This window comes from Hyalella azteca, unplaced genomic scaffold, assembly GCF_000764305.2.
Source record: "Hyalella azteca isolate HAZT.00-mixed unplaced genomic scaffold, Hazt_2.0.2 contig6160, whole genome shotgun sequence".
NCBI classification, from domain to species: Eukaryota; Metazoa; Arthropoda; class Malacostraca; order Amphipoda; family Hyalellidae; genus Hyalella; species Hyalella azteca.
Window position 1 is genome coordinate 212,179 of NW_025936328.1, and position 144,179 is coordinate 356,357.

The 144,179-nt window shown below is 38.8% G+C and overlaps 4 protein-coding genes across 11 annotated transcripts; 2 read left to right on the plus strand and 2 right to left on the minus strand.

Moving 5' to 3' along the window:
- Nucleotides 1–352: 352 nt before the first annotated feature.
- Nucleotides 353–59,024, plus strand: LOC108670183. 2 transcript variants are annotated; one of them, XM_018157644.2, is made up of 7 exons: nt 353–2,463; nt 52,085–52,377; nt 52,628–53,327; nt 53,752–53,968; nt 54,008–54,082; nt 54,333–55,123; nt 55,265–59,024. In XM_018157644.2, exons 1-7 carry the CDS (start codon nt 907–909, stop codon nt 55,886–55,888), a joined length of 4,257 nt encoding a protein of 1,418 aa, XP_018013133.1. In that variant the 5' UTR covers nt 353–906; the 3' UTR covers nt 55,889–59,024. The 2 variants fall into 2 exon arrangements, with proteins under 2 accessions (XP_018013133.1, XP_018013132.1); XM_018157643.2 differs by having other exon boundaries at nt 354–2,463; nt 53,752–54,082.
- On the minus strand, nt 59,019–99,762 carry LOC108670185 (atypical protein kinase C). 6 transcript variants are annotated; one of them, XM_018157647.2, is made up of 13 exons: nt 99,555–99,762; nt 93,928–94,139; nt 76,579–76,626; nt 69,539–69,624; nt 68,829–69,072; nt 68,474–68,557; nt 66,884–66,925; nt 66,269–66,444; nt 65,762–65,996; nt 65,020–65,319; nt 64,622–64,791; nt 63,561–63,676; nt 59,019–62,283 (listed from the first exon to the last, which is right to left on the minus strand). In XM_018157647.2, exons 1-13 carry the CDS (start codon nt 99,617–99,619, stop codon nt 62,196–62,198), a joined length of 1,866 nt encoding a protein of 621 aa, XP_018013136.1. In that variant the 5' UTR covers nt 99,620–99,762; the 3' UTR covers nt 59,019–62,195. The 6 variants fall into 6 exon arrangements, with proteins under 6 accessions (XP_018013136.1, XP_018013138.1, XP_018013140.1 ...); XM_018157649.2 differs by lacking the exons at nt 93,928–94,139; nt 99,555–99,762 and adding an exon at nt 78,946–79,365; XM_018157651.2 differs by lacking the exons at nt 93,928–94,139; nt 99,555–99,762 and adding an exon at nt 78,623–78,845.
- Nucleotides 99,763–101,695: 1,933 nt separating this feature from the next.
- On the minus strand, nt 101,696–106,279 carry LOC108670182. The gene is made up of 8 exons (XM_018157642.2): nt 106,037–106,279; nt 105,578–105,674; nt 104,495–104,579; nt 103,977–104,224; nt 103,482–103,562; nt 102,950–103,035; nt 102,536–102,655; nt 101,696–102,082 (listed from the first exon to the last, which is right to left on the minus strand). The coding sequence occupies exons 1-8, from the start codon at nt 106,097–106,099 to the stop codon at nt 101,813–101,815; spliced, it is 1,050 nt and encodes a 349-aa protein (XP_018013131.1). The 5' UTR covers nt 106,100–106,279; the 3' UTR covers nt 101,696–101,812.
- An 11,324-nt stretch (nt 106,280–117,603) lies between these two features.
- LOC108670189 (serine/threonine-protein phosphatase 6 regulatory ankyrin repeat subunit C) lies at nt 117,604–134,935 on the plus strand. Of its 2 annotated transcripts, XM_018157656.2 has the most exons (15): nt 119,555–119,707; nt 120,942–121,138; nt 122,382–122,542; nt 123,100–123,212; nt 124,274–124,356; nt 124,516–124,646; nt 125,699–125,834; nt 126,158–126,303; nt 126,894–127,070; nt 127,953–128,091; nt 130,451–130,662; nt 131,426–131,630; nt 132,049–132,239; nt 132,651–132,735; nt 132,810–134,935. In XM_018157656.2, exons 1-15 carry the CDS (start codon nt 119,641–119,643, stop codon nt 132,867–132,869), a joined length of 2,103 nt encoding a protein of 700 aa, XP_018013145.1. In that variant the 5' UTR covers nt 119,555–119,640; the 3' UTR covers nt 132,870–134,935. The 2 variants fall into 2 exon arrangements, with proteins under 2 accessions (XP_018013146.1, XP_018013145.1); XM_018157657.2 differs by lacking the exons at nt 119,555–119,707; nt 132,810–134,935 and adding an exon at nt 117,604–117,849 and having other exon boundaries at nt 132,651–132,803.
- The last annotated feature ends 9,244 nt before the right edge of the window (nt 134,936–144,179 follow it).

The window sequence follows — 144,179 nt, forward strand, 5'->3', positions numbered from 1 at the left end:
GAGACATCTCAACCGGAATGTCCAAACGTCTTGTCATGAGCATACTTCCGCTATGTGGCCTTTACTATTTATGGCCTCTAATTCCTCCAGTTTCTTGAATTAAAACACTATTTACGATTGTATCGTAATAACATACCTATAGTGAACCGCAGTGCGATGAATAAATAATGAGTTTATTTTCTGAGCACTCATAAGTTGCTACGAATGAGTCTAATGATAAACGGACAGCCACGAATACGTCCGTAGACAACCCTTTCGCAATGTGATGCTGTTGGTACTTGGTAGTATTTGCCGCCAGATGTTGGTGCGTACATGTGTGTGTGTTTTGTCAGTCTTCTTTTCTCCGTCCTCTGAATTTTTAGAATTACCCGAGAAACTAGCCTTATACAATAAAATAGAAATAAAAATATCAGTATTTATGAATAATGGAATGTTTATGCATAACAACTAGTTATTAGATATGGCTTGGAATTACGTGAATAGTGTTTTGGCATTGATAGGTGCGTGCTTCAGTGAACGCGCGGAAAAGCACCTCTATAGCAACCACAGCCGGCGACTTGCAGTAGACTATGTGCCAAATACTCAATAAGAAATTGAAAAATCAGCAGAATGATTTCACTAATATAGGTGAAAACGTAAGTAAAGTAATGATTAACTGATAACCTATTTATAGTTTGCGAATAGTTGATACTTTAAACACATTATGTTTTGTTCAATTTCGATGCTGATGGCGAAACTTGGCACATTTTAGAGGGTCGGCTAGCCGCAGCAGGCAGCAGCAAGAATGAAGCCATGGAGTCTTTTGGATGTTTAGTATGAGCTTGGCACTCGCGTGGTGACTGTGTGCAATAATGATCTGTTGATTAGAACTTCGTCTGGGATGGCTTGCATCCCAATGAGTTAACTATGGCAACACATGAAAATCGTTCTGACATCAAGCTAGTATTGAAAAGCTATCAAAATTCTGCTGTGAAAGGCTTGCACGGGCCAAGTCCATTTATGAATTCAGAGAGCGAGAAAAGAAATAAGAAAACAGACCTACGAGATTCTAACTCAATAAAAGTTCTTGGTTACAAGAAAGTTCTACAACGTGAAGCATTGCTGAGTTTCCAACAGCAAACTTCCAACACCTGTGAAAAATCTACTCCGAAACAAAGTTGTGAGGAAACATTTCCAAAATCATGTATGACAATCAGTGTAAACCGCTCTTTCCTGCATTCACAACAGACCGATTGTGGAGATGATGGCAATTTGAAATCCCAAAACCGGGTCTTGAATCGTCCGAATTTGCCGGGTGATACTCGCCAGTGCCATGGTTTCGAATCGTTCGATGCCGATAGCGTAACTGCGGTTACAGACGGCGGCAAGAAGATTGAGGATGACCTTGAAAAATGTCGTCCCGGGATCGTGTCCAACGGCAAAGGCAATTCCTATCCCTACAATTACTGTAACGAAGAGGAAAAGTCTTTAGATAAACGAGCAATTGCATCAGCTGCACTTTTGCAGTTCCATTACCAGAAGGAACCTTATGACGATCTCTCTCATGATGCCGTCATCACTCGCTCGTCTCGAGCATCTCCTAACTCTTACAGTGGAGGATGGGCCGAAGTTGGTGTGTTTACTCCACCTTCTCCATTCTCTCCAACTTCTTACTCCTCTCCTCCGCATGCTCCTTTCCCTTTTGTTATGGGCAATGCTGATGTTTGTGGGGGGAAGAGCGAAGCACTTCTTCTGGACCATAAAGTGGCATGCTTCATTGTCGGCGGCGAGCGCAGGCTTTGCTTCCCTCAAGTGCTATGCACTGCCCTGCGAGAATTTTCTATGGCGCAAATTAATGCTGAGTTGCAATCTTTACATATTTACTTGTCTCTTTGTTCAACGCGACAACTGCAAGTGTTGAAAGACGCATGCGCTCTGCCTCATCACGTCACGTCGTGCGGACTCATCACGTACTCAGATGCTCATCGTTTAACTCATGCTCTTGTACACGCCAATGCTCCGCAGCTAGACCCTCCCAAGACAGTAACCTTACCTTATAATTCTTCTTCTCACCAGTTCGTCACGAATCTTAAACCATCTCAACACACTCCAGTCAACAGCCACTCAACTAATCAGCTCACACCCAATATCATCGTCTCTCATCGATGTTTTGGCAAGTGTCGAGGTTGGGTTTACCTCTGTCTCTACGACAGCCCTGATGCCAAGTGCATTCAGTGCTGTGAATGCAGGTCTTTCTACTCTCCCGAGGAGTTTGTATGTCACGCCCATCGGTCACTAGAGACACGCACCTGTCATTGGGGATTTGATCCCTCCAACTGGCGGGTGTATTTGCAGCTGGCAAGTGACCAACCTCTGCAGCCCGCGCCTCCCAGCAACACAGCCCCCATTCTTCCCGAAACTTTCCTAGAGAAATTCAAAAGCCAATTTTCTCCCAACGGGATTGGCATCGCCCGCCCTAGACAGGTATGATTTAGATGTGTTACTTCTATTATCACAGCTATGCCATTATTTGGCAGTCGATATTATTTTTCCTATTTATCGCCTATGTTTGATTAACCGCAATTGGAAATGGTACAACTCATGCTGTAGCTTTATCAAATTATCAATTAATTGTAAGGCAAAAATAATTTTATTTCAATTTAATTTCATCATGGACAAAGAAGTTAGAGCCGTTGCTGATATTATGTTGTATGACCCTATGTGTTCTATTATCTTATAAGTATTTGTCAAAGTTTGTGTTTGTGCGAAACGCGGAACCAGGATACTTAGCATGTCATGGTATTACCCGGACGATAAATTTTATTCTCAGTTGGAGAGTAATAAGACGTAGCAAAACTGGGAGAAATTATTACACCAAAAATGACAACTTTATTTTTAAATTGTTATTTATACATTTGTCTTTTAAAGACGCAAAATAGTTTTTATGTTGAATGCGGGTTAGGACTACGCTCTCTTTATGAACAATGATACAATTTATCACTATTACGAGAACAGGCGCAAAATGTGTGATGAGATTCAAGATAATGCCTTAATGGTATCCTAAAATTGTAGGGATTGTCCAACATTATGTTTATCTAACTATCATGAACCCGCATGCCAATTTAGTCTCCAAAGAAAACCGAAAGATGCAATTAAATCTACATTAAATTTGATAGTGGTAGTCTGCAGTATCAATAGAAATTTACATAGCAGTCAGTTACACATCCTTCCGCTCAAGATCGTTAGCTCAGAGAGCCTTTATTCGTGACGTTGTTTTGATGACGTTCATCTAGTCAAGTGGCTCTCGTTGTCTCTCATTGAGCATACTCGCAAGATACTTCGGAGTGGAGTCCTTTGTTGACTTATCAGCGTATTCGTACATTTCAGTGAACCACTCATAGTCTGTTGGCTTTTATATGATTTTAGTGATCTGGGAATTTTAGTGATAAGCACGTTTTTTTATTAGAATTATTCATCAGCATTGGAAATGTATTGTCATACTACTTTGAAAAACTTATTTCTAAATTATTCCACTAGTATATTTCATCGAAAAAACTCATTGGAGAGCCGCAATTCTCATCGTAATATATAACAGCTCACTATTATGTTGTGCAATATTCGTGAGCAAGATGCAGGCAGTAGCACTGTTTTATTCATGCTCGAGTCCGAAGTGCAACAGCCTTGGGTTTACGAGGCTTTTCTTCGACTAATATTCGTAATAGAGAAACATTTATGATAGCTAAAGCGGAGTACAATGGAGATTCCTTGTATTTCTGTAACTAAATCTATATTTATATATACCTTGACAGACATACACACCACAGGTCTTCAATTAGGAGTTGTTTTTGATTGTGCGAATATTTTTAGTTTTTAGGTGCGCTGTCTTGATGCCTTTTAATTTCAATTTTTATTTCCCAAACAAGTCGGCGCAATAGTGAACACTGTTTACTTGATGACTTGCTGATCGTGTTTTGCAGATTCAACATTACTGATGGATTGTCTTGAGTGCACACATGTTGTCACTGATGCTGAAAATCGTCGTTTGCCTGAAGGCATTTCTCGACAGCTGCATTTGCATTCAATGCTCTGCAATGCATGCTAAGCTTATGCCATGTATCCTTGTCATATTTGTCCGAACGATTTTAGCCAACGAAATTGCTAAGTATGATAACATTTTTGAAGGCTAGTTTCGTCCATGGAGGGGGTCGTTGGCTCGTTGCATAATGCAACTGAACTGAATTTATTCCGAATTCACAAATTGTCATTCATGTACAAAAATTCAAACCGAATATTTACTTGGATCTGTGAGACAATTTTTCTTAATTAATTTATTTTTTTCCTATCTACCTTCTGTTATAGCGTTCCGAAACAGATAAACAGCGTTCCGATCTTCTCATTATAAAAGCTCTCCTGTGTTTGTGTCGAATGGTCTCTATTGTCATATTTAGGAGAGGTGGAAATAAACGGTTAAATTGGTATCATGAACTGGCAGTTGGCTGATTTTTTGGTCTTACGCTGTGTACTGATGTGCTGTGAAAATATTGTGCTGTGTAAAGTAATTGTATCAGTCTAATTTTCATTATCGATATTCCTGAAAAACATATAGTTGAGTTTTTACTTCAGGTTTCAATACGCGCTTATAAATTTTCTTCACATTTCCCGTCAAAATTTTCCTGGCAGTGTCGTCTCGTTTGTTATTAATAAGTATAAAATACTTTCGTTTATGTAGAAATCTCATTAATTTCTGGATTTCTGAACAACGTCATTGATAAATAAATACTTTAAACTAAGAGAGCTTGCAGAGGAGTCAACTCCTTAGACTCTCTTTACCTTGGAAATATGTCTGGAACCTAATCGATAGTTTTTTTATTCCATGCTTTGTGTCTGCGTTCATTTTGTTGCTGGGAGAGATTTTTTTATTCACAGCTTAATGATCGAGCAATCGTGGATTCAATGTTGAAGTAAAAACTGTGATGCTGTAGTTGGTAGAAATTAAATTTAAAATTACTTGAACGTGATGCGAAATTTTTCTATGTTTATCTGAGTCAACAAATTTCTTCGATTTGATGGATCGATTAAAAATCTTTATCACTTTGAAACAACTAATTTGTCTTCCTAGTGGAATCAAACATAAACTGTCAACTTCTATACTCATTCAGCTCATGTTTTCATGGAATTCTCTTGTGAATTAATTTGGGTATTGAAATCTTCATCTTAACTGTGTGTTTGTTAATAGTTTTCATATTCCTGCTGCTTTGGCTTCTCATGCTGCGATGTTGGTTCATGGACAGTTGCTCATGTACGTTTGTTCACTGTGCATGATCAAGATCACAACGTCTTCAGGCTACTTTTTGGTGTATATTCGCAAGCGGAAGCGGAATTGCTTTGATCTCACGCATGTCGCGTTGAAGGACAAAATGAAGGACGGTACTCGGTGGTGGTCAAGCAATTGTGCTGCCAAGCAATGTATGCTTCATTGCAGAGAAGAGAGAAAAATTCTCGTCACTGAGCAACTCGTGGCTGTCCGCTGATTGACCTTGAATGCGAGACAGCAGCTGCGAATGGTGCCGCAGTGCCTAGCAGCCGGGCTCCGATACAAGCAACCATTCATCACTAGTATCTGCATACTATCATGCTTAGCATTGCTCCTGTTCTGCTCATAGTTTTTACGGTTCAAAGTCTAGGGCAGTGTTGTTATCTTATAATCATTCAACAGTCATTTTTTTCATTTGATTATAATTGAAAGGCTCTATAGTACGATCTTTTCCTATGTATTGCCATAACATAAATACTTACCATCCTCATGCATTTAACTGTATTTTTCCTGCAAGCTTAGTCTTGATACTGTCATGAAACTAACTATTCGCTTGGTTGCCTTTGAATAATATCAATCTTCTTCCGTTGCCGAGATGCAATGCACACTGTGGGCTGCTTTTTCAAGAAGCTTTATTTTCAATAAGGAATATTCTGGGTGCATGCACGCCGACAGCCACTCAAGTGAAGTCGAGTGGAACGAACGATCGCTGGCTTGTGCATGCTGTTGACGTAGTCGACTCCCTGTGGACTCAGTAGCCTCTGCTGCGCGTAGTGACTTTGCATTGTTGTTTTCAGTGTGATCTTCCGTCATCATCCTCGTGAGCTTTAGTTTTATTTTAATCGTTTTACCATTCGTTTTTGTGATGTATGTATGTTTTATATCTTATTTAATAACATTTTTCAGGAATGCGGTTCATTTTTGCATTCACAATTCGTTCACAGAGACTTTCACTGGTCGTTTGGTCCATGCACTTACAGGTTACGAGTATTTGGTCGGCACTTGGGGTCATGCACAGCACCGTGCTGTCTCGTGGACCAGGAAAATAAGATTTTTATTCTCTTTGAAACGAAGAAGAGACGAAAGCGTGCCGGACAGTTGTTATATTTTGAAGCTTATGCTTTAAAGAATTTTTTCAATTAGGTATTTCTTTAAGCTCCATTTCCGTTTTTGCAGTTTTAAAATAACTTGCACTGTATTTTTTATGAAATTTTTAATGATGAATACGAAATTATATTTACTTTAGAGGAGTTATTTTAAAAGAGAAGATGAAACAAAAATTGCTTGGGTTTAGAAAAATAAGTTGTTTCTATGAACTTCCTTGCTCCTTACAATCTTGGAAAAACCAATGTACTGCTTCATTATTTACATCATCTGTATTATAATTTTTTTTATACATTTACGCAGATTTTAAAACATCCTCGTGAGTTAAATTTATTACTGATAACCAACGAACGTATAGCAATGCTTGGAGAGTTCGTGCTGCTTAACTGCACAAATACTGGCTTACCTTGATCGTACCGCTGAGTTTACTCTATATTGCTTGGAAAATATTTAGATTCGATCTTAATGTGGTTTGTCGTAAAATTTTTCGATTTAATTATTTAATTCAATACTAATATTCCATAAAACAAGTTAAATAGTCGATTAATGTACAATAAATGAATTATTCTGATCAATTCTTAGACATTATTTCGACACTCGGCAAACGATCCGTCTTTGCAATTCAACCTGGACTTAGCATACGTGAATTCCGGCCATGCAATTGGCGGTGATGATAGTTAAATTTGTTGCTACTATTTGTGACACTACCATTCTCAACTGTATCTGGACTATCTGGGAATGTGGCAGATTGATAAAGCGGCGACAGCGTCCCGGACAGACTGTCATTCACTCCGCATTTACCACAATCCTAATTTTAAATTTGATATGTTTGTGATTTTAGGTTGAAGAACGCTACGCTGCGAGTGTATATTTATTTTTTCATGTGGTTTGCAGCGGTGGTGTTGCGGCTATTCGTAACCACATTTTCTCCGCGCGGTACAATTGTTGCTTTGTTCTACCTTCTTAGACTCCCTCCAAGTTTTATTGTGACTTCTTTGCTAAAAATAATGTGAATTTCATTTTAGTTGAGCGTTACTGGAAAGTTACCAATATTTGTCTTTTCATTACACACGGAATTATCATCATGCGAACCTTGAACAATGAAACGACGTGAGAACAATTCTCGGAAACTACTGATATTATCAGAATTTTTGGTACTCAAAGAGTTGCCTGGTATGCTCTCGCCTATTTTGAACATTTTGCTCATAGCAATGAACCGGCATGAGAAGATTTGTTCATAGCAATCGTGACATGTTTTGTCTTGGAGGATACTATTAATAGATGATTATCTTAACTCTATTTCTTCCCAATGCCACGGTATGTGTCAAATATATTTTTGTACCTCCTGGAACTAGAGTATTGCATAAGCTATTTTGAGAAGCCTGGACGTATCCGAACTTATGAATATGTTCAATGCATGTGTTTTATTACTGAAAACCGTTGAACAATCTGTATATGTTGCTCCTACAAATTCATGGCCTTTAACTTGCATTTATCCCGATGCCTTGTTTCCTATTCCTTGATAGAATGCTTCGTCATTTTAATCCCTAACTTTGAGTTATGCTCCTACTGACCTAATTATCTTACAAGTTATTTGACGTCTATATACTACGTATAGATGACGTTACAACGACCGCACGTTAATTATTTTGCGAAGAGTAACATTTCGCTCGCATTCCCTGTCCAACCTGGTCTACCTGTCGGATCTTGCCTGCAGCCCTGTGGTCATGTATTACACGAAATGACAGAATGATTGTTATTGAAGACTGTAATAATGCGGTGAGTCTCTACCGCAAATGCTTACTGTGGAGCTGGTGGCTTGAGTCATTATTGACGCTTACATGCACCGCTAGTTGTCCATCACCGTTCAATACGAAGTCAATGTTGAGGTTAGGTTTTATAACTCGATACGATATTAGTGGAGTAGAGGTCTCTTCTAAAGGCTTGGTACGATGTTGGTGAAGTGGATCTATTCAGAATTAAGCATGACGTTGGAGTAGCCTTTGCATATCAGATCGTGAGAAATCGACAGCTGTTGATCGCTGTAAAAATTACGACGTAAATTCAGGGATTTTTTCCCTATTACGACAAGATGACGTCGTACGTGTTTGGTGTTGCTTGATGACGTGTGGACAAGATGGCGTGTTTAGGCTTATAGCTTTTTTGGGGACAACATCTGTTATAGGTCGCCCTTTAAACTAACTAAAAACAGATGACTAATATGTACTACTTTGTAGTGATTGATCAGCAAGTATTGGAAGCGCAACATAGTTATAAATCTGATTTTAGAAGGGATCATTATTTCATTAAAAAAATTAGTAGCGACAACATCTGTTATAGGTCGCCCTTTAAACTAACTAAAAACAGATGACTAATGTGTACTACCGGTACTTTGTAGTGATTGATCAGCGAGTATTGGAAGCGCAACTTAGTTATAAATCTGATTTTAGAAGGGATCATTATTTCATTAATAAAAATTAGTAGCATGTCGGGACTATATATTTCTAAGGAACTCTATCATGCATAGATTAAAAAATGAACTGAATGTACGAAAATCAGAATTTCATGAAGTTTTGAATACTTAATTTTCCATTTGCCTCTCCGTAAGGCATTCAAGGCAGATATCGCTTCTTTTTGGTAAGGTTCAGTCTAGTAACTTTATTTAATTATATTTGTTTACGGCACTTTGCTTTCTGAAGTAAATTTCATCTGGTTAATAGTTACTCCACTTCCTTCGTCCCATTCACTTCCATTTAACGTCATAGACGTTATAATTGTTGCTAAAACTTGAAAAAGTTGACGTGCTGTGTAAATTATTTTCAGCTTGTTGGAGATTTTGACATCGCGGAAACAAATGCGTTGGAATGTGTGGAACTTTTGTTGGCAACATCGAGTTGGGTTGCAGGGCCTCCTGAGACAAATGACCCATAATAACACCCAGAGTCCGGGGACCTTCCACCCTAAAAAAATGATGTCGAAAGTTGTACGACAGTCCCGTGGCCTCTGATATTTCGTCTAAGGTTTTCCTCGAGTGTCGGGGATCGTTCGCGTACGTACCTCTAATATATTGCCATTCTTCTCGACTAGAATTGCAGCTCATTTTCTATCTCAATGTCCGTATATGCACTGTTTCTTGATTTGTTGTTTATTTTTGGCTTTGTGTTATAAAAATCCATTTTAAATGCTTTAATTGGACGAAAATGGAATGTTTAACTTGACTGTTTTAGTAACAATTTTGTAAGTAAAAAAACTCATTTTATATGTACAAGTGGAGTTCATAAGCTAATTACCGGTACTCATTTTCGTGCGCTTTTGTCATAACAAAGTCGGTTGAAAAGTGGTTGAATTACTTTCATGCTTGCATGTAAAATTCACGAGGACTAACGGCACTGTTAAATCTAAATCATATTTGAAGCTCATGCTTGCTGAGGGACCTTGGTATCTAAGGTACCTAGAGCTGATAAGCACCTGTGACCGATTATGACTTGCACTGATAAACACAGGATAAGTATTCGGTAGTTCTGACTTTCGATTTTAAAGAGAAAGAGAACCAGGATATATACAATCTGGATTCGAATATATTGAATATGAGTGGAAACACTTTATAAGTTTTTTTGAATACTATGCCAAAATCTGTTGTTTTTCTTTAGAATATTAAAATTTGATGTTTTTTGTTCTCGTCAGTAATTTGCCTTGTTAAATTACGAAATTCTTTTGAAATTTGTATTTATTTCAATTTTTTCCATCGTGTTTATAAGCGAGTATACGTATATCTTAGGATGACACTAAGTTTACTCCTAGCACAATGTCATACGTAAGAGCTGATGTTGTGTTGATTGCACATGATGTTGATAAGCCAAAAGCTATGATCAGACCTGAGCTCCTCGTGTTGCCAGACAGTGCTGTTTTTCCTTGTCTGATGATCGATGTCACGGTTCCGAGACGTGAACGTATATTTTAAGCACACAAGTGGCCTTGAGGCAGCATTGCGGCTGTTGCACTTACAGATTTCACGCTATGTCTTGAATCGCAGTCAAAATTTTGTTACAAGCATTTGGTACTGTGCTACTTATTTCTATCGAAAATCAAACTCGCGAGACATACTTCGTTTCTGACTTTGAATCATTGTTGTATGCACGTTCATGACATCAATTCGACGACTGGTGTTCCGTTAGCCGCTATACTCTAATCATCGAATCATTTCTATCCCTAAATAAAAGTTATTACATAAAAAATTATATTTATATCTTAAGATAATTGTACTTTCAAGCCATGATCAATGCAAGTTTACGTTGTTGGACGTCATCAAACCTTGACGTATATATTCTTTTTTAGCAACAGTGACATTTTCATCGTCATTCATCGCTATGACTCGACGTGTTTCTGATCCTAGTGTCTCAATTCCCCTGTATCACCGACATTTGATCTTATTTTAATGGAAACCCAATTTTGGGCCTGCATCTCGGACTATAAATTCTTGACACTTTAGCCATTCGATGTAACATAAAATTCTTGTCTCTCGCTGCTGATCAAGATTCCGACCGTCACGGCGGTAGAGTTGCTGAACTTCTCGAGAAGGGTTTGGTCCAGTTCCATATTATTTTCTTTCTACTATTTCACTATCTGCTGCGTGAGAATTTTTTAAATTAAAATAATGAAATGCGTTCTCCAGAAAATATGCCTAAAAAATTGTAGGACCAATTTTTAATGTTTTTTCATTTTTAAGTAGCGAAATAATTGGTCGTAGATTTAACAAGATTTGTAGTTCCAGCTTTTGACTATAACCTTAAATTTATTACTACTTTTTCTCTGGCACTTTGAATTTGTGTGAGGATTTTAAACAAAAATCGCTAAGCGGGTAATTTTGTAATATATTTTCCCGTGTACCGAATTGTTTCCTTTGTTTTCGAATCAAAATCAAGCAACATTACAGTCGAATTTTTTTATAGTTAAATACTAAAGCAGGTTTAGCTTGCTTGTGAAAGTATACGTTGGTGGAGCACAGGTAGGTGGTGGAGGTGGTGGTGGCTGTGATGAGGCTTCGATAGGGGAAGGTGGAGGCGTTTCCTGCTGGACCCTTGCCATCTTTGTGTGCAACTACACAAAGTTACTTGTGTAGTTGCACACAAACTACACACGTTAACTTCTGTTCTGACCAAATACCTACACATTCTGCTTGTGACACGTTCCTCTCTCGCGTTGTGTAGCCCACAGAGCTCATCTGTTGGCTTCTTTGTTATTTTGATCTTGCGACAGCTATAATATGTATTGAGACGTGTATTGCGTTACCAGGTGAAGCTTTTTTGAGTTTATGAAGAAATACGACATTATGGCTGATACGCTGACTTTGTATCACCGAGCTTTACTTATATGCTGTTAGCGCTGAATTAATTTGTGATCACATGCTAACTCTTACCTTATCGCGAAAACTTTTCTCTATCTTATTTTCTAATAAACTTTGTTTCCGTGTAGCCATTGCATTCATTCATCGTCACCTGTAATTATTTTCGTGCATCTAATGGTATTTAAAGCTTCTCCTATTAACAGTTTATTTTAAATATTTAATTCAGTTACTGCCGAATTTGTTCTAAACTGCACTTGTTATATCTATTCCAAATTCAATTTTGAATTTACATTACACCCTATGTAGGTCAACATTGAAGCTTTATTCCCGTCTGTGCACGAGGGAACATTTCTTTGTTTTTCCCCTCCATGGACGCCGCGTTGGATTGTTTGAGTCGCGTCCTGAAAACTTGTTCAGCCCCGGAAAAATATTCCCTGATATATATGTATTTTTTAGAGGCGAGTCGCTGCTGCCTAGCTGATTGTGACAACGCAGGCCGACGCAAAAGTCGAGTTATGCTGATAACTCATCTACACAAAACTATACAAATTACAATATACAAAACAAATTCTCTGATCTTCAATGAAACCTGCATGAAAGAAGAAATTTTGCCAACCTATACTAATTTACAAAATTATACGTGTACATTTTCTCACCAATAAGTTGCTTCTACGGTAATTTTGTAAATTACTATACTCAACAATTTTAAACTCATTTCATTTGCTTGTATTATTTGTTCTAAAGCTCACCCAAATAACTTCAAATATGAACCTTCAACTTCTGCCAACATTTATTAGTGGATCCACTGATTCTCTAATGTTTTTCCCCTCACTGAGTTGGGAAGAACGCAACTCCCGTAAAAATAATCATCAATCATTATAGCATACATTTTTTAGTTTAATGTAATCAGTGAACGCTAAGAGATAAACTATTGAATTAATTCACGTTGAAGTTATAAAACATAAAAAAATAATATATAGAGTTGTTTTTTCGAGTGTTTATTACAATTAAATACATTTACCGAAAAAAATTTCCCCCCGTTGCAATGTTTTTATTACATTTTTTTGCAATGTTTCTTTTTCGGTTTGAATTGTTACTAAGATACAAAGATGCGTTGGAACTTTGATTGGTGATTGTTAGCATCAGAGATTGCAAAAGGTTGAAGGCACTCTAGTAACGAACGCTCCAGCCATGCGTGGATTCTTGACTTGAGTGGCTGTGACGTCATCGCCTGGAGAGGGGGTTGAGGTCGTCTTATGGGGGTGCGTCGGGGGCTAGCGACAGGTAGGGGTTCCAGCAGCTGGAGGGGATGGAGAGTGTAGTTGTCTAGGGAGGTGAAAAACTGCACCTGCAGTTGCCAGCAACTGCAAGACTGCCGTCATTTACAGGGAACTGATTACAGTTGCGGGAACAGTTTTATAGTCTTTTAAAATATTCTACAGGCGTTATTTCCTGTCGATCTTAATTGTTACTTTAGTCTTTCATCGACACTATTGTTTATAAATAGTGCATGAATCAAGTTCTAATTAAATTGGAGAGCTCGCAGTTGATTACCTCTGACTAAATGCACCGAAAAATGTTCCTCACTTGAAACAAAAAGAAGTCCATAAACAAATTAGTCAACTCGGATGAGATCGTTGTGGGCTGAACCCATGCGAAGTTCTAGGAACTGAACCAGACTACGCGGAAGTGTCGTACCAGTGGCAGCGAGTGTATATCTCGTCTAGATCCCGTCGCGCCAAAAGCCTGTGGAGGAGAGGGATGGTTGGCTCAAATCAGTAGGCGGGAGGGGAATGAGAGCCGTGTAGGGGAGGAGGGTCGGCCATGTGCATGAGCCAAAGGGTTGCTTCTAACGGAGCTATAGCTGGCCGTGCGGCGCGACGGTGGCAGCACAAAGGAACTTGCTGCTAAGCAATACGCTCTTTCGGGGCCTTTGTTGTCTTGGAACTCTGAGTCGTGGCTTAACAAAATTAACGTAGATCATATTATTTGTAAGCGTGTGTTTGTATTTTTCTTTATTCGTTTGTTCTCGGTTATAGTTCAAGATTTTTTCCCGCAAAAAACTTACTTTTTTCACTTTTTCAGTATACTTCTAAAAGTTTCGGCAAAGCATTCGATCAGCTTCTATGAGGAAAACGCTTGGATTCAGAACGTGTTTTTAAATGCCAATTTCTTGGGTACTTCATTTTGATCGGAGGTATAGAAGTTGATGTACGATCCGTCAGATCAAGCGATTTCTTACTTTTGAAACACTAGGAAACAACCACAAAAAAAATTATTGCATATACTTCTTATTAGATTTATAGTATATTTATTTGCACTTCAATACGCGAGGCTTCTGCGTAATAATAATATAATATACGTAAATAATAATAAATAAAGTAAATATGAGTAAATGTTCACGTAGTTTTGAGATAAAACTTATACTTGTGGTCGCTACTCAGCAACATTTCCGCGTGACTTACTTCCCGTGCTCGGTCGGTATCTCGCTTGTCGATCACCGACACCATCTATCTCTTTATTCTGGCGTAACGTTGGCTACAAGCGTGAAATTTTGTCGATTCTTCCGTGGTAAAAACAAAGCTTTGAGATATAGTCACGCTCTTCGACGTGCATGACTTGCGCGAATGTCAGCATTGGTACGAGTGCGAAATGCGCGTTCTTGCAGGAATAATGATGCAGGAACTTTGCGAAGAGTTCAGAAAGCAGATGTTTGATTAAATTGTATTATTGTACGTCATTTAGTCTATTAGACATCGTTCCCAATGAACCTGATAATGCTGTCCTTGAAACGCCTCTTTTTTAGATTCAATGTGAACCAGGTTAGATACTGATGCCATATGTACTTGCTTGTCTGAGCAGCCCATTGTCTCAACTTTAATTAAACTGCATTTAATTTTTCACCCATCATTTGAAAAGTCAGAGTATTGCATAATGTATCTATTTTCTATTTGTTCGCAAGAAAGTGTGAATTATAATACAATTAAAATCCTGTGATAGCTGCTGAATAGTCTTCTGTTCATATTGTTTGTACCTCCAAGTCTCATTTAACGGCAGAAATTAATTAGTCACGGGAGCCCTGAACTCGAGGGTTTTGTCTCTCCATGAAACTACTTATCTTGCGGTCTTCTCTCATTGTTTTTTCCTGTAATTATGCGCATTATTACCTGCCGTGTTCCTTCTTTTAGGTGCCTCCCTGCCCTGTAATGCGATTAGGCGGTGTTAGCCGCCCCATGTACCTAGCGCTCATTTCTTGTGATGTGGTCAGCCTTGAGCGCTGCATGCGAAGACAAGGCCTCCACCATCACATTCTCCACGAGGACGTACAGCGTCTAGGCCTCTCTGTTGCACTGCTCCCTGGCGCTCGGCCGCGACTTCATCATTGCGCCCGAGAATCCAGTTTTTTTTATCTTCACAATCAAGATTACTATGGTGAATTTATAGTAGCAATTTCCTGTTACTTTTCTATATGGGAATGGAATATTAGGCGGATTATGATTTTTGTCACAAATAATTAATTCTGCATAATCAATATTTCATGTTAACTCGATCAGAGTAATTAATTGACTGATTTAGTGAGCTCTTATTTAGTTGGTTCCGAAGTGTGAGAAATGTATGGGCTCGGTATTAAAACAATAGCTTCCCTGACTTTTCATTCACTGCCTCGAATTTTGAACTATTGTTGCGACTCCTTACCCATTTTCATTAGATTTTTTTCAAACAAAAGTTTATCGCAAGTGCCAAAATTTCACATGCGTAATTTTTTGTTTCATCATATTTCGCGGAACACATCGCTCTCAATGAATATCACTTTCGTAAACTTTCTCCAGATGATGATTGCTTTTGGCTTTGGTTCAAGCCCGTCGTCCTGCTTATGCGAACGATGTTTTTTCGTGTCGTCGGCATAAAGACACGTTCCAAAGCATCTCACTTTAACGAAAATCTGATGTGATTTGTAATATTTTTGATTTATGTCTCTTTAATCAGGAAGTTTTCGAGATTGCTTTGAGAAATTCTAGACGCAATTTTTGAGTGAGCTAATGCGAACGATGTTTCTTCGTGTGGACGGGATAAAGACACGTTCAAAAGCATCTCACTTATACGAAAATATGATGTTATTTGTAATATTTTTGATTTACATCCCTGGAATCAGAAAGTTTTCGAGATTGCTTTGAGAAATTCTAGACGCCGTTTTTGAGTGATTGAGATGCAATGGCCGTTGTCTTGTGGAAGGCAGGGCAGGTCTGCAGAGATCAGGTCCTGGAGAAAGTATAGGAGGAGCGGGGGTGCATGGAGATGAGGGGGAGGGTTGGAGTTAGTCAAGATGATCGAGCAATGATGAAGAGGTTGCTGGCTTACGCATATTGTATGCTTATGATTCTATTTATCCTTGATTTTTGCACGCTGAAGAAATTACTTCAGAAGCCAACACGGATGCCCGTGTACCTGAAACGCTTCTTTCAACAAATCTGAACTTCGGTTCTTAATTGAAGAAAAAAAGTACCTAAGATCATCATGCGGCTTATACAATAAATTTGAGCCAAATGATTTTTTTAACATTCGTTTATCTGATACCTGCCTTATCTATCGTCCCGAATTAACGATGATGTGAAATTATGTTACTCTGCTAAACCGTTTGCGCTTGTATTGCATTTAAGACTTTTAAACGTTTGGATCACAAACAATGATAATATTCATTTTTTTAAATCTAAGAAATGTTACTTTAGATGCTAGAATTTATTTGGACAAACCAAATTATGTTTTGAAATGCCGAATCAGCGGATGAGCCTTTCTCGTTACTTCATATTTTGCTTATTTGAATTTCTTCAAAAGATCAAAATTTAAAGGACGCTCTAAATGCAGATCATATAAATGTTATTATATTTTTGCTTGCTAATCATCTGGTATCAAAGAATCTTTTTTCCTGCCTCACTGATGATTCAAGCCTTTTCTCGCCTTTCTGTGTACGATAATAATGTATAGTAAATTGACTCAAACTCTTCTTCTCAGTAATATCCAAAGATTTTCAACAAAAGATTTTATGAATCGCCCGGAGTTATTTACATCGCTCTGACAAGCATTCATTTACGCTGACATGTCAGAGTGACAAAAGGTGCATACGAGGACGACAGCTTGCACAAGTGTTTTTTCATCTAGAGACTCCATATATACCTCGCGTCCTTGTTACTAGGGACACATCCCTTTCTTGGGATCTCTTTGATTATTCTTTTGTTTTGGAGATGATGAAAGACGTACATTTTTATTACTGGGATGAATCGTCACTCGCTCTGACTAGTCCCTTTATTTTTCATACTTCTAGCTCCCAAAATATGAATTAATTCTTAAAAAATTAGATAATGCTCTTTGTTATGCGTATGCTTTCTTTGGATCTCTAATTTTATACTAATTTATTTATTGACATACCAAAAAAATTGGTTCGTTCTCGATTTTATTGCTAGACCAAGATCGTGCGTCAGTTGGACAAGGCACTTCTATTATGTACCTTGGATCACATCCTTTCTTCAGTTCATCTCGATGTGTACTCTTTTTTTTCTCTACGGAGATAATTCTGGTCGGTTTTTTGTCCGACTTTGTCTGAGATCACGTTTGTATTGCATGCACGAGGCTTGGGGCCATAAATCTTCCTTAACTCGCGACCTGTCGATATTTCAGTGGCGCCCAACTGTCTCGGATATATTTAAACATTAGCTTTACTCTCCTTTCACCTAACTAGAATAGGCTTCTTTCTAGAATAATTAGAGTGTTGAATGAAAAATGGAGTTCTATATCTTTTTCAAACGCTAACGTGAGCGTACGAATAAAGAATGAGGTGAAAATGTGTGAAACTTTTTCTCCATTGGTATTTTTTAGACGTGCACAAATTTTTAAATTTAAATTTTCAATTTAACAAATAATTTGTGTTCCCATTGTTTCCGGCAAATCAAAATTTAGCACACAGAATTAATCACCGAGAGCAGGTGATAGGAAGGGAAAATTTTTAAAAGTATATATATAGATTATAGTATATATATAGAAAAGTATACATATAGATTTTAATTTTTTGTTTAAGTGGGCTTTCTAATGCTTACCCAATGTTGGCGAGCGTTCAATGTTAGGAGCAAGCTTGCTTGCTTACGTCGTAGATAATGACCAGTTGCTCTTCCTCGCTCAAAAGAGTGCGTTAACCTCGGCATGGTGCAGCTCGCTCAACAGGCGTTCTTTGATGCGCTTCCCAAGCACCTTGAACATGATCGCTAACTTTGCAAACCTCATGCGTCCTACGTTGAAACTTCTGCATTTGATTTAGTTCTTCGGTCGTTCGAAGCACGAGCGTTCTTCTGGTTGGAGCTGCCACACTTCAAGCATCCTTTTAGTACTAACAAGCTTATGCTCAACCATAAACTTTTTGCAAAGGGTTGTAGCGGTGAAAAGAATTCTTCTGGTTAACCAGGCATCAAGATTAGTTTTTTGTGTTGTCACTGGTATCCGGTGACCAAATTTTAACGTATAACTCATATCTTCTCATAACGTATAACTCATATCTTCTATCTTCACTCACTGCTTTGATGAGTGAGTTTTAATGAAGGGTAAAGAGCTTCTCAGCAATTGATTGTCAGCTAGGTCACTTTTTCATTTATTCATTGGGTAATCCATACTTAGCGTTGTGAGACCCATTTTTCATTCATACTAAAGTATCGCTCTATCTGCTACACCAAGTCACGTGCAGCATGGCGGAATTAAGAATGTTCAAAGCGTTCTTCTTATTCATGAAGGGACAAAGCGTTATACCTAAGAGACATTATACCACCAGCATCAAAAATTCTCGTCATGTATCCAATTATGAAAATGCAGCCATTTACCATAAGCGTTTTGGCATGCAGATTCGGTGGTGTCAGCTTTTCGGATCGAAATGTTGAAGTGCAAGACTCGCATTCAGGTTCTTGTAAAAAATGCCACGTGCGTCTTTTGGGGAGCACCGAATTTGTATTTAGCGTCTGTCCGATGTTAGTGCTACGTGCACTGACTAATTTAAGTTGTATTGAAGTTAGAAGCTTATAAAGTTCAGAAAACGCGGTTGTTATTTACTGCTTATTTTTAGATATTTCTTAAGGACCATTAAATGCTGTATTTAATGTATATACTTTCTTCCTGAAGACAAGGGCAAGTAAGATGTGTCTGTCATTTGTAATAATTTGAAGCAAATATTTTATGTATGGAATATATTTATCTAACAGTGAAGAATTCGTCTGCTAGCACGCTTCTCTATGTTTAGGTTTATGGTGTCTCTTCTTTTATTTGTCAGCACATCCATCTCTGACGTGGCTCTTTGTTCTCGATTGTCGCCAAGTTGGCTCAGTTGGTTGCGTGCACAGAAGTTCTTGGCAATTCCCTTTGATTTTGGATAAGTGCCTAACATATTCACGGAATTGACAAGAACCTCGACGATTAAATTTTCACACAACTGCAATTTAAATGCACATATGCTTTCCTTCGTCATGTTTATTGATTGGAAGGAAATTTATAATTGTATTGGCTTTTTATTTAACTGCTGTGACAGATTGAGCATAAATTTCTGTTTATATTTCAACGGAATTATTCACTCCGACTTTGAAAACAAAATGGACTGCATTTAACTTCGTCTCGTCGGTTGTAAAACCCTATTAAGTGCCAATACCTTTAAATTTTAAATTCTTCTTTACACAATTTTCATTTTTTGACGATCCCTCTGCATCGCCGTTGCATTGAGAGTTGGACCACTTAAAGGGACGCTTTCGTGCTTACCTTGACTGTTAGCAATTACCCTAACAAAAGCTTCTGGTACTACAAATCAGAAGCTGCCGCGTCTGTAAATTTTCACTGGGTATTGACCTTAGAATTTAGAGCCTTTAAAGACCCTTCGATGTTGAGAAATATACTCCCTCCACTCGTGGCTCCTGATTTTCCAGATTGAGCCGGCATTCTGCGATTATTTTGTGATGTGAAGTACAACTTCAAACTTTTTGTTCGAAGAATAAGCAAAGTACAGACGTAAATTTTATTACATGCTTATGACCAATAATATCCAGTTCATGTGTAATTTGGAACTTCAATTCGTGTCTGACAGATTTCTAACAAATATGGTGTGCATGTCAATTAGTGCAAAAGACCACAGGTATTATCTTTGAATTTGTTAACTATGATAAAAATAACAAACGCGCGATTTTCCGTGCCAAGTTTTTCAATTGATAATTCAGGAATTTCGAGCTGTCTTCGATTTAGAATTGTTTGTTGTTCGTTATCTTGCACACATCTGCTCCTATTGATGTGGCTCCAGAAAAAGTCGTTAAAAATTTATTTTAATTCTATGTTAAAGAGAAAGAATTTTACCTCACTCTTGTTGTAAGCATTGATTGATGACGATTTCAACGACGCATTTTAGTTTTAGAATAAGGTCACACCGTGTGTGCAGCGTGCTCCATCTGGCTGCAGTCATCCCTGTTCAAGTGCAGACAAGAGAATTGTTGCCAGCGTTCGCCACCTTCCCAATGGAGTCAGGTTCCGCGTACTCAATGCTCTTTCAGGACAGAAATGTCATGGTCGTGGAATGCAGCTCAATCTTTTTAAGTTATTTTCTTACTTTTCCTACAATATGTTTTATTTTATTCTCAATACTACATTTTTTTGCAATAATGTTTGTGTTATTAGTTATTACAGCATTTACCCGAATTGCTTGAATAGCTACGTGCCGATTCGCAAATATAATTTCTGGTGACATTTTGCAACTCTGTTGCCTGCTGTCAGCAGACCGGCTGGCATTAAATCGTAACACCCTTGTCCACCGCAACCAGCTCAGTCTCCAAAGGCCGATTCAATAAGGTTTCAACCTTCGAAATGAATATTTCACATGTAAAGCTCGCGTTGCGTTTCTTTTAGAGTGCAATATCTGAAAATATGCTCAAGTTGGTTCTATGTACGATCTATCGTTAGTACTGAAATGAAATTTTATGAAAAATGTTATTTCCGTTCGTTTGCCTTTTCGAGCCATGAATATTTTGATATCCATTCCATGTAATCTCCCTTAAAAGAACTGTCTAGAATATGAATAAACACTTGATAACCAATTTCTTCTTTGAGGTCGTACTCCTTCGTTGTCTGACTCCACCCAACTTGCAACTGAAATCTTATGCTAGCTAACTGGCCAGTTATGTTATTTATTATTATTTTTTTTGCTAGGAATGGTGAATATTTTTGAGTCGTGTGGAGAGGCGTTCGCGATGCCGCTAGCGCGTCATAAAAGAACAGGGCTGTATTTGAAGTCATTATGCTAATGCTGCCTTGGTGGTTCATCATTTTGGACCTGCAATTCTGCAGTTTCGCTAAAGGTGGTGGCACTTTTTTCATACTAGCTTGTTTCGTTTATGTTTGACATTACATTTTCTCATCTGCTCTATGTTGATATGAAAGTTCCAAGTAATAGTCAGCGCATTATTGTGAATCACTTTTAATGGCTTGTATGTTTTCGATATTTCAAACAACTATTTTCACGAAGTTGTGTTTTCGGCACAACTTCATGATTCCGTTTCACTAATGTCTATTTCGTGCCCCGCTAATACTTTTCTTTTAGAAATAGTGGACGCCAAAGAAGTATTTTTACGTGTACATTTTACACTTTCTGCATTTGTGTACACAATCGTACAAAAGTCAGTGACGTGCTGCATTCATGATGAGGTTATCGGCGGACACTGCGTCGTGGTTCAGGCTGAACAACGTGATATGAATGTACCCTAGCCCCGGCACTCAACCGATCATGAACTTCCTAGTGGTCACAAACGTATGTTTGATATAGCAGTACGATGCACGATATTGTGATATGTTAGCGGTTCTGGTCTGTTAGATCAATACTGTCTGGAAGTACGTGGAGCGGATCAAAGAGCTGTAGTTGTTGAACATGAATAAGTAGCCAAGTTGGACAAACTTATTTTCATGCTTGGCCCTGAGGGTTGCGGTATCGTAGCGCTTTGACGTGTATTTACGTACTTGTTGAACGTTTAGTAATGAACGTTTTTTTCAATACGTACATGTAAAAGTGGATTATATTTGGAAAACAGTAAAAGTACTCGTAATTTTCCAAATTCTCTGCAGCTCATCGGTAATAATTGTGGAAAGTATTCATTCAGATTTTCGTATAGTATTTTCGTTACAAAGTTTGTTTGCTGTTTCGGAAAGAATTGTGTCGTTTTCAATATCTCTTTTGTTCTAGAAACAATGTCTTGAATTCACCTACGCCATTTTTTTAATCATTCCTCTCGCTGATTCCCTTATTTTTTACCTTCACTATTCGCCAGAATCTTCAAAATGCTTTGCGATGTTACATACAAATGCAATTCATAATGTAGAAATGTTCCATTTCATCTTTCGAGTAAATCTTCACGCTTGCATTTTTGAAGCGAATTTTCCTGTCGTGAATAGCGTGTGTGGTGGCAGGCAGGCAAGGGTGCCTCTCACAGCCGGTTGAAGTCAGCCATTATAATGACACACCAGCCGGTTCTGCAGGCCGCGGCCATGGCCCCAGAACTACGCCGGTATTGCGATTTGACCATCGCCTTTAAAATGCCCTCATGATTTTGCGTGGGGACGGTTCTTGGAAATTCGTGCGCATCGATTTCAAGTACTGTAGAATTTGAAACAAAAACTTCTCGCCGAGACAAAAGCTCATCAACTGAGACTGGAAATGATTGTTTTGAAAAATTTAGCTATTATACTTTAAATTTTTTTTATTTAAAACCGTTTAGATTATATTCGCGGTCTAAGTATCCCGTTGGTCTGATTTTTATACACATTTGCATAATAATACCTCATACACTTGCATAATAATACCTCAGTCTTTGCTCTCATATTATGTTGTGATAGAATAATAGTTACATCCTATTTTAAATAAATTACGGCGATTAACGCAATAATTGACTCAAAATTCGACTTGGACCCCCAAATTTATTTTCTTGAGGGCATGCCGGTTTGTTGAGGTGTAACAAAGTTCTGCGCTTTCCTTCGTTCCCTACATGAAAGTTAACGGTTTGATGCGCATGCCGTTGCACCACTCCCTGAAGTGACAATTCGTCTTGCGGTTTCTGGGGGTTTGTGCTGCGCTTGCTGGCTGGGGTTCTTTTCATTTTCTTAGAATTTCAAGTTGATCGCGCGATGTGAAGCTCGCAACTGCTCCGTTCTCGGCCGCCGTTGGTAGATTCCGTCTTCTGCCGTGTAGGCTCATGTAGGTTTGCAATTGGGGCAATATTTTATCAGCCAAAATTTATACTGATAAAAAATGAGCGTATTTGGACTCCTTTGTTATTTGTCTTAAAAAATGAGCGTATTTGGACTCCTTTGTTATTTGTCTTTCGTGTACTCCACCCATACTTTCGATGAACTCTATCGTTAACAAAATCAAGGAGGTAGGCTTCGTGGTATATGGCATTAATAATTTTGGTTATCAGGTCTCGCTGCAAGTAAATTTGATATTAACAGATGCAAACAGCGGCAATTTTATTGGATCAAATTAGTTTTGTTGTGCGGGTATTCCATTTATGCTTCTTTTAAAATAATTTTCCCTCAGTAGGGATCATTGTTCTAAACTAAAGGATATATTGCGACATCTGCTCAATTTGATTGCAATATTCGTGTCTATAACTTTTTCACACGTTACAGGCTTCAGTAGGGTTGGTTAGGTTGGCCTACAGTGCCTAAGCTATAGTTACCCATGTGCGTGGCACAATTTTATTTGTGCGGCACTCAACAAGACCACAACCTAGAAAGAGAGAGGAGATGATCTGGTGCCTCGTTTTGGTGTTGGTGTGAGCTTTACTTCGTCTCAAGGTGCAATTAAGGCACATTTACCTTGCACAGTCACTACCATTTGGATTATGAGTTACAGAGAGGAGGCGTTGTCTTCCGTGTTCAAACAATTACTGTGAGAGCAATGGACATAGTTATTAACTGTGAAGCCCATTTCTGGATCCCGAGAAATCGTTTTAACGTCTCCGACTTCTCGGTACTCGTATGGCGTCTTGGCCAGTAACATTATCTCATTGATTCCTAGCTTTATTTAACGTTAAGCCATTAATGGGAGAACTGGGCGATACCAAGTCTCGCTGATATCGGTTTTGGATCGTCACAGCCACGTCGGAGCCATGGGCACAATCTATACCAGCGTCATAATATTCTACTAATATCAGTCGTTTACGAGTCAAGAGGACTTATGTGATCTCCGCAGCCGCTTTGAGAGCGATGCATGGTGATCATGCAGTTTCTCTCTATCCTCTCCTCCCTTCCCCTCTCTCTCTATTGCTTAGGGGGTATTCCATCCTCAAACCCCTCTTCCCCATGTCTCAATTTTCGTCTGGCCCTGCGCCTTTAGAGGCGCCACATTGGGCTGGTCGTACTAACGAAGTTCATGGGAAGGTTAGGGTTCTTGTATCGGGGTCACAGGAATTCATGATGGATATCTTGTTTTTTATTCACTTTGAATTTCATTGAGGACTTCAATGATTTGCTGCCAACCTGGCCCAATAATCCCCACTATTTAATCAGAAATGGGGTGAAACCTGGACCGATCTTGTCTGGTCCGAGTTGTTGGAATAGGCTAGACTGTTTCTTTAAAGTTTCTTGTTTGAATAATATAAGTTCAGACTTAGAGGAGCTTCTTATTCGTACTAGAAATGCAATTGATGTCAGCATGAAGGAAAACTAAGAATTTTGTCTCGATCCGGTGCTAATAGTTTCGGACTGTCATTATAATTGCATGCTCATTGCTCAGTTAAAAGCTAGCTATTATACTAATGCTTTATATATCTGTGATATAAAATTTACTGTTGTAAACGCGCAATTTTTTCCGCGTTCTTTCGTTTTGCATTTACGGTTATATTTTAATCTGAACAATAACAGTGAGTGTTACTTCTTATTGTGTTAAATTATTGTTATTATATTCGGGTTTAATAATTCTTTGAATGCACTGAACGACTGACGTCAGGAATCACTTCATTCATGAACGATCAAGCTGTTCACATTCTCGTCAGAGCAGATATTTGGGTTCTGAGGGTTCGATTCAATTATGAAGAGTTGAGTGATTATGGAAGCTTTGCGTCATGTCTGGACCACTAGCTATTGATACTTGTTTGTGTTCGGAGGCTAGCAATAGTTCGTTAGTATTCAATGTGGGACTAATTAATAATCCGAAGCTTAGGGCATCATGCAAATGAACCCGGCTAGCAATAGGACAACAAACATGGACTGAACTTTTCTTGTTTGATTATAATTCGAAGCTAATCAAGGATATTTATTTGATGGTGACCTGAAGTTGTGCTTATTTTTGTCCCGGAATTCCTTCTTGAAATCTATTCAGTACTGCAACTTCCCCATAAATTCAGGCTTGCTTGTCAAGTTATCCTTGGTATTGTAACTGTTACTCGTACCCTGTTAAATCATTCCTTCATTCTATTTCAAAATTCAAAACACGCCTAAGCTATAAGGTTAGCAAGGACACACTGAGGGGGAGAGCGGCTGCCAGTTAATGCTCGGTGGGGGGTCGTGGAGCCCTGCTCTAGCGTGACCCTCGCTCCCCCCACTCCTTGCGTGCTGTCACGCGCACCGCTGCTGTCGCTGCGCTCATTTCCGATGCGCCGTGAGATGGATGGTGTTGCGGTGTCCGGACCCAAGCTAACGACCAACACGCTGCTGGTTCAACTTCCAGCCGGTATCTTCTCAAGTTCATTCGACAAGAAGTTTCGATTATGTTGCTATCTGATTGACTTTTGAATCTGTTGAGTTTCTCGTTAGTGGTTTATGTACCGCGGTCTTTTCGACCCACGACTGAAGTTAATTGCAGCCGGTATCTTTTCAAGTTCATTCGACAAGAAGTTTCGATTATTTTGCTATCTGATTGATTTGTTGAGTTTCTCGTTACTGGTTTAGGTACAACGGTCTTTTCGATCCACGAGACTGAAGTTAATTTTATCAGTGTCTGGGAAAATTTCTCTTTGATCAATCGCTTTTCTATTTATAAAAAGTTTGGAAATTATGCTGATATTGTACACGCGCCTTCTCGGTAGTATTTACATGTAATGCAAACTAACATTTCATGTTGCCTAGTGTCCACTCATCCAGCTTTAATGAGCGAGCTGACCAGCTCGCACTTCTTAAAGCCTACGCTGTGTTTGTACCGTTTTATGGTTGATATTTATTACGTCTTGTCCGAGTCTGAGGCGATAGCTATGGACGTGATGTGCATGTATCCGACTTGATATCAAGGTTGGGCTGAGACGACAAGTAATTTATTTTTTTCAATTGTAACGACAGGTGCATAATTTTAATTAGATTTGACATTACGAATTAATTATTACTGTGACTAATTAGAATGTGAGACACCATTTGAATATTATGAGATACTAAAAAACTTTCGTTTATTCACTGTGACTGTGGTAGATAAAAATAACTTTTGAGTTTTGAGCAAAGATATCGTGTTTAAAATTTTACGAGGGTTCAATCTCTCGCGGCTTAGAACCGCACTCAACGATTAGCTTCTAGGTCCAAAAATTTCTCAGTTATGCATAATCTTAGTTGTCCAATCGTATCCAATTTTTTTTATCATTTATGATGTTTGATAGCCCATTGGAAAACGATGTAAAATTTCTTGGTTTACCTAAATTCTGATGTCCTCTGACCGGATGTTGACGACTGTGCTGAACTGCTGAACAGCTCGCCTGTTCAGGCTTACGCCGCCGAGTCACTGCATGGTGACTGGCCATTGACGTTTGATTGAGTACGGGTTGCCACCCTGTTAATGTTACCAGTCCCGTTACGTACTACTTAATATTCTATAGCTTATATTCATTTTATCTTCCGTGAACTAACTGAATGTTCCCTATGTTCGTTTTATATTTCTGTGGATTGCCTTTTTGCCAATAAAGAATCATTCATTAGAGCAATGTGTCTCGTTTTGAGTAATACATACTCTTGTTTTAGTTCGACCGAAAATGATTAGTATATAACAGCTAAATTTATTCCGAATATTCGGAGCGCGTTGTTGATTTACTCGATAGTTTAAGTCGGCTTACCGCATGGTGGCTTCTGTTGCTTGGTCTCACCGTAGATGATAATAGCGAGGAGTAGCATAATTATAATGTGCGTCACGAATTGACGTATGATTAACATTTGCATTTGCAACCAAAAAAATAGCAACTACCGCAGTTCATTAATACTAAATCGTAAGGAATATTGAGATCGCCGATTTTTACTTTTAGTAGATGTCTAGATGAAAATCTGATGATAGAGAAGATAATATGCTGTGTAGTAGATAATGTGTTGTGTTTTATTCGTAAACTGAATTTGCACCGTGCTACTTTCCGACAGTTACTTCTCATCAAAATTGTGTTAATATTACGATAATGGATCGGTGTTATAATTTCATCAAAGTTGAAGGTTCATATTACATATGCAGTTATAATAATTATGAATTCTATTCATACATATATAGATAATTACTAGTAAGTGTGTGTGAGAAATAATTTAGCTTATGTGCACTTTATTTTTCGAGCCTCGAGTGCAGAAATAATTTTCCTTTTTCTGTCAAGATAACTTCATCGACTTTAGCAGTGTCTGTTTACTTCATTTTCTTATTGTCACATGAATTTAAATTTGTTCATATTTAGTGCATATTAACATCAACATGACTGCTGGTTGAGCGTTCATATACGTGCAGCTCTCATGCCGCCGTGCTAGTCACTGCGTGTTGGCAGCGATCAACAACATGATTCATTAACTCCCATGACTTTGATTGAGAGCGCCAATCACCCTGTAACATAATGGGCGTCTCTAAACCCTCCATTAAGCCTCCTATTTATCATGTAACAATGAACAAACAGACTTCATATTTGGTAGGAAAATTAGACGTTGATTGTTACGATTCTCTTCTTCGAACATATGTATGTGAGGACTTGGCCCTTTCTAGTGCGCATCAGTATCGTCAAACCTATTGAAAATGTGTGATTCGACCGCCACCATGTTAGATCGCTCTCACAGAATAATTTCATTACTTCTCACTAATGATCAATTGAATTTTCTCAGCAGCCTGATGACTTTCTCCTATCCCGAAAGCTTTTATTTCTACAGAATTCAGTTGTAATCTTTCTGGGCGTAGCGTGAAGCTCACGATCAATGCTTCAATGTTCGTGCCGAAGCCTTGTTAACTCAGAACATGACTCGTACGCGTGTCTGCTCTTCAGTTCTGGGACTGAAGTTGGCCGCATAAGCTTATTGTTCTTCGTAACGAACGTCAAAACAAAACTAGCAAGACAGCCTGATTCCAATTAGGGGAGTCTGAGCAAACTCAACAGTTGTTTGGTGGCTGCTGTTGAAGAATAAGGAGATCTTTCTTCTTTTGTGTCTACCAAAATTGCTCTCATTTTATTTGACGTTTATGGTTAATGTTCTTTCAGGAATCCTGGTACCTTATTTTGGGTAACAACAAATTGCCAAAAACGAGGGATGAAATATTCTCGTCATTTTGAGGATGCTAAATTTGTAATCTTTTAATGAACGTTCGATCCAAATTAATTCGTGCGCGTTTTTATCGACGTTCCAACTGTATTTATTTTCTGCGGCACTAGGAGGTAAATTAGTTATATCTTGTACCTCTTGCACCGAGCTTTGAAATTCGACTACAACTAAGACCGAGCGCTTCAGGAGCGAGGGATCTTATTGTGCGAAGGAAGTAGACCATGTGATGCCAAAAACGTGTTTAACTTCGGTTCAAATGTTGGCTTTTTCTAGACTACGCGTGTGGTATCTTGTTGTAGTTATAATCATGGGCATCTTCTATGATTTATCGCTCGCAATCAGTCATGCGATAAAATTCTCTTGCGTCTTGCCGTATTAATTACGCTTACGATTGTTTTATCATTCAAAATTTTTAGTGAACGTTGCACTTTTTAGAAGGTTGGTGTGCCTAAAAACTTAGTGGAGATAGTTGAGATTTACTCCCTTCTAACTTTTTATCACTTGGCAGCACTCACACAGTCGTTGTGATCGTACCTCAAAATTACTGCATACGTTTCGTCAAGAATAATTATGATCCAGCCAAAATATTACTTCTAGTGTCATAAATCGTAGCTTACACGTCATGGCTGATCATAAGTTTCTATGAGCGCAGACCGTTCGTCTTGTGCTGTAATAACGCAGGCTGCACATGCACTGCATCTTATTCTGAGCTCTGTATTTATTTATTTGTTGTGGATGAGGAGTTACGTGTTTATGCCGCAGTCCCTCATATTTTTGCGTGCTCCTGCATCACATGCATGTTTTTACTGGCTACACTTAATGTTATTGCTCTTCATTTATTGCCTAGAGCTTCCGACGATTGTGGTCGCTCAGCCTTCATTTATCTGAGATGTGGAAATCGAAATTGGGTCTAATTTATCTATAAGAAATGAACTTGTCTCAACTGAAATTCAAGTAACAAAAGTCGTTATATGACTTTTTTATGAACATTTCATTCTAACGCAGAGCGTCAACATAATTTTCGGCGATTTATTTGCAAAATATAATTAAATGTAAAAAATAACTTCACTGCTGTGTTTGGTAGCATGAACTTCTGAATCCCTGAACTTTGACCACAGCACTGCGCACAAGTCGGTACAAAGTCGGATTAAAAAAAATATTGAAAGTCGATTGGTACATTATCTCTACGATTTTTTTTAAATATCCGAAGATATTTACATGATATCCAAGGATCTGTTGGACCTTATAAAATCAGAGGTTATTAAAATGCATTCCCAGTTATGTGTTTATGTGCTGTTCTAATTCAACCCACACACATGCTGAGATACATTAATGGTATTGTGGGTGGCAGGATTCCAGCCTTAAGCCCGTGCTAAACCTTGCAAAGGGTTAGAATGAATATGAAACTTGGTCGTGGTGTGGCTCAGGAAGGCTGCAACATCTTACCCCTGCACAAGAAGCTAGGGAGGCAATGGTTCGAGCACTCACAAGAGCTTTTGACATTTCATTATGGGCTCAAGAGGAGCCACTCGACATGGCTCTTGTAAATCTTCACGACTGCTGAGTTAGAAGTGAGTAGATTTATTGCCTCAGTGGCGGCTTGATGCCCTCCCTCCTCCTTATGCTTGGCTTGACGCTTGACAAACTCTGATGACTGGCCTCTTGAATTAACATTCGTTCCATGCATAGAAACGCTACTGATCTTCGCTGGGTTGTATTGTGTGCTCTCTAGTGTGTTCGCTATGTGCATTGTTGAGTCTTGTTCTGGACTAGAGAAATCGTATTCCCTTCTTCTGTGGGAATCAAAACCATTTGAGAATATACGGGGGTTCATGGTCAACTATCAATCACGAAGTGCAGAATCGGTGCACGAGATTCAGTATTATCTGTACCTCTGGAGGGGCGGCATCAGCTGTCCATCACGAGGTGCAGCATAAGCTGTCCATCACGAGGTGCAGCATGAGCTGTCCATCACAAGATGCAGGGTCACACGTCCATCTCAAGCGAGTGTGGTGCCAAGTGAAAGTTTGAGCTTCGAGGCACGCTTTTGCCGTGACACTCCTGCCATAACGCGGCGACCTCTCATTTCGTAGCTCTGCCTCCCTGTATGCAGCATCACTTTACCTAACTCGGTCTCCTTGCATGCAACATCTTTGTAGATACACTATAGCCTCCCTCTATGCAGCGTTTGTGTTCGTGCTTTAGTCTTCTTTCATGCTGCAACGTTGTACGCATAATTGAGCCTCCTTGTGTAAAGTACCGCTAAACCTACCCCTACTCCTCTCCGTACAGCATTGGTGTATACGAGTTTCTGCCTCTCTTCATGCATCATCGTTGTAGGTACCTCAGCCTCAACTTTCTCATATGTAGAATTTTTGTACGTAAGTCAGCCTCTTCGAATGCAGCATTGCTGTACGCACCTTGTCTTTCTTTTTTGGATCATTTCTGTACCACCTCAGCTTCATTCCATGCAATATTGCTTACCTAGTGCGTATACTTCTGCTTCCCTGCGCGTAGCATCGCAATACTTACGTGTGTTGATGTTTCTCACGAATTGATATTGATACGATTGTCTACTTTACCAATACTTTTACCCTTAGATTTAAAAATGCGCAACATTTTCCGACGGGCATATTACGATACCATGTGACGGCAATAACGTATGCATGGTTCAGTGTTTTTATGGCATGTTCAATTAATTGGTTCAGCATTCTCAAGCTGTGTGGGCATTTTTTTTGCAGTTAACCACATTCTTACTGGGATTAATGAGCCGTAAAGGATGACTTGTTTGGTCAATGCTATCACTTTTATTTTTTCCTTCTACCAGCAGATTATTTATTTAAATTTACTGAAGAACTTTAATGAAATCATTGAAATAATTTTAACATTTTAAGCACCGGCCTGCATACTAGGAAGAAATATGTGTGCATGTTGAAACTTGGATTTTACTTTTATTGATTGAATCACGAGACAGGATGGAAGTTAATTCAAATAATTAAGTGAATTATTTCACTTTGGCAGTCTTGAATTTTATAAAAAAAATTCTAGATTCCGTCGCTTTAAAAAATTGAACCGCGAATTATGTCAAAAAATTTTAATATTCCGTCACTCTAAAAAATTGAGCTTTAATAACATTCCGTGCTGCATGAGGGTTGAATGGGTATCCCTTTAAGTAACGTAAATTCGTTTCAATATTATTAACTGCATGGGATCGTGCTGGCGGTATGCGGAATAACGGGGCTTTCTGCATGTATGATCTATCCCGAGCAACGCCGAGCTAACACGCTACTTGTGCATATTATGAACTGTGTTTTGTAATGTGAGGTGTTCGATTGTCGTACGTTCTTGAATTTGTTGGCGACACTTCAATTCTGTAAACTCATGTACAATCTGCCATCAGTCATTCACGACAATTGCATTTCGTGTTCGAACATGTATCAAAATTATTAAATTCTTCGCGACTTCGCGTTTGCATATTTTCGCGAAGAAAACAATTTCGCGAATTATGAGAGAATGTATTGAGCTCTGAGCAGCTAAATTTGTGATGCTAACACTAAACACAATAAGCTCCTGTCGCGTTTGAAATTGCATTCACTTGGAGATATCGAGTTTAAATTAATTTTATGGGCTAAAAATTTTGAACATAGGTTTAGAAGAAAATTTAAATTATTTGTGCCATCAAGTACAGTTGTTGTCAAATAAATTACGCTGTTGTAGCATAATTGCTAGAACTTTCATTGATTTTTCAACTTGAGCGACTGTCAATCTGTGCAGTATTTTGCATACTCTTAATTAATTTTTCTAATGAGAAATTTGAATGATGAAAAAAATTTTGCATCCACAGTCGTTGACTCTTCTGCTCCCACAGCCTTTAATTATGATTCTAGCATTGAAGCATTCTCGTATTCCCTTTTGATAATTTGATAATAAACCATGAGAACAAGAGCTTGCTGCGATATTAGGTTTGGCTGCGGTCAAGCTGAAATAATTAGCTGCGTGTGCTGTAGGAAATTAGCTCGACTGGTATTTTCTCTGTCGCCTGGCCGTGTTATTATGTTGCTGCAGCGAGATCTGCTTCGCTGTACATTGCTAGTGGAAATTGGCGATTAGCTTGTGAATCCTCTTTATCCATGGTCGAATAATTGGCTAAATTGGCGAATGTAAATATTAAGGGATGAAGCAATTTTAAATTGATAGTATACTTATTGTCCTAACTGATAATGAATTGCTGAAGATCATCGTGGAATGGTTCATGTTCTTGAGAACTGTGTAATGTGTTCTCTAGTTTATACATTTTGTGAGCGAGTCGAGAAATTATTCGACGAAACTAAGCTTGCAGTTATATAAGATGCACTATATTTTATAACTTATATGTATTTTGATTCATGGTTAAGTACAAACGTTTTCAGTTAAGTTTTGTTCCGTTAAAATGTCAGAGAACTTTTGTACTATTTGAATATTTTTTATCTTAAAAAATTTTTTGTGTACACGGTCGCAATGTTTTTCCTAGTAATTTCAACCAAATTATTATTCTGGTGAATCACTTTGTACGATTGGGAATATCTTTGAATTGCATCACGGAAGTTTCCCGTACATTGATAGTGTCTTCGAATTTCGATGGCATTCACCTTCAAGGCTGTCACTAGTGTGTATCTTGATTCATGCACTTCATTATGCTTTATGTAATCAGCTGTATTATTGTACTCCTAATAATGCGGGTAGCAAAAGATTCGATCAATCTTTTGATATACCGCTTCAAGAAGTACATCTTCTTTTCTGTAAATATTGCCTTTCGTTGTAAAAATGTCTTTCTCCATACTTATTTACTTCGTGCATATTTGCTTACGCTTCTATGTTTGTTTGCTCGTCATCCATCAGCTGCAATTGACCTGCAACAACACATAAGTGATATTTACTACAGTAGCTGCAGGAGACCGTGTTTTCCTAGCCAATTGATTCGAGCCTGATATACTACCTACGATGTTTGTTGTTTCATTGCGATAAAGTGAGATTCAGAGTGTCGCTTTGGTGACGTGTCTTCCGTTTGCTTGCCCCCATTGAAGCGCTGGTGGTCTTCAGTGTAACATACGCAATTAAATAAGTGCTCTTCTCACCTTCTCTTATTGAGAACGCTCGAAAATTAGGACACTTCGTCCTCGCTAGTCCGTCTTTTTCGGCTTCCTCAATAAAAATTCGCTATTTGTGAAGGCTTTTGTTTTAAGCTTCCGATAGAAGTCTGAGTGAGGAGTGTTCTTTTCTATTTCTAATCTTACAGTCATTTTCCTTATTGAAATTCTTCTTCTATTAAATTGAAAAATCTCTAGCTCTGAAGAAGTCGAATACCAGTTTCAGTGTTTTCCGCTGAATGCTAGATAATGATGCAAACCACGTTTGAAGATTGTGTAGGTAGGAAGTTCATTACGGATGAGTTCCTAATATAGTTTTAATGTATTCTTTTGTATTGATTTATGATTCTGAACTTCTTCTTTGAGTCGGAGCTTTTGACTCGCTCTCGGTGACCTTTGTGGCACATGACAGTCTGATGTTGATGCTTTGGCGTGGGGAACGCGCATCCATGCAGCATTGATACTCAGTGTTTACTCTTTTTGTTTGAAGGCCACGAATATTTCTTGTGATGCAGTGACGGACACATGTTCAATACGAAGGTTCTTGTAGCAGTTATTTTTTGTAGCCCTATCTTGTACTTTATGGATAGGTTTCCAAAGCCTTTCGTGGGATATGGTCAGTTTCAATTCATATTTTGTGAGAATAATCATATAACATGCATGTTCAGCACATTTGAACGTCTATTTGAATATGCGCAGGGTGAATACGTGCTAATTTTACAACTGTACTTTTTTAGTGTGTTGTAAAATGTTGTTCGTGTCAATTGAGGTGTAATAATTAAGTTGCCCGTAGTTGAATGTCTTTATTACTATTATAAAGTATTTTAACTTCCAGGGCGAAAGAAATGCGAGATAAACTTTCTAAATCACTCGAACTTGATGCCACAAATTTTAATCTAGGCTTGTTCAACTGAATCGCTCGAAGCATTAAATTACTCAAGCCGATTGAAGGGTGAAATAAATCAGTCTTCTGTTAACTAACCAACATACGATCATCTGGGAAAAGAAGGATGTCTGTTTCCTCGAGCCAGAAGAAAGAAATAATTGCCTCAATCTCAAAAGGATCCCACATTTCTCGAGGTTTTTTAAAGAACTGATGCGAGGTATTCTAAAGAACTATAGCCTGGAGCAGCAAAGCTTGTGTCTTGCACTGGTCTACCGCTAGTCTGGCAGCTTTGTACCGTCTAGACGCCTGCATCCGGCGGAAAGTAACGCAGGTTTCCGTGCTGTCGACAACGCATTGTTACTGAGACTAATTACCGAGAAACTAACTCTCCTCCCCTGCACGTGTGTTGGAGGCTAAACTCCTGCCACTTCGTTCTGCGTTCTTCTATTGATCCCATTTTCTGCTAAGTCTCATGCAACACAAGATTCATGGTCTTTAAAAATCCTGTAACTAAATTGAAGTTGTTGAATATCTTATCTGAATGCGTAAATTTCCGTTGCTGTGAATTCTATTATATTTTTTCTGCCAGTTCATTGGACTGATATCAGGGATTTAATTTTCAACAGTCCTAAGAATTTCTCTCTAGGATTAATTCGCTAAGCCTTAAAAATGTAGTGTTGATTAAGTCTTATTTGGTTTCATTCAGAGCTTACTGAAATTCACGAAACTTGAACTGCACGTTTGTATATGGGCTTTGCTATATGATCACGGTACCGAATCATGCTTGAAGAATTCCCTGGACGAGTGGTTGGTGTCAGACTTTCTAGTTTCGTGTTGCGTTGCACGGTTGTGTACAACCCTTAATTTTGTTCCGTAATGAGTCGTTGTCGGTGGTTGTGGCGTATCATCATCATCATTCTAGGAAATTAGGCTTTTCGGTATCACTTCAATGCGCGGAAGTGAGCTTTGACAAATGCTTTCCTGGACGTTGATGTGCAGTGATAAGCCGAGTCATATTTGCACCCGGCAATTGCGCTCTGCCATTGTGGTTGATTATTTTGGGAAGTGTTTCTTATTCTTCAGTATCAAATGTATCAAATGCTTGGTTAGATTATACAACTGAAGGAAGATCGTTTAAAACTCACGTACAGTAATTTCATGGTTCAAGAATTAATGATCACATTTCACGATATAAGTCGCGCTGAAGAGGCCGTTATTGTTCGTCATGAGTCCAAAGGAAGTAATTGGTTGGGTTATTTCCATTTAACTAAACAGGAAAAATATTAAAATCACGAAATCAGTGTTGTGATGTTTCTCGTGAACATATTCATGATACCGTAGTTTCTCTACGGTATCCTGCATATGTGATATTGGAGGTTCCGTATTACTTGTTACTACTTCGGGCTACAAATAATTGTATGATGGTTGAATATTATGGGTGGTGAAAATAGTGATGCAGCCGAACTGACAATTACACAAACGCTACACCCACGTACTCGTGCATGCGATTGAGTGAAGGCCTTTTATGGAACTACATAAATGCCTATTATAGCTTTAACTGGAAATAATTTGATAACTGATCGATTACACTCACGTGTACTTATAAAGCTGCAAGTGCACCATCACATTGTAAAGGAAGCCCCGAGTGTGGAGAGGAAGCCTCTACTTGACCCTGCATCCTATTCTTCGTTGCTAGCTCCTCGCACTTGCTTATTCTCTTCCTGTTATTACTGTCGGCTATTATTGGTGAACTCGATCGTTGATGGTGGCCGCTGCGTTCTGCACGTCTCTGTTCATTCTCTTTATCCTCGTGTTTTTGGAGCATTTAATTCTTATTGTTTTGGTAGTAATTCTGAAGTCCTTCAATAGTTCCGTCTATTGTTGAGAGATAAACAAAAATTTTATAATAATAGGTTTTATACTCAGTAACACTACTTTTGAAGTTATATTGATTGGGTTCTTCCTTTTTACTTTTGTTCGAATCTTCAGTCTTAGATGATGAATTAATAAATCCAAGTTTATGTCGTTTGCCGTATGCCTTTGATTGCCGTTTATGTTCAGCTGACTTGGCCCCAAATTCGCCAAGTTTAATGGATGCTCGAATACAATGTAGGCCAACCTTTTTAAGCATTAAAGCTCTCAAAGTGAGTTATTTATTTACGAAAATGAAACATGGCTGTAGGTACTTAATTTTGTTCTTTCTTTTTCTCGATACGTATTAATCAATGCTAAAGTTACCAGTTGAATTTATATAAACAGATTCTCTATTGTTAATTGTCGGAATTATAATTGCCTCACATTCTTTCGTCATGATCGTCATTATTGCGATAGAAGAGAGAGAGAGAGAGGCATCAGGCTGATAATTCACTCCTACACTCTTCTAGTTTTGTGACGTATTCAGCACACGAGCGTCTCAGGGGGTCTCCAGGTGTCGTTACAAGGCCATCATCAGCTAGCCAAGCGATGTGGGTCACATATATACGCATGCATATAATCATTGCCATATGTAGCTTCGTTGTCTTTACGGTGTAGGTCACGGAGAGAATTGCGTGGGTGCAATAAACTATCTTCTTGTTGAGCAACATATCCTAGACTTGATATTGTTTTTTTTTGTCTTGAACTGCGATGTTGGTGTATCTCGATTGTATTGAAGAGAGACGTTCTTAGGTCTGGTATTTTTTCCTTGGTCTTAAGCGACAACGTATAGTTAGGCCTGCTCATATCTACGATAATTGATTGGTGGTGCTGTAGAATTTGGTCAAGCCTACTACTGATATTTGTTATGAACTAAATCATGTGTAATGTGGTATTTATTCATACGTCTTTATCAATATTGATACTTCGTTAGAGGTGAATTTATTCATATTTTAATGCCTGCTTCTAAAGTCTTTACCACCGTCATCTCAAGATGTTGAAAAATCGCTTGTCGATTACTGCATTTTCAATACAATTTTCTTGCAGCCTAGAATGTTACTTTCCGATCTTCTTATTGTTTTGCATATTACCACGTTTATTGCAAAAAATCTGAACACACAATTATTAATTTCTTATGGTCCTTTTTAATTGAGGATAATACTCCGTACAGCCATTAGTTAGAGCCCCGCATCGCCCGAACATTAGACGGTGGCTGTACATTAGTTAGAGGCTGACAGAGGCATAACTGACCGTGTTGAGCGTCTAATGTGATGATTTCGCAATCGACTTAATTGAGATTGCACTAGCAATGCTGAGAGATTCTTTCCATGTAGAATTTCTTGTTATTAGTACCAGCGATGATTGAAATGTGGATACTATTAGGGCAGCCAATCCATATGTGAACAGGAAAATAATTTTTGTGCTTCCAAACTTCTTGCGCCTAATTAATACTGATCTTTATTAGAAGCTTGGTCCAAAGTGATATGGTTAGTACAAAAAATATGTCTAGCTTCAGACAGATATACGAGACTAGCTTGTTGTTGAAGCGACTTTTCACACAAGAAAATTAGTTTAAATGTCAACTAGAAGTGCCTCTCATCTCACAGACTGGTGAATGTTCAGCAGCTACTTAGATTCAACGTCAGTTTTCAAAAGATCTGGTCAAAAGGCCAGTTTTAGATTCCTAGGAAACATGGCAAGAAAATTAGAAGAATCGGCGACTGACCAAACTTGCCCTCTTCTTTAACGCTAACACAACAACGCGATACACACAACGCTATATTACTAATCCACTAAAGGAGGGCATATATACCACTAGTAGTTTGAGTAGTAGTGTTCCAGTGACCAACTGATCTCCGAAGAGCATACATGACTACAATATATGCTCGCCGTGAACCCAGCCAGCACCTGCAGTCAGTCTATGGTTACTACTACTCGTTATTTCGTTGCGCACTTGTGTATTCGTTTCTAACGAGTAAACAGCTGTATATTCGTATGCACTTAATTTATATGAGCGTTCGGATGGCGTGAAATCTCATGCAGGACCACGGCTATACCTGGCCGTTCTCTTGCGTGTTAAGAAATTATCGAGCATGGCGCTCGGCTTGAAACTTACGACTAATATTTCAGAGTCACAGTAAACACTACTTATTTTCAGCGAGCCTCGGGATGCCTCCCTCCCTATTCATCATTACTGCTTCATTGTACTTGAAGTTTATATGTGACGTGCTGTCACCATTCTGTGCCCTTACCAGTGGTCATTTATTTTCCTTGCACGCATAGGGGTGACGTAATTTTGCTAGGCTGTATGCTTGTTCCAGTTGAATTATTTGACGCACAATCCATTGCACATAATTGCGTGATGCGGGTGACTTGGTCCTCATAAATTTTCAATCAAAATTTTCCGCAAAAAGGCTGTATTAAGTTAAAAGTTACGTTATTGTTATCAAATCCGGCTTGGTCCTCGTAATAGTCAGTTCTTATAGCATTTATGTTCTATTCTGGAAAATAGAATATACATTCTATTTCTAGAATGGCTTTTGATACCGCGTGATTTTCAATCAATGCATTGGTGGAAGATTTGCACATGATTGTAATATATCATTTAGAGGTTCTTGATCATGTTCGATTCGTGAGCCCAGCTGCGTATCATGTAAAACCGCAGAAAATCCCCACGTTCACGGGCTTCCTGTGATTTAGATTTTAGTGTTTAATTTATGCTCGCTTGGGTAATAATTTTGAAGCTCATGGTTAGCTTGATAGTCCTGGCTGTTGTATGCTTAGCACTCAAAGTACGTTTTAATTGCGGTTTTACGGGCCGCTTCTTGTCGTAATAATTATGGAGTCATCTTTACGGCTTTAACTGTTCCCCTGAATCGTAATTTTTAAATCATTTAAGTAAAAACTGCTTTGGGAAGTCCAAAAATTAATGAATGCTTTAAAACGTGTTGAACACTTTCCTCCGTTCCGATGTGATGGCAGTCGATGCTAGCCATTTTAATGCTTCTTTCTGGTTTCTGCGGTTATATCTTAAACATATGCTACATTCCGTGACTGTTATATGCGAGTGACGGCGTGCGATGTCGTACTAATTATATATTTTTATGAAATTCAGATGTGTGTATAAGTTTTGGAGTTGGTTTGAAGACTTGCGCTGTTGCGCTTTATCAACATTAATTTAAGGTTGTTTCACGGTCCTTTGTCTGATGGGTAGGAGCTACCTATTCGAGCTTGTATCTACTATTCTTTTCGTATCGGGATATCTATTGCCTGGATCCAAAAATTCATTCTCTGTAGGAGAAGTCACTGCAAAACGGGGAGGTAAATCGATAACTGGAGTATGATTTTCAAATTGGCGTATGAAAATTTGATTTCAAAGAATGAAAATCCTTCTTCCTCATTTCGAGAAATTAGTCAAATTGTAGTTTGGTGTTGATGTGGAATGATATCAGCGAAAAAGGCATTTGAATGATTTGCGAATGATTTTTTGCAAATATCAGCGAAAAACGCATGTGAAGAATAAATATGGTTACTTTGAGATTATTGCATATAGCAGCCTTGAAAATATGAGGTTGTCCAGAATTTTTCCCACGCGGCCGTTAAAAGGCGATCGTAAATCTGTCGCTTGCAGCACCCTAGCGCCGCGCTTTCTGGTCGCATTACTGTCCCTGGGGGTCCAGTTTTTATGTCCTGTATTTATCTATTTAGTTTCACTTGCTTCCTATCTTACGATTTAATTTTATAAGCTTTACCTGCTTGTCTAGTTGCATTGTTCTCGAATTATGCTGGCGGGCCTTGCATCAGAGAGGGTTATTCATAGTTAATTTGCTGGCGGCGGAGCCGCTAAATACAGCATAATTTGTTTGTATAGTAGGTATATGTTTAAAAAAAAGTACTTAGGTGGCAGTGATTTCCAAATTTACATCTACTTGCGAGTCACGATTTCGCCCGAAATCCAATTTATTGTAGGTCCGGAGTTTTATGTTATGGTGCTATGCATATTAATGGTACTTGCAAGGTTTCTGCTTCGCTAGTAATACTAGTCCCATGTTGAGTTGATAGTACGTGTATACTGGAATGCAACCACTTCCCACGTTTTTGTCTGCGATTAAACTTATGTGCTTACTTGACAACCAACATTCGTTTGTGATGTTAGGTTTTGATTTATACCCTTTAAAATTTCTACAACTTTCAGTTTATTTTCATTCTTATCTAATAACATATTTCATACATGACTACGAAAGTAGTTCTTATCATTAGCTTCGTTGCGGGTCTTTCTGCGAGCAAGTGACATTAGTTATAATCGGTATGAATTCTCCAAAATATGGTTGAATTTTGTTGGCAATGACGATGCAATGACTCCGCATGTTATACGAGTTCACGGTCAAACTTTTGTACCATTTATTATTTATGCGACCAGCCAGAATTATTGGTTTCGCCATTAACTCGTTTGATCGCAAGAGGCCGCCGGTGGCCTGGTATATTGGTTGCCCTTCCTACATTAGAGGCGACCGCAGCCGGGACAGGAACTCTGGTCGCTCGTAAGTCGCAGTCGGCCACTCCAACGCTCGTAAATGTCATTCGCGGACACTTTGTATCTTGTGAAATATGGTAGTCGACACCTGAACTGATTATTGCGGTCTTCAGCCCCTTACTTGCCACTCTGCAGCGCCTTCTTTGTACTCTTACGGGGTCTCTGGATCCGGTCCAGCTCGTTAATTGTGGGCATCTTGCATACCTTTCTTTGCTTTGCCACGTCTTTTTGGCTGTTCATTAATCGGTTTAAAAAGAAATTCCGAAAAAATTGTCATTTTTAAGTGTATGTAATGATCACCACTCGGTGCTTCTTAGTCCTACGATAATATCTGATTAAGGCGTTTGAAATAGCCATTTCATTTATTTTAAAAACTACGAAAAATCTGTTGTATACACATTATATATTGTTCAGGATGGATGCTGGTGCAGTAGTTTTCACTGGCTTTTACCAGTCTCTTTTAGCTACCCCATTTTGTTGAAAATAATTGGCAGCCAGCACTGGAGAACTGGAGGAGAAAGAGCGCAAGAGATCGTCTCAGGTGTCAAAGAAAACTTGTATCTCCTCCGCTGCTGTGTCAAGAGGTACCCAGTGAACCGCTGCACAATTCTATTCAGTAAAGAGTGAGACTCTGCAGTGCACTGCATGCTGGATGCAAGGTATACGTGCGATGCATGTCTCATGACCTTATATTGCTGCGACACCAGCTCAACTGCTGTTTACTTGAACGCAGTTTTTTGTTGTAAACATTTATGTCTAACATTGGAAAATCTGTATAAAATTCAGTTCCAAGTTTTTCGTAGCGCTAAGACTTCCTTCCCAATTCCGTTACTAATTTTTGTAGGTGAAAAATATTGTTGCAACTATTGCGTTTGAAGTAAATAGGTATATTTCCTTCTGGAACTCCATCGGTCGGTTTTTCATTGAAGTTTCGTGTTGCTAAGAATTTTAACCTACGAACATTTGATATAGCTATAGGTCATTCTACGCTAGCGTAGAGCGACTAGAAATTTCGATGTTCTATGTTAATTTAATCATATATTGTGTTTATCAAGCATTTCAATTGTAGTCGTATTTGGAACAGAGAGAGACTTGAAAAAACCTTGGTTCAAGCCAGGTCACTTGCCGTTTATCATGCGAGTTGATTTTCTGGCGAATACAATTATAATTCAATTTGGCAAAAGTTTTAATCCAAGGAGCTAAAATTTGTAAGCAAGAATGCGACTGTTTACTGCTCGGTGAGTATTGATCTGGTCATACTGCCATTACCATTGATAAGGCTTGTGCTGCTTTCCGCTTATCATGCGAGACATTATTTATTCTCGAGTCCGGCAATACAAGTGGTCTCTAATGTTTTGAACCGATCTTCGAAAATCTAAATGTAACTGCAGAGCTTTCGCTTCAGAGCGTAGACAGATTCATTTATTCATTTGCATGCACATAACCTCAATGCACCTTCCATAAGAATGCTATATTTTTATTGACATGAGTCTTAAAGCCGTGTATCGAACCACATTGGGAAGACAAACATTATTATTTTATCTTTTTGTCTTTTAAAATGGAGCTGCTTATTTTGATGAGAGTAATTCACCAGCCACCACTCATTGATGTTACAGTATTGCGTAACGAGCAGATACAACTTGAATTTGAGCATGACGCATTACTTGTAAATTATGATCCGGTTTCGGTTGTAAATTTCAGTTCTGCTTTGCGATTCTTGCATTTTTTCTCGTTGGGCATCATATTATGTTCGGCAAATAAATCGAACAGATAATTATGGCATTAACGGTAAATTTAGGTCAACAATTTTGCGAACAAATTCAGTGACCGAAGTATGTGATAGACTACAAACAGTGAACATTATTATGAGTGTAATGACACTCTTTAGTATCAATCAAGAATAATTATATAATAATTATTCTTGATTCAATAATCAATAATTCTGGCTGGTCGCAAGAACAAGTGGCATATTTTAAAAAATTCGGGCTCGCTGCCTACCTGAAATTTCGGATACGCAATTGAAATCCGTACAATCGTTCACAAAAAATTCACATTTTAAGCTAAAACAGCAACCTACAACCGAATTTGCAGGGCAAATAACAATTTGAATCTCTATAAGAATGCTCAGAAATGCAGCCACAGAGGAGTTCTAAGCCACGTTTGTTGCGGGCTGCAAGCATTACTGCTTCTGCTGCAGTGCCTGTGTGCGTGTTTAGGTCAATAGCCTCCATGTCTGTGTGTGCGTGTCTTGATCGTCTGATGCACGCACACAGTGCCCGCGTACAGGCCTCTCGCTGCCGCATGTGTAGTTTTTGTACACCACACACACCCTGCGCTCTGTGCTGAGCCCAAACTACGTAGTATATGTTTTATACATACTTGCAATGAGCTTTCTACCAACTGCATTGAGTTTTCTACCCCACAAAGGGCATAAATGGTCCCTTCCCATTCTTGTACAGCATAAAAAAATATTAGTTTTCTAGCCAATGCAGATCATGCGTATTGCAGAAGTATACTCGTTGTTTTCTCCACTGAAGTGTGTGCATTGAATTTTAAAAACGTAAATCCTCTTTGCAGTTTGATTTTTTCTTTAATGTTTTTTTTTTTTTTCAATGAAGAAGCCGCGTTTTTCATGTATGTAATTCTAATTGAAAACATGATTATCTTGGTGAAATATTAGCATAATTTTTATCCTTTCAAGACCTTTCTTTCAACGTAATGGCGTTATTAACTTTTTCAGGTAATCGAGTTGATTAGTCTTGGACGGTGCTAGCTGCGTCTTCTTAGTTCTAAGCTTTGATCCTTTCACTACATTCTTCATCTCTCTCACTGCGCCCACGTCTGAGTGTACAATTTAATCTTTGCTCAATTGAAGGCTCAACTTGGTCGTTGAATGAGGATTCTATGCTTTGATTAATTTAGACTTGGATTTATTTCATTGCATTTTCCCTAAAAATTAATTTTGTCTTAGATGGATTGATTGTTGAGAGACTCAATTTTCTGTGAAAAAAAAATCGTTCTTTTGCATAGCTCATGTTAGAAAACAAATTCGATTTAACCAGAAAGTTCAAATTTCTGGAATTATGTTTTACGTTGAACTAAATATTTTATCATCCGTTTTGGTACCGTTTGGAAACAGTTAATTGCACTATTATTCTTTTCGTGTATTTGGATAGAATTGTATTTGGCAGTACAAATCTAAAAGTAGAACATACTTATCCTCTCATTTTGCCACTTATTGTTCACATTGCTTCGTGCTCATTTTTCAGTACTTTGATGTACCGTACGCATTAAAGGACTATTGTTCATTGTACTGGATACGAATTTTTCTTTAACTCGTTTGTTATCAGTTACAGTTAACGTGTGAAAATTTTTATTTGAAGATACATTTACTGCTAAAATTTTGCCAGCTAGACGATATTATGGTTTGCTTGCAAAATGAATGCGTCCAACATCCTGATTTCATGTTTTTCAAACTTCTCATCTCTTCACATATATATGCTAGTTAATTTACATGCCCTATAAATCATGCATATAATATATGTAAACGACATTTGTTAGAATAATATTAAGATTATAATTGACATACTGCATCCGGCAAAGATATCCTTACAGCGTTTTGTGTGGTCTTGTAATCATCAATTTCTGCTTCTAGTTGGCAGCTAAAACTTTTTCGTGCAGTCGAGAGGAAAAGGGGCCTGGAAATTACTCACTCAACTGCCTGCAAGTTCAATAATGATGGGAAGCCTGTCGCAGCTAATTGACCCTGAATGAATGGTGTAAATGACTCCAAATGATACGGTGTTTTCAAGTGTGAATGATGGGTCGTATAGGTCTCCCTCAGCCATTCCTGTTATGCCATCAGTTCTGTTGGTTGACAGTCAGCCATGAGGAACTCTTTGTCTCATGGCTGGTCTTCACACTTTGTAGAGAGTTACCAAGGTCTTTCCATTATCATATTCGTTCTATCGCGTCACGAATATCGCCTAAATCATGTAATAACGCTCATATATAATCCATGGCATTCATTGCAGAATTTGAAATGAAATAGTCAAATAGTGGTGAAGTCGAGCGCTGTGAAATTCGAATATCAGTTGATCACTGGACTGATGAAATATTCACGAATTATTCGTTTATTGCATCGAGCACCTTGCATTTTTCGATCAATTTACGCTCAACTGACCTTCATATCTTCAGTTAATGATAGTTTCTTTCATGAATACGATCGTCATATGTCATCAATGTCACTCATCTGAGTTACTAAGAGAGCACTCAGTCCAATGAACCCTCTGAGGTTTATCCTGGAGCTGCTACTATAGAGGTAATCTTCTTGTGCTAGGGTGGTGGCTTCATATTAAATTTTACTGCTTATGAACCTGTAGTGAAAGCCGTAACTGGGCCCCATGACGCCGTCGACGGCCTCACTGCCGAGTGCCGACATGCGTCCTAATTATCATCGCCGTACGTAAGGCCATCATGCATAACGAAGCTCGATCTACTGCCGAGTCCTGAATGCCGCAAATATAGGCAATGGAAGTTTCGGATTTTTATTGACGTGAACCACGCTGCTGTGCTTCATATGTCTGCTGAAAAGTTTGCAGAAATTTTTCTTGTCCTGTTTAGAGAGAACAATCAGTTGTCTTCCATATTTAAATCTCTTTGGTGACAAACAATTATAACCTTTACGGACCGAAACATCATGCACTCGATTAGTGTAACTCCGACGTTTAAGAGAGACAGTGTTCAACAATGTGCATTTTAAATAAAGTGAAATCATGCTCATTATTGTTCACATCTTACCCCGAGCGTCAGATGAAAGTTTACTGTAAATATGTCGCCACAGTGAAATTAATTTGTAATTCATGAAAGAGTAGCAATAGAAATATTTTTTATTGATTCGCTTGGGCGCTTAATTGATTTGTATTTGTTGTTGCCATGCGCCCTATTTCTGTTATCTTATGAGAACGCCACGTCTGTTGATACATAGGTACACCGTATGTATAGTTCAACTCTTAGGAGAATTACATGACGCTGAGAATCTAGTTTTTTCCGTTCTGGTCGAAAAACCCGAGCAAATCGTAGCCCAAATTTGAATTGAAAATGAAAATGAGTGTTGCATTTATTTGAGAACGGTTGTGGTGAAATAGCGTTGTTACAATCCAATTTCGAATTACAGTAAAGCGTAATGGGACCGAAATTGCTTTGTAATACTTGCCTAGCAACAGCGCCGGTTGTAATTTTCATGTGTTGCAGGAACGAGCGCGCACGGATGTTGACGCGCTTCATTCTCACAGAGTGACGCCTTTGAAGCTTCGTCGCCATGACAACGAGCACCAAAGAATCGCAAAAATAAAACGCGTAGAACTGAGAGCTTGATAGAAAATCTTTTGATGTATTGGATGTGAAGCTTGGCCAACGATCGACGAAATTCTGCTCCTAGAGTCGAAGAACATCTCAAGTTTATCATTGAAATAGGAGCTTATTGAGTTGGGAGACCATTGGTCAACAGAAGGCCTTCTTTAATTGGCCGCCCGATTCAAGGGAGCTCTTATGCATGGCAAAAAAGTATTATTAAATTTAATCAGAAGTTCAAGCAGATACGATATGTATGAAGAGAATAATTTTGTTGTAATACTGAATTAGGCTTCCTGCTTTATTTTTGGGATCGATTTGAATAGCTGACATTTAGAACAATAAACTGGTGTAATGATACTATTTGTTATGAAAATTAAATGCATCTTTGACAAACTTCCGGTGAGAAATTTTTTTATTTGTTGGAAAATCGTATTTGCTAGACGATTTATTGTACGATATATATCTAGGTCTTGATAAAAGCATGCGACCATTCTTATCTTTTTTTTTCTCGATGTATACATGTATTTGTGTGTAGTTCGGTTTGCTTTGGTAGCGTGTCTCAAGTGACACTTGAAGATAACTCCTGAGTCTCAATTGACTGTGCCGGTGACGCCACGTCGGTCTCCTAATTCACCTTTTACAATTACTCTGAAAATCTTTTTATGTTTTTTTTTATGATCCCGTGAATTTTTTTTATATTTTGGGTGAATTTTCTTGATAATTTTCTTATATATCTAGTCATATTTACTGATGTAGGAAATGAAAGTAATCTGAAATTGGAACAAAATTATATTCTTTAGCTGACATGGAATTTGCATATTAAAATAAAGATTGAAAAAAGTATGCTATACTGAAATCTTGTCATTGTTCAAAACTACTGCGTGGACGTTTTCCGCCGGCTGAGGCAGCAAAACCCCCTCCGATGGGGAGCAGCTTTGACGCTGCTTGGGGAAGCCTCGGCCAGTCAATACTGCTGGCTGGAGCTAAACCCACTCTCTTCCCCACTGCTGCCTTACCGCTACCAAACCCCACCTCACATTTGTTGAGCGCGATTTCAGTAATTTTCAAGCACGGGACTCAATTTCCTACTTCTGATTGAGTTCGTTGGGTATAGCCAGATGTGGTATTTTTTGTAATGTTTTCACCTCATTCACCATCTGTTCTGCATAAGTGTTCATCGTCGCTACATCGAATGGGCAGGTACAAGCTTCGGGTCACAGAGTCTGTCGGGGGCATGGGGAAGAAATGCTCCACTTTAGGGGCTTCTGCTGAGCATTAGGGCGGCACCGTTTGAAACTTTCTTCATATTTAACCTTTAATTGATATCAATCACGGGGCTCGGGTTTTACTTAATTTAATGTCACGGGAAAACAACTATTTAATACTAAAGTTATGTTCTGTCGCTCTGAGTTTGATATTGAGAATCTCAGATGATTATTTATTTCAGAATGAAAAAAGGGTTGATTGATTGACAAAGGCCCTTGCTAACTCGCTGCCTGGAGTCTTGAGTTCCTTTCCAAAGCGCCAATTTTCAAATTCATTTTTCATTCATAGTAAAAAGTCATTTCGAACCGTAAAAAAAAATCCAATAAAAACGTCATTTCTTATGTCATGAGGACTAGAATTTTTTTAATTCTTTCAAAAATGCTGTTGAAATGATAAATTTTAAAATTAAAAAAATTCCTCTGCAACGCTTACCGGAAATTTTCTAATTTATCTAAATTCCAAACTTCATTCCCCATGGATCAAAATATCTCTCAACCATAGTTATTTCCTGAAATGTAATGTTGGAATTTTCAGAGATCATTGAGCTAAAACTTATTTCTTAGTCGCTCATTTCGACGAGTCCATGATAGATAATTTCGACCTGATGATACTTCATCACTGAGCTGCACCCGCTGAACGTACAACACGTGTTGTGCATGTTTGCCTGGTCGCACAGATGCACCTGTTTCTGCAGCTGAGCTCAGTCAGCATCAGTGTCACGGCCGTGATCGATACACGCAGCCCCGACCTCCAGCCTCGATCGTTCGCTTTCTGCTTGCCTCCCTCGGCAAGCGCATCCATCCCTCCTCGCTCAAGTTAGGCAAAACAAGACTGAAGGAAACATTTCTTCTCTTCAGCGTTAATCATTAAATATTGAAACAAATCGATCAATTGACCATGGCGAAGTAACGATTAGTTCTTCTGTGTACCTTTCAAGATTTTTCTTGTTCAATCGTTGCTACAAGCATGACTTCTTTTAGTTTTATAGATATTTTTTATGTATGACAATTTAGCTTAGCATTTAGAAACATTTAAAAGCGTTATTTTATCTAGGTCAGTTTGTTGTTCTGTAACGTTTCACTAATCGAGGGCGGTGGTGCCCAAACGTACAACCAGTACCTACACATTAGCCTCTAATTCGAAGAAATAGTAGAATTGAATACCACATAATGCGCTAATTATAAGCGCTTAAATTATCTTTCATGACTCCAAATATAGTTCGTGGACGGCCCTTGTCGCGTCACAGGTTGGGAGCCAATGCCCAAAAACATCCATAAAAGTCGTTTTCAGTGACTTTTCGCTCCACGCTTCTCGTTCATCAATAGGGATCGTTGCTTTTTTTCCAATTTCATCGCACTTCTTACACATCAAGCTTGCAAACACGGTGCTTCTGTATCCAGCAGCCTCATTTTCTCAAGCGCAACACTTTATGACGTGTCTATTTCATCGGTTCCTGTTGAACAGCTCTCCTTTCCTCTCTTACTTTTGAAGTTTGGAACTTCAATCGTGCTCTTCCTCAACCTCTATGTCGACACTCTCATATCAGGGGATCTGTGTCTTATTTACTTACCACGACAGCACTATGGTGACCATGCATGTTGTTGCATACTAGTTTTGAAGATGAAATTTTATCATTTCAATTGTCACTAGTATTTGTTTGCATTGGAATATGACTTATTTCAAGTGCGTGAAGAGTTTTCTATCAGCGTGTAGAGTTTTGTCGATTGGTGGAGTTAAAAATTGCGATGTCGAGTTTATTCCTAACGGTTATATTTATTATTAAAAGAAAAATAGGAAAGTTTATTGCTCTTCTGATAGTCCTGACATTAAGAAATATTAGATTGAAATTGTGTTTAAAGTGGGCGTGCATAGAAACTCGGGGATGTTAGGCAGAAAGAACCTGTCTGTGTTGTGGCCGGCAAGCTGACAAACCTGTTCGGTTGGTCGCTCGAGCCGTTCATGCTTGTGCCTCTGAAGTAAAGTTGGTTTTGACTCCGAGCCTTCTCACATTCTACCTTGGTTTGCTTTAATTTTTTCTTATTCTACGCTTTCATTCTACTCAGGGTAATAGAGACATCTTGCACAACGAAACTGGAATACACGTATTCGTGTACCTTTATTTTAAAATGCTCTGTATGATACATTAAACTGCATTTTATTTTCTTGGTCTGTTTGGATGATATTAACTGCCAGGTTTCCGTATTTCGCATTTTTTTAGGCGTTACCGGTGTTGCAGTAGATTTTTGCGGAGTTTCCCCGTCCGTAAAACGATTCTAGTTTTCCAGTAGTTTTAGGAGCTTCGTTTAAACTTTTTTAGCTCTGCGAATGTTATTGTACGTGGCCTGTAAACTTTAAAGCGATTAATAAATTTATCTTGGGACTAGCAGCTCCAACACCTAATTAAATATATCCACATGTTGCACTGTTTACATCCGAGTTTATCCAGGTGTTCTCTTATCTTGGAATTGCTCTGGTCTTTTTTTTAAGTTGATCTTCACTATACTTGTTTCTAAGATTTCAACCTAGTATTTGTTAGCAGCACCTATGCAGAGCCGTGGCTTGCAATATATCAGGGTCGCTCGCACACACACCCCTGTGCAGCTGCGGTTGTGTGTCGAGAAGCTCCTGACCAGTTTCTTTTTGAGTCTACAAGCTCCTTGCCCTGCTTGTCGGCTAGCTTATTTCGTCATCCTTACCTTTAATGTACTTGCCGGATTTTTTATAAACGATTAATGTAATGATCTTTGTTTTAATGCATGATTTTTATTGATTTTCAATGCCTCATATTCATTCTTCATGATTGATGAATCGACAGTTCATCAAGTTGGCTTATTAATATTCTTGTTCGATCGAAAGGATCAAACGTTTTTAGGAACCATGACATTGAATATAATCTTCCATGTCATCTGGATACGCTTTTTTATAACGTGCTCATTTGAATTATTCATTCCTTTGCATTTAATCAAATTATGGTTTATTTGCGCATCGGAAATGCCATACAAGAATACCATATAACCTTTGTAACTTTTGAATTCTGTCTCGGTGCAGTTATTCTGTTGTCTGGCGTTCACTCAACTGATGGAAAAAAACAGGGCACAATAAGCTGAAAGTTGTCGCACGTGTGGCTTGATAAATTTTTCCGCTGAGGAAATTTTTGAGTTTCTGAATCCAACTGGAAAGCCAACTTTTTATGTTTTGGTTGCATCCCGGTCCTCTGAGAGAGCCCGGTCATAATTATGAAAGCCAGTCTTTAGCATGTGCACTGATGCAGACGGATCCGCTTGCGTTGCAACTTAATTAAAATTGATTTATGATGTTGAGTTCAACGACATTACCGAGCAATGTGCTGCAATGAATGCTGTGAATCGTATTGTAGTGCGTGTTTTAAACTCGTGAATTCCTTTCGCTTATTTATGGAACGAATAACGATTTAATCTTTTCTTACGTTCTAGCATTTGGTTGCATCGATTTTACCTCAGTTACGGTCAAATGTTTCAACTGCAGCAGAAGCAATTAATTTTATATAGAATTTTTCCGGTGGCATTTTTGGCCACCTTTCAAGCATTATCGCTCACAAATATATTCCTTATTTGTACGTTCAGAATTTAGCACTTCAGAGTATACTTGTTGACGTAGGTATGCGTATTGCTGCTACAAGTCCCTGACACACTCTCAGTGGCACTTCCTGTTACTGCAGGACAAGCATGCAGGTCAACGCGAGCTCGAGTGCCTTGTTGTGCTTGGCGACCAATTAACTTGAAGTCTCACAAGCTACGCTACATGATCTTTTTCGTAGTAGAGAATGACTTTGGAGAATTTCGTGTGTAACTCATAGTTGAGTGTGTTCGTTCAAGTTGGAACGAATTTCCGATGGCCTTTGTTTACTTCTTTTTGTTTACGTTCATTTTTTTCATTTTTTTTATGTATCAATGAGTAAATAACGGTATAGATACAATCAATTAGTAAAGTATAATCCATGTCATGTATTAAAACGGAAACGGACGACATGACGACATTGCTCATTTCCGTTTTTAATACCTGACAGGGGATTTTACTTTACTAATTGATTGTATTTGTACTTCTAGGACTAAATTCCTTCTGAACTAAACTAGGCGTTATGAACTGACGATGAAATTGGACTCCGAAGCGTTTTCTCTTATAAAGAAATGGTGAATTTTGTGGTGTATTCTTTAATTTTACATTCCTGGTAAATTTGCGATTTAAGCATACAAGGTATTTCAATGCATTTTTCACTCCGGAACACTCATTCATTTTTTAAATTGATTCAATTATCAAGGCATTGATTTGATCAGAGTGATTCAATCATGGTGATTAATTGATTTAACTAAATCTCTTACTTCTGATGTTATTCTAATTGTGCAGGAAATACTGGTAACTTGCGCTGGAAATTTTGTGTCTTGCACGTTATTTAGCTGCGGTTGCCTATAGTTTCATACAACAGATAACGACTTGCTGACAAGAGAACAGGCTATATGGCCTGAAGATCTTATGTTGTTGAACAAAAATAATTTTGTGCTAAATTTCATGTGACCTGTGTCGTTCTTATTGTTTATCTTATAATTACACGCCTAAATATTATAAATTAGACGACTAGCTATTATTCAGAACGAACCTCGATCAATCAACATCTGCTCAGTATTCTAATGAATTCATTGATCACACAATTTTAGTTATTTTTTCATCGAATAGAATTTACATTGCATATGTTTTACAGACGAACGAATGTGATCTCGGTCATGGAGTACGGCCGTTGGACGAAACACCACACATTGCGCATCGCCTTCACTCAGATGGCAGTGAGACAAGAGACCGTAATAACGATGTTCGTTCTGATTGCGAAGAGGAAAGTAGTCGTGACTGCGTCACCATCATCGATGAACGGCTGCCTGGCGGCGGTGGAGCGAACAGCTCATTTGATGGCGAACTGGGGCGACTTGCAACTCTCTCCGTCCCATCCAAATCTGGCAAAAGTTTTGCGCCTCCTCCTGCTGCCCTCGTGCGAGAAAGGTGGGAGCTTTTTTCAATTGATATGATTTGTGCAACTGATGATCATTTGTGTGATATATTCTGTTTTAACAACATAGTTGTGAATACGATACCAAAATCGTGATTCATCGTGATTTAATTCATTGAATCGGAACTAGGATTTCCGATTCCCAGTATTTTTTGAGAATAATGTTTTGCATGACGTGGAAAAAACTAATGATGTTCGAAAATAAAAAATATAACTTTTTTTACATCCATTGTCTTTTTCCAGCATGCCTGCTCCTCTGCCTCCTAACCTGAGGAGTAAGGGACCTCCCATGCTAGTCGATCCCGCTCTGGTGGTGCCGTTATCCCAGTATGACAAATTCCGTCACTATCAACCCAATATCACGCTTGCCATTCCGAAACACAGAGAAACTGAATCAGCCAGAGAAAACTCTTTTTGCGAAGTCCCCCTCAAAATCACAGACAAATTCGGTGCTTGCGATGTCAAAGAAGTTAAGGCGAAAGATCGACATCCTGAACATTCAGAGGTAGTCTCCTCAAACACTCTGTGGGATTCTTCAGAAAAACGAGCCTTGCCGAACTTAAAACTCTTGAATGCACATGCGGCAAGTAAGAGCTACGCTATTTCACTCCCTGAAGGATGCAAACTGTCTGAAGAAACGCACTACAGAGCAATTAATGAGCAAATAATGCCTGTTATTAAGGATATTTCCAGTGGCCCGGCTGAGAGGGACGTGAATAATGGTAAACAATATTTTACTCCACAAGATCTTGGCTTGTTGTCTATGAGTGGAGCTTCAGTACCTAGAGATCTTCAAATTATTAAACTGGATTCGACGTACAATGGCGACGGACGTTCATTGCGTGATGTGCGAGGCACTGTTTCTTCTCCTACTGATCTCAAAATCTTCAAACTCGCTCCGCCGATGCAACAAAGAAATGAACCATGGGAATTTCACGATAAAGTGAGTCTACCAGTATAGTTCTCCTTATTTCATCTTCTGAATTTATGTCGGGCTGGTAAGTATTCAGAAGAGTTTTGACTTTCAGATTTGTTCCCAACCTAGAATAATAGCCTTGGCTCCGTTATTTCTTTAATTCAATTAATTTTGGTAGGACTTTTTTATTTTTTATTTAAAAGTCTACGAAATAATTTCGTTTCCTCGGAAAATCACTTGATTATTGTATTTTAGAAAAAAATTTACATTATTACCCATGCTATGGACACTACCATCTTGAATTTCGTCATCAATGTGCTCTTTAATCAATCATATTCACTTGAAATCTATTTATACTTAATTAGACTCGAACTATGAACAATAGGTACATATATTGTCAATATTATTTTGTCCTCGAACTTGTTTTAGAATGTATTGTTTGTATTTTCAGAGAAAGACTGAATATTTCCTGGCAGCACCAAACATCAACATTAAAGAAGAAAATATCACAGACCAAGAAAGTGAATCTTCTTGTGGTAGAAGATTTTGGGAAAATGTTCACCAATCAGCTCGCCAAGTTCATCTGCTGGCTCAAGACGACACAAGTGCTGACGAAAACATCCGACTTCGTGAAGCTGCTAGGAGTTACGTCGGATCATCCAAGGCCAGCGTCAGACGTTTGGACTGCACTACGCCCGGTGAAGGGGGCGTCTGCAACCAACCTGCCCTGCCACGCGGTATTAAGTCTGAAGTCACCACCAACTCGGATGCAGCTGAGAAAAGTGAGTACTTACGTCATGAGATTGTGTTATATACTGTAGTAATGTAAAGGGTCTCTGTATTCTTTAGTTCTATCAAATTAGAGAAGTTCCACGAATGTCGCTAAAGGAATAGCATCAGGATTTGAACTTTAATTATGTTGACCACTTTTTGTTTCACAAAATAATGAAAGGGTAGTCTTAACGAAGTGAAGAAGTTAATTTTGAGAGGATAAGCTTTTATCATTATTCTATTTCTTTACTCTTCTTTCAGAACAAATCGTAGATGAGATTGAAAATATCTTGAAGCGGTGGTCGGACAAGCAATCGGTTTCTCGGATTCTCTCATTGGTTCAACGTCTGGTTATCGATGAAGAACTTGGTGAAGGAGATCAAAACGCGCCCGTCATCTATCCAACAGCGACTAAATCATCGACTTCGAAGGGGCATCCTGAAATCAAATGCGTTGTTCCTCATTCACAACATGAAAAAGGGCTTCTCACCGACAAACTTTCCGCAAATTCTCCTGGTTCCTGTGCTAGCAATGAAGTGACCATCGCAGGGATTTGTAGTCGATCTGAAGCTGAATCCGTGGTACATTTCGAGTCTAATGAGAATCTGGAGAATAACCCGGACTCCAATGATAAGCGGTTATCAAGAAATGTGTGTGTTCGTTCTTGTGGTAATGACGGCGTTAATGAAATTGTAATTGATCTCAAAAAACCAAAAACTGCTGTTAAGAGTCAGTCGTTTACTTGTGATAACGAAACGAAGGATGAGATGAGCAACAGCAGCGTTACTTCAACTGCCGAGGATAGCTCAACAAGCGCACCGCCAGCTATCAAGCTTTTAGTAAAAGAAGTCGACACTATTAACGCAGAACCAGCTAACAATGCAAGTGCCAAAACTCCGGTGGAAACTTTGGATAACGGAAGTAACCAACGACGTAATTTTAACGGAAGCCAAGGTAGCAAGTCGCTGTCATCACCAAGCCATTCGAGTGAGAAGAAATTAACAGTGAATGCTGCGTACAAACGCCATCATCAAGATGAAAAGACACATGAGGTGAGATCAGTTACATACATTTTATTGAAGATTGCTCCAATTATTAATATGTATGCAATAATTAAGCTGAGCATTTCTTGATTACCATGTTCTGATTTCAGGTTTATTTTGAGTTAAAATGTTAAATGAACATTTTTTCAGGCGCTGTCTCCCAAATTACAGACCTGCATCTACTCTTCGGATACGGAGATGACGCAACTGAAGAGGGAATTACATTGTGTCAAGAAGCAGAAAACACTACGTATTCACGAAGCGCTCTCAGCTCCGGAAAGGAAAGGCAATAACGGTAAATCATCTTCCAACATTCCCGAGCATGAAGATCAACAACAGCTCTCTAAATCAAGGGACTCAGTGGAGTCACCAATGCAAAAGGCTCCGTCAAAAATTATCGATGATTTGCAATATGATGGAGATTCGAAAAAAAGTCTTTCAAAAACTAGGGAAATAGGAGAGAAGCTTTCTGTTAGCAATTTTTTGATACCTGTTTCCACAGTTTTTGAAGCAGAACACGCCTATCCGAATCCTGATGTTGCTCGAAAAGATAGTTTTTCTTCAGACGAACACAAGAAGAAAAAGCGATCTGAATATCGTCCTTCTGAAGAACGAAGCAAAGTTATTCGAGATTTCTCAGTGCAGGAAGATAACAAGTCGATTCGTCCTAAACTTTCTGATTGTTATAAAAAAGATGACGTAGATGTAAAAAATGCCCATGGTTCTATAATTAAAGCTGGTGCAGAAATGCTAAGTGAAGAGCAACAGGACTGAAAGCAAACGTCAACGACAAAGCTCAGAACCATGATCGGATTTTCTCTTGGATAGAATGTGTTCGATGTTAGTGGTTGAAATTTTCATAATTATTAAAGGGGATGTTACAAGTTTTTTCTCTTGTGAAGAACCTCAGTGCTTATTCTTCCCAAGTCTCTTGTTAGGAAATGAAGTATTTATTAAATACAAATTACATGTGTCGCTTTTGTTGGAATTGTGCTCGCACCACCAGACACTGTCTGACTGGTCATTGTATCAAAGCTTATCATAGATTGAAATTGCCAGCTTTAAACACTGCCAAAATTATCTGCACTTCCAGCTAGATGCGCAAGCGTGACTTGTCGTTCGCTGCTGAAGTCAAAAGTAATTCCCGCTTCTCTCAGAATTAACTTCTTTTGATTTTATCTGGACAGTTTGATATATTTTCTCTCTTGTGTGCTATACAAGTGTCACGTTTACAAGGGCGAATATTAATCTGGGCGTTTCTATTGTAAATTCAATTGTCTTTCATAGTAATTTGAGTTATAGGTGTTTTGTTGATTAAGAATGTAATGAGTTTCTTTTGTGATATTAAGCTAGGACAATTGTAGCTTGTACCAATTTGAATGTTATTCTAAAGTTTAATTGTAAAGTGTTAAGTTTGTAAGCTTAGTTATTTAGTTAGAGGATTAATTTGAAAGAAATGAGATGAACTCATCCAATCGCAGAAGTCACGATGTGCTGGGAAACTAATAAAAAAAAAGGCTTCTGTGCACCGTTCATTTTGAACATTCAATGTACTTTCTTGTGTTGCCAACTTACTGTTTATCTTTGCACTGCAGGAACCATTTTAAAAACTTTATTGTTTTGTAATTTCGTTGAAAATGGATGTGCTTAAGGCACAGTGCATCAATAACTACAACCTGCCATTGCTCTGTGCCTCGAGAATCACGGAGCTTATAAGTGGTTGCCATTTAATGCGTGCTTGGCGCGACTTATTCGTGGTTACCTAGTTTCATATGAGATGCGAACTTGACTTAATTTAGTTGATCATTAGGTTAGAAATGCTAACTTGTTTGTTGCAATTCATTTTTGTTCTTATCGAAGCAGAGAGCACCGTTGTTTCTTAATTAAATAATGTTTCGAAACCAATTTCTGTTGATCTATGGATATATTGAACGAAATCACAGTTTAACTCTTCAACTATTATTATTCGAGATAATTGCCTGGGCTTAATTGCCTTTAGGTTCAATGAGAGTTTTTTCTAAAAGCATTCGACTTGGGGCAATTTTCAGTCTAGGTGAATGGGATTAATTTTTCTTGGCGGTTTTTCATTTCTTCCAGCTAATATTGGCTGTTCGAACGTCTTGTATACGTCGACACTTGATTATATTCTCAAGTCGCCTCTTGTGTTCAATTTAGCCAGTAAATGTGTTCAGTAAATTTATTGTTTCATGGTGACTTCTCTTAATTGTATGTCTTGGGTTGTATTCTCATTGCATTCTAATGAAATATTATGGATGTATCTTTGTAGAGAATTGTGTCATGCAGAAGCTGAATTTTGGAAGATTCATTTTTATATTGCTGCTAAATATTCTGTGCAAAATACAATACGAGTTTTTTCTTAGATAACGTGCAATTGTGATTAATCAATGGCGTTATTAACTCCTCAGTGCAGCACGCAACTTCATAGTGTCTATAACTTGCCTCATTGCTTGTTTGCTTAAGTAGGGTTCAACAATTAGGTCTTAATTACCCTTCTGTCCAAGGTCGGCCTTCACTACAATTGGTATTTTAGGAAATATAATAGATATAAATTAAATTATATGATATTGGCACACATAGTAAGAAGATGCTTCAAAAGTTATAAAAATTGTTGAAGCTCTATGAGCTTGAACGGCTGTGCAGTGGAAATAAATATTATAGAGTGATTTCCTCCTATCTGTGTTGCTGAATTTGCAGTTATAAAAGTGATCCGTCGCAACCTTTATTGTATTGACGTAAAAAGGCTTAAAATGATAGGGGTCACATTCACAGGTTATGAATAAGCTAATATTCTGTTGCACTTCTTTTATCCATCTGCAATTTGTTACTCGTTTTCAAATTTTATTCCCGTGTATATAAAGTTGGAATGTTGCAATTTCTTCATCCACAAGAAACTGGTCGTGAAATACGAATGCTTTGACTGTCACGAAGTTCTTTTCAAAGAAGTCTCTCTTTTTACAATAATTTATAATGAGGATTGAACGATCTTATTGATACATATGGACTTGGCGGTTTGATACAAAATTACGTAATGTGAAGCGCGGTGGATGTTGAATAATTGAAAGTTGTACATAATGTAGTACATGTAAGATTAGTTGCAAAATGACTCTTGAAATATTTAGGCAAAAATATTTAATGCTGCAGAACTTAGTTTCGATAGTTAATAGTGTGCGATATTCTGATATCCAGAATTTTCGTACTGGCCAACTTGAAATTTCTTGGATATATTCGGGCTAATGCAGGTGTTGTGATTTAATTTATATTATTGTTCGCGAATGTTGGCTACCAGTAATTGTTACACTTTGCGACGCATTCGTTCATTAATTGTAAGCTTCTTGGCCTGTTTTCTATCGACTTTCTGGTTCCATGCTTTATAACCTCGGTACTTCAATGCTTTACCTTAGCAGCTCCGCGCATCACTTCACATCAGACGTTGTGCGCGGTATGAAATTTACCATCGTAAGTGCCAATCACTACCGAACTATTATAAAGAAGATTGATCAACTTTGCCAAGTCGTAATTAGAGCAATAAGATTGAACAGGCGCACTGCCATACGATGGATTTAGGTCTGTGGTTCTCTACTCTGTCATAATCTGGTGAAATTTTAAATTAAATTCCTCTGTTGGAAATCTTAGTCGACCCGTTCAAGCTAATTATGTTCTTCAAATACGATCAACTTCCACTTGTAAAACATCTACTTAAAAACCGTGGAAGGCATTAATTGGCATCACAATCTACTCAATTCCTTATAGCGTCAATCTGTGCTTTTTTATATTGGAATTCTTCACATTGAACGTTGTGAAAGTAACGTGCAATGGTCAAGTAGGAAATTGTAACACTATAATATATGTAGGATGTACAGATATTTTGAAGAAAAACTTACAATTCGTTTACGGTATTTTATTATCACCTGGTGCACAGATTACCATAGATTGAGAAAACGTTGTTCTATGCAACATCTGTGTTCGACCACATGTTCTTTCAATTGTAATCAAAATAAATCAATGGTATACGAAACGATTACGTCATGTTTATAATAAAATATTAACAACTCGCGTCTTAGTTGCATTTGAAACATTTCATGCTTAATCGGTAATGAAAACCGTCATCAATCGAAATAATGTTCTGAAATTATTACCTAGTAAAAAAGGATATAATGACGATATTCTAATGGGAATGCATACTATGAGTTATCCATTAAAGTTATCTACTAAACACGGTTCATCAACTTAGTGGTAAAGTTATTCTATTAAATAACCATTCTTCAGCTCTTGTCTAAAGAGTTATGGTGCACGAATTCCATGTGGTTCCTCCATTAAATTTTATACTTTACACGGAACATCGTCTTAGAAGGCACATCGATAATAATGCCAAGCGGCTGAATGCACTTTAAGCTCGTCTCAACAAAATATTCTTCAAGTTAGCCATCGAACAACAAAAAATAAGCATATGAAGGCACAAATATTGTGGAGTTGAAATCACATTTCTCAATGTATAAATATTAAATGAACACATCTTATTAGACTATACAGTTGTGGAAATTTTATTTCAGGTAGACACGCATTTTAAATTTCTCGTAATATATTCTAAACGAAATAAGCTTTCGAAGATCTCAATCTAAAAACAATACTCTATTATTTATGACGTCACATGGCAGATGAAAATGCGTCTTTTCCCCACGAAAATTGAGGGAAGGAAGGGTAAAGTTTCACACTAATGCCTCAACTCGGCCAGCAAGCTGAACAAGCACCACACAGCAAAGAGCCTGCTGTGCTAGAACCCGCTCATAATGTAAGAAATTATCTCGGGGAAAAACAACAAAACCCATCTCGAAATTTCACGATCAAAAAGCTGAATGAAAAATGCATTGTAGAATTTAAATTTGTATCCCGGTGATCGGTTCTCAAAAAATTACTCGATGTTACCAAGAATTAGGGAAATGAAGTGAATATCAGGCAATAACTTACAGGGGCATTTCCCCTTAAGCTACAGAATTGCAAGATCAACTAGAAAACGTAAGAATATTGTCTTCCGTACGTACGAATTGTCTGGGATAACTTGTCGGCCTCTCAATCAAGTGAACAACTATTTCCTATGCATATGAAGCAAATCTGACGAGATCGAACAATTTTGGTCTACCCATATCATCCAAATCGTGGCCATCCAAGAAACCAACTGGTTTTCATTTAAATCGAAGATCCGAAATTTGTCAACTTGGCCGTTTACCGTGAAGATCGGGGGACGGGACGAGGCGACGGTATGATGATGCTGAACCATAACGCATCTTTTTTTACACTTAAACCTCTACCAGGCCACAATGCAATCGAACAAGACCAACTAACAACACAGGTCTGAACATCATCAATGTCTACATTATTGAACTTCCTAGTGTTTGGTGACCTGAAGCGCATGACCCAGTCTGGTACTTAAGCAATAAGGATACGAGCGAAAATTTGGCAATTGAAATCGGCAACTCCGATCACGGTACTCTGAATGTGGACACACCAACGGGGCTCCCAACCACAGAACAACCATCCTCGCCAGACCGTTCAATCGCCCCCAATACCATCATTACCCGACACCTACCCCGCAACATAAAACACTCCATACACCGAATACATCAATGGTGCTCAATCATTGAATACGTACTCAATGTTGCTCTCACCGAATACATCAATGTTGCTCAATCCCAACCAACATCAACAGCTCACCACTTAAAACAGCCAGTAACACTCTCCACTCCAACGCTGCATGAGCCGTCAAAGACTCGTACCACGCACCAGTACTACTCAACGGCTGGCCTCCCCCAACAATAGACTTATCTTGACAATCACTTCAGATATCAGCAAGACGGACGCTGGTACAACTTTGCTCCGGTCACTGCATACTCCTCAATAGCTACAAAAGCAGAATTAACAATAACATCAGCAAATTAAGCAGCTGCAGCCAGTTCTTCCGGAATGATGTGTTAAACCTCTTCAACTGCCCCCAACACCGTAGACATTTGGAGAGACCCAGTTGCGTTTGTGCGACGCCGAGACCGGGTGCGGGGTCTTAACAACAATATTGTCTTCATGATCACAGAACCGCAAATAACGTTCATGCAATGCGAGGGCGAACGTTTATCCCGTACGTACTCATTTATCTAACTCACAGCTTTGTTATCAAAATTCATACACCTCACTTTCGGATCTTCGTTACAAATTCTAATATAGCCTAGAACTGGAACCCCGCTGCTGCCATACAGCTGGCAATTCAGTGAATGGTTTACAAGTGAGCAGATATTTTTAGATTTATGTGAGGAGCAAGATGGAATCAGGAGCTAGTAGAGGCTAAAAATGTTCTTTATAATCAGAAATTAAACAAGGTGTCATTAATAACATGCAGATCTCAATAAAATAATAAATAAGAAACGCTCTTCAACACTTTAAATAAAGTCCGCACTTGCCTGTCAAGAACGCGAAGTCTAACTAATAGCATTTATAGTCAGGGCAAGCTGTCACCCATGAAATGAATCCCACGGAAAAATTCAAAATGTCACTAGGTCGCGGTGTGATTTTAATTCAATTGGCACTATTATAATATTGAGGTCATATTTTCTTTGCAGACGATTTTATAGGTCAAAAAATAGTTATTTAACTGCACCTGAAGGAAGACCTTGATAATTATCAAGGGTCAATAATAATCGACCCGCTTCATCTCACAGCACCAAGGAATGATTCAGGGGCATTCCGTTACGGGATTTCAACGGGGCTTTCTCAAATCGAAGTAACGAGAGTCTAACACTGATAAAGGTTTCTCCGTCTCACCGAGTGATATGTACGAGTCTAATAGCTGCAATCATGATCAATAAGCACACAGGACATGAAGTTGCCTTGAGAAATAACATTTGGTCTTAAGCCTACTTATAATGAACAACACGGACCACTTATCCAGGGCGAGGAAATTATTAACATCATAAGCTGGATATAAATTGTAAGCTTGATTATATACAAAGTATTTCGGCGGTTTTCTATTGGTCATTTGATTAGCAGCGGTCGCGAGTAGAACCTTGAGCCAAGTTCACACGCAGTCTTCCATGCTCATCAGCAGAGGATTGACATACTCGAAGCCTTCGAATTCACTCTGGTCGATGTTGTCAATGTCGCGTCTGCAAAAGTAATTAATCTAGAGGCACAGACAGAGGAAGAAATAACACGTAAATACCCTGAAGATATTTATAAAAAACATCTTCCGGTTTAGATCGCATAATAGAAATGAATTTACTTTTTTATGGTCGAATGATATATATGAAATCCTTTTAATACTTAACGTCAGATTTATTTTCTGTTTGATAAAAATTAGCATGGTAGAATAATGCGAGAAAATTATGAACACAGTCAACAAAAGTAAAAAAGCAGTAAATGACATTAAAATTTTTATAAAGCCCAATATGGAGAAAACATTAGTAGAAAATTGTAAGGTTCTAATAAAAGTTAAATTAATCAAAAAACCAAATTCATAAAAAATTATTCAATAACTTCATACTCGTTGAACTTTTATATTGATATAAAAAAATGAACAAGGCTACGAAAATAATTATGTGCCCTGCGTAAACGCAGTACATAACGAATCTAATGGCCAGGCGCTACAAAACCACTACGCACGAGATCAACTGATATATAATACCATTTCTATTTCAACAGCAGAGGAAGGCTCAAGATACGAAATTATATTAAAAAAGCGTAGTCTTCCACCATGGTTGAACTAGTGTAAGGTTGTCCCATGAGAAGCTCATTTTTGCAGATGTAGTTTGTTGTTCGCCTGTGACGTCACTGATCTCAGTGACGTCACGGGCATTAACAACTCGCCGAAATACGTTCAAACCAGTCAACCAATCCGTCATGGGAATGACGGGATTGTTTACGTTTCTCGATCTCAGTGACGTAACAAGAAAGCTGAACTGAAAAACGGAAATCCTCGTGGGTCAACCTTATATAGTTCAACCATGGTCTACCACATAATTCATCGGATAGTTGTTAGTGAGGCAATCTTCTACTTGGCTGAGTGTGATCAGCATCATACGTTTTCAAGGAGTGACAAGTAATTAAGCAAGTATTAAATTAACAACTGAATTCAAAGGCCCATGTAGTTAGCGATAAAATTTATTTACTAACATCATAAAAATGAATACCATGCGATGCTGCTGTGCAAGGTACGAAATAATCTTTAGTTTGAGGTTTCCTTTCTCAAATATTCAAGAGACGAATAAAGACAATTTCTTTAAAAAAATTCCTCTTGATCAGGGATGAGACAGAGCTGATCAGGAGTGAGCTGGATTAAGTAATTATCATTTAAACCAAGGACTTGGTCCTAAGCGATCCGTATGATTTGAGTATTTATTACTGTTGTTCAAGAGTGATCAGGATAATAGAATTGTTCACTTACTGTTGATCAGGGGTGAGCTGTATCGGTTCATCAGTAAACTCTGGAGGAAAATTCGCCAAGTCTCTGTCACCTTCGAGGCGAGGACGATGAGGAGGAGGAACCTGACGCTGTTCTAGCTGCAGGAGGAACCACACATAGTCGCCACACAAACCACACAGAATGGCTACACAAATTTTTCCTGCAATGCATGCAAGATCCTGTTGTACGTCAAAACACACCATGTGGCGAGTGCATTTTACGTACCTTTTACTGGTTTTGGAATAATTCCCAGCCGTGCGAATCTATTACACCAACACATTAATTTTGGGAGAAGAATTTCCAAAAGTGGAGTTCAAATCCCCTAGCTAAGGAAGTGCAGTCTTAGTTCAATTAATAGAAAATACATCCAGCATTACTACATCCTGAACACCCGGTTGATTGACCAAATAATTAAGAACACAAATAGTTAAAGCATTAGAAAAAAGTACTTCCCAACGACACAGACCTTTCTAGAACGCAATAAAACAAGAGTTGTGGTCACCCACAGCAGCCACTCACTGGTCAACGAAAGAAAATTCGATGGGCTCCCTAGTGAAGCACGGGTCAAACTGAGCGTAATCTCTTTCATCTTTAAGAGCTGGACGGTAGGGAGGAGATATTTGACGAGCCTCCAACTGGTCAAACTCGCCATAATTAAAATTTTCAAGAATACAATCAATCAAGCACTCGTACAACAATCAAAATCGCTTCAATGTTTAGCAAATATGCGAATGTCCACCAAATTTCGGTATACTTATACAACTTTGTAACAAATTTCGGGATATTATAAAAAATTGGGAGTGGGTTTCAAAGTTAAAATATTTTCCATATTGTAAAACCTAATCACAGATGTTTTATCCTGTAGCTCTAGAGAAAGAACGTGTGAATGCTATGTAGTTTTAACCTGAATCAGGCAATTGATCATATGCGATAACTGAATAGTCCCAACTCGTTCGCTAAATTAATACTAAAAAATACCGGGTGTAGTTAATATGGAATGTCATAATGATGGGATGAAGTAGTAAGTACGCTGAAAATCTCACCAATTCCCAGTCGATGGTTCTGAAGAACGGGTGGCCGATGATATCAGTGAAGCCGGTCTCTGGGTGACAGCCAAGACGGTCAGATGGATTCTTATTGAGGAATCCTTTAAGGATACTGGCTGCCTTCACCGAAAGAGAGCGAGGGATACGGATGGGACGCTCCAGAATCACTGCCAAAAAAAGGATAGTTGTCACTACGGAAATTTTGAATCAATTAAAATACTTGAAGGTTATGGAAACAAATTAAGCAAGACGAAAAAAGACTTCATATACGATTATAAGATCTGAAATTAGCAGACATGAAAATCAATACTACTACGGAAGAGCAAAAAAGCTGTACTAGAGTACTACACAAACGGTAATGAAAAATAAACTCTTTCATCTGGTTTCGTAATCACCTTGGAAGAGATAATCTTCAGTATTGAAGTCGGGGTTATCAGATGCTCCGACGATGTCAAAGGGACTTTTACCGGCCAGCATTTCATAGAGAAGCACACCCAGAGCCCACCAGTCTACGCTGAAGGAATATTCGACGCCCTGTAGTATCTCAGGAGCGATGTAGTTGGGGGTGCCACAAAAAGTGGACGTCGTGTCGCCGGGACGGATGCCTTCCTTGCACATGCCGTAATCTGTGAGCTTGATGTGCCCCTCGTGGTCCAGTAGGACGTTGTCCAGCTTCAGGTCTCGGTAGATAATGCCTGGATAACACGAGCCATTTAAAACCCTCACAAAAAATATACTAACTCAGTACTCACTGCAGTGAGTGACAGAGAGCGCATTTTCTCGTCGACGAAAACGTGTGAAGTCACAGACGGACGGACGGACAAACGAGCACAATAGGGCATTTTTCTATAAATGAGAAAATGCGCTAAAAATGATAAATCTGAAAATGAACGAATGCAGATAAATTGTTCATCAGAAAATATCTGTTACATTATATTCTGTCATTTTACTAACAAATAACTCTCCAGCTTCATCGGCTGGGAAAGCGTTGCAATTTTTCATAAAGGCCAAATAGCCTTAACTGCCTTACAGAGTATTATAATATGAATTATTGCGAGGATTTGCAACTTTTCCGAGATATTAGAACGGCTATAATATTTTTTACTGATACATCTAATTAATAACCCTTCAAGGCACCTTTTTCATGTAGGAAATTAAGAGCAAGGCAGATTTCGGCAGCATAGAAGCGCGCATGCTCTTCATGGAGTCTGCGTTGTCGCTGCATGTGGAACATCAGGTCACCGCCGCGTACGAACTCGATTACGAAGAAGAGGCGAGACGGTGTCTGGAAACAAGAGTGCAGGCCAACCAAGAACGGGTGGTTGGATGCTGTCTCGAACACGTGCTTCTCAGTCTGAACCCAGTCAATGTCCTGTAATTAGAAATGCATGAGTCCGGTTATTCATAGCTGTTTACACAGGCCAGATAGGCGCACATAAAAGTGGTAGATAAAAATAAAATAAGGAGAACATATTCAATAGAAGTTGGTACAAGTTTCAAAATAATAATTAATTTTGGAATAAACATGAATGCAATGACACTATTGCGAAAATTTTTTCAAGCGCATTGAATTCACATCATTCATAAATGACTCAAATCCATTTACAGATGCTGTTAACAGAATATTCTTGTTTATGAAATCACCTCATCATCCGTGACTAGCGTCTTCTTGATAACCTTCATGGCGTATATTCTGCCAGTACGCTTGAGCTCAACCATGAGGACTTTAGCGTAAGATCCGCGTCCAATAACGCGTAGCAGCTCAAAATCAGCGAGACTGTACTGGCCAGCAGTGCTTGGCGACTGGACCATTGGCTCTCCTGCACACAGTTCATAACGGCTCGTCTACTTCAGATTTCATCGAAAAGTCAGATAAATACAATTGTTTTCATTTTCATTTGTAGGAGAAGACTATAATACAATTTCAATTCATGTGATAGTTCATGGCTTCACCGACGGATCGACTTCAGATTTCATCGAAAAGTCAGATAAATACATTTATTTTCTTTTCCATTTGTAGGAGAACACTACCTACATTACGATTTCGTTTCATGTGAACAAACACAGAGTATTCATGGCTTTAGATAATATAAATGTTTCCTATCCGGTGAAATGAACAAAATAAGGTACTGACTAAATCATCGGAAATAATCACGTGAGCTATACATTACCGGAGCTTATAAAACAGTTTGACCACTCAACAGATGAGCCAATTCTGACACGCATGTCATGCTAACATCCTAAGATAAAATAGCTTACCAGGAGGCATCTCAACGGCGGCTTCCTCCGTCACTTCAGCATCTGAAGCCAAACGAGATCCGCATTAGGATCAAGCGGGTTATTAATTAATGGGATGGTTGTGAATTGTCATGGTTTGATCATTAGTAGGAGGAACATTTTTAGATCATTGTTCGAGGGAATTTGAAGTTTTTCGTTTGAAATAAATGAGCATAGGAACATTGCAGCAATATTTGTCGAGTCAATATCTCCACCACTTTACTAAGAAAAAATTGAGATTAAAACTTTTAATAACGCAGCTATACATAGGATTACGAAATTTCGCGACGTACACAGAGCTAAAAATTTAAAAGCATGCTCAGTAAGGAACAAAACGTAAATGATGCGTTATTAGAAAGAAATACACACATTTCCACCGATATATATTGAAATACAACAACGGAAAACGGTAACAAAAAACACCACTATATTAACTTCTTTCATAAAAAAAACGGCAGAAATTGTGATGAAATGCGAAATGGAGAAGTCGTGAAAAAGTAGTCGCCAAATTTCAAGCGTGTGACTCATGAAAGGAAAACATTGTCAGTTTGTCACGAAAATAATTTCGTTTGTAACATAAAAGAAGAGCATAGATTACATTTTTTGGCAATAGCCGATGCACAAAAACCGTACTGAGACTCGGTGATCGATCAAAAGAAGCATACGTTAAATTTCGGGTAGTTGATTGTAAAGAATGCAGCGCCGTTTTCAACAAACTTGCAACCATTTCATAAACCACTTGCAACTGGACAGCCACCACGAAGACCGGAAATTCGGGCTGATTAATAACCAAGTAAACATCACAACAAAAGTGGTTAATTCGCAGAAAAGCCATGAAAAGAAAACAGATACGTAAAAAGTCCAAGAGTTGACAATTAACGCTTGAGTGCAATAACTATAACGATGGTCATCGCATCTCATTAAAAAAAGTGGTTCTGTTTTTTTTTTTCCAAATGTAAAAAGTAACCGTCGATTGAAGTCAATTATTCACTGACTGATAATACACACAAACTGAGGAGACGAAGTACCAACAGCAATATCATATAAAATCCCAACACTCAAAACGCAAAGCAAATCGTCCAACTGATAAAACTTGAACATGCCCGGAAATGTTTCTGGTAAAATTCATTAGTAAAATCCCACAACATCTCAAGACGGACGACGTCATTTAACAAAATATAAAGCTGAAAATATTCCCTGCAAGTCGTGATAGCCCAAGAACACGCAAAACGAAGATCGGACAGCGTTGCCACGTACCCAGGCTTTCTGGAAGAAACTTTTGGTTATCGATCAGGATAGGTGGGACTTGTGCAAGTTTCTTTACACTGCCTCTTTGAGAACTTCCCTCGAAAAGACTCCCATAGGGCTCGTTTTTCAGACTTCCAGCATCATGAGGACTTACGTCCTGGGAAACATCTTTGAAATTCGCCGAGCTTCTGAGACTTGCAGAGGCGCTTTTACTGCCTTTGCGAGTGAAGTCATGCACCGAGCTACGCTTCTGGACATGCATGAAGAGGGGTAAAGGATCGTTAAGTAAAGAGAAGTTATTGCTCTCATGCACGGATGCCTTACTGTTGAGGTCCTGTTGTTCAGCCACTGCGGTGGCAGCAAGAGCCGTAGGGACTCCTGCAACACTAGCGCGTGATACGCTGTTACCTGCACGGAAAAACTGATTTAGATATTTCACGAGTCGATCTAAGAAAAACATAATAATAATGAACATTGTTAAAGAATTGGACGAAATTATTTTTAAACCTATTCAGGTATGCACCAATGCCACATGTAACTAACCAGTACTACTACTGATTTTAAAATCAAAGAACTTAAAAATCAAGTTAATCTCATTAAATGATACGCGCTGGATAGTTGCTGGAATAAATTTGTTTATAACGCAGCCAATATTATGACTTTAAGAAACTTAAAGCACCAGCGATAGAAGATGCGACAGATGCCCTGTGGCGCCCATGGGTCACAGAGCCCCTCTCGGAGGGCGTCAAGACGCTGTCGTTGCTGAGCACCGTGTCCGTGGAGGTGTCCAAGTGGTGGTCGTTGCACGGCCTCGTCTGCAGTTTGCTGCATTTCTTGTGCACCAATAATTTGCATTGGGTGCACTTGAAGCCTTGTCGACCCAAACCCCAGATGCGGTCTTGGCAGAAAGCGCATGATGCTCGCTGTAATCATGTGCATTGGATGACCACTTGAAATTTCCAGCCAAATTCAACGTGAGAAATTTAACTAAATTAAATACATTTTTACTTGATATCTCATTGAACCGTCTGCAATTCACAAGAAAGATTTATACAGTAATTAGTTAATAACTGTATCTATTGAAACGTGGTATACTATGTACGCATAATTTATTAATATCATCTTGAAAATTCAGACGACTTTCTTAGTTAGAAATGTTTGGCATAAGTTGCTGAAATGTAGTATGTTTTCACAATCAGAATTATTCTTCTAGCTTGGATAAATTCGAAATTCTAGAAGGGACCGTACCAGCACAGTTGATTTAGTATAAAAAAGTGAGATCGTAGAAAGTGAAATGTCGACTTGAATATAGATAAGCATATAAAAAAATTCTGGTATATGCAAAACTCTATAATATTTAAACGGTTATCAATCCTGAAGCACCCTTACCCTGTTGAATCGCTTAGCTTGGTAGATGTGACCGTTGACTTTGTACAGCTTGCGCCATCGTCTCGCCCCACGACGATAAATGCTCCCTGTAACGGTAAAGAAACACGTTAGAAGAGTAGAATAAACTTCAATCTAAAAAGCAAGCACGTTTTTAAATAGTAGATGTACTAATTTTATTCACAGTAATTTCAAAGGTACACGTTATATTGGTCGCTATGAAAAACTTGCAGAAACTACAATAGCATTTACAGTACAAAACATACACAACTCATCGCACTTGACAACAATTACCCCACCACTTGGTGTATGCTAAATATCTATCTAAATACCCTGACTGAATGTAAGCAATCGTTTAGATTGTGACCAAAAATATCAAAAATTGTCCCAATTGATTGTCTCGAAAATATCGGATTTTACCGACATTGGCCACGGGACACTATCTAAAAATAAAAAGAGTAAAATGAAGCATCAATAGATCACTAAAAATGTAAAAACACACGAAAAGTTTTCGACTTAACGAAGGCTCAAGTTTAACTTCACTAATGATCGAAACAGTGAAATTCACATACATTTACAAGACAGATGGGATTTTGTCTAACTCGCTAATTGCAAAAGAATGGGCACGCAGCAATATTTATCGCCGTAAATATTGAGGCATTAAATTCAAACATACTACACACTTACGGTACTTTGTTCCGGTTCTGCTAATCGTTCTTATATTTACAGGCGGCAGAGATTTTTTCGAACTTCTCCGACGGATTGTATTAATTTTCGAAGGCTTATATTTTTGAGATGGCAAAGTGTTCGAAGTGAATGGCTTATCTGGAGCAAGGCGTCCATCACGTTCAGATTGGAGTATGGACGAGTCCAAGGATCCATACTTAGCAGACTGATGCTTACGCAGCTTGGCTTGCGCTCTTTTCCACGACGAAGAGTATTCACGTTTTGGATTCTTATTGATAGCTCTAGCATCTTGAAGATGTTTCTTGGGATCACGAAGAAGATTGTTGTCGACTTTCGGAGTTAGAATTTTTGATTTGAGATTTTCCTCGTTTTTAGTGGTGGGTTGTAAAGCATCCAGATCGTCAACTGACTTGAAACGTCGTAATGTCGTGACTGGTGTGCTATCGCTAGCTTTCAAATTCGGGGAAGCTCGTCTAGATTTATTTGAAACGGGAGAACTTTGAGGAGGCTGACTCGGTGAGCTGATCTTCTTAATAAAACGAGAAATCAAATTAGGACTTTTGACTGGTAAAATTATAGGTTTAGAGGACGGTGACTTGTTTTCTTCCTCGTTATAGTTTATATCCTGTGTGGGAGCCCGATGGTTTTGCTTAGAACTATGAACTGAACTTGGAGAATCGCAAGAACCCGAAGACTTTTCTCTGGAGTCGCGGGCAGGAGTCATGCTTTTATTGGAGTTGCCCGGAGAGAGCCCATGTAAAGGATCTTTTGCCAAAAGCTTCTCCGGTGGAGCAGAAGTGCTGCGACTGTCGGAATTAGGAAGGCGAGTGGGGGTTAAAATATCCGGCAAGTGGGTGCTTGATGAAATATGCCCGATAGGGAGGTTCTGATCATGCACAAGAACAACATTAGATGGATTGTCGTTGCATTTTGGCAATTGAGAAACACTCGTCCTTGTTCTACTGGCAACACTAGACGATGAAGAAGGACTATAACACCCGTCAAAGAGATTTTGCGAAACAAAATGACTGAACTTTCTATATTTCTTCTTCTTACTGACACTCTCCCTTGTTCGATCTTCAGCGATGGAGTCGGATGATGTGTTTGGAGCTCCATGTCCCTCCCGTGCAAGATAAAAAGTGCTGTCACCGAAGTGAGAGGTCTCCGCTACAGGAAAATCAACTGTGTCACTCAAAGCTGTGGATGGCTTGACCGTGCGCTTCAGTGAAGAATTGCGCGCGTCTTTGGATGCAGTTTTACTCGAAACAACGTTTTGTTTTTTCGGGACAGAATTTGACTGTTTAACTTCGCTGCACTGATGTGGTGATAAGGTGTCTTTTTTGTCGGTCGTCAAATAGTCGGATGAAATGACATCAGTCTCTTTTTCACATGAATAAGCACTGCCAACACTCGAACTCGTTCGTTCAGAATCTGTTACTTCAGTGGGTAAAGAGTTTCCGTCGTGTTCATCCAAATCACTAAGCTTGGTATCACAGTGAAAATGTACAAGTAACGAGCTCGATCTTCTGCACGCGAAGTTATGGATATCATTTGTGCAACTCCCGTCGCAGCGCAATGGTACTCCTTCACTGGTATTGAACATTTCACTTTTAAATTCAAGAACAGCGTTACTTTCTAGCATATCGTTCGATATGGGTACATGATTTAACGTAGGGAGTGATTTTTTTCGTAAACATGGATCTCCGAGCAATTTTTTTGTGATGTTTTGATTTGTGAGTGGTGATTGCCCATTATGAATTTGAATCGTTCCACTCGTGGTCCTTTCATTAGCCGGTCTAGCATTCTCTTTGATTTTGACCAAATTTTGCGATGCGGCCCCGGCAGTGGCAGAAATAGAATTTTTTCTCGTTCTCCGCACACTAAGACAAGTTTCGTCAATATGAGCAGGGTAGGGAATGCCCAATTTTTCAGCCTCGTGATGTTTTTTATTCTTCTCCGCAAGTGGATAGCCGTTATCGTCGATGGGCGGGTAATATTGGGTTCCTTCACCAATATACTTTTCATCTCTGACAAGTAAAGATTCAACTTGACTGTAAGTTTCACAATTTTTAGAGCCATGAGAATCAGTGCGCATCTGCCAGTGGCCAGTAATGTGCCGGTTATGAGCAACAGGATGACCTGAACGAGGTTTTCGTCCCCCATACATTTGGACTGAGGCAGCGCGTAGATCATCCGCCCCAATATATGACTGATCAAAATTCGGTTTCAGCCATTGACCATTTTTACGAGTTTTAGGTTTGTGCCGAACAGCAGAAATATTACTGCCAGCAGAACAGTCAATCTGCTCACATAAAATATCATTACCAACATGATTTTTTGATCCTAAAAATTCTTCGTCATGAAAACCATACACGGGTATGCCAATATCGTTGATACTCCCTTGAGATCCATAAATTGGTTTAAGTTGGCGAGATATTGCAGGACTTTTTCGCTCGAACCCATGAGTGCTTAGAACTTCGGATTTCCGTTCACTTCCACATCGATCATCGAGAACAGGGACGGACGAACGTCGGGATTGAGCGATAGAGTGCTGCTGGTGGGAATGCGATCCAGTGTAGTGAGGACTTCCGAAACTCGAAGAAACTGACGTTGAAGAGCTTTTGCGGTTATTAAAGCTTTTTTCTAGAAATGACCCCACCCTAAAAGTTGGCTCCTTCTTCGTGCTCCACAAATGAGAATTTTCCTTGTATGTTACGTTAGGCGACATCGATCTCTGTATTCGACGCCCTTCACGGGTGGCATGAGCGCTTCCATAATTGCTTTGTTTATGAAATACAATCTTTTTGTGATCGTGCGAATTAAGCTCCTGATGTGAATGTTTGCGGGGGGCAAACGTGACGTTTTTATAGGGTGAATGCACTCTTGAACCACTGGAATATGAACTGCCAGTTGAAACGGATCGCCGTTTCTTATTAGATGAATCTAACAATTTTCTGTTGTAATCATGAGTGGAGTGACGCGATGCGTGAACGTTGTTACATCCTCTCATGGTTTCAGCCCCGTTGTGAGCCGAGTCGTTAACAGATGAACTAGAAGATTTCCTCGCGCTATCGAGATCGCTGCTAAAATCCTTTTTTGGGCTTCGTAGACCTAGTCGAACACTAAAATTCTGCAGGGAAGCTGACAAAGAATTCTTGAAGAATTTATTTTTTGGGTCACGTGATGCCGATGCGCCACCATTGTGGGTAACGTCTGAACGATTACTATCTTCGCTATTGGAGACACTAAATTTACGGGAGTCGACAGGAGATTCGTCAGGATTAGAAGTTCTTATCTCGTATCCCGGTTTCCGACGCTTCGTTTTTATCGTGATTAACTTATCTTGTTTCAGTGGTCGAGGATGAAAAGAGGACGGACTTAGAACACTAATATTTTGCGGAATAACAGAATAACCACTGCTATCATGATCTTTATCGTAGCTTGAAGAGAGTGGCTTCGTGTAGGGATTAGATGAGCGATAGTTTCGTGCAATGTCAATCGCTTGAGATTGATAGCACTCCCTGCAAGCACAAAGGTTGTTTAGCAGCTGATTTTCCGCACTATTGAAGTGACTGGTGATGTCTGGATCGCTCATGGAGTGTCTGGTTAAATCTATAGGCTTGTTCACATAAACCGAGCTCGCAAAAGGCGAATATCTTGAAGTACAAGGATTGTCAGCTGGTTGACGATGGTTTTTATTCTCAAAGCCTTGTGCGAGTAGAGAGGTAGATATTTTTCTAATGGTCCTAGGATCATAGCACTCGTATGAAGGACGACGTTCAGAATTGCAAGGAAGAAAATCTACGGGGACGTCGTAAAAACTTTGAGTTTGATCTTGGTAAGGTTCTGAATAACAGACATTGTGCTCATCGCCTAGTTCATCAGAAACACGTAAAGGAACATGCGTCAAGAAGGACAGCTTTTCGGCCCGCGAAGAAAAATGATGATGAGGTACATTATATTCACGGTCTTCTTGATCTGCCCTTAAATATTTTAACCGATGGTTATCTCTTTTACTTAACACAGAAGACTTCAATGGCTGTCCAATTTTGGGAGAGAGAGCATCACGACTAGTTTCTCGGAGTGATTCGTTTATAATACATGTAGCGTAAACTTTGTCGACAAAATCAGCTGACAGAGCCGGAAGACTCGATTTTCGGTCACGATCGGAAGTTGAAGCGGGAAATTTGGGATATTTCTGCGCACGATTAACACTTCCATCTTGCGCCGATTGCTGCAATTGTGATTCGCTGTACCCAAGATCCACAAGCTGTTGTGAGCGATATCGAGCATTATCAGCGTCGCTGAAAATGCTACCCATGCTAGAAGATCGTCTCCATAATGCCTCGCCACTGGGGTCCTCCCGAATAGTACTGATGCCGTACGGCTGGCTGTCGATATCGTTTCCAGGGGACTGGTAATTGCCATCCCTATAGCCGTATGATTTTTCGATTCTGGACGAGCGGTGAGGATAGTTTTGTTGCCGAGGCTGGGCGGGTGCAGAAACACGATGCTCATGGAGGCAGGATTCTGTATCCCGCCCTCTGCTTGGCCACACCTGAGCGTCAGAATAATGACGTCCCGACGCTATATTTTCCTTGGGCGTTAAACCAGCAGCTAAAGCCTGTTGCTTTTCGAAGAGCGCTACTTTTCCCCTAATTCCGCTATTCATCTTCAAATTTCATTAGACTTTAACCAATTTTATTCTTATTGCATATCGGTGAAATCATCTGTAATTTGGGTATTAAAAGTTATATTTTAATACAATCCACTACGTAGCTTATTTATTTTTTTTTCATGCGTGTAACTAGAAATTTTGAATAAACCCAACATGCTCGATAAGCTTTCAACTTGAAAACATGTCTTCACTCATTACTTAGACATTCTGCATGCTGGTATTTATCATTTTCATAGCAATTCATTTACTTTAAATAAGAAAATGACTTGATAACTATTTTCCTTCCAAAACGTGACAAAAAATTAATAACTTTTACGCAAATTCGTCACGCTAGTACTTGCATTTTCCTACGGGAGTTAACTGATCAATATCATTTGGCAATAAATTAAAGATGCAAGACTATAATCCAGACAGCAAGGCACCGCAGTCAACAAGGCACAACGAACAACGCTAAACTAAGGAAGATGCCCAAGAATACGGCGCGAGGCTCAATATTGGCAGGAAGTCGGTGTATCTTAAAGCAACAACTCTCGAGATGCAGCCCATCAACTTTATAACGAGTCGAGATCAGGCGAAAAAAAAAAACGGAGCACAAACTTTGGTCGTAAGCGGGCGAACTCGAAAGAACGATGAATGCTGCTTTGTCAGTACGACTACTCTACATCAATCAGCTGCACCAACTTTAGGGGCATCATTTACTTACATAGAGATGAACATTCAAGAAAATTAACGTTATTCAAAATATGACAAGCACGTGACTCGAGTCCTCAACTTAGAAGAAAGTACAGTTGACAACATTGATATCAACAGCTGAGCAAATGACAAATAATGCAAAGCAAACATCAAAAGTGTAGTTTGCTTCTCAGTCAATTCTTACGTGGATGTACATAATCTTGCATTCAAATTTAACAAAGTTAAACATCGTAAGACGCGAATATACAAAAATGATACGCAGACCGATGAATGTACAAAAATATAGAATTGTGATTTCTATCATCGCGCAGTATACAATTGATCAGAGGGATTCCTGACCAAATGCAAAAGAAATACAATTTTAATTTTTAACGTCACGCTGATGCACAATTCATCAAGAGGAAAGTGACATATGAACGTGTTTAAAAACTCCACACAACTTCAAAGTTGGTTTGCTATGAAGGAGAGGCAGCACAATTGTTATATGCTAACGTAACCAACAACAACAATCAACAACAAATAATATCTTCTAATTCTGAAATCAATTTACGGGGTGATGATGGTTTTTATTGTAAATGTGTGAAGTTCTTGGTGGAACCCTCCTTGCCACAGAGCTGAAACACACTAAATGACGAATAGCTTTGCTTGAGTTCTGTGCCCCAATCTTATCACTGATATCGCGCAACGTACATGCGACATTTTTTGTACGGCATGCTGCCTCATTGTCGGTTGTTCTATAGGTACGTGGAGAGCTGACGCTTAATAATCATACATGCTTAACAGTCGTCATACAAATACTTTAAAAATCACAGTTTTTTTCTGTAGTCTACTGAACACAAAACGATAGAAAGTATCGGCATAAACTCGGCGACTGGTTATATAACAATAATTTATTAAAAACTAAGTTAAAAAACATATATTTTGATTTGCACAATGTATGACGCTGATACAGGCATTCAAAATAATGATGTTCAAATTTACTTACGGTCTTCGCCATGACACAGCATTCCAGGCTCAGGGACATTCGGGAAAACTGGAACAAAATACCCCAACGTTATTTAGATTGACGACAATTGCAGATATTTGCGAAAATGTCTCGAAGCCATAAAAACGTTCTGTGCAAAAAGATTTCCATAATAATCACGTTCACACTGTTCAAGGATAGAAATAAATCTATATGAATATCATATTTCTTTGATATGAATATCTATACTATGTGTCAAACATATCTATATCAATATTTTTATATACTTGCAAATAGCTTTTGCATCATATGAACACAAGTTTAATAGTCCTATTTATTTACAATCAAAATGAAAAGCCAAATAATAAAAAAAAATCGAAGCAATCGAAAAAACAAACAATTATAGTTGGCGTTAAAGCGACGTTAATAATTAGTAGCTACAAATTTGTGTCTGATGAAATGCGCTTCAAGTTACACCACATCATTCAGTAAGTTTTGCAATATCTGCGGGTCAGATGAGTTGCACTTCTCAAAAGTAAAGATATACAGTGTATAGATACAGAATTTCGAGACAAATCTTTCAAGCCTGAAAAAAATATTCACATATGAAAATAGCGACAAGTCCTATTTTTAAACGCGAAAAAATATAGATACAGAATTTCTAGACAAATCTTTCAGTCCTGAAAAAATATTCACAAATGAAAATAGCGACAAGACCTTTTTTAAACGCGAAAAAAATTGAGGATACACCCTGCACTGAACAGAGAATACAATATAAAGGGACAAATGCATGCATGAACACGTAATATCGAAGTGAAAGTATTCATTTTGTGATAAATATTAAATAGAAAATACGAATTGATTATGGAATCTCCACAAAAGCGGAAATTTTTGATACAAAATAAAAGCAGTATTATAAAAATCCGCCCATATACACCAATTGCACGAATAACATTCCGAGATATTTCATGACAGTAAATTATGCAAAGTATCGGCGAAAAATGAAAGTGATAAATGCAGATTGATAAGATGAGAAAGTAGGTCCAAGAACTGAGAAATGACTCACCATGCCTAGGAGATGTCGAAGGAGGAGGCGGTGGGGTAGGAAGAGAATATAGAGAAGAAGCACAAGAGGAAGAAGATTCAGAGGAGCGAACTCCAGAAGCACAAGTATAAAAAAACAGAGAGGCAGATTGAGCAAAGAACCTGCGATCAGCTTCTACTGAAGGAATAGATGCAGCAACTGTTGTAGGCATCGCAGCTGTTGTGGCAGCAACTGAGACGTTGTAACTACACCAGTAACCCCAGGCCATATTGGTACCCGATTCTTTGTATGCACGGTAATGCACGGTAACGAACCCGTCAAACTATTTATAAGCACCACTGAGGTGGCGAAAATAATCTTCGAGGTTCGTCAAATCGTTTTGTACAAGGACTAACCACGTAAATGCTCGATGAGCAACTATACGATGATTAACATTCGTGAATAGGATAACGAAGGCGATTTTCGATGAACAGACTAATGCGCCGTTTGCGAGTCAAAATTTCATTCTGGATCTGGACTTCATAGATGATTACACTAGTTATTTGCTGAAAAAATTGGAAATAATCTTGTAAAATACATCAGTGCGCAAATTCTGCGACTAATTATCAAATTTTACCATCAAGCTTATCTCAACGATCTTCGAACAATTGAACTGACTCTGTCAGGCGAAATGAAAGCAGAAGATGAGTTAGAAATTTCCCTAGCCATAAAGTCGTGAAAAAAATCCTACTGCCTGTTTTATACGTGGTCTATTCGGTGAAATTGTTTTGAAATTTAAACACATTTATTATGTGAACAGGTGAATAAGTTACTGGAGAACAGTTAAATTCCTACTTTATGTTAAAAAGGAAGCATGAGTCAGTATAAAAAGGTTATCATTCGGCATCCAAAGCGGCAAAGAGGTTCCAGTTAGTAAGCGTATATGAACAAAATTTTGGATTAGTACATTAGAGCAGTCGGGTTAACCATGAGATACCAATATGATGTTAGGCTTAAGCTTGACGAGTAAGAGATACACACCAGGCAGCAAGAAAGATAACATCCCGAAAATTATTGAAGCAATTCATAAACTTGGCATCACTTTCTTCAGAAATAGAACCTTGAAGCACTACGATAACTGATACCTTCCTAACTTTCCAAAGGAAGGCCGACTAACAACACAATATCAGTCAGGCTGACGATATTAGTCAGCGAATAATGTTCAAGTATTAGCATCATTATCAGTAGCAGTATTAAATGTTATAGCACCAAAAAACCCAGATCATGATCAAAAACCCATATGATGATCTGTCAAGTTCACACAATGTTCCACCATATTTCTACTAATTTAATCCATGTCTTACGCTTGTTGTAGATCCACGAGATGTGAGATTCCCTCATGCTGCACACCAACATTGGGCTCGACAGCATCAGGTCACCAACAGTAGATTTCAACGCACCGCATCAACGCCTTTTAATAAGTCACCTACAGCAGACTAATGTGCCTTTCACTTCCACCGATACTCCTCCAGTACACTGGTATCATAACGTCCTACACATAACTGATCTTTACTTATAACATTGAGTTTGTTCTGATGTCTACTCACTTGTCGACAAGCTGTGTCATAAGTTTATCATTTCGGGGTTTGTTGGACACCGAGTGTAAACGCTTACACACGCACAACAACTGAGTTAGAGGTAACCGAGTTGAAGCTATCAATAAACTGAAAATTGTTCATAAAACATCAAATTCAGGTTTAAGCAAGGTCCAGAAGAATACACAAATAAAACATCCGGAAAGTCTCGAGGTTATAAAGAGAGAGGCATATTAACTTCCAATACATATGCAGATCGATCGAAAAAAAATATTATTTTTAATATATGAATGAGAAAAATTGACAGTTCGAAATTGTGTTCACTTGAGAGTTAACTAATAAAATTAAAAATATGCCTGAATTGAGGAAATTTTAAAGAGAAGATCGTCAATAAACATGCTTCTGCACGTGTGTTTTGAACAGATATTACTTAGCTATATTGGGAGAGTAATCAGTAAAACACGCGCGAGCGCAATGGCGCTACATGTGCCGTGACTGTGTGCTGGTGTTACAAATTTTATAGGGAATACGCCGCACCTTGGCACGTCTAGCAGATGAGACTTAGTGGGCCATAATTTGCCCAGAAACCCACTAACTGGGCTCGCATAAAAAGCTTCCACCAGAGTGCATGAATGCAAATTCCGGCCTCAGCACCTGATCAGGTTTCTAGGAAAATGATGCTGAAAATGTACGTACTCTGCATTCGGAAACGATGACCCGGTGTAGACTCAATAAAGCTTAGGACAGAATTCAAGATTTGGCGAAAGCAAGGCACATTTTCCTGCTATTCAGACTTAACTAAGAATGCAATTTTAGGCACAAAATAAGGAATTAAATTAAAACTATCAGTCTTTTACGCTGTTCGCAATGGTGCATTAGTAACAGGTTTCGTACACTCCTCAATTTATTCAACAACCATCCAGTTCGTCGGAATTTACGAGACGCCTCCTGTGAGACTCGAATGTAATGAAAAATCTCCTGCATGCGCATGTTAGCTGTGCGCCCATATGCAAATTGCAAGAACCCAGCATTTACAGAGCGACGTTAATGAGTCTCATTGCAATGCAGAAAACGAAATGAGCACCCGAGAGCAGGAAATGCAAGTAGAATCAAGCAAATTATTGCCTCTCTTCTGAGTGGCACGACATTTCAACGACCAATTCTCACAGCGCGGAGAGTGGAGAAGTGGGTGCTTGGGAATGCATTTCAACATTGAATTGCGACGTTAAGTCCACGGTGTCAGGAACCAGCATTTAAGTACCATATTTCTTAGGAAAAATTAATGAGAACTTTTTTGAGGACGAGACTTACTCAAGCAAATTTGTTCTGTTTTGAGGTAATGGAAAGAAAGGAGGCGTGTAGGATCCCAGGAAGCTTAACACGAGCTTCACAGTGAGGAGCAAGAGGATTTTTTTCATCCACCAGGAAACATTGCGGACAGCGTTTATACGTTCGCCCAACTAGTTTAGCATGAGAAGAGGATTTAATTAAAATTTTTTTCCCATGTAACAATCTGTTCAATGCTAATGGAAAAATTTAAAATTACATTCATAACACAAAAGAACGCAATTAAAAAAAAATGAGACAGTTTTGAAGTTGAAAACAGTAGAAACTCTTTGTCTTTACGGACTTTCACTTCATGAAATTTATATTTCAGTCACCGGAGTATATGTATCACAGTATTGAATGAAAATTTTATGGAAAACCAATAAAACACGAGTCACTGAATAATGCTCGATACATAGCACATTTAAAATATAGGCAGGCGTAAATTAAAACTTTTCAGAACACGCATCACGATTTAAGGACTTGAAGGAATTTAGGAAACTCTGAATCGGATGATTTTCCTGGATGAGTATATTGCCATCTGCATGTGGTCACAATCCAACGGAAGTTTCATTTCTTCTTAAGCGTAATTAGCTTATTACAATCTCGACTCGCGCGATCTCTACTCGTGAATGCTGGAAAAAATTGAACGATGTAGGGATCACAGATGTAATATAATGATTTGGGAACGATTAAATTGTTCGACTTTCCATTTCTACTTACTACTCAAGTATTACTTTAGAAAAAGTATTTCTCTATAGAAAATATTTTACATTCGACTACTCACGAATGCTAGTGTCAGTTTCAGAAACGAGCAGTCAAGGGCCCCATGCACACAGTGACTATAACAGCCACGTGCACACGGTGATTATAATGGCAGCGTGCACACGGTGATTATAATGGCAGCGTGCACACGGTGATTATAATGGCAGCGTGCACACGGTGATTATAACAGCCACAAACACACGGTGATTATAATGACAGCGTGCACACGGTGATTATAACAGCCACAAACACACGGTGATTATAATGACAGCGTGCACACGGTGATTATAACAGCCACGTGCACACGGTGATTATAACAGCCACAAACACACGGTGATTATAATGACAGCGTGCACACGGTGATTATAATGACAGCGTGCACACGGTGATTATAACAGCCACAAACACACGGTGATTATAATGACAGCGTGCACACGGTGATTATAACAGCCACGTGCACACGGTGATTATAACAGCCACGTGCACACGGTGACTATAACAGCCACGTGCACACGGTGATTATAACAGCCGCGTGCACACGGTGATTATAACAGCCGCGTGCACACGGTGATTATAACAGCAACGTGCGCCACACTGAGATAACAGCCACGTGCATCACACTGAGATAACAGCCACGTGCGCCACACTGAGATAACAGCTACGTGCACCACAGAGATAACAGCCACGTGCACCACACTGAGATAACAGCCACGTGCACCACACTGAGATAACAGCCACGTGCACCACACTGAGATAACAGCCACGTGCACCACACTGAGATAACAGCCGCGAACACTACGTTCGAATGTATCATGTAAACTTATAACCTCTCATAATTCTTTTCGTTACGGTACCTGTGTAAGGAAGAGCACACGGTATATAATTCTTCCCAATAACGATGAACCATATCATATAAACATTAACGATATAAATATAAACGCATACTGATTTTACTCGAAAGAAAGTCATTAAAATTACAGTGTAAGCTTCGGCAAGTGCTCATTTATAATGATGAACCATATTATAAACACAGTCATCGAATAATAATTTTACTGGATTACAAGTCGTTAAAATTAGCGTGTCAGCTTCAGCAAGTGTTCATTAATTAAAAATACAGATGAGCGTAGTTAATTAGTTAGTGAAAATATTCTGCGACTCCTGGCGCCGTGCATAGACGGCGACAATTTCAACGATATTTCACTTTCCATATCGAAATCAAGAGCAACATAAAAGAACGATATAAAATAAGACAAACAACCCTGTATGTGTATTAAAATAAGACATTAATACACATGAACCTAGAAGGATTCACAAATTCTACTATAGTCAGTCCTATTGGACATAACATTAATGCTAAAAAATCATATGGATCGCCAAGCCGCTCGAGGAACATGTTTGGCACAATTGCGTCAGACCTGGCAACACTTGTTCTTCTTCAACCTCCATAATATTCATAGGGAGCTCTTTATCATACAGTCACTCAGAAGTTGACTGAATTGATTTACAGGCACACGACGACACGAGAAAACAAACGTGCTTGATCATTAAAAGCTTCGTACTCGCACTCAATTTGAAGTTTCAAGTACATAACTCAATTCTACGGACCAGTCGCATTGGAATTGAATGTCTGAAAATGCGAATATATTTATTGATCAACATAGGACCAAACTGAGTACAAAGGAAATTGTCTCTTACCATCGGGCTGTACAGAATTAATATTAAGCAAGAGACTTGAACCAGATTAAAACATGGCAACAATGTTTAAAATTGGATAAAACTCTGCGTAAATGTTTATTAAATTTGCCTTCAAGTCTAAAAAAATTAGACGGTGAATAATTATATGAATTACAGACTTAAATAACATGAATGATACAAAAAATTCGTATGCAAATCTTTCCGTTTGCAAATCGTTCCGTAAGCTAACCGTTCCCGTATGTAAACCGTCTTCTCTGCATAACATTACCCTTCATAACATCACTCGTCAATAAACATAATCAATGTCAAAAAGTGACGATGCTTTCAGTCTACAGTGGATCTATGAATATATAACACAAATTTTTCCCTTCAATAATTCCAAATAATAATTGTTCCATATCCATTGCAATTTAGTACACTCTTCTTATTACCAAGTAACATAATTATTACCAAGTAAAATCCCGCATGCAGTTCAACTTTCACATGAATTATGTACCACCTTACGCGCACTTCACAGCTGGCTAAACCGATCACATAGCTTGAGGCTCTCCTGCCTAGCTTCGTCATTTCATCAGTTTTTTTCTGCTGCCGCATCACTTTATCACTTTTTGCATAAATCAAAAAACTCTTTGAAGTACGCGCATAATAAATAAATGGGCGCAACACCATTGATGTTTGTTCATAACAATTTCAAACACGATACAAAACTGCTACCAGTTTGCAAGGTGATTCATTAATTATATATAATTATATGAATTAATACATTATACATGAATTAATACACCGCCATCGGTTAATGATTATACTCGATAGCAAAACGTCAAAATTATGAGGTGAGCTGTACTTGATTCCGGAGCATTTTACTCCACTTAATATAGCAGTGAGAAACAAGTTTAGCAAGAAAAACGAGTCAGTAAATATTAGTTAAGACAATGTTGCTAAAAGAACATCTCAAATTAACCAACGCATTTATTTCCGTCCATGGATAAAACACACACAAGCATAGAAAAATGAAATATATTCCTATCGTAGAATAAGTTTCTTGTCTAACCTCGTTCTAACGATTCCGGAAAGCGCACACATTTTTGACGGTATCTCTGCCATAAATTTACAATTTAGTTTTCCACTCATATAATTAAGTGAAAATAATTCTGAAATAGTGATTTCGTTGAAGTTTATTACGAGTACAGTGAATGGAGAAAACGAACAAAGTAAAGAGCCAGGGACAGAGCGTCTCTCATAAGAGCATCAATTGAGTGAATACAAAGGCAACGTTACAGGGGCACTAATGCAGTGTGCCTCGAGCACTGAGCGAGTTCGGGCAGCAGCGCGCATTGCCGGATGCCACGAGTCAAGTCATGTATTCAGCGGAAGCGGCTTATCGGATGCGGGCTGTATGATATAAGCAATAAACTTTGCTGGATCTCGGTGAACATTGAAGCAGCTATTCCGAGTCTGGAGAATTAATTTAGCGTCGCCTCTGACAGGTATAAATCATTTATGAACGGTACAAACGGACCAAGTATAGCGTTCAACGAATCATTTATGAACGGTACAAACGTACTGAGCTCATGCAGCTCGTACATTATTGACAAAATGATGAGTAGCATTTATTATTTGTAAATTCGACGGTGGAAAAATTCAGCACATTTTACGCTGCAATTTGTTTAACGCCTTGTCATGCGATTAAACAGCACAAGCGATTAACTCAATTTACAAAATTGATTGTTCAATAATTTAGTTACATGCAGCTGGTCTTAATTACGGGAAAATAGGAAAATTACAGCTTAAATACATATACATGTATGTACGAAACAAGACAGTAAAAATAAATTTCGAAATTTCATTGCCAACAAAAATGGACGTTTCATAAATCTTATTGATCGACCGTGAATATCCCGTGCAATTCAACGCTTAGAACTAAATAATTCAAGGTGACGTAATGACAGTCGTGAACGCAACACACTGAACGACTCAGAAGCAGCCTTTGTTCAACTCTAGCCGAGCGTCTTGCAAGGGAACAAAGTTGTGCGTCGAGTATACGCAATACGCAACAACTGCGTTGAAGATGACGAAATACTGTCTGGCAGCATCTTCAAAGTTTCATATCAAAGCGTGCTAAGAAAGTTTATTCTGAAAATACCCTTGTCAATAGTACTCTTCATCCGAAGAAGCAATAAAATATCAAGTTGAGAGATCCTAAACAAAACTGTCAGCATCTTTGCTTAGTAAATAATATTTTTCCAAAAATTGAATTTGTTGTATATATTTGTAGCAACGATATTCAACGCATACGATAGGTACAGAACTGATTCGGTAAAAGCAGAACTAGAAACCGAATACGTTAAGAAAAACGACTGAATTTTGCAGTTAAAAGGTATGATGTCGAATTAGCATTGAAGGATATAAAAGAGACGCGGAGGTATCGAATTTCCCTCGAAGACACTTGATTCTCCAGACGCCATAAACCGGTTATAGCGATTACGATTCACCACACAGCTGCCACATGTCAGTGGGTTCCGAAAAAAATACTGGCAACATAGGCTGTAGCAACATGACCGTCATAATCCATGCAAATGATATTAGTTCATAATTCACAGTGACAGTTGAGTTGTAAGTAAACAAACTGCTCGAAATGTATGGTAAATTTTGAAGACAAAAAAGCGCTTCAAAACAAAAACATAACTAGCAGCACAGACCATTCCTGTACGATAATAATGATTCTTAGATGCCATATAACACTGCTATAGCAACTGCTTGGAACATATTAGATCCTGCTGATAGAGATAAAAATTCCGGAATGTTTTCCTCAACTTGCAGCAATGATAAACAAGTGAAAACACAGCGTCAGCAGTTACTATTTCAAGATATGTTGCTCAAGCAAGCACTACAATTCACTAACAAATGAATTTCCTGTCACGTATTAGAAATAAATACATATTTTCGATATATTAAGTTACATTGAAATTTTTAGGTATAGTGTGTGAAAGTATATTACCAAACACCGATCAACAAATTATGGAAAAAGTCGCAGTTTAAATGGCTGCCTTGAACTGAATAATCCGAATTTGGCCGTTGGAGCGGCAGCGATAGCTGACCACTACTAGAATTGTTCTTTAACGAAGCCATGCCTCGAGTGCGTCTACGTGGTGAGATCAATAGCACTCGTCTACTCGAGGTTAACTGATTCTGTTAGAGAGGAAGAGTACTAATAGTAGTCAATGAGTCCCTTAACTGAGAAAACCAATACAAAAGAGAGAAATTTAAAGCGGGAAAGAGAATGAGGCCGACCTATTACATTCAGCAAGTCAGGGGAGATGAGGAGAGAGTATATGAATGTGAGATAGGACAGCATTCATTGAGTTGAACTGCTGACACCGACAAGACGAGAGAGGGAGAGATGACAGTGCAAGCCTAATGTATGAGTCACCAGGGAGGATCCCACAGCAACACATGGGCCGCTTATCCTACCATGAGCACAGTGTTTGACACCAGCAGACATGACAAGCAACATGTTTTATCATACTCGTACATACGGTGACTACGACCATATAGGAGCAAGTGGCGATATAGTGGCATGCGCCACTCGTAATACGGATACAGATTGTTGTCTACGGATACATTAACCGTCGTCAATGCTATTCCTATCTAGAAAACTGGCAACTTTTACGAAGTTTAAAAAAGCACAAAAAATATCAAATCAATGAATTTAAATTTCACTTGCAGGTTTATGAAATGCTGCAATTCAGTTATAAAGCGGAAACCACTGCGAATAATTCAGATTCAAAGTGTTGGTAAATAATAAAATCTCATGAGAATATCAGCTGCAGGTTCCGACGTCAAGGCCTTCGTTCGTACGTGAGCATACAAAATAACAGCAATGAATATTAAATGCCTATTGATTATTCAGGCTCGAGTGACGCATCCAAGAAACGCAGAATGATTGAATTACTGTAATATAGTTGAAAGAGAAAGTAGGTTACGGCATCCAACATTCACTGTGCCTATCTTTAAAAATTAAATATAGTGAATCAGACTAGAGCAAAATTAATTGGTTGGCAGTGTTCCCTAAATACAGGCTTCATTAATGTAAAGAGTGAACCTAATGAACGAGTTTATTTAGCTCGTGAACTGGGTTAAAGTGATGGATAGGACGTGTCTTGAACCGCCCAGCCTTGACGTAAAATGCAATAATTTTACTCAAATCGAGGGAAAATTATAAAATAGGCAAATTTGGCACAGATAAATTCATTTAAACAGGCTTATTTCTGAATACGAGCACAAAATCGACGAGGATTTGAAAATAACAGTGGCGATTGGACGCAAAGTGATCGATAACCTTAAATTCGATTAAGCGCTGACAATGACACCAATTAATTCTCCTTAAACAGATTATTTCTGTTTAAATCGAAACAGATTGTTCCTGTTAAAATCCCCAACTAATTTGATCAGATGCGGATTTTCACTAGTCGGTAATACAATTTTAATAGGAAATAAATCCAACGTTATTATAATTACTCAAACTTTGCAATAGGATGTGATTGCTGGTTATAATCAATCATGCTTAAGCTCAGTCGCACACCCCATGGATACCGAAGGAAACACACATACAGAGCAAAGGTTCACGGGAAATGTAGAGAAGTGTTCTTGTCGCACCTGAGATGCACACTATGAACTCAACGCAAAAATTTAAGGCGCTGTATAACAAAGCGCGTCACGCTCGTTGATATCGACATTGTGAGGAGTGAGGACGGCTTGTGTAATGCGATGCAGGCGAGAGAGGCGTGTGGGCTCTATATAGCAAGTGACGTATAATGTCGAACTTATTTACGTCAACCTGCATCAAAGCCGCGGCTCATTCAAGAAATGAACATAAAACTTTGCTTTCACATAATCAAGACGTGTTAGGAAGTTGTATCACAAAGTAACATTTAAAGGTAGTTCAAATGAATGAGTCTAGTTGTTTGAGCAATATTGCTAGTTATCTATATAAACAACATGTGATGATGACTTTTTAAAAGATGCTACGGCCACGCGGCACACGCACTCGTCCACGTGTTCTCCTTTATTGGTCTCCCACTTACCCACTTGCAGTGGGCGCCACGCCGGCACGTCTCACTTGCGCGCCACATAACCAAACTCACAGCTAAATAATACTCTTAATTATTAAACATCTCACACGTTCAAGATCTCATAATGTAACTCGCAAGGAGAAACTCCTTTTCTAAGCACGTTCTTGCCCGAGCATAAAGTCATAGATTGAGGCTCTGCACACTGAAGGAATCAAAAGCGACACAGCTAAAATATTAACTTCTCAGTCTTGTTTGTCGGGAACACAGACTAATGTCATTTTCCATTGTCAACAACACATCTCGTTACATCATGCAAGAACGTTTACAAACAATGTTCATCCAGGTCGATCTGTCATTTATTAATCTTAGGAATACATAACATTCCGTTTCACGTACATAAATGAATGCTGATCGAAAAAAGTTGCCAAATCCATAATGATGATTTGATTTAAAAAAAAGTTGTGCCACACTGCACTCGAAAAAGTTTTTCAATATAGGCAAAACACATAGGCATCAAGAAACTTAAAATAGTTTTCAATGCAAATAGTCCTACATATATTCCAGTAACGTAACACTACAGATGGTGTGAGTATAAGGCAAGCGAGTCTTGTTCATCATCAATGCTAAGCAGGTACAGACGATAGCCACGATGCCTTGCGTCAATTACACGAGCTATACAACCTCCCAAACAAGTGCAAATAAGTGCGTTTAATACATATACGCTACCCAAGAACCAAGACAAGATACGTACGTGTATATCATTCAACACCCACAATGGCGGAAGGTTTAAATGTCCAGCCCGCTGAAGCTGGCGCGAAATAACCAGCGTTAGCAGCTTAAAGAGACGAAGTGACAAGAAGGGACAGGTGAAAAGCAACAGAAACGAAGACACTCGAACAAGAGGTCGCTTACACGGGACGTCGGCCGCCCGCACGAGAGAGACAGAGAAGGGAAATGTAAGGAATCCTGCCTACATAATAACTTAACCCCACAACTGAGACCTACAGTCAGACACCGCGAGCTCAGCGGTGGGGCGCTCAGGAACAATCCCCCTAGGAGCGCGAAAGCCCATAGGACTTCTGACGAGCACAGGCACGCGTTAGAAGTCACCCCTGAGGGGGCCATTCAACACCAATACTTCCTCCGCGAGTACGAGCGATATAGAATCTCTAGCTTAAAGATTTAATATTTCTATAGGGATGATTTATATGCAATGTATAGGCACAAATATAGTTATAATTATTTACAGTCTAATAATTATAGCTACTGAAACAGCAAGTGTAGTTGAATGGGAAAACTTTGCACAATTTCATGTCGCATTCAGATTATGTCAAACATTCGAGTTGACCACTTGTTGGCCCGCATTAATACAATTTCAAAAGAATTTGTTTTGTAGTAGTAAAAATTAGAAATTATCCTCGTCCATATGACTAAAGAAATCAAAAATAATAAAACTAGAGGTAGAATAAGAAAGTGATGACATATCGCAAGCCTTAGGTCATTTAATGCATATTTGTGACATAGTATTTTGTGACTCGAAAACTAAATATTGGCCCACAGCACTGAATAGAACAAGACAAACTGAATGCAATATACACTACGTAGTACGTACAAGTTGAAATGACAAAGAGAGCGAATGAGCGGGGCCGTTACAGCGGGAGCCTCGGTGCTGCACGATGTAACGGAACCATGAGACCAGCGTCGTGGCATGGATACCCATGCAACGAGTCTTGGCTACGCAGTCGCGGCGCTGGAACAGCAGAGCTTTTATGCAACTCCAAGCAACTTATCTTGTACGTTGCCTCGGTACTGAGGTAGATTTTATAACAAAGTCGAATCGAATTTTCTTTCTTCGATCGACTGAAATGAATGGGAAAAACTTGAGAAAGTATCGTTTCAGCGGACAATGAAATACGGATAAGTGGGGCTACCACAGAAGAATAGGTATGAAATAGTTCATAATAAAGCAGTCGGTTAAAAAGTGGCACAGATGAAACTATCCTGGAATGTAGTACCTACTTGTGAACCGTGGCATAATTCTCCCCATTAAGGTCATCCATGACAACATATTTACGGCAGTGTAGACATGAAAGAAAAAATAGAAACACGTCCCGAAAATGCCGAAAACAGAAATAGAAATGAGGATAATTAATGCCCGCATCTCCAAATTTGTAAAAAAAATTATAAGAGCAAATGAAGAAGTAACAGATTTATCGCTATAACAAATTTTAAAGACGTTCTCGTTCATAATGTACACAGGAACAAACTATCAGTGACCCGCATTCTTGGAAATGGAACACTGCAAAGTACAATCATCGTGGTAAATAAAATATTCAACGCTCCCCTTATCGGCGTAAATAAAACAATAACTCGAGCATTATCTTGGGATTAAAATCTAACTGAGTTCTGCGCAAGCCTAAAGCCGATATGAAGGTTACATGCGCGCATCAGACACAGAAGAGATGTGTGTGAGTGCAATACATCTGCTGTACGGCAAGGGACGAGCAGCTGTATGCGCGTCTGTAGGTTGCATCATCGCTAGTGCCAGTGCACCACTCCTCATTATCTACCAACACACGCATACGCATTCGAACGTTGTTGTCCATACGAATGCACATAAGGTATCTGCTGAAGAACATAGGCACACTAGAAACATTTAAGTTAACGTTCTTCGAGACAAAATTCAGATAAGATGAGGTCATTTTAGTTACTAGTTTCGTATAGTAACATTATCATGCTTAAAATATTAAATCATCCTGAAGCAGCATAGGAAGTGAAGTAAGTGCAAACAAGGAATCACCCATTTTCTACTACGCTAAGGTACGGGCATTCATTGATGCGGTTGTATTTATGGTAAACAGGTACCTATCCTGATAATAGTGATCAAAGTGATTCAAACACGGAACTCCAATGCGATGAGGTTTCTGCACAGATCCTCTAACACTCAAAGTAACGGTAACCCAAATAACTCCGGGAAACTGGAATAGATGCGGCGATTCAAACATTAGCGACCTGCGACGGGCACACTCGGGCACGGTCATCCAGCACAGGAAAAAGAGCAAGGTGCTGGGCAGCGGACTTTTAGTTTGCCACATCGCAGCAACCCGGCAAAAGCTTGTCGATTAGACGTACGAAACAATGGTGACAGTACGGGAAATGTGCGATTTACATTTTTAAAGAATGGTCGCGGGTGGATGAATATACGGGCCGCTTTCTCAACACACTCTCAGGCAATGAACTTTTGAATATCACATCCGAAGATCAAATGTGAAATATTGTTGTTTGTAACCCCACACGTTCCGGATGAGGAACCGAGATACATGAGGGTACCCGCATCTCTCTCAGCATTTGAATCTCACGATAAGAGCGCAAAAAAATCACCACTTTGAGCGACACTACATTATCAGAACCCAAATCCGTTAAGGAGTAACTACAACCTCGTGCGACAGAGGCTGCAATGCCACTGACAGCTTAGAGTGTCGTTCGGTCGCCTCCGCCGCTGCTCGGCGCGCAAGTGTGGGCTCGCTGTCCGCTATAGTAAACAATGTCGACCGCGTGTGCGAACTATGTGTCACTACAAGCTTAAAAACACTCCCCACGTTTTAGATAAATAATGATATTTAAAGTTTATTTTAATGAAGGATTTTTAAGGATATTTATTTTAACACTTCGTCTATTGCTTTCACAAATGTCCATTTAGAAGATAGTTCAATGACTATGAAGCCAAAAATTTCCGTTACTAAGAAAAGTTCATATATAATTTTTTTGCTTTTGTATGCTATGATTTATTAAAGCACGTTTACTTTCACGTTGAATTCAAATTACCCGTTCAAAATGTAATTGCTGAATAATCACTAAATTCAAGAACTAAAATAAAATAATTCACTGAATTCACTTTAAATTTAAAATAAAATAATCGCTAAATTCAAGATTTCCGGTGGAAGTCTAGTAGCTATTTCAAACTATCGTCAGTCCTGAAAAGATCCGGTCAAATGACACGATTTTAGATCTTCTGTGAACAAGTCATGAAAAGTAAAAGAATCGGCGACAAGCCACAACAGGCCTACTCTTCAGTGCCGACATCACTATGTTAATGTTATGTTAAGAGACCAAAAACGACATTTAAAAAAAAATATTGAGGCCTGAGCTCTGGATGAACGTTAGGCTGAGACGAGGCCGGTAAAGCAGGGCAGCATGTAAGACCAGACAATAATTGCTTGGTAAAAAGCAGTATTGTGAGTTACGTGTCTGTGGCAAACCCCGTCACAACACCTGCAGCATTGCAAGCAAGCCAGGTGTTTTCTCAGATGAATGAACCACGTTCCTAGATGATAGAAAATTCTTCACGTCAAACCCTGACTACTAAACAACAATAAAAATGAAAGTTAAATTTTTTCACGAGTCCAGTAAATTGCGTCATCTATTTGTAGCAAACTTCCTTCCAATCAGAGAAGTTTCAGGCCGGAGCGAATGAAGCGGACTTATTTTGGTCTCCAATTTGAGGATTCCAATTAAACGGTAAAAAAAACTCGAATTAGGCTATAGCTTTAGAGCTTGGCACAGTCTTTGAAAAGATACAGGTAATTTTATTATTGCTTAATTACCGGTGCAAACAGCTAACTATGTCCTCATGAAAAATATTTAGGGTTTAAAAAGACGCAGTAAAATCGTACATGCCGGTAGGTCCGAGGTACGCCTAAAACGCAAAACCTAACATTAGAGCGCTTATAAAAATGGAAAATGTTGGTGCGTAGAACTAATCTGGTTCAGAGGCAACCCATAGAAAATAGAGATTCTTTTTATTAACTTGTCACTAAACAATTTCTCAGATCAAGACGAGCATTACCAAAACGCTTTAGCCATACCATTTCAAAAAAAGAGCAAGAACTTAAGACGGTTGCTAAACAATGAATTTTACAATACCTTGAAAAATATTGCGCTTCTTACCGTAAAACTCCTAATTAATCTAACATGAACAACTACATTAAATAGAGATGAACAACTACCGCTCGTAAGAGACTTGAAATTCTGAATAAATTATAGTTTCATGATCAAGAGACTAAATACGAGTCTGTAGTAGGTTGGGTTAGAACGATTGACCTACGATTATATTCCTGAAATCACCACACAAATAAGTTCAATAAAACTTGGCAAGAAAAAGATAACATACGTTACCACTATGTGATAAAATACCAACAGATAAACTTTATTGGGACAGGGAGTGTCCTGTAGACAGCCAATAGCAGAAAGAGCTACGACAGAGAATGAAAATAAATGCTGTTCAGTTAATTAAATCAAGCTCATACCTGCAAGCAGAGAGCAGCTTTAATGGTGGAAAAAATTCAGAAATGAGAAGCGCAATTGCGCATTGGATAAAAACTACAAACCGTTGCTGGAAAGTGGTTCGTAAGTTAAAGCCTAAGTCCTCATAGGTAATCAAGGATATAAGCGTTTCATCGAAATTTCTGTGACATTTTTGGGCGCTAGTTGAATTGTTTTTTAGCCTTAGCGTTCGTTGACCAAGGTTTCACTGAGCGCTGCTTGTTTACGGTACAGTTGACATAAGAACGAACCACATAAGCTCAAAGTAGAAACAATTCACAATATATAACACTGAGTACTAGACACGTGAAAGGTCCTAGAATGATGTTATTATGAAAGATGCGAAGCCACTCAGAAGATGGTACCTGTACCGAGTAAAGTTGGCTCCTCCATACTCAAACAATTACCCAGTAACCCATTTGAGGCTAAGTCGGTTATCCTTGATCATACTTCTAAATGTAAATTAACAACATGCAATGAACATAAATTCACTAGATAACAAAATACTGATTCTAAACGTAAATTAACAACATGCACTGAACATACATCCACTAGATAACAAAATACTGACCATGCAGTGTGAGCTCAGAGTCCTTGTTGACTTCATAGAGACGCAAGGCTTCATCCAGCTCCCGCTGAGACGAGATGGTGCACGGATCGCCCTCCTCATCCACCCACTTGACTGTGTACGCTTGCTGCAAGTCAAACTTGCACACGCCACGAACCTCCTCCAGGAGGCCAGCGAGTACGAGCCCCGGCGCTATAGACGTGATGAACACTTCCCTAATATTGGAATAAACAAACCAATTACTCTTGATATCAAGGAATTCTAGGGTAATAAATACGCATATTTATTGGTAAAACCTCCTTGGGAGAATTATATTAAAAAGACAAAGCCTACGTTTAATTTTTATTTTATTTACTACACAATTGACTCGAGTATTATAACTATAGCAAATTCTAGTACAAAAGTTTAAATGGATATTCAGTGATGAATGGTTCGTTGGATTTTCAGTGATGAATATGCTCACCATTTCCTAATATCTCTGCAGCAAGGGACAAGATGCCGTTGAAAAGATTCAAAAGACAGTACTAAAAATTTTGAGACTGAAACAACAGCAGAAAATCTATCATATTGGAGATTAGTTCATTATTACATACAACTATCTTCCGCTGTCTTGCCTGACAGCCTGCCTGAAGTCACCTATACTTTACAGTAACTGGTAAGACAATTCTTATTCAACCAAACCAAATAGAAAGAAACTTGGTCAAACAATGATGCAATGACAAGCACTCTGCAGACCAAGATGATATGACTGGGAGCTCATTTTTTAAAGATGCAAAGATTTATTTCTCTCGTTTTGAAGCTTAATGGCCCTTTGTTTTAGTTGTTATTTTGTCCTGGGTATATAATAGGCAGTGGTGGGCACAGCTAACTGAGAAGCAAATGAAATTAAGCAGTAGTTGACATTCAACATACAGTTTATTAAACGAATAAGAAATAAAAACCTACAGGTAGAAGCAGGGTTACACCAGGCTTTTGATGGTGATGATTGTTGCAATTGATGAACAGCAACCATTCAATAATGTAAATACTGAACTATTATTTACATTATTATTATTACTCTCTTGACCCTCAGGATCTCCTTGTCAATGGGAAACAGGCGCTCAACTGCAGCACTGGATGGGATGGCGGTGTTGTACTTAACAAACAGGTCCATTAACACTTGCTCGCCCAAGAAGGCAACGTCAGTCAGGACCTCCTTCAAGCTGGCCTTCAGCCAGGTCTTCACCAAGTCCTGTTTCTTGGGGCTGTGTCTACACTCCTAGGGCTGAGTGATGCTGCCGAAGAAGTCGTGTTCCCCATCCTTGTCATTGCTAGTGTTGCTGCAGTCAATGAACTTCCTCAGGGCTGTCTCCACAGTGGTCTCCATGGCCTTATGTACCCTGCTGAGATGGCTGTGGTAATGCTTTCCAGCCAGAACAGGCAAAAACTTAGGGTGGATTTCAGCTTCCAGCTGGCACTCCTTGTCTTCTAGGAGGGGCCCAAACCTTTTCGTGATGCCTGCCAGCGTTGCATCTACCAGAGGACTGCGGTACAGAAGGCCTTTGGACTTGGCCTCTGTCAACTTCACGATGGTAGACACTTACAGTTGGCAGAATCAGAAAAGATTTTTAACATTTTTAGCAGAACAAAATTAAGGGCAAGCTAATTGGTCCGCTGATGGTTTTAAAAGTTAGCTGAGAAGCTAATCCGATAAGGAAAAGTTAGCTTTGCTAATTAGCGGAAGTGTGCCACCACTGGAAATAGGTTATGTATATCGTAAATGTAGATGATATACTACATCTGGTGGTGTTGCTACTGAAATTAAAACGTCAAGGCATACAAACCTTGAAGTAACAAACATTACAGCTTCCACATTCATTCCCTATTTCTTATTATCATGATTAAATTATGAATAAAAAGTGGGCAGTGTGTTTTTCCCACTCAGTCTGCTGAGACACAGATGCTAACATAAATGATTTCCACAATCCACACGTTTCAACTTGTCTGACATGATGATATCATGATGAGTGGCTAAGGCCAGGGTCAACATCTCCACTGCTAAAGAAATCTATAATATTGGGAAGAATTTTACCAAAAGTTGTAAGTATGAATGATTTTTGTGAAATTTTTGAAAATTGTGGGAAATGATTTGCCATTCATCTTAATGTTAAATAATATGTGTTTAAAAATTACTTTGCTAAAAGCATGAGCTGTTTCTCTGTAATTACATTGAGTATTTGGCCAATAGATGTTTTCCCATGACCATGGCCCATATTTTAATGGATGCCTGGTGCACTGGCCGCAGATCCAAGAGACATTTTTTGGGAGCAAAGACCTTGGAGATGGAGAGTCGAATGCTTAGATTGTGGCCGAGCAATTTTTTTAGCAAATGAAAATATGATGAATTCTTTTAGATTACTGCGAGATGTTCATGAATGTTGTAACTTTAGTGAACAGCCCCATGACATGGTTGTGGACCTCAACAAGTCCTCACAGAATTTTGTTTTGCCTTGGCAAGCGAAGAATTTCCATTCTTGATAAGTGGCATCACAATGAGAATATAAATTCTTTTCATTAGTTTTACATTGACTATTTAAACGGTTGTTACGCATATAGTTTTATTTTTTAATTGATATTCCTTCTCTTTTCATGGCTGGAATAAAATCAAATATAAACAAATACATCGAGAAATATTACAATATTTTACCATGATCAATTTCATTATCAATGGCTGGGGCCATATTGGTGTCTGTGACGGCTGATATATTAATATATAGCGGTTTCAGCATTCATTAGGACATTCTACCCGTCACTGATTCTTAAACCTTGCAGAATTTTCACACCTGTTGCAGTTTCGAACACGCAACTCAGTGCTAAAATTTTGCAGAGCTTAGGCACCCAGCCTCCTTGCGGCTCTGACCAGAACTGTAACAGGGAGCTGGGATCGAACTTGCACCTTACTGCTCCAGTCATGGTATTCTGAACTGTAACCACTGGGTCACCTCACCCTTATGTCTTTGAATAAGTCTTGTCAAGAAGTGGAAACGAGGGTAAATATTTAAATGACTAAAACCCAATTTGAACGTAAATTATTCATATTATAACGCCACCAATTAATGCAACTTATACTCACAGTACATTGGAGCTTCCATAAGCCCATTTCAAGACACTAAGAATGCTAGACTCCTGCGTCCCGAAATAATTTTCTCAAAATGAACCGGGACAGACGAAACAAGACGAGAAAATTCCGGGAAAAAAATAACAGGATAGAGGGTAAAATTTATCCCGGAATAAACGTATGAACCAAGACAAGACTTCTGTCCCGGACTTTAAAACTTATGTCCCGGTAAATTATGAACCAGGACGAGACAGACAGATTTGAAACGAGACATAACAAGACAAGACGAGATTTGTCTGAATTATTTATGAAAAAACAAGTTTTTCTATTACAATGCGCCAAGTTAAAGAATGCGCCAAGTTAAACCTTTATAGCTAATAGGGCCATTGACAGTTGCCAGTTAAATTGAGTTAATTTGCAGATTTAGCAAAATTTGACTGACCAACTGACATGGCAGTTAATTAGTGGTCCAACAAACACCGCAAACCTGTCAATGTATGGCTGAGTATTAAGTAAAAAATGTTGCTCATAAGTCTTCACTAAGGCTTCAATGGCACTTTATGGGAACCGGACGAATACTAGTCAAGTTCATTACGCGTTTGGAACAAGTTCAGGCACCATGGAGCCCTTAGGGAGTAGAGATGCAGTGTCTAGAAGAGTAGGCCAATTAGTAGACAGTGGAGTGGAGTCCTGGTAAGATATACCTAATAATACTAGAGCTAGTTTTAGATTATCTCTGCCTTTAGTTAAATTTTGTGCTATGCCTCTAGGAAATCTTCACAATTGCGCAGTTACCTGAATTGTTATTAAACGCTTGTTTAAAGTTATTAGAAAGGATAAACATGGATATTTAGAGTTCTTTTTTGAAGATCAAACTATTATATTTTTCCAACTTAAGGGGAGCATCTGCCCCAAATTGCTGAGAAATTTGCACTGAGAAATTTGCTGCATATACTGAGAAATTTGCACTCAAAATGAATTCAATTCAAGCTGCTGACTAGTGTGCTTAGTGTGCTACACTAGGTACATGGTAACAGACTAATTTTTCATATGGAAGGTTCATCCAATGAAATGAATTTTTTATAAAGAATCAAATGAATGGAATGAACACCCCTCCCAAGTCCCAACATTGATGCAGTGAGGACAGCTTCCTTCTAGTTTCTACCAATCAAAAATTCAATCTTAGTGCAAATCCACTAAAATATGGTAGCTAGGAGAAAGATATATTCCTTAGGGTTACATTTATTTTTGTACAAAAGCAATATACCAAATTTTCTCATTAATTTGTTAAAGAAAGACCAAAGTTGGAGGGTTGGTTCAAGGTGAATTTGAGGCTTTCTCTACTGTACCTTACGTAGGTGCTATTCACACAAAGACTGCAATAACCTTGCCAGGCTATGGTGACTTTAGTGCACTTTTTGTCAATATTGTTGGCAACTTAAAAAAAATATAACTCAGTACTCACTGCAGTGAATGACTGTGAGCGCATTTTCTCGTCGACGAAAACTTGAGGTCACAGACAGACGGATGGACAGGCAGACAGACAGACAGACGGACGGACGGACATGGCAAGCACAATAGTGCATTTTTTCCATAAATGAGAAAATGCGCTAAAAAGAAGGTACTATATACCTAGCCACTTCTGACAAGTCTCAATAACTTCCATTTTATTATATGATTGAGCAATAAAAAAATTTAGTGACTTTTTGTCAATACCATTGAACCTATGTTGAATTTATTTTTTTTGAAAGTAAACCAATCGCTCCAATGCAATGCAGGCATAACTGACCGCAACTACACAATCTTCAAGGAAAAATTTTTGGTTTACTTCTTTTTATTACGCTCTGCTGGATATTTTGGCTGAAGCGTTGAAGTAATGCAGATTGTGGAATTTGAAAATTTAATGAAATGACATGTTTGCAAAGTGCAATTTGTGTAAACCGCAATTTTTTCAATCAAACAAAAATGCATGATATTAGAGCAGCAAGATTTTATACCTACTGAAATTTTTTGATATTAGGGCCGACTGAGCCGTGATATTTCAGAAAAAATAGGATGTTTCCCTACCTGATGCAATGTTGAAACCATAGTGGCAAAGCAGAGAGATTTTTAAACTTTTAGAGTTCATTTTTGAGTCCTATAAGTATAAGTAGACCAATAAAGTATCCTGGATACCAGCATAAAGCATTATCATACATAAGAAATTGGTTTAAATTTTGAGTAAATGAGGAAAATAAAAATGAACTGATTCTAAAAAAGCTCTGGTTTGCCACTATGGTTGAAACTGAAAGAAAAAATTTTCAGGGTTGTCGCTTTTTTCACACCATATGACTTATAGATGCATACCTTGATACACTTGATGCACAGTAAGTAAAAGTATAAAACTAACAAAATATATTACACTATTACAGTAATAAATAAAATCTTATATGTCAGTCTGTCACTCAGTCACTGTCAGCACACCGTGTCATCGTAACTTAAACTTGTAAAAACTTAGCAGCTTGAGAACTGAGAAGTTGAGGTTAGAACTTACCCGCTGTAGGCTATTTTTACACGAATCTCAGGAGGCTCCCCATCTTTTACAGCTTGAGAAGGCATTTTTATTACAACAATAAATCGAGATCACAACTTATGGAATGTGCGCGTTCTAATTGAAGTTATTGAACCAACTAATATCACAGGCACTTGGTGAACAAAACCTGACGTCAACGATAACCTTCCGGAACGAGTCATCGGCCGAAGTGTCCACTGCAAATAAAGGTCGGAAATTAAAAACTACGTAAGAACCATGAAAAAGACGAAAAAGAGCTAACGCCCTAATTTTATATTGAACAATGTTTATTACTAACTTTCGATAGTTTTAGCATTAGAATTGTTTGCTTCCGTTTCAATTAAATTCAACTCAGGAAAAATTTCTTGAGGCAAGGAAATAGGGCAAATTGCAATTCGCAAATAAAAATCTTGAATATATCAACTAAGGATGCCCCAGTGGTTAAAGTTCCCAGAACCATGACAGGAGCAGTGATTTGCAGGTTCGATCTCAGTTTTTGTGAGAGCTCAGATACGTCTCAGACAAATTTAAGGCCAGACTCGCGACCGGTCGAGCGGCCCACCATGGCGCGGCCGGTCTCACGGCCAATCTCCAAACTCTTTGATCAAGGAATATCTTCCAAACTAAAGAACGCAGCTCGATGAAACTTAGTATATTTATTTAATAGCACCTAATGGTGATGTTTAGCTCGTACAAATTTAACTCGCAAATGAAGGCAAGATCAAAAAAATTGTCACGAGCTAAACATCACCGTTGGGAGGTTAGGTATTTATATGCAGAGTTTACAAGTAATTTCTTGATCACATCGAATTTAAGCACAGATTGCAGTTTAAATTTCCACTAACGGTGAAATAGAAAAAAACTCGCTAACGAATGCAAAATCGAATAAATTTTCGCGAGCTAAATATCACTGTTTGGTAGTTAAGAATTTGTATTAGATATTTCGTTCAAATCTGTTAAGGAGTTAGGAAGAAATTCCTTGATCACTGCAAATTTTGGCCCGTATCGCCATATAACTCGGGAATGAAGGCGGAATTTAAAAAAAAATCACTATCTAAACATCACCTTAGGTACTAATGAATACGTGTAGCAAGTTTCATCGTGATGAGCTCATTACTTCGGGAGATATTCCTTGAGCATTGAATTTATAGACCGGAATTTAGAGTACGGTCGCAAGTCCGGCCGTAAAATTGTCCGATTCATGATAAAAATAGGCTTTATGATCCTTCGTTTGAGAATTGCAAAATTGGAGATGCTGTCAGTGGCACCACTATTATATTCCTTCCCCTGTGCAAACATGCTACAAAAAAGAGTAGCCTAGGAAGTTGAGTGTTAAAGCCCATAGAGGTGCTCAAGTTATTAGAGCGGAGCCATAACATAACATAACATAACATAGTGATGTCGGCTCTGAAGTGTAGGCCTGATGTGGCCTGTCGCCGATTCTTTTCCATTTCGTGCCTTGTTCATAGATCTAAACTCGTGTCATTTGACCGGATCTTTTCATGACTGGCGATAAAACTTTTTGTGCACTTTCACTTTGATGTATGCGGTTACTCCCTACATTATTTACAGGCCTTAATCTACGGACATCATTCCTACTAATTACTTGTCCTCCATCTCTCCATGCAGAAGTGTAGCTTCCATGAAGACTATCTTGACTTGAGCATTGACTGTAAACTGACGGCGCTATTATTTCAACCCTTTGCTGAACTGGTGTTGCTTGTGATGTTTCTAGCATGGTCTGTGACTTTGTTGCTCATAAGCCAATCGCACCAGTGCATTTTTAGGCGGACCGTTGACTTCAAGACTAGTTTATGAGTATAATTTGAGGCCCACGGCTGCATTCTCCGAATTGAGCATTAAATTTGATACAAATACGCATGCTGTAAGAATTCTGCAATATCTAGAATTGACGACAAGCTAGAGTTAGCCTAATCAACGCCAACACCATTATTGTTATTAATATGAAAAAATAACACAATCCTCTCACAGATTTCATTTTTTTTTCGCTTGGTAGACATTAGATTACCTAAAGAAAATCTTTGAAAACGTTCTTATTTCTGACTTAAGACATTGAATGTTGGTAACAAATTTGCAGCTTTAAATATGTTATGATCCATTCATACGAAAAACTTATATTTTTCAATTAAATTTGTATCATATCATTTGGAGCTCCGTTCACTTGATTCGAAATTGACTCATGATAAAAGAAATCGATTCAATGACCATTTATTTCAGATTCAGTCGCCCCGTGACTTGGCTGTTGGTTCCAACTCATCGGGATTCACTTCCAGAGGTTCGTTCTTGAACGACATCATGAGTGACAAAACAACCTCACTTAAGAACTCTTCGTTTTCGTAGATGTTGGAGAAGTCGGATGAAAATTTTGGTCTTCTTTTTGTTCTTTGAAGACTTGCGTTTGTCTGACTCCGCCACAATGTTCGATACATTTCAGGCATGAGACTACAGACAAAACAATGTTCGTGAAGCTCTCGGAGCTGGTACTGGAGCTGGTGGACATATAAGTACTGACTCAATAACAGCGCATTATTAGGACAAAGTTAACCGTATGAATTAACGACGGAATACTACGTGCGCGGAGACACGTAAAACGAGAATAGGAGAACAAGATATTAAACAAATATTGTTCACATATCATCAAAGAATTTTTTTCATATTATTCATCCAGGACCTGAACTGCTCAACTAAATTTTATACGCGTAATTTTTTACGATTCATAGCGGAACATGATATCTGACAATCAATATAATATTATTATATTAATTTTATCCCTAAATTAATTTCTTTTATATATTACATGCTTGATTTGAACGGTTTTACTACGTTATGATTAATTAATATTCGTTATCATACAAATTTTATCCGTAAATTTATCTCTTCAATTCATGCTTGATTTGAACGGTTTAATTACGTTATGATTAATTGACATGTGCAATTCTTACCGCTTGGTGCACCGGTTCCAGTTCTGCCAGCACTTCTGAATTTATCCGAGGAACACTGTCAGGATCATTGCCGGATTTAACTAACTTCGTCATGAGTTTACCCAGGAAATTAGGAGCGACCTGATGATCATATGAAAAGGTGAGCATTATCCCATAAATGAAATTCATCATAAGTTTTCATATCTCACCATCAGCTAGGCCATGACCATGTCAACTGATAGTAGTTGACTTTGAAAATTTATTGAATACATTTTTCCCTATATGATCCATATTATACGGCATTTCTCACTTTATTTGGCTGTTTTTACAACTAAATTAATTTTAGTTTTCAGACAACATTTCTCTATTTTTCGCAACGTACTGTAAAATAATTGTAGCTAATATGAAATGTTATAATTAATTATTACTCCTCACCCGTTCAATGTTATTCAGTAGCAAGCGATCGTGGTCCTCCTTACCCAAGGTCTGGAGATGAAGTGTCTCAGAGAGCACAACCAAACCTGTTGATTTGAATATTTCATATAACTCATCCAATGTCTTACCGCATAAAAATTCCACAACAAACATTTCTGACATACATTTGCAACACAATATTCAGGCAAAGGTTACCTGTTTTGGAATTTATTTGCGTTCTGTGCAAATGCAATGTATTAGAATAGAATAGCGGTTTCAGCGTATATTAGGCCGTAGGCCTGTCGCATACAGGCCAATTCTTAACATCGCAGGCGATTCTTAACATCGCAGAATATTCACAGCTTGTTGCGGTCTCGAACGCGCAAATCACTGCTTAAATTTTTGCTTTGCTTAACCGCCCGCGGCCTCTTTGCCGATTCTGACCAGAAACTGGCGCATGCACAGAGCTGCATTAGATCGAACCCGCGCCTCTCTGCGCCAATCTTGGTACTCTGAACCACTGGGCCACCCTGCCCAGGGTCCAGCTACTCACTGGTAGACACCATAGCTGTGGTGGTGACTGACAACTCCTTCAGTATACTGCGGAGAGTACCAGCAGCTCTGTAGTACGACTCTGGAAGCAAGTAATAGCGGTTTTCGTGTATCAGGTGAATGGACTAAGGTAATCAGCGATAGGTAAAGAGAGTCTACAAATCAAATAATTATACCTGCTGAGATTGAGCTTTTGCTAACTAAAAATTGATGGATTCTCCGTTATACGCTCACAAATAGAGATATAATTTTTTCTGTTTATTTTTAAATTAACATACTGCAAAAAAAAAGAAATTAGAACATCCAAGGAAAAGCATTCTTACATTCCATCAGTCATACTAAATCTATGATGAAGTTTATTTTATTTATGTGTTGATTTATCGACTAACATTCTACTTTTAAAGCCATGTGATGAAGGTCTGCAAATGCACACTGAAAAAGGTGGTAGCCTCCTACGGATTTGATAGCAAAAACACACGAGTAAGGGTCGACTAACCTTCTACTTTTAAAGCCATGTGATGAAGGTCTGCGAATGCATACTGGAAAGGGTGGTAGCCTCCTACGGATTTGATAGCAAAAACACACGAGTAAGGGTTCTTGAGACGACCAAACCGATCATCAAATCGTTCGTGAACCCGGGTCAAATTGACCCATGACGTGACGACGGCTTCATAAACCTCGGTGTAATAGGCATTTAGATTCGCTTTGATGTTGCCGAAGTATTTCTCACGATCCAAATGATACCTGGAACATGAAAAATTAAGATCCTAGTGTGTCCGAACTCAAATAGTTACCTAATAACAATTGTAGTCATGAGACCGAGATGAGATTTTCAATTATCCGAACGCTATTTGCTACATAGAGTGCACTTGCAGTTTCTGCATGAGAAACGAAATTGATGAGTTGTCAACAATTATTTGAGTAGATGGGGATGCAGTTTCGGGCCAACTTGTTCTTAAGATCTACTCTGCGGAATTTATTCTAAAAATGTATTTAAAAATTCGCAGCACTCACATTGGAGAGCGATCGACTTGCGGCTCCAACTGAGCAATGCCGTTGCTGAGGCCGTCCAACAGTCGCGTTGTCAGTTCGTCCATTTCTTCAATTTAAAAATTCGTACATTAAATCATTGAATCTTACCAACTCTTATTATTTACGATTAAGTGGATGAAATTTTTATATTTTTCATTATAAATTTATGTAGATAGGCAAATACTCATTAAAGTCTCGTTAAATTATTCAATACAACTTGCAGACGATACATTCTATTTCAATTAGGATCCGTACGACCATCGAGTTGTTCATAAACATCCAGCATTCAATCAGAAAATACGTTAACCTGGTTCAGTGCTCATGCAGTGTTCCTCTGTTCAATGGATATACCGGTTCCACTCTTAAGATATTCAGGATATTTGAGGTCACACGAGTTATTGACAAACAAGCAATATAAATCCGTATTGTCATGTAAAAATTTATGTATTCTGATACGATATCGAGATCTCTAATTATTTTGAAAGGCTCGAATTTGGTATTCTCTTGCCCGCGTTGCTTCCGTTGTATTCAGTAATGTTCAGTATTTTGCTATAAACACTATGACCGGCTTCGAATCCATCGGTTGTGCCTCAGTACGCTTCAAAATTAAGGCGAGAATCAAGCAGCAAGATGCCACTGACAAAATTTTTATGGTATTCTGAGGATTTATGTGATCTTGCAGTTGTTGGGATACATGGAGACAACCAAAACAAATAAAAAGAACAAACGATTGTTTTCGATAATGATAAAATTCAAAGCATTCAATGGACGAAATGTGTTGCCGAAAGTAAGTCTAGATGTGCGCTAATATTTTAATTTTGGCTGACATGTGAGGCCACTGGCCTCGATCTTCTCTCAGTCAGACAATGACAACTCAATTACCCTGAGCACCCGGCGAAACTGTCCTGACTTAATTTGCTTGGTGGTCTACGTAGACTCCGTAAATTTAACCTAATACTTCCTAATTAATTGATTATTTTATAAATGTTACAGATTTTCCACTCATGAATCAAGATAATACAGCTCGAAAAGCTGTTACTTTAGTACTTTAATTCATAAATTTACCGTCAAGAGTTTTTCGGAGCCAAGGAAGCACTTCAAACGTTACGATGGTGCCAGGACCATCAACGTCACATTTTTTGTCCACTGGCCACGCATTCTCCTGCAAAATATCAAGCGGAAAGGAAGAATAATGCTAATGGAATAGAATCACAATAATTTGATACTTTGAAGTCGTATTAGGTTCACACTCAAAATTTGAACCATATTTGTGGTTATACGTCGATTTCAATTAGATATTTCGAACAGGACTTCCAACAAACTATGACCATATTTGTTATAGCTTGCCAATGTAGGATAGGTACAAACAATCTTTTACTCATAGATTAAATAATGGGTTTTAAATATTCTAACAATACGAGCAACACTCTCGAAAAAAACATCTATAATTTTAGCTTCAGTTTAAAAAATTACGATACTAAAAATGTAGCATAAATATAATATCCATTACAATAAATTTCTCACTTTTTTAGCAGCTGCAGCCAAAGCCACGAAAATGTTCAAAATCAGTAAAATCAGGGTTTTCATATTTTTCAAATTTATACGTATAATTCACTGCTTAGATGGTAAATAACACAATTTTACTACAAACCAAGGAACATCAAGAGAAAATTCGAATGCGAAATAAGATATATTAAATCAGAGAATTAAATTCAATACAATTCATGTATCTGTTACATGAAGGGGATCAAATGCAATCTATAGTTGTTAGAGTAGGCACCAGTACTACTGCTTGAGACACCGTGCTACGACCTTCCGCAAGCTCCGTGAGAAACTTTGCAGATGCTGATTCCACAGCAGATAAAAATCACAATACTAGTCTGCAATGCCGTGATACCCTTTTGCATTAAAATTAAATAAGAATATTAAAATTTATTGCCATTAAATGAGTCTCATTGGGGTCATTTATATTAAAATGCTTTATTACAATCACTTTGTCGGTAAAAAAATCGGTCAAACGTATGCCGATTTTACCGATGAATCAACCGTTCTCTGGACTAGCTGCAAAATCAACCACAGACGCGCAGAGGTTGCGGGGGTAAAGCAAGGCAATTAGTGGCAGAGTGTAATGACATCGGTGCAGTAGACTATGAGGCCATGTTAGGTCAGTCGCTGATTCCAGCCAGACGTCACAGAATTTTCATTGCTATCTGGCGCGAACCCTGCAGCTACCGGTGACAATTTTAGTTGCAATCGGCTGGATGGTTGGATGGTTAGGAGCAGCAAGATTTTTGCGTTTAGTAGCTTTTGTGACCCGTTGCTAGCTCTGTGAGGCAAATTACATGATGATGGGCGACCGACCAGAGATTGCCATCTGCAACTCAATCGTACTCTACGCCATATATAGCAAGCGTCGTCAGAATATTTCCCCATTGATATTTCTCCTCCTGATTTTCAATTCAAACAACAAAATAAAAATTCACTAACTAAACCACCAACGACATATAACTCGGTCAATTGTGAACCAATTGTGCAAGAATAGAAATTATACTTAGTTATCCTTAAATTAAAATCGAGTATATTTGTTCAAAGTAAATAGCAGTTTTTAGCGCATTTTCTCATTTATGGAAAAAATGCACTATTGTGCTCGCCATGTCCGTCTGTCTGTCTGTCTGTCCGTCCGTCTGTCCGTCCGTCCGTGACCTCAAGTTTTCGTCGACGAGAAAATGCGCTCACTGCAGTGAGTACCGAGTTATATTTTTTAGTCAATAGGGGTAGGCAACATTTTTTGACCGTTGACCCTCTTGATAGGATAGTTGTATATTTACGTTAGCCCATTATGCGCACACATACGTACAAATCGGTGAAAAAATTATCTACTGTTAATTTTGATAAATATAAATTCCTAAATACATAAAAAATTATATTTCACTGTGTTCAATATTTGAGGACATGGATCGCAGGAAAGAGGCTGTCCCTGCATATAAAAAGCTAAAAGGGAAAGAAAGGAAGTTTACCTTCCTTTTAGTAATAGTAGCGGCTTCAACGTTTATTACGCCGTACGCCTGTCGCCGATCCTTAACATCGCAGAACATTCACAGCTTGTTGCGGTATCGAACTCACAACTCGCTGCTTCACATTTTGCTTTGCTTAACCGCCCGGCCTCCTTACCGATTTCCACTGGACCTGGCGCACACAGCTGGGATCGAACCCGCACCTCACTGCTACAATCACTCTGAGCTGTAACCACTGGGCCACCCTGCCCATTGAGAATTTCCCACCCTATTGAGAATCCCACCTGCCCACCCTGCTATTTATAATTTCGCCGGTATCGAAATCTAAAAATACTTTTTGTTGAGAAATTTATATGAACTCAAGCTTAAACGCTTATTCTACAATAACGTGAACTATTATGTAAGTAACTAAGCAACTATTTTGTAATAACAGCAAAATATAATTACACAACTTACCTATTTATAATTAAACCTAACAAAAATTTGGTGGCTGAGCCTTTGAAGTATATAAGAACTGAGGTTACGGTTTCTTCAACAGCGTAGCCCATTTCAACAATTTACCGCTTCACAGATCTTTTCTTAATTGGTATTGATTTTAGAACTTGTTTAGAATTTCTCTTCATACCATTTCCGATTTCATCCTCTCTAGCAGCTAAAATATTCTGTTCACCAATAATGTACGTCTTAGCCTTCTTCGCTGTATTGCAGTAAAATTTTGTATGATGCATTCAACTCCCATTGCTATGGGAGCTGGTATATGGTATCAAAAATGTATTCAAGTTCTGCTGTGTTCAAGATCTGAATTGTTAATTTTTTCATAATTATGAAATGATCAAGACATTTGTTTTTCTCATAAAAATGGATCCTTTATGTCTTTCACCTTGCTCTTTCCATAGCATCACTGCTAAAAGTTTATCCACTTTCTAAATTGGCATAGTTCCGTTAGCAAGTAATTATTGTGCAAAACCAATTTTCATGTACATTGCTAATGGCCATAATGCGTATTGGAAATAACTCTTCATGCCAAAGTAATGCAAGTTTTAATCTCACAATAATGCAACCAGCAAGAGACCGACAAAGCTCAAATAACGGATTGAGGCTGGCAACTACGAGAAAATTATCTCGTGCGAACCCGGAAGCGAGCGTGCCAACCTATTGATCATAATAATAATAATATAATAATAGCGGTTTCAGCGTTTATTAGGCCGTAGGCCTGTCGCCGATTCTGAACATCGCAGAACATTCACAGCATTTTGAGGTCTCGAACGCGCAACTCACTGCTACAATTCTGCTGTGCTTAACCGCCCGGCCTCCTTACCGATTCTGACCAGAAACTGGCGCACAGAGCTGGGATCGAACCCGCTCCTCTCTGCTCCAATCTTGGTACTCTGAACTGTAACCACTGGGCCACCCTGCCCTTCATGATCACCAAAAACACCGTAATTTATCATCGTTATTAATTTCTGAAAATGAATACAAGTAAGAGTCCTGTAAAAGTGTCACGTCTAAGACGTTAGAGTGTACTCGGTTTCCCGCACTGTGCATCTTCCATGATTGCGTCATCTGCCCGTGCCAGACACAAGCCGCACGCTAGATATTCACACAAGCTGTACGTAAGAAGTAAGGCTGTCAGTAGCTGTCACTAGCGCACGCTAGATATACACACATGCTGTGCGCAAGAAGTAAGGCTGTCAGTAGCTGCCACTAGCGCACGCTAGATAAACACGCATTTAGATTGTATATAAGTACTTATATCATTAGTCTGCTTAAATCGCAAGTTCACAAGGAATTTAAAAGCAAAGAAAACGCCAAGAAAATTCACCATATCGATAACGGAGGTGAGTGGGCTGGAAGAGCTTACGGAGGTGAGTGGGCTGGACAAGCTTACGGAGGTGAGTGGGCTGGACAAGCTTACGGAGGTGAGTGGGCTGGACAAGCTTACGGAGGTGATTGGGCTGGAAGAGCTTACGGAGGTGAGTGGGCTGGACAAGCTTACGGAGGTGAGTGGGCTGGGAAGGCTTACGGAGGTGAGTGGGCTGGGAAGGCTTACGGAGATGAGTGGGCTGGGAAGGCTTACGGAGATGAGTGGGCTGGGAAGGCTTACAGAGGTGAGTGGGCTGGACAAGCTTACGGAGATGAGTGGGCTGGGAGTCGCCGAGTGGGTGTTTGGTGTAGCGCGGGATGATGACAGGAGGCAGCGCTGCCAGGCGGGGTGCCAGCAGCGGCTCAAGTCTCAGTGCCAGCGGGTCAGTGGGATGGAAGAGGTTGTAGAGCTGCTGACACCGTGGCCGTGCTGGCACTGTCAGGGAAGAGATGCAGGTTAGTGACCAGCATCGAGACTATTAATCCTTACACAAGTCCCTTCAATGTCCTATATGAAATAGGATATTCATAAGTACTTATATCATTAGTCTGCTTAAATCGCAAGTTCATAAGGAATTTAAAAGCAAAGAAAACGTCAAGAAAATTCACCAAGCAAAAATTCGCCAAGAAAACCATGTCTCAATAATGCGTTTAGCTCATATAATCTGGAAATAGTAAATCGCTAGGATTTTATATTCTTGTCGTCCCCCTAGGACTAAGTTGTTCATAACTAGTCCTGTTTATTTCGATATAATGTTAGGTGTTCCGAGCGAGCCGTTCATGTCGTACGCTCTTTCGGGCAGTTAACTCGTATGGAGTAAAGAAGATGAACGGGGTTCTCCACTTTACTCGTAAACGTGTAAGCTGAAAACAAATTACCTATGAGACACTAATACAAAACATTTATACACAAGAACCAGAAACAACGTTAACACGCTTTTACAATAAACAAAATTTTGAAGTAAACAATAAGTTAAAATATTTTTAGTTACTATAGGTTACTTAGACTTACATAGTTCGTATAGGAGTACCGCGTAGTAAGTACCAGGTCACAAGGATGAATAACGTATGGCCTAACAGGTTCAACATCAGATTGCGTTGGCTACTTATTCTTTGTATGAACAGAGACAGAAAGACGGGCGTATGAACGACGCCACACTCCCCCACGCTTCGCATTCGTAAATATGATGCGAAGGACTATTTTATCCGTATAAAATATAAACTAAGTCGAAATTTTGGTTTTACGCAACAAAGGTACAACTTCGGTAACGGGACGCTCGTAGTTATGAAATTTCATTTTAGGGGTACCGCTTTTAACTGTACGAACTACCACTGACCTAACCGATCCATCAAGGCTCTTTTTTTTTACAGAGGTGATTACTCCTAGTGACCAAAAAATTCCTATTCAAGGATTTTTAGTAAGACAACGTCACCGACTGCGAGCGGGGAAGATTTCACGAGCTATTTCTGTCGCTTCTGTAGGTCTTGAAGGTATTCCTTTCGCCACCTTGTCCAGGATTCCTGAGCTAGATGCTGCACTCTTCGCCAGCGGCGAGCGCCGTAGCTCGCCAAGTCGTGTTCATAGGTCTCTTCGCCGGGTAATGTATTTTTCATAGAGGACAAGCATCTCCTCAGTTTCAAGGGGTCAAACTTTAGGCGCCCCAGGGTACTGACCGCTCGCCTAAAGAATGCAAGGCAATTATTAGGTAGCGACTGATCGAGTTTCTCGTTTACTATGGTGTTATGGCAGAGTTGAGAAAGAAATCTCTTGTCCTCCATCGTCAAGCCGGACATTTCGTCGTCAAGGTGCTGAGTAAAGACTGGGGCCTCGGGCGGAAACTGCAAGGAGGCGGAAAGATGGTCGACGTAAGACCGCATTAGCAAGGACTCTGATTGAGGTACGGCGCCGACGACAGCCCAACCGAGCATAGTATGATGAACGACGGGGATCGAGTTATGAACTACCGAGGTCGGCATAAGGTTCCCGGCGTCTCGGCCAATTAGAATGTCCACCGTTAGATTGGGATCGACAGGGGGGAAATTATCGGCCAAATGCTGTATTTGAGGACATTTGCGCACAACTTCTGGGGTTGCTACGTCGAGGCGAGTGTCGGGAATCCAATTGTTTTCGAATAGGCGCGGCAGCATAAACGTTTTGGTCTCTGTGAAACCCCTTATAGCTAGTCCCTCAACCGCGCGGCCAACACAACGCGATTTGAATCTACTCAGCGTACTGACCGTGTAACGTGAGGCAGGAGCTACGATTTTAAGGGAGTCCAGTAATCTGGACGTTGCGAAAGACTTGTTAGACTGCTCATCGATTATAGCATAGGTTTTGAAGGGCTGGATTGCCGGATCAGGGGAGAACACCTCTACCAGAACGGTCTTACCGTAGGCCGGCGAGCAGGTTCCACGGCTGGTTTCGGTGCACAACGCGGTTGCCCCACTGTTGTCAGCCTCAAAACCCCTGGGAGCGGCCGAATGTGTAGCGTTCATCTTCCCTGTCATGCAGTTTAGTTTCGACGCTTGCCTCTCTTGGTGCAGCACGGTAGCGTGATTGGTGTTGTTGCAGATGCGACACGATTCAGCTTTGTCGCAGTTGGCGGCAACATGAGGGCCGAGACACCTGTAGCAGAGTCCGTAGCTGCCAACTATAGAAGCAATTTAATTCTCGGCGTCATTTCGGCGAATGCGGTACAATTCGTTAGTTCATGGGTGTTGGATCGGTGCAGGGGGCACTTGAAGCCCGGAAGAGGGCTTGCGAAGTCTTCGGAGGTGACCGTTTGAAAAGAGTTGACAACTTTATTCAGCACCGCGTCAACATTGGATTCCGATGTACCGACGCGAGTTACGTCTGCACACAGAAGGTCCGCAGTTTGAACGAGGAAGTTCGTGAAAACTTCGAATTTTGGATGAGCTCCATATTCCAGGACGTGCCTCCCTTTCAGTTCGCGCCATTTGTTGTTCAAGAATTCCGGCAACTTGCAGCGCAAGGGATCAACACCATGGGCGTGGTTCAGGGTTTGGAGATCTGTTACGGAGTCAATGTGTGCCAGTACGATTAGATACAGATCACTGAACTGTCTGAGTTGCAAGGCTACCGAAGGATCGGACTGCGGACCGCGAATTTCGGGGAAGGAAAGCAACCTTGGACGCAAGCCTTTCACGATTTCCTCGTCGCCACCGAAACGTCTGTGCAGATTTTGCATGATCATTTCGTATGCCTTATCCGGATTGATTAGATTAGCCGTCTTGAAGGTTTCGACAGTTTGTCTTGCTTCCCCGGCCGTATGTGCTTCCAAAATGTCCACTCTATCCAGGGCCGACAGCTGCAATGGATCCATCCTATGCTGTAATGAGGTCACCCAGCCTCTGAAGAGGTGAGCCTCGCCGCAGTAGGGTCTCGCAGGAGGGCGCTTCAATTCGGCCATAGCCATATAACGAGTGGACGCATCCAACAGGACAGATGAGAGCGTCTGAGGCTTGAGCGGCGTGTTTACGCATGCTGTAACACCACGCGTCTGAGGCCCGCCCTCTCGAGTGACTGGCAATCCCGTTCCGTTGCGCGCCGGGTCTCTGTCAGTTCCGAGACAAGGAAGAGCGCAGTTGTCAGGGGCAGAAGTGTGAGGCATGTTCCCCGACGCAACAATTCCACTTACGGGCCGTGCTGGTAGATTAAAGAGAGGCTCAGGGAACGCGGGCGCCTGCATGACCCAGTCACGAGTCCTGTTCTTCCTGAGTGTGTCCTCACCGAACACGTCACTTTCAATTGAACCGCGGCGACTACGAGTAGTTATCTGTGCCTTCAAAACTTCCACTTTTTCTTCATTCTCAATGCGAAGTTTCTCCAGATCCAACCGAGTTTGTTCCATCAAGGCCATTTCTTCTTGTAAAGCCCTTTCTTTGTTTTTTTCTAGCTTCGAACAATTTCTTTTCAGACTCCAGTTTAAACAACTTCTCCTTCGCGCCTCCTTTAACCTTGGTTGCTTTTAACTTGTGCTCTAGTTCTATCCGCTCTTTGGACGAGCTGAACGAAGCTGCTGACCCGAATGACATTTCGATGAGAGATCCTTTACCGTCTCCCAGCTCAACTAACCGTGATCTAATTTGCTTGACGTAATCTCTGGTGAGGGCTCTAAACTCCCGGTATACGAGTTCCCAATGGTTACATTCCTCCGTACGCGCGTCCTTCGCCAATGACGCTGTGAAATCCTTCAGTGATTTTTCGAACGAAATCCAACTATCTTTCAGGCTATGCTTAACCTTGCACACCAACAGCAAGAACGAACATTAGGTCTTGTTTAGGTTTTATGTCTGTCTTTGAATTTTGACTTTTAAAGTGATTTTATTCATTTAGTTTAGTCGAACTGATGATGGAGCTGGACTCCGAAACGTTTTCAATATCGATATGGTGAATTTTCTTGGCGTTTTCTTTGCTTTTAAATTCCTTATAAACACACATGCTGTACGTAAGAAGTAAGGCTGTCAGTAGCTGCCACTAGCGCACGCTAGATATAAACACGCATGCCTACGCAAATAGTATGACTGTCAGTAGCTGCCATGCACTAGCGCACGCTAGAAGTAAGGCTGTCACTATATGTAGGCTGTCACTGTCAGTAGCTGTCACTATGGACTGAGTATGATAGCACACGTCGTCGCTACTGCGGTTGCTGCATTTCAGTAAATTATTCACTCCTGGCATTCACTTTGATTTACCACATATTCATATCGAAGTTGTTCCATTATTATTTAGCAGATTTAAATTTGACTCTATGATTAATTTCTTCACGCAAAATTTATATGCATTGAGTGTCATGAAACATCCAATCGAAATTTTATTTTCTCTGATCGACCCTTACCAATCCATCAACCCTTTGAGTTTTGATTTCAATCCCCGAGGGCAGGGGGCGATATCAACCACGGGGCCGATACTTTACGATATCAACCAGATATCAAGATGTTGAAAATTTGTTTGAATAATTATCGGGCATTTCGGGAGATCTGTTTCTCAAAATAAGCGCATATCACGCAGGTGCACGTAGTGAATTAACGCACATAGCATGGATGATAGCAGCATTCTTTGTGTACACATAGCTTGCAGGCGTACGTAAAAGTATTATATAAGCTTGCATATGAACATTGATAAATGATTATACATATAATGGCAATGATAATATTGGTGCCAACTTTGAGGATAACGCCTACGCCTACCGTCGATTCTGAATGTCAAAGAATAATTACGGCGATCTGAGGGTATCTATAACACAACTTGTTGCTACAATCTTGTTCAGCTTAACCGCCCTAAAACCTTGTTTCGACAGAAAATTTTCATTGTTGGCTGCAAGCGCCTGACACCCACAACCAAATGCTACTATTTGGCCGCTCTAAACTTCAAGCATTCGTCCAAACTGTCATGTAACTTAAGAACACTGAATTTGAAAATCATTGCATGGCCAGTTGTACGACTTGGTTGGTTTCGGGTAGAAATTTATTGGAATAAGCTCAAATTCTACCCGACACAGAACAAAAAGTAGACAAGCATTTCTTGCGCCAAATGCGCATGAATCATGGTTGAACTAGTATAAGGTTGACCCATCAGAAGCCCATTTTTGCGGATGTAGTTCGTTGATCGCCTGTGACGTCACTGATCTCAGTAACGTCACGGGCATTAACCAATCACCGAAATGCGATCAAACCATTCAACCAATCCGTCGGTTTGTTTACGTTTCTCGATCTACGTGGACGTAACAAGAAAGCTGATCTGAAAGACGGAACTTCTCGTGGGTCAACCTTATATAGTTCAACCATGCGCAAGAATAACATATTGACTAACTAAAATGAAGTTTTTTTAAGGTTGCCTCTGCACACGTTTAAAATTCAAATTTATCAAGCATATTACTGTTATCATGAAATACTCGTTGAAATTCTTTCTCGGTCCTTCATGACAGATACCAGTTTTAAAATTGATCTTGTTGCTACAAGTCATAAACATATTTTTCTAAAAAAAATTTTCAGTCCGAGAAGAAAAATTTTCCAATCCGAGTTTTTCTCAAATCAGAGTGCGCAGATGAGTGGCCTTGACGCCGACGTTGGCGAGCTATTCCGTGAAATTTTTTAATCTGTGCGAGATTTCAACAATTCAAAATCAATGTCCTGTAGCAAGTACTAGCAAGTCCGTTTTTGGTTATGCTAGCGGGTTGTTTTTGGTTACTTGAATAAGAAATGTGACGTTTTTTTAGATTTTTATACTATATGAAAAATGTTCATTTAATACAAGTTAAAACGGCCAAATGCAAAAAACATTGCATGTAATGTAGGCTACATCCATTCCATCATCCATGGGCATCAGGGCATGGTATTTGCTTTTTTAAGTGTGCCTCATTTGTAGCTTTCAAACGTGTGCAAACACTTTGCAATTAATGCAAGTAATTATCTATAAATACAATTTTTGAATGAAAAGTTGTAAATATTGTTGTATACCTAAATAACCTAATATAATTATTATTTAAATAATAGTCATTTTATAAAAGCTCAAAACAGGCTAAACAGCCTTGTGCAAAAGTTGATACATGTTACTGTAAGTCTGTAACATGTACAGTACCTAAGGCTACCTACATCCATGACTTGATTCCATGTTATTAGCTTTTTTGAGGGCGTCTTGTTGTAGCTAGCTTTCAAACGCATAGTGGCAAAGCAGACAGTTTTTTAGACTCTCCTTCAAGTTCAATTTCAAGTCCTATAAGTAGACCAGAAAAGTATCATGGATACCAGCATCATCATACATAAGATACCGGTATTGGCTTAAATCTTTAGTAAATGGGAAAATTAAAAATGAACTGATTCTAAAAAAATCACTGGTTTGCCACCACTGTGCAGCATAGTGGCAAAGCAGAGAGTTTTTTTAGACTCTTCCTCAAGTTCATTTTTGAGTCCTATAAGTAGACCAGTAAAGTATCTTGGATACCAGAATTATCATACATAACTAACATAAGAAATCTGTTAAAATCTTGAGTAAATGAGGAAATTAAAAATGAACTGATTCTAAAAAATCTCTGGTTTGCCACTATGCTGTGCAGAGAGTGAACGAAGATTTAAAGACCTACGGCGACGCATTATCGGCAAAATTTCCGCCTTCAGAAGATCTTGCCGACACATTTAGATTGAAATTCTTGCATTTAATATATTTCTCAGTCTTCAGCCAACTATTTAGAAAAAAAAGTAAAATTAGTTATTTGGGGTAACACGTGCATGCAACCTTGTAATAAGTTCGTGGCTTGTAAATAGTTCGTCATTACTCAGCGTAAATGGCTTTTCATTAAAAATTACCTGGCAACGCATCTTTAAAATGGCCGGCGACGCTTTGGGCTTAAAAATCCATATATTGCCGATGCTGCATCCACCCTCTGCATAGTGGGTTTGCCACTATGTTCAAATGCGTGCAAACACTTTGCAAATAATGAGAATAGCCTAATCTATAGATACAGATTTAATTTAAAGAAAACTTTGGACCTAAATATTGTTAAAAAATGTTCATTTAAAATAAAATATTTTTTAAATTGCTCTATGCCAAAACTAGAGAATGCACACACATGCAGTTTGTTGCGTTAGACGTGCCTTTTCAGGCTCAGCAGCTATAAAATTGGCCAAGAAAACAGAAAAGCAAAAGAAACGGCCAGACAGAGGCTCAGAGCCAGTTTGGTGGGGATTGCATCCTGCTATGCTGAGTGCTATCCTGGTTAGTGGTTACGTCTGCCTGCAGGTTAGGGAAAAATGTTAGGAATTATGAAAACCATGTTGTCTGATATTTTACTCTTGAGTCTTGACCATGCCACCATGGTAGTTGTAAAATGAGCCTGTATTGCAGCAGTCAGCATAGTTATTAGCTAAGACGACAAGAGAGAAGATATAAATATAGTTAGTATTTATAACAATTGTTTTATTCTAAATTCAGATGTTATTCAATGTTTCGATTCTATTCATCAATTCCGTGAGAAGTGCCAAGAACTTCAACCGAATCCGTGCGAATCCTTTTTTGGGCAATTCTGTTAGTAATGTACTGCTTCACTTGAAAGTTATCAAATTAAGTTGCATTAGATTAAGAAGGTGTGCAAATTTATGCATTCGAAAACAATTCCATGTCCCTGAAAAGAAACGTAAAAAGACGAATAGTGCTAATGTTAAATAATTTTTTCAACAGATTATGCTGATAGATTTTAGTTTTTTAAGTCAGCTCTGAGCTCTTACTATCAATTAAAGATTTTAAACCTAACTGATAATGAACATAATTTATAATGATTATTATTATCTTTATATAATATTCCAACTATGATAGAAACTTGTATACAAAGGTTAATTTTCATTTATTTTGGACAAAATTAATTCATTCAAATTTTGAAGTGAAAGCTTTCCCTGGAAAGTTAAATTCAAAAGATCAAGCTTGACTTCTTAACTAGCCTACTGGTAAGTTTTGATGTCATAAGTGCTAAGAATTTCTTGGATTAAGTTGTGAAATGGCAAGCAATATATCTACCTTTAGACGTAGAGTAGCAATTAAAGCTTTCCCACCATTTTTGTAACTGCAGTATTCCCATTAGATTAATAACTTCTTATCTAATTGTTAACAAATGTAGGTACATTATTAGGCCCCGAGATTCCAAATACAGGGTGCGGCGTGGGAACTTACTCTTTTAAAAAAATCACAAAGTAAAAAGTATTAAAGATAGCGTTTTAATTCTTTCTTTTTTACAAAGAGCTACATTTAAAGTTTCGTTGGGTTTACTTACAAGTTTAATTCTTGAATATTACATCTTGTAGGTGACCTCCATGCTGTTCAATACATTTTGTCAGACGAGATCACGCGCGCTCCTCTCTCGACCACTGCATGGTCGCAACTGAACTGAGTGGACGAAAAACTTCATAGCCCGCGCACCATATTGCGCATGGCGCCACCTTCCTAGGACTAATGGCCGCCACGTGGCGCGCAATTCAAATAAGTAAGTTCCCGCGCCGCACCCTGTATATTGAAAATTTATCACTTTTGAGCCACAAGATTTCAGTAGTAAGTATAAAAATTTCAATCTAGGCTGTGAACAACTCGTACTCCAGTCTCTTAAATATGCAGAATGTGGTAATCCCATTTACATTGTTCCCCATGACATGCACAATTGGTGCAAGATGTTTAAAATATGAATTCAAAAATTCAGCTGACATTTTCCAAAGCATGTCTTGCATTACTTGCTCAATTACTACTGCCTTTTTTTTTGAAGAAATTTCTGTGCTTTGGAACCATGCATACTGTAAAGTCACTAACATAAGGTAGTCCAGCAAAAAACATGCACATATCAAGCTTCATGCTTATTTTTAGTGATACTCGGTTATTCTTTACATTCGTATACATTATTATTTACAAATAATAATACCTTGGTTTACTTGTACCTATTTGAAGTTGTAAGCCTTAGCATTGACTTTTAGTGACCCAAAACATGCTTTAGGATACTATATGATAATTATCAATTTGACTAGTCCAGGCAAGCATATGATATTAAAAAAGCTATCATTTCTCCATTGATGATGAATTTGTTCATTTTCCAACTTGGTTTGAATGTGATAGTTTCATATGTGCTCATTCTTATGCCATTTATGTGCTATTGTCCTGCGTTCTAACTAGGTAATCTTGTTACACTTGAGAGGCTTCAAGTTCAGTTGTCACTGCAGTGACCTTGCAAGCAGTTCAGCAAGCACTGGTAGCATCTGCATTCTATGGCAGACATGTTTACCAGATGTTGCATTCCATATGGCAGTTGAAACAGTAACATATGCAACACTTCATAAAATTATTCTGATTGTTTCTAAAAGCATAAGCAAATTTTAGCTCAATTGTTGCTGGTTAATAAATATTGTCTCTTTCTGTTACCATTTTGAATCCTAAATTTAATCATTGTCTTTTGGTTTTGTTTTTGTTAAGTTGGTAAAGTTAAGTGATTGAAATTTGAATACTTTACCAAATTTTTTATTAATTCATGAATGCTTGAATAGTTTTTTTGTTCAAAGCCTTAATTCATTCCTTCAAAGCCTTAATTTATTAGAATGCATATGATTTTTTTCATTGATTTTCAGTTATTTCAGAAGTAAAGTAATATTTTACTATTTTGATTTATCTTAAAATTTGATTTTAATTTTGTTTCAGTTTAGTATTTGCAAAAGTGACCATTAGGACATAACTTTGTTCTCTCTGAGCTAATCATTAGCTGCATGGGATCATGCTTGTGCGAATCTCAGTACTGCAAACGGAAGAAATATGTTTGCCGAAGATACTACAGTGAGTTGAGTTCTGTTATTGTCCCAATATCTCCATCAAGATTTATTCACTTATTTTGCTAGTGTATATTAGTGTATTTGAGAACTTCTGCAAAAAGTATGCATTCAATTTTTTAATGCTCAATTTCTTTTCCTTAAGCCAAGGATTGATTGTGTACAAATGTTAGGAAATAGGCTGACAAAATAGTTATTGGGTATCATGAAAATTCTTTCAAAATTTATTCATTATCAGCTTGAAAGATTGAACTGAGGGTAAAAACTCAATATGCATGCAATGTTAAAGTGCCCCTGTTTATTGCTAATTTAGGCAATGATTAAGTATACTGGTATTTTGAATTTCAAAATTTTGTACTGTCTGATTCTAAACCATATAGGTCTTTCCTTTGTAAAGGTTCAAGAAATGAATATCAATATAACTAATACAGTATTGCATTTTTTGCATCATTTGAGATTCCTGATTCCAAGTTACAATTTCTCAAAAAGTAAAAGATTTTTGTTACTTTATCTGTTATTACAAAATCATGATTGAAAATTCATTTCACTTTGCTTTATTTTCTGTGGCTTTCTATTATTTTTCTTTGTAGAAAATTCATGTTCAAAGTATTCTATGTATGTAGATTGAGCAGTGCATACCAATGTTATCGAATTTGTAGCAAATTATGGTCTGATATACCATACAGTGGGGGGAAATAAATATTCGTACACTTGAAAAATCGTATTTTAATGTATGTAAGTACACAAACTGAACAGGAGAAGTGATTTATATTATGTATAGAGGCGCATTGTATTCAAAAATAGCATCAATAGAAATTAAATCTCAATGCAACAAAAATTAATGCAACATGTTATTTAATTTCTTTTGATAGTGTTTTTGAATACTATGCGTCTCTATACATAATTTAAATCACTTTTCCTGTTAAGTTTGTGTACTTACATACATTAAAATACGATTTTTCAAGTGTACGAATATTTATTTCCCCCCACTGTATATACAATTGTTATTACCGTATTTTTCATGTTCCAGTTTATTTTCCGTTCATGTATTTTATATTCCTGCCCTATATTATGCTAGTTTTTAGTTTATTCAATGTACAAATTTTCAATATTTTTCAGAATTGAATGCAACATGTGAAAAAATTAATGCATATTTTTTCATGATAATACGTTTATTTCTCATAAATGACATTTGGATCTGTGTTGTGAGAAGTGTAAGCTAAAGAGTGTTGAATTTTCAGGATGGGGACGAGGAGTCATCATGGGTGGGATGCTCTCATCCTTTTTCCAGTCAAGTACAGCACTGCTGACCTCCAGCAACCACCGAGCTGTGTCAGAGAACACTAAGAAAAACATCAGAACAGTTTTTGATGCCTTGAGGGCCAACCCAAGAGTGACAGTGGCAAGACTTGAGGGGCTTCTTTCAACAATACCAAAGGTATGACAATCTTGCTCTTCTAACATGGAAAAATTTTGTTTGAGATTTTTATACTATGCAAAAAGAGGATTTTCTTAAGAAGCATCTCTATTATGTTATTTAAGAAGTTAACAACCAGCCCAGTTATGCTAGGTATGTTATTTAGGAAGTTAACTACCTTCTCAATCCCCAGCTACACAGACCTAACCATTTGGTTCCAGACGCCATTAATAACAAATTTTCTTCACTCTTCTAAGGCCCCTGGTTACAAGTTGTTTTATCATTTCTGTAGATATTTGAATTATTGATTTCCTCTTTATTTTTGTTGACATTTAATCACAATGCTGATCTTATAACATCTGTAAAATTCTGTAAGGGTATCAATGAGGCTAAACGGCATCAGTCGAACCAGTGTGTAATAATGGAAGCATCACATAATAACTTTAATGAAATATAAACGAATTGACAACTCGACTTAGGAACAAGGCAAGATCCGATGAAGGAGTGCAGTTAGCCAACGGGAGAATCCCAGATGGCTGACGGTACAGTTATGGAAGACTGACGGTAGAGTTACGGACAACTGACACTAGAGTTACAGACAATTGGAGGTAGAGCTACGGACGACTGGAGGTAGAGTTACGGACGACTGGCACTAGAGTTACGGACGACTGGCACTAGAGTTACGGACGACTGGCACTAGAGTTACGGACAACTGGAAGTAGCCCACACTACTGGTTCACAGATGGCGGGTAGAGGCACAGACGAATGGTGGTTCCATAGGCCTACTTGGTAACACGGCTGTGATAGTCTTGCTGTTAACTCGGGTCACTGATGTGTCAGATAGTAGATAGTCTCCCCAACCGGAACTGGAATGGACACAAGAGAGATCAGCATGGCCCCTTAAATGTTTCAAAGGTACAGAACATAATAATCACAGGCAAGACAAGTGAAGAGATTTCCCATCAAGACAACACTTTCAGTTACTAACCTATGGCGCTGGCGGCCAGAGCAAGCGTGGCTGATGGCCGGCTAATGAACACAGACTATGACTGCAGATGCAAATATTACTCTAGGGTTAGCTAGAAATGGCTTGATCCTTACAAATTCATTGACATTTGGGTTTAATTTCTTTAAATCATCTGCTGCTAATGTGCAAGTAAAGTAATAAGTCTTAGGAATCAATCAATGAGATATATTAAATTTAGCTATAGGGACAAATTTGCTTGAGCAATCGACTGCATGCTGCCATGTGCTATATTTTCAGAATGAAAATGTTCTCTACGTTTACAACGAGGAAGGCTACAACCTCCTGCAGAAGGTGGTTGGCATTAACAATGTGGAGATGGTGCGCTGGGTACTCACCCGTAATGTGGATGTCAACAGAGGGGTCTGCTCTCTCCCTCTGCACATCGCCTGTCTCAGAGGGTCTGTGTTTATATTTACAGAAAATTAATATTCATATTTTTCTGAAAGTTTTAATGATATGTTTTATTTTTGTAAAGACTTTGATATGCTTTACGGCACATATGGGGTAAAGCATATCCAAGTATGCTACGTGCACTTGGCACATTGCTTTATATAATTAGACACAATTGAAGTATATCTGTTGTTGCCTTGACATATGAAGGATGCCTGCAATAAAGTTTTATTCAAGGCCTGTCTAACTTTCTTTATTAGCAGCATAATTTGCCTGTCAGTGGTCTTGGTAAATTGGACTTTTTTTGCAGCATTCTTTTGTAATTAATGTAATAGGTTCAGTAGAAACTATTGCATTTTACTGATGTTATTGATACTCACGTGAGTTCAGTATACCGACTGCAATATTATGTTGAACTAAATGCAAGAACTGGGAAGAATGAGCTTTTCCAATGTTATTAAATAAATACGGTAGTCTTGAGGAAAACTTGTGTTTTAACAAGTAAAGTAAATTCTGCATTATTTTTGTTTTCTTTTTTGGTAATCAAAGTGCCCCATTGCTGCAGGTTTGAGGAGAGCGTCGAGGTGCTGCTGAGAGCTGGAGCTCGTACGGACGTCGAGGCTCGCATGTGCTGGCCAGGACCTCACAATCAGAACTGTGAACAGCGCGCCAAATATAGTGAGTACAGTGAGCTGTGGCTCCTATCTTTTGTCCGGTTGATACAAGAAGCTTCATGTGATGTCAAGTATAGTGAGTACAGTGAGCTATGGCTATTATCTTTTGTCCGGTTGATACAAGAAGCTTCATGTGATGTCAAGTATAGTGAGTACAGTGAGCTGTGGCTCCTATCATTCGTCTGTTTGATACGAGAAGCTTCATGTGATGTCTAGTATAGTACAGTGAGCTTGCATCATCGCTCGTTTGTTCGTTTGTTCTATACTCGTACAAGAAGCTGGTGGGAAGTCATGTACATTGGGATTGCTTTATGGTTTGTTCGATCGTTCTATACAAGAAGCTCGATATAGTTCATGGAGTTTCCTGGTTTGATTATTCACTTCTCGGCCAGTGTTCAAGTAAAGAAATGGGGAGGCAAAAATGCAGAAAGTCTTGTAGCTTTTAATTTAAATGGTCAACTACATATTTACATTCTTCGTTATTCATGTTCATGTACTGTATATTTTATATCTTTATCGTCCATAAATATTACGAAAATATTATTATCATATTATTAACACTAATTGTCACGTATTCGCTAGTAAAACGATTTTAATGACATGGTCAGACGGGAGCCAAATAGTTTTTTTTTGTGGCAACATTTTGTGGGGCGGAGGATACAGGCCATATGAGCTGCAGCCACCAGCACAGCATAGGGCGTCGCCAATTAACGTTTATGTTTCATTTTCTCTACTCGTTGTATTGCCTTTGGGTTTTAATCACTGCTCTTACAAGAACAATAAAGGAGAAAACCACGTTCGTTTTGTTAACTGCCTCGGCAACACAGTCCTATACGTGAAACGCCTTGGACACTAATTAAATCCTGTACAAGTTGTTGATTACTATAAATGCAAAAAAAAAAACGATGAAAATTTAATAGGGTATTTTATTTTAAACTTTAAGATTAATTCTGGGATCAATTTGGACAGAAAATACGATTCCAAATTACCTGTACAATATAATACAGTATACAATAGGGATACATAACAGGTATAACTAATAACATGACCAAATTTGTTCTACAGGCGCTCCAGACGTGGCTCCACAATGTGACCGGTCCAGTGACAAGTTTAAAAACGCTATATATTATGCCATTGATGGTGACCAGGTATGATTATTACTTTCTCATCATGAAAATAATTAAAAATACTGAGATCATTTCCCGTTTTAATTCTTAAAATTATTGACAAAATAACTATTTCGAACGTTGAACAATGAACATATTTTCAGCAGTTTTCAGAAGCTGAACCTGTTCACTTCTTTGTAGGTGAACATCCTTAGCTTGCTGACGCAGCAGAACGACGAGCGCTGGCTGCCGTGGCACCAGAAGACGCCGCTGCTGCACCTCGCCTGCGAGCGCGGCGCCTGGAACTGCGTCAGGCATCTCACTGCCGAGCGGTCAGTGCTGCTCATGGCAGGTCATTGTGCAGTTCATGGCTGAGATGTAATCTTTATATCAATATACAGTCCTATTTTTTAGTATTAAGACCGGCATTTTTATAAGATGCAATCTTTATCTCAATGTATAGTCCTATTTTTTAGTATTAAGACAGGCATTTTTATAAGATGCAATCTTTATCTCAATGTATAGTCCTAACTTTTAGTATTAAGACAGGCATGTTTACTTCTGACCGAAATCTGCTTTGTAGGTCGGTAACAGTTGACTGCTCAAACGAATACATTTTTTTCTGACAGCACAACTGGTGTTGTTCCTTCAATAAACTTTAATCTTACATTTTTTTTTCTTTGATTGCGCACGGTTTCTTGCATAAATTTGTTTAAATGGAATTTAATACAAAATATAAAAAAGTTGATAATCAAGAATACGTTTAAATTGTATTTGCGCTTCATCCAGGATCGGCATTGTATGGTCTTTTTATTGTGTTGATTGAGAATCTCTGAGGGAAGTCTTCTGACGCGTGTCTTTGCTCATAAAATTACATTGAGGCTGTGACTAGGGCGTTTAAACCAACCACAGAGATTCTGGAATCTGACTTTAAATTTGTGTTGAAATTGGGATACTTAAATGAATATTTTGTTGGGATAGCCCAACAAAATATATGATATATGACGATACGATACGATATATGACGCTTTTGTATTGAAATTGGGATAGGCGTCTTGACCCTTCATACTCCATCGAGCTAGTAAACTTTTGTCCTTGTGTCTATTATTTTGAATATAGGTAGGTGTTGCCTAAGATGAAGACATATATATTGAAATTAGGTGTCCTGCGTAAGCGTTTGATACTCATACTAGCATAGTCATCCCAGGCGTGCGTTGCATATGCACATATGATAATAATATTTTTATATTTATCAGTGATACTTGTTTCTTTTGTCACATAGAATGTATTCAGGAGACATAGTTGATGTCTCCTGAGTAGGTACATTAAACACCCAGACTTACATTAGACACCCAGACTTACATGACAATCCTATTTATACCAGGCCAGATGAGATCAACCAGTGTTGTGACGAGAACTACCCCATCCACCAGGCAGCGCTGCACCACATCAAGTTCCTCGAGCTCCTCATAAGCATGGGGGCTGATACCTCCGTCAGAACCTCCACGCAGCAGATGACTGTGAGCTCTAGATAACTACATTATTTCCATTTTAGCGATTTTTTCATTTATGGAAAAATGCACTATTGTGCTCGTCATGTCCGTCCGTCCGTCCGTCTGTCTGTCCGTCCGTGACTTCGCGTTTTCGTCGACGAGAAAATGCGCTCTCTGTCACTCACTGCAGTGAGTACTGAGTTATATTTTTAGCGCATTTTCTCATTTATGAAAAAAAGATGCTATTGTGTTCGTCATGTCCGTCCGTCCGTGACTTCACATTTTCGTCGACGAGAAAATGCGCTCTCTGTCGCTCACTGCAGTGAGTACTGAGTTATAATTTTTCCTAGGTACTTCACGTTGTTTTTCTCCTGGGCAAGAAGAGTGCCGATGACACGCTGGAGACGGTGAAGTTATTGTTGCAACACGGCCTCAAGGAACACATCAACACTCCTGACTCCCTGGGCAACACGCCTCTACACGCACTCTTTGTCAGGTATATACTGCTTTCATTATTTGTCTTGAAGTTGAATGTAGCCACGATGCAATAAGTAAAAATGTAAATAACTTCTTAAAAATACTTTTGCTTCTTGTTAATGATAATAGAATTTAATTGTAACATGTGTTTTCTAGCTTTCCAATTGACAAAATTTTTAATTTTTTTTTCTTGAATCACTGCGATGCGTAACTCGAGTTTCGCCGACCTTAACTTGACTTGACTTAACTTAACTCCTCCTTAACTTAACTCCTCCTTAATTTGAGCTGCCACTTAACTTGACTTAATTTAAATTTTCTAGAGAAAAAAAAACAGCTTTGGTTAGGAACGAGTTTGTGCGGCTCCAATATCGCGATGATATAAGTAATACTTCCTGACTACTGCTCTATTCAATTCTTTCTAATGTCTTACTCTTACTTGTCACGTTTACTTATAGGTACGTTTCAATGGCTTTACCATCCCTTGCTTTTTCGAGGATCAAAGTCAAAAGTAGATCACGTTTAAAGTACTATGAGAAAGTGGTTTACTTTTGTGAAAATTTAATATTAATATTGAATATTGGATACTGAAATTGATATTATACTTATCAGATATGCATTGGAAGAGGGCCGTTATGGATACAACCAGGACCCGCCGCCCTGGAACAAGTGGGAGCTGCTGCACATCGTGCGGTATCTGCTGCAGCACGGCGCCCGCGCCAGCATTAATCAGCCCGGCAACTCTGCCCTCGCCAGCGTCCTCAGACATGTCAAAGACTGGGAGTTCAGGTTAGCAGGCAAAACTAGATCTCTGCGGCAACAGTTTAGTGACCTTATATGAGCTCTAATGTTTGCTCGGGACTACTGCACTAAAAATTGTTTGCATTGATAAAAATCTCGTCAAACCTTGGCAACTTCTTCTTTGTGAATGAGAAACGGTTACTTTGTCAACAACTTGAATGTGCGTATAGCAACCATTTCTTAAGCCATACGACGAGACACGCACAAAGTTTAGGCTAACTAACAATTCGTTTGGCATACTGAAAGTTCTTTCCATTTTGAATTACATCGTAAATCTTAACAACAAAAACTCTATGTAACCATGTGATTGCGACCATAGTTTGAATGTGCCGGCGGCCGTTCGTAGACACATACATTTTGTTATCAGTACGTAGTTCACAGTGTAGGCAATATGTGATGAATGTTTGCCTGCTGGGTACTTTGAATACATGGATGGATGGCAAGGAGATAGGTGAAGTGACTGTTTAGTGTCCATACTTACAGTACTTCATGTGAATCCGAGGAAGATGAGATGTCCTAGGCCGATAAATTCAGGCTACGTAGGTTTGCTACCGCAACTGTGAAGCACCAAGTTAATGTGATGCTCTTGATGGCGGCCTTTAGTTTCCATAAAGGCTAGGCTGAGGTTTGATCAAACCGGATCCTTCTATACGTATTTGCCGACATCTCGTGTGGCTTACTATTACTAAAATATAATATAAATATTACTACCAAAATATAATCTGACTTCTCAGATTATATTTTGGTTCCTACTCATTGATGACTTAGAAAAATTCTGACAGTTTTTTTTCCATCTACATGTAGAAGTAAATAGTGTTAATTCCCTAACTTCGTGAAATTAGCGATATTGAAATGTTTTTGTTCCCGCAGGTACGAGCTGCTCGACATGCTGCTTGCGAATGGAGGCAACCCCAACCTTGTGGGCCGCGACGGTTCAGTGCCGCTGATGGTGTGCCTGGTGCCGCTCATCAACAAGGACCCCTTGCATCACTTCACGCACACCATGAAGGTTGGTGTACTCCATTCTTGGACAACTGAGAAATTCAACTACTGTCTGTACCATATACGCTATCTGGAACATCTATGTACATCGTGATTCACGGAAATTTCCTTATTTTCTCCGATTTCCGATCAGGAACCCGTCCTGAAGGACGAATACGGAACCGAGTACCGAATGCTCGTTGAGTAGCGATAATGGAACGGCCATTAGAAAAGTACGCCTCGACAGCAAACGCACGCTGCTCACTTGTCCAATGCATAGTGGCAATTGACTCGGCGACACGCAAAACTTCATGACCTTGCCCTTCATATGAAATGCTTTCCGCCCTTTTCCTACATTATTTGGCTGCTTGGCGCGAAATACAAAACAGGAAGTTTCCGTGAATGATCTTGTACCAAATGGCCTTCTGTTTGTTGTAGTTAGAATGAGATTGGTATCGGTACAAAATACAAATTCTGCGGCCCTTCCTGATGGTCGGTGATTTCAACACGCGCCTATGAGTAATAATATGCGAATGACCAAAGCAGTCGAAGCACGAAACAATTGCTGATAAATTCCGACTTATTCATTGTAACTACAGGCGATGACATGTAGGTACACATAGTCGGGCACTAATCAGCCATTGACCTTGGCCTTTGCTCTTCGGTGGGTGCTGATGGACGATGGTTGCGATTTCTTCCCGATAAAAAAGACAGTGATGCTGCTACACGAACCACACAGCACAATATATATTAAAATGACTGACTGGCAGACTTGAGAGAGTATTACTGGCATGAAGGAACTACGAGACGAGATGAAACGTTTGCAAGCGCCCTCAGATGGGCTGCGAGCATAGCGAGCCCGTGGCCATAAGATAGAACTATCCATCACTGATGCTTTTGATGGGATGATGACTGCCCATGCGCCAACTTGGATAGGAAACTGGCTTTGTGCTTGTGCTAGCGCTCCTGCATTACGGCAGACAAAATTGCATTGGCTCAAGAAATATGGCCCAGATCATCCATGGCCCAGAATATTAACGACATAGCCAGGAAGAAGCAGCGTTACATAAAAACTCTTAACACCAACCCTACCAAAGGATGGATGGTTCGCAAGATGGCGACGAGTCTACAAAAAAGAAGAGAGACTTGGTAACAGCCAGTCAAGGGTGAAGGTGAACGGTGCAATTGTGGCAGAACCTTTCATTTGTAGGAAGATAATGGAGAGCATAGTCAGGGGACAGATTAGTAAAATAACTGGAAAACGCAACAGCTCCTTGAACTACCTTATTGTTCGTAAACAGTGTAATTCTGTAATTGTACTAACAATCCACGCTGTTAAATTCCTCGTCTCAACATGGGACTGACAGATCCAGTGGCATCGATGTCCGTTTTAGCTTCTCTTTGTGAGTACTGCTTCGGTCATGGGAGACCTGACCGATTAATTCAGTGCCGTTATTACTGAGAGTACTCAGAGCTAAGACAGGCTGCATAACTACCTTTAACCAATACGCAAGTCATCCAACTCTAGACATGCTGTACCCAATCCACAACGCAGTTACGAGGATCTGTATCCGAGCATCACGAATAACATCCATCATTAGTCTATGCACAAAGAGCACATACAACGGCTCTATCTCCTCCGAGCGCCTCTCAGCTTCTAGCCCGTCACAAGCAACTACTTTCAACTCGAACATTACTCAGTGTTATGACTGAAGACCAACAAAATTTATTCACATGCAACATTCCGTCATCTGAAGACTGCATAACGCTGTTGACAGCTCCATAGGTCCACCAAATGCCAGTGATACCTGTGAGTGACGTTTGAAGGGACTCTCACCTCATGCATCGCCATCAAAGCTTTCTGTCCCGTCCCGAACACAATTTCTTAGGACCACTTATAGCGATTATTATGGCTTAAGAGGAGTTTCTTCCATTTCATCTTGTCATTAGTTTTTGAACGTGCTACGGGGAAGAGCATAGTACGTTGATATGTATGCATTAACATCTAATGTCTCTGTGTTGACAAATGTTGAACTACCAGACTTGGTTCGCCACTGTCGAGAATTTGAAAAATTTTTTCCTGACGGATTATTTCCGTCATCCGGTGAGGATTTCTGTCGTGGTGAGCGTGTGTGTTATGTGTCTATCTTGTTGAGAGCTTTCATTGTATTATTCGCGTCATTAATGAACTCATTTTTATTCGCGACCTGTGGCATACTAATCACTCAGTTCATTTTATTCATAACTTCTGTATGACTCAAATCTAATTGTTAATTTCATACTTCCAGTTGATAATTTTTAATAGTTTTATCCGAAAAAAAGATCATTCTGATCTTTCCTTCATACTTTCACGGTTCTCTGAAAAATCTTACAATTCTATGTTCCAGATCTTCTATTTGAATTGCGTTCGGATTTTGTGCAAGAACGGTGCGAACCCGAACTGTAGTTCTCGCTCTAACCTGACGCCGCTGCACGTGCTCATGTTCACGGCGAGTGAGAACATCGCGCTCAGCAGAGAGGATATGAAGGCGGGGGCGTTCTCTTTCATCCAGCAGCTGCTGGTGATTATGCTGCAGCACGGCCTGGATCCCAACGTTCGGTGAGATTTGCTTACTTCCTTATTGCCTCTCGTGTGGGTAGAAATCATTTTTGCTATAGAAAATGTAAAATTAGTATTGCGTAAAAATAATGTAGTACCGGTATTGCGTAGAAATAATGTAGTACCGGTATTGCGTAGAAATAATGTAGTATTGCGTAGAAATAATTTTCACGTTGTAACAAGAAGTAATATGTAGTTGAGAGGTATAATCTCACATGACATTTTTTGCAGCTCTGGGCATTCAAGTTGCAAGTTGCAATTAATGCATTTATTTTACCTAGAGACCATATTTTGAAAATTATATATTATTTACAATCAAACTGCGAATCTTAACTAAATGTTGCAATATATGTAATCATAATCAAGTTACTGATATTACTAGCCGAAATTGCGTAAATATATTCAATTACAAGTGTCTGCTTTTCTACTTCAATTTCGGTTTTAACGATTAAACCGCTGGTGAATGACAATTTTATGTAAGACACGACTGAGGAGAAGGGATTGGTGATTAGCTAAGGAATCTTAGCTTAGAACTATTAGCTAAGTTCAGCCGTTTGTGTGCCATTTTAGCGCTTGCTGAGGCGCTAATTTGAGTTACCATTTGTGATCATTTGCAGGGAAATGGGCTAACAGTTTGCTCCTCGAAACAAATCCGCCAGGCTTGGTCTGTTTCAAGTTGAAAAATTTAATTCATGAAGCATTATTGCTCTTCTTTCTTGTAACGATTAACAAGTTTTGTCATAAATATACGTTATGCGTACAGATTCAGTGAACGGAGCCAGCATATCCTGTTAGCCCTCATGGACATGGTCCAGAACGCGCGGTCTCCCACTGACCTTGTATACGTGCACGAGCTGACAGCCACGCTACTGCAGTACGGCGCTAACCCCAACATTTGCATCAGCTCAACTGAACCCATCATCTGCCACTCACAGTCGTCTGTGTTCCTCAAGCGCAGTGCTAATCAGGTCAGTGCCACTCAGCTCTACTGAACCCATTATCTGCCACTCACAGTCGTCTGTGTTCCTCAAGCGCAGTGCTAATCAGGTCAGTGCCACTCAGCTCTACTGAACCCATCATTTGTCACTCACAGTCGTCTGTGTTCCTCTAGCCAGGTCAGTGCCACTGTATTTGTCAGAGGCAGCGCTCGCAGTGCTACGTCCGAAACACATACTAAGATACTATGCCTCTAATGTTGGAAAAATGTGTTCGGTGGAAGATTTACGAGTGAGGTAACAGTTCTTAAATATTTCATTGGTAATTGAAGAGATGATGCAGGTGATTACACTCTGATCTCGCCGGTTCAGAACTTCATAAATGTCTTAACAACTAGTCATAAGTCAATATTTTGTTCTTTAATGAAATCAATAACTATTTTTTGTTCAGGTGCTTTACTACTACGTCCAGTTGCTAGTTCGCAAAGAAGAATTATTGAAAGACGCCGAGCAAAGGTTTGCTCGTTTGCTGTACCTGTACTACTACAGCATGAACCACGTACCTCTCTACCAGTGTCTTAAAATACTTCATAGACAAACTACCTTGCTGCCAATGAAACAACCTCTCGCTAATATATTGGGGTGAGTCTTATAAGTTTCCTTGATCAATTGTTCCCTCTAACGATGCAGTAGCAATATCAACCTTATGTTTACAGATGCACTAATCGTCTACATTGATTTTTGCATCTCATGACCTAGTCAATCGAGTTAAACGTAAGTTGACAGCGGGTTAATTAACAGTGCCCCTTGTAAAAGCTGTCAATTCCAATGTTTTAATTTATTGCAAGACTTTTCTGAACATGCATGTCACTTGTATTAATTCATTGATGTTGATGTTTGCATTTATTTATTTTGCCAGGGAGCAGTTGTTCGTATACATTATTGATTTATTAAAAAACTAATATTGTTCTCAGATTAATAATTAAGGGATATGTGTCCTGTGTGCTAACGAGGAAGGTTGATTTTGATGCTATGATAATATTTTATGTTTAGGGAGCTGTACACGAAGCCACGATCCCTGAAGCAGATCTGCCGCGTGGTGATCTACAACTCCCTGGGCAGAAGAGCGGCGCCTCTGGTTCCTAAACTGCCGCTGCCTCCGCGACTCAAGGATTACATCATCAACCTTGAGGCCTGAGAGCGGCGCCTCTGGTTCCTAAACTGCCGCTGCCCCCGCGACTCAAGGATTACATCATCAACCTTGAGGCCTGAGAGCGGCACATCTGCCTTCACAAATTAATGTGCCTGCGACCCGGCAATTGGCCTTGTCATGTGGCTATTGCAAATTTGCTTACCGGGCAGTCTAGCTCATCATTTGCAATTTGTCTTTCGTCCTTGAAGGGAAAATTTATTATTCATATTACGTTTCCAATTTGCCTTATAATAATCTATTTCTACGTTGAAAGCTAGCTGCTTCTTCTTATTGAAATTTATAATTAATTTCAAATTACACTATTTATTACTTAGTCTTTATTTTCCTTTCAAATTTATTTGTTTTAAGCTCCTTGACTTTCACTGTAATTCTTATTTTTGACTGAAGACATTTATATTATATTGACGACGCAGGAAATATTGTTTGAATACACTCTTCTCCACTTGGGTGATGTCTGTCTAAGTCAGCTCAGTCATTGTAGCTTTAAACTGACGCCGCCTCTCTAGTTCAACATAGATACTTCTTCCTGCCCTAAACCTGTTAGTGTTGCTTGTGTAGAAATTGACTCTATTTAAATTCTTGAACTACAGGACAATCTTAACCATTTCTGGGAATTTATTTCCATATGATGCATAGAGTCTTGCGAGATGTGCACTTGAGCTTATGGTATTGATTCTTTGAATGTATTGCCCTGCTCGTGGTATGAATTTTTGAACGCAAAAATATAATGTTCTTGGTGTCGTTGTTGGGGCAGTTACTCGTACGCTATCACGCCTGTCTTCGCTCCGGCTCAGACTTCGGATACGATGTCTTGGTGTGATGTCTGTTCACTACTAAATACGATCATTTTTCTTCATGCAATTTCATGGAGTTGAGCGAGAAAGCTTCTTGTTAACCTTAATTGTAGATCATGGGCAATTGTTTCTTCTTTATATCATACGAATTCGCGAAGAGCACTTCTTTAGATTATTTTTGCGTGTATTCCGTTCTGTTGCTAAAACGGAACTATATCAACTTAATTTTAAGAACAAATATCCACTCTTGTTTAATATGCTCACACTGTTTGTTGTAAATGATCTAAGATCATAGACAATTCTGTATCATAATATACCTATACAATATCTAGACTGGTAAGCTCTGAGTGACTCTGTAATGCAGATATCGTTTTCCTTGCCATATCGGAAAGTTATTATTTGAAAGTGGAAATAGCAGAAAAATTTATATTATTTAGTTAAAATCTATCCTGTTGAATGTTAATGTTAGATACTAGAGTTATAGATTTCGCAAAACAATGTTTGAGTTACGCCATCATTATGCTGTGCTGAGCTAAACCGCTAGAGTTTTTGGGCATTTTTCTTTAGTGTAATAAATTCCATTATTGTCCAGCGTCTATCACAAGGTGAATATGCACCATTTAACATGTCTTTTCGATTTCAAAAAGAATTTTCTCCGCCTACATTGTTCATAATTTTCGCGTTCCACCTTCGTTCCTTTAATGACTAGATGTTTGGAATTCATTTGCATTGAGTTGAATAACCGTTCTATCATCAATGTTAAAAAGATTGTTTTCTGCCACGAACGGTTTAACTAAATTCTTTAAATGCTTCTTCTGTTCTACAGAGCGACGGCAATTAACATATGTTTTGGGACCTGCACGGTGTTTAAACTGTCATAAATTACAATAAATCGTGGATGTTGAGTAAAATTAAGTTACCTTAGTCGGAGAAATACGTGATAATCAATAGCCATCGTGATAGTGCTAGCGGTTATGGATTGCAATGACCTTCTAGTCTTTCTCTTATTCTCGCTGTAGTTTATGGTTACCTATAATTTGCTGATCATAGTTAGCCGGCACACCTTGTACAAAACTTTTTCTCTGTGGATGAGGTGAGCATATAAGCACAGTGTGTATTTTGTTTACTATATTCATGTTGAATCTCATAAAATATGCGTGGAAATGAAGTCCTGCTGTTTTGAACGTATTGTTTTTACGCACTTCATTATGAACAAGGCATTGTACACTTCTCTTCGCGAGACTTTACGGAGAGTTGTGGAGTTACCGCGTGTATGGTTCTTTATTTTAGTTATTATTAGAATATTTCATTGAGAAATTATTTTTTCTCATTGTGTTCTTCATGTCTCTGCTTCTGTCATTGTTTGTATTCTCCATGTCTCTGCTTCTGTCATTGTTTGTGTTCTCCATGTCTCTGCTTCTGTCATTGTTTGTGTTCTCCATGTCTCTGCTTCTGTCATTGTTTGTGTTCTCCATGTCTCTGCTTCGGTCATTGTTTGTGTTCTCCTTCTCTCTGTTTCTGTCATTGTTTGTGCTCTCCATGTCTGCTTCTCTCATTGTTTGTGATCTCCTTGTCTCTGCTTCTGATCGGTCTTTCGCTTAATTCTGTCTTTCCGTTTTTTTATCTAGAAAATGATAAGAATCAATCATATTTCAGGGTAATAAATTTCCTGTTACAATTATTTTCTAATTTCGCTCAGCCTTTTTAGTCGTTCCCTAAATGAAATTTATTGAGCTTTTCAAATTTTGTTTTGTTTTTAATTTGAGGTGCAATTCGCTTCCTGAAGTAGTGGTTTTGCAACTAATTTTTACTCTATTATTTGCAAGTTAACTTGAACTACTCCAAAAAGTTCCTGATTTGTGATTTATAAATTTATTATCAGAATTTTAGATAATTATTGACTTGTCATCAATTTGGGCTGATATTACTTCTTTACTTAAAATTATATATTATCATTAAATTCAACTAATGAATCTGGAATGCACTTTATTGTGTGGCTTCTTATTACAGCCGTCTACGCTTATACATTTCCCTCAGTTATTGGTAGCCCGGAGCTAGTTATCAGAACAATTCCAGGTGTCTTGATTGTTGCTGGAGCATTTCATTTCTTGTTTCTGGGCTGCGCCATTTAGAGATTAGATGCTTTTGTGTATATGATGGAGTACCAGATTTTACTTGTTACTTGTGTATTAAACTTTAATTTGTTCTGCGATCTGAGATTATTTACAGATTTAAGTCTCCTACAACTGTAGAGATTATTTTATTTGTTTGATTAACCCTCAGAATTCCCTCGAGGAAGATTGCATCACGACTCGTGTGTGGAAATTAGAAACTCGTCTCGAAAGTTCCCTTGACCTTTACGAGGAAATGTTAAACTGAGTTCCTGTGCAAACAATTGTAACTATGTGACAGTGATAAGGACTTAATTTGAGAAATATTTTACTGAATCTATCCGGAAAATAGCCATGCGACTATTTCCTGGACTGAATTGATGGGATTTTGTGCGATTTTAGAGTAAGGAAGTGTCCACTTAGGTTTGCGCTATATGATATAACTTTTAATTAGACTTTAAATGATGATAAGCTCAGTTAACCAAGTAATAACTGTGAATAACATGTTGAAACGCAAGCTAACACATCCAACAAACTTCTTGGACTAATCAGACGCTCATACGAGTTCCTAGATGCAGAAACGATGAAGCAGTTGTTTGTTGCCAAGTTATCGACGTCTGCGTGGGGACCTCATTGAAGTATACAAGTATACTCATGGTCTATACAAGGTCCCTGAAGGGTTACTAGAATTTGAAACAAGAACCAACACCAGGGGCCACGGCTATGAGCTAAAAAAATTGCGCTGCAACTTCTCCACGCGACAAAATTTCTTCTCGCTTCGAATCACCGACATGTGGAACAGCCTCCCCACCCTTAGAGGCAGGGTGGCCCAGTGGTTACAGTTCAGAGTACCAAGATATTGGCGCAGAGAGGCGCGGGTTCGATCCCAGCTCTGTGCGACAGTTTCTGGTCAGAATCGGCAAGGAGGCCGGGCGGTTGAGCACAGCAGAATTGTAGCAGCGAGTTGCGAGTTCGAGACCGCAAAATGCTGTGACTGTTCTGCGATGTTAAGAATCGGCGACAGGCCTACGGCCTAATAAACGCTGAAACCGCTATTATTATTATTATTATTATTATTATTATTATGACATCGTTGGCGCTCCAAGTATGAACGCGTTCAAGAACAGACTAGATAAAGCTATGGAAAAATATATGTTCAGATTTGAAATGCCTAGCTCATTATCGAACCCGGTGGAAGTCTAGTAGCTACTTCAAACTATCGCCAATCATGAAAAGATCCGGTCAAATGACACGAGTTTAGATCTATGAACAAGGCACGAAAAGGTAAAGAATCGGCGACAGGCCACATCAGGCTTACACATCAGCGCCGACATCACTATGTTATGTTATGTTAAGAGCGAAAACTGTTTGAATTTAAACTCGTTTGACGTTTACCTGAATCATCAATAAATAGGGCCTACAAGTGCTTACCCTACAGCAAGCTTCAAGTAACTTCCAAAAATGGACTTGCGTGTATCGCAGTGATGACCAAATGATCCGGTGTTCTTCAACCTGAAACGAAGAAAGATTTCACCGCTTCGCTCTTGTTGAACTGGATCCCCGGGAGCCTTCGCTGGTGAAGTCCAAATATGGCCAAATGTTCAGATGACAAGAAAGAAGAGGCAGAAGTTCATAAACTGAAAGCCAACGAATTTTTTCAAAGTAGGTGTATCCATCATATTACAGGTATAATGAATGTAGGTAGAAAGGTGGCTATTTTCCTACAGAGTTCGTAACTTCCGGAGTTTACCTAATAAGAAAAAGGTACAAGTTATTTCAGACTTTTTCAGTTTCTGGTACTAATACAATTTAGATAATAATAAAATCTAATTTTTTCGGATTTGAATAAAGCTTTAACTGCAAATTGTTAATGGCAACTCTGAAAAATTTTTTAAAAGTATTTGAAAATCTAGGTACCTACCGTACGGTCCGTACCTAGGATAGGTATATAAAATAATCTTGATAAAGTCATTGTGATATTGCATTGTTTATTATTAAATTTAAAATTATTTTCTTTACCAATTGTCATTCAGTGCTGCATTTCAAATCCAATTAAATAACATGTATATATATTTGCAAATTTATGGTCACAGCTTCACAGGAGATGAAAGTCATGAAACTCCTGTCATGGCTATAGCCTCGTATCTAAGCTGCAAGCTTCTACAAACTTGATATTTCCTTGTTGCATTCTCTCAGAGTCCTATGAATCAGCAAAAAATGTCTGTGAATCTTGACAATATCACCCATTCTAAAGGCCTTGTGCAAACAAATAAAAGAAGCAGCCTATTTTACCTTGATTTATGAAATTTACCCATGAAAATGTTTTTGTTTGCAATTTTAGGAAACTTCTGCCCAATTTTCCCAATTGGATTTCAAAGCCACACTTAATTAAGAGCTATTAAGCTTCTAATTAGGAATACACAGCCCAGAACGAGCTGTGTGTGTCTAATTGCAAGCTGTGTTGGAATTAGTTTTTATGTGTCTAAAACCCTTGCTCAACTTGATTATCTATTCATTTATTTACCACTTGAAATCAGCAAATACAAGTATACTTAAAGGATTCCTAATATATTCACAGACTTATTTAAAAGTTGCTAACCATAATATTCTTTCTACCTACACAGTTTATCACTATTTGGTAGAGCAAGGTCAACTATCAACTTTGACACTTTTTTCGATGTTCTCAATGGGTGACATCATCTCTGACATGCACTGTCTCTCTTTAGATCTTAACATTTTCCCGCCAGATGGCCCAGACCTAGTGTTTTGGCAATAGTATGGTGCGCAATAGTATGACGTCACTATTTCAACCCAGTCTGTAGAGTATGGCACAACATAGGTCGAGGACGCCATTATTCTGCCCAAAAGACACCAAGGCACCATCTAACCGGACGGTGGACGCCATTGTTTGCAGCGAGTGGACGGCGAGGACTCTAAAATTGTAAATTGGCAGGAAGATTCTAGCTAATATAAGGGCGACAATAAAACTGCAAAATAAACGTAAGCTTAGAATTGTAGTAATAGTACCTAGTAGTAGTAGTAGTATAGTAGTAGTGGTAGTAGTAGTATCATAGGATGGTTTGCTAACGCATCAAATTGCAAGCAATTTTGCGTGGCAGGTCAATTGTTAACCTAGGAAGCAAGGCGGAAGGTCTCCATCCCGCTAAAATTGACTCAAAAGAAGCAGTGTCAGCATGTCAAAGAGACAGCTGTGTGTATAGGTACAGATGACAAGCAACAGTCCAACTGACACGAAGACACTAACAATAGTTTGCTTGTAACGAGACATCGGCCACGTGCATGTGAGACAGAAAAGCGAAATACGTACAAGGAATCCTGCCTAGGCTACTGACATAACACCTGAACCAATAACACCTGAAGTCCGAACACAACTGATACCCGTGAGCTATACGGCATTACTTTGGGGGCGTTTAGGAACATTGCGCATAGGAAAGAGGAATCTCATAGGATATCTGACGAGTACAGCACGCGTCATAAGTCCCTTCTGAGGGGCAAATTCTACAAATAAATTGAAATAATGCATCGCTTCATCACCTAGCAATTACAAGTGACGTAAACACAATGGAAATCGGCTGCTAACTTTCATTTTAGCTAGTATCAGATTAACATGTGCATAGTCAAAACTAAGATATTCTGATATCAAGTAAGCCACCTGCGTCAGTCACTACTATGGCTGCTGATGAACTAAATGGCTGAAATAGAATTCATGGATTAGGCTTTCTAGTTACATTGACTTAAGGGGTCATTGTCATTGATTAAGGGACATCACATCAGTTCGACCTTACCACTGACTTCATTCGACGATCCACTGTTCGCATGACAGAATTGCACGATACTAAATTTTGAGATCTATTATGTAACATAAAAAAGAAATATGGTAAATTTAGCAATAGCATTTCCCACTATTATATACGGAGCAAAATAAAAACATGATAGTAGACGTATTGCCGTGTTAGATGTAAATTCTAGCATGAAATAAACCCCCACGCTATTTCTACGCGAAATATTAGGCTTATGATCAACAACGTTTATTGGTTTATGCATAGAAATTTATTGACAGAATTATTATTGATCAAGAAAAAGGCTAAATTTGTATGAAAGAAATAACTTATAATAAATTAAGTGATAAATATGAAATATATTCCATATTGCTGAGTATTAACTTTTCAACACAAAAGGCTTTTTATTTACCGTATCACTCAGCTTTCGTTTATAGCAAATTGAAGAGCAGTAAATATTTCGAACAAAAATGCAATGAAAATTTATAAACTGAGCTCATTCAGCCTCATTGGAACCTACCGTGCTTCCGAAATCGCCCGTGGTTTGAAATCCAATCCCGTGTTGCCAACGACTAATCAAGTTAACTAGTCGTTTATCTGTAGGCTAGCGGACACATTTTTGCAATGAATACGTTCTAAAATAAAATGAAACACATCCAGAATCGTAAAAAATTCTCACGATTGGACAATACTAACAAAGTTTTCGATATCACACAAAAGTATGAGATAAACGTCCACTTTTCCAAGGCGTACATTCACATGGTGTTTCCACGATCATATCTGACATGGTGGCGTTACAGGCATAGCTTTTGGTCATGTCAAGTTCGATTTCACAATAATTAGACTCATAGTGACAAAGCAGAGAATTTTTTAGACTCTCCCTCAAGTTCATTTTTGAGTCCTATAAGTAGACCAGTAAAGTATCATGCATAGTGGCAAAGCAGAGAGTTTTTTAGACTCTCCCTCAAGTTCATTTTTGAGTCCTATAAGTAGACCAGTAAAGTATCATGGATACCAGCATTATCATACTTAAGAAATTGGTTTAAATCTTGAGTTTTTTAGGAAATTAAAAATGAACTGATTCCAAAAAAGCTCTGGTTTGCCACTATGATTAGACTTGATCCACATTCCATTCTGAGAGTTAAATAATTGAAAGTTTTTTTTTATTATAAAAACCTATTTATACGCCACTGTGCAGCAGTGTGGAAATCCAGAGGGGTAATATATTAACTGGTAAACGTAGCAAATTGGAAAGCAGGACCCAAAAATCTGTAACGTCCAGCACACTTCCACTTTTAGTCTATCATCATCACTGATGAGTTTCTGCAAGATGCCACAGCTGTTTCTTTGAAAAAAACAGTGCTTGCATCATCACAGTAACAAGAATCCAATCAACGCTTGAACGCGTCCAACGTAACAGTCACAAGAATCCAATCAACGCTTGAACGCGTCCAACATACTGTCACAGGGATCCAATCATCGCTAGAACGTGTGCAACGTCACAGCCACTGGAATCCAATCAGCGATATAAAGCTAGAAGGCCAGTCTGTAGAGTATGGCACAACATAGGTCGAGGACGCCATTATTCTGCCCAAAAGACACCAAGGCACCATCTAATCGGACGGTGGACGCCATTGTTTGCAGCGAGTGGACGGCAAGGACTCTAGAATTGTAAATTGGCAGGAAGATTCTAGCTAATATAAGGGCGACAATGAAACTGTTAACTGCAAAATAAACGTAAGTTTAGAATTGTAGTAATAGTACCTAGTAGTAGTAGTAGTATAGGATCATAGGATAGTTTGCTAACGCTTCAAATTGCAAGTAATTTTGCGCTGCAGGTCAATTGCTTAGGAAGCAAGGAGGAAGGTCTCCATCCCGCTAAAATTGACTCAAGAGAAGCAGTGTCAGCATGTCAAAGAGACAGCTGTGTGTATAGGTACAGATGACAAGCAACAGTCCAACTGACACGAAGACACTAACAATAGTTTGCTTGTAACGAGACATCTGCCAATAACACCTTGAACCAATAACACCTGAACACAACTGATACCCGTGAGCTATACGGCATTACGTTGGGGCGTTTAGGAACATTGCGCATAGGAAAGAGGAATCTCATAGGATATCTGACGAGTACAGCACGCGTCATAAGTCCCTTCTGAGGGGAAAATTCTACAAATAAATTGAAATAATGCATCGCTTCATCACCTAGCAATTACAAGTGACGTGAACACATAATGCAAATCGGTTGCTAACTTTCATTTTAGCTAGTATCAGATTAACATGTGCATAGTCAAAACTAAGACATTCCGATNATTACCCCTGACATGATTCCATGATGTATGTATATGCTTGATAGTTAATGATTATTCTATATTAAATTATGCTGAACATACATATTGTACATTTGGCAAGGTAACAGAAATAGCTAATCCTATACGTTTCTAATTTGGTTAACTGCTTCATCACTATTTCTGTGTTCTAATATGATTTTAACAATAATTCATTTGTTAGTTTGTAGTTAGTTAATTAGTACGATAACCTTAACCTGTTAGTCTTAGCTGCTCCAAGTCCAACGTAATTACTAATAGCCATCTGCGCAGTGCAGACTGCCATGATAGTTAACAAAGATTAAGATGGCACGCGTTTGATCGAAACTTTGTAATATTATTGTAGTGACAAACCTAAAAGCCTTGTTTACTTACCTGCCTGGCGCCTGCAAAGGCTGCGCTTTTCAAACCTGATCCTCTCCATCTGATGCCATCAAGCCGGTAGTTTCACTCGACTCGAGACAAAGTTATCGTAATCAATAAAAACAGTGAGTAATTAATTGGTCACACCACGAAAAGCACGAGAGTCCACACTTCATTGGTCTCGATGTTGCCATATGGGTATAAAATATTTCTTCTAACTTGCATTGGTGTTTAATGAAAATCGTATTGAATAATATTCATGTGAATTTTTTTTCTATTTACGTATGAAAAAAGTCACAGCGTAAAAATATATTAGCGATGAAGCATTTTAATAATCGAATAGCTGCACTGTACAGATTGTAGGAAAGCCTGTGACTAAAAATCATTTAATGATCATCCCACTTCAAAACCAAATCAAGTGTCGTCCAATGTTACGGCCGGACTCGCTTTTTAAATTTCTATTTTTCATTAAATTATTGTATTAAATTAAGGCTTAACCTATGCATAATGAAATTATTGAGCAACGTTGCTTCTGTTATTAGATCAGTTCATAAATGGAAGAATTTTGCACAAGACGCCGGTAAATGAGTAAATTCATACGTCCAAGTAGGCCGGTGAGTTTCGAGAAAATCTAGGAGGTAAAATCCATAGACTTGATGCAACATATTACTTCGACATTTTTTGACGAATTTTACTGCTCCAACACTTGAAGAACAATTGTTTTTATTTTACTTTCATCACAAGTTTTTCACGCTCAATTTTGCTAAATCGAAACCAATCTTGATAAAAAAATAAACCGAAGAGTTTTATCATCTTCATTTTATGTTGGAGCGCTGCAAGTTAAGTTTTAGCAGTTTTTCCAAGCCAAATGGGAACAACGAAGCTATTTGTCTATAATACACTCCTGTGAGTGTTTCTATATGGTGCGTTCAACTCTAAGATAGTTGGTGAGCAAACGGGGTCAAAACTAACCTTTGCAGCGCACTACGTGAAAATAAAAGGGACAAAAATAAATTCGTTACAACGCTTATAGGAGTGTGAAGAGTAATATCAATAAACGGCTTCATTGCTAATTAAGCAAGATCAACTAAGTCTGCGTGGAAAACCTGCTATAATCATCAAGTATTAAAAATGCCAGAGGTCACAAAAAATTATTTATAGGCGCCAATGCTAATTATTTTTCTACATTTAATTTAAACTTCATGTATTCAAAACCTTGTTCACATCATATCCATAATTAGAAGCAAATGACAAACTTTTCATTTACCGAGGTATTAAGAAATGCACAACTTTTTGTACCATACAATAGAGCTTCACAGTACAGTTACTCATTTTTGTTGTAACTAAGTGAGTGAAGGCTTAGTTTGTTTGATAACGCTTTAATTTAATTTAAAACTCTACCTCAAAACCGTACTGAGCCCACGCACTTTCAGTGATCTGCTCCAGAGTTTTCAGAATAGCCCCAGGAATTTGCTGTATCATTCATACAGAAGGCATCGTGCATGGACGTCACTCATTTCCGTCCGGTCATCCATTCTATCGAACTCACATTTTACGATTTTATAAATGGTAACAAATAGCACGTACCTGGATTTTGTTTTGGACTCTGCTCACGGCGATGCTGATTCACCACCTTCGACGCCCACCCCACCAGTGACGTGGTAACACTGAGAGGTGTCAACTAACCACGCTTCGCAAGGCTTTATCGTTTATCCCAAATCTAGGCTTCATCTCAAGGCGTTAACGCTGCGCTACAATCCATGGCTCAACTTGTAACCACTATTCACGATAATTTGGTACGATATGACCTTATTCCTTTTATGATGTCACGCCAATTTTTTAGTGATGAAATTTGTTCAAGAAATACAGGAAGCAATTTCTTCTGCTTTGCCTTCTCTTACACACACAGGCTTGCAGACGGTGTGTGAAACAAACCGATCGTATTTCTCTTTTTATTTTTATATAAATTTAATA

Excerpts from the sequence above, each read along its gene's own strand:
- LOC108670185 (XM_018157646.2), bottom strand. The coding sequence starts at position 72,389 with ATGTATGGGGGACGAAAACCTCGTTCAGGTCATCCTGTTGCTCATAAC. Across the intron at positions 68,558-68,828 it reads TGTCGCATCTTCTATCGCTG|GTAACAGCGTATCACGCGCT; the intron begins GTGCTTTAAGTT and ends TTTTCCGTGCAG. Across the intron at positions 64,792-65,019 it reads TGAAGATTATCTCTTCCAAG|TGATTCTGGAGCGTCCCATC; the intron begins GTGATTACGAAA and ends TTTTTTTGGCAG.
- LOC108670189 (XM_018157656.2), top strand. The coding sequence starts at position 119,641 with ATGGGATCATGCTTGTGCGAATCTCAGTACTGCAAACGGAAGAAATAT. Across the intron at positions 122,543-123,099 it reads CACATCGCCTGTCTCAGAGG|GTTTGAGGAGAGCGTCGAGG; the intron begins GTCTGTGTTTAT and ends CCATTGCTGCAG. Across the intron at positions 128,092-130,450 it reads ACTTCACGCACACCATGAAG|ATCTTCTATTTGAATTGCGT; the intron begins GTTGGTGTACTC and ends TCTATGTTCCAG.
- LOC108670182 (XM_018157642.2), bottom strand. The coding sequence starts at position 106,099 with ATGAAAACCCTGATTTTACTGATTTTGAACATTTTCGTGGCTTTGGCT. Across the intron at positions 105,675-106,036 it reads TGGCTGCAGCTGCTAAAAAA|GAGAATGCGTGGCCAGTGGA; the intron begins GTGAGAAATTTA and ends GATATTTTGCAG. Across the intron at positions 102,656-102,949 it reads TACTGAATAACATTGAACGG|GTCGCTCCTAATTTCCTGGG; the intron begins GTGAGGAGTAAT and ends TATGATCATCAG.
- LOC108670183 (XM_018157643.2), top strand. The coding sequence starts at position 907 with ATGGCAACACATGAAAATCGTTCTGACATCAAGCTAGTATTGAAAAGC. Across the intron at positions 2,464-52,084 it reads GCATCGCCCGCCCTAGACAG|ACGAACGAATGTGATCTCGG; the intron begins GTATGATTTAGA and ends TATGTTTTACAG. Across the intron at positions 52,378-52,627 it reads GCTGCCCTCGTGCGAGAAAG|CATGCCTGCTCCTCTGCCTC; the intron begins GTGGGAGCTTTT and ends GTCTTTTTCCAG.